The 127,166-nt window shown below is 45.0% G+C and overlaps 2 protein-coding genes across 4 annotated transcripts; both read left to right on the top strand.

Annotated features, from left to right (window-relative positions):
- The first annotated feature begins 73,533 nt into the window (after window positions 1-73,533).
- On the top strand, window positions 73,534-92,843 carry LOC132407277 (zinc finger protein 239-like). 3 transcript variants are annotated; one of them, XM_059993555.1, is made up of 3 exons: window positions 73,534-73,687; window positions 79,518-79,685; window positions 90,213-92,843. In XM_059993555.1, exon 3 carries the CDS (start codon window positions 90,703-90,705, stop codon window positions 91,756-91,758), a length of 1,056 nt encoding a protein of 351 aa, XP_059849538.1. In that variant the 5' UTR covers window positions 73,534-73,687; window positions 79,518-79,685; window positions 90,213-90,702; the 3' UTR covers window positions 91,759-92,843. The 3 variants fall into 3 exon arrangements, with proteins under 3 accessions (XP_059849538.1, XP_059849539.1, XP_059849540.1); XM_059993556.1 differs by having other exon boundaries at window positions 73,551-73,687; window positions 79,522-79,685; XM_059993557.1 differs by lacking the exon at window positions 73,534-73,687 and adding an exon at window positions 76,710-78,792 and having other exon boundaries at window positions 79,522-79,685.
- A 1,779-nt stretch (window positions 92,844-94,622) lies between these two features.
- On the top strand, window positions 94,623-110,426 carry LOC132407278 (gastrula zinc finger protein XlCGF8.2DB-like). Its single transcript, XM_059993558.1, has 4 exons — window positions 94,623-95,354; window positions 97,275-97,929; window positions 99,708-99,878; window positions 109,446-110,426. Exons 2-4 carry the CDS (start codon window positions 97,675-97,677, stop codon window positions 109,479-109,481), a joined length of 462 nt encoding a protein of 153 aa, XP_059849541.1. The 5' UTR covers window positions 94,623-95,354; window positions 97,275-97,674; the 3' UTR covers window positions 109,482-110,426.
- Window positions 110,427-127,166: the final 16,740 nt, after the last annotated feature.

Raw genomic sequence — 127,166 nt, 5'->3', positions numbered from 1 at the left:
ACTGTACACAATATTCCAAATTTGGCCTTACCAATGCCTTGTACAATTTTAACATTACATCCCAACTTCTGTACTCAATGCTTTGATTTATAAAGGCCAGCGTTCCAAAAGACTTCTTCACCACCCTATCTACATGAGACTCCACCTTTAGGGAACAATGCACTGTTATTCCTAGATCTCTCTGTTCCTCTGCATTCCTCAATGCCCTACCATTTACACTGTATGTTCTATTTGCATTATTCCTGCCAAAATGTAGAACCTCACACTTCTCAGCATTAATCTCCATCTGCCAACGTTCAGCCCATTCTTCTAATCGGCATAAATCTCCTTGCAAGCTTTGAAAACCCACCTCATTATCCACAACACCTCCTACCTTAGTATCATCGGCATACTTACTAATGCAATTTACCACCCCATCATCCAGATCATTTATGTATATTACAAACAACATTGGGCCCAAAACAGATCCCTGAGGCACCCCACTAGTCACTGGCCTCCATCCCGATAAACAATTATCCACCACTACTCTCTGGCATCTCCCATCTAGCCACTGTTGAATCCATTTTATTACTCCAGCATTAATACCCAACGACTGAACATTCTTAACTAACCTTCCATGTGGAACTTTGTCAAAGGCTTTGCTGAAGTCCATATAGACTACATCCACTACATTACCCTCGTCAACATTCCTCGTAACTTCTTCAAAAAATTCAATAAGGTTTGTTAAACATGACTTTCCACGCACAAATCCATGCTGGCTACTCCTAATCAGATCCTGTCTATCCAGATAATTATTAGTACTATCTCTAAGAATACTTTCCATTAATTTACCCACCACTGATGTCAAACTGACAGGTCTATCATTGCTAGGCTTACTTCTAGAACCGTTTTTAAACAATGGAACCACATGAACAATACGCCAATCGTCCGGCACAATCCCCGTTTCTAATGACATCTTAAAGATCTCCGTCAGAGCTCCTGCTATTTCTACACAAACTTCCCTCAAGGTCCTGGGGAATATCCTGTCAGGATCCGGAGATTTATCCACTTTTAAATTTCTTAAAAGCGCCAGTACTTCCACCTCTTTAATTGTCATAGGTTCCATAACTTCCTTACTTGTTTCCCACACCTTACACAATTCAATATCCTTCTCCTTAGTGAATACCGAAGAGAAGAAATCGTTCAAAATCTCTCCCATCTCCCTCGGCTCCACACGTAGCTGACCACTCTGATTCTCTAAGGGGCCAATTTTATCCCTCACTATCCTCTTGCTTTTAATATAACTGTAGAAACCTTTCGGATTTACTTTCACCTTATTTGCCAAACCAACCTCGTATCTTTTTTTTGATTGGCAACTAAATATTCCTGGATTTAGTTGCTTCAGGTGTGATAGAGTAGGAGGGGCCAGAGGAGGAGGTGTTGCATTGCTTTTCCGAGAAAATCTTATGGCGGTGCTTTGGAAGGATAGATTAGAGAGCTCCTCTAGGGAGGCTATTTGGGTGGAATTGAGGAATGGGAAAGGTGTAGTGACACTGATAGGAGTGTTTTATAGGCCACCTAATGGGGAGCGTGAGTTGGAAGAGCAGATGTGTAAGGAGATAGCAGATATTTGTAGTAAACACAAGGTGGTGATTGTGGGAGATTTTAATTTTCCACACGTAGATTGGGAAGCTCATTCTGTAAAAGGGCTGGTTGGTTTAGAGTTTGTAAAATGTGTGCAGGATAGGTTTTTGCAACAATACATAGAATTACCGACTAGAGATGGGGCAGTGTTGGTTCTCCTGTTAGGGAATGCGATAGGTCAGCTGACAAATGTGTGTATTGGGGACACTTTGGGTCCAGTGATCACAATAGCATTAGCTTCAATATAATTATGGAGAAGGACAGGACTGGACCTAGAGTTGAGATTTTTGATTGGAGAAAGGCTAACTTTGAGGAGATACGAAGGGATTTAGAGAGAGTGGATTGGGTCAAGGTGTTTTATGGGAAGGATGTAATAGAGAATTAAGGGTGAAATTACGAGGGTACAGAATCTTTATGTTCCTGTTAGGTTGAAAGGAAAGGTTAAAGGTTTGAAAGCACCATGGTTTTCAAGGGATATTAGAAATTTGGTTCGGAAAAAGAGGGATATCTACAATAGATATAGGCAGCATGGAGTAAAGGAATTGCTCGAGGAATATAAAGAATGTAAAAGGAATCCTAAGAAAGAGATGAGAAAAGCTAAAAGAAGATACGAGATTTGTTTGGCAAATAAGGTGAAAGTAAATCCGAAAGGTTTCTACAGTTATATTAAAAGCAAGAGGATAGTGAGGGATAAAATTGGTCCCTTATAGAATCAGGGTGGTCAGCTACACGTGGAGCCGAGGGAGATGGGAGAGATTTTGAATGATCTCTTTGGTATTCACTAAAGAGAAGGATATTCAATTGTGTAAGGTGTGGGAAACAAGTAAGGAAGTTATGGAACCTATGACAATTAAAGAGGTGGAAGTACTGGTGCTTTTAAGAAATTTAAAAGTGGATAAATCTCCGGGTCCTGACAGGATATTCCCCAGGACCTTGAGGGAAGTTTGTGTAGAGATAGCAGGAGCTCTGACGGAGAACTTTCAGATGTCATTAGAAACGGGGATTGTGCCGGAGGATTGGCGTATTGCTCATGTGGTTCCATTGTTTCAAAAGGGTTCCAGAAGTAAGCCTAGCAATTATAGACCTGTCAGTTTGACATCAGTGGTGGGTAAATTAATGGAAAGTATTCTTAGAGATAGCATTTATAATTATCTGGATAGACAGGATCTGATTAGGAGTAGCCAGCATGGATTTGTGCGTGGAAGGTCATGTTTGACAAACCTTATTGAATTTTTTGAAGACGTTATGAGGAATGTTGACGAGGATAAGGCAGTGGATGTAGTCTATATGGACTTCAGCAAGGCCTTTGACAAAGTTCCACATGGAAGGTTAGTTAAGAAGGTTCAGTCGTTAGGTATTAATGCTGGAGTAATAAAAAGGATTCAACAGTGGCTAGATGCGAGATGCCAGAAAGTAGTGGTGGATAATTGTTTATCGGGATGGAGGCCAGTGACTAGCGGGGTGCCTCAGGGATCTGTTTTGGGCCCAATGTTGTTTGTAATGATGTACGTAAATGATCTGGATGATGGGGTGGTAAATTGGATTAGTAAGAATGCCGATGATACTAAGGTAGGAGGTGTTGTGGATAATGAGGTGGGTTTTCAAAGCTTGCAGGGAGATTTATGCCGGTTAGAAGAATGGGCTGAATGTTGGCAGATGGAGATTAATGCTGAGAAGTGTGAGGTTCTACATTTTGGCAGGAATAATCCAAATAGAACATACAGGGTAAATGGTAGGGCATTGAGGAATGCAGAGGAACAGAGAGATCTAGGAATAACAGTGCATAGTTCCCTGAAGGTGGAGTCTCATGTAGATAGGGTGGTGAAGAAGGCTTTTGGAACACTGGCCTTTATAAATCAAAGCATTGAGTACAGAAGTTGGGATGTAATGTTAAAATTGTACAAGGCATTGGTAAGGCCAAATTTGGAATATTGTGTACAGTTCTGGTCACCGAATTATAGGAAAGATATCAATCAATTAGAGAGAGTGCAGAGACGATTTACTAGGATGTTACCTGGGTTTCAGCACTTAAGTTACAGAGAAAGGTTGAACAAGTTAGGTCTCTATTCATTGGAGCGTAGAAGGTTGAGGGGGTTTTTGATCGAGGTATTTAAAATTTTGAGAGGGATAGATAGAGTTGACGTGAATAGGCTGTTTCCATTGAGAGTAGGGGAGATTCAAATGAGAGGACATGATTTGAGAGTTAGGGGGCAGAAGTTTAAGGGAAACACGAGGGGGTATTTCTTTACTCAGAGAGTGATAGCTGTGTGGAATGAGCTTCCTGTCGAAGTAGTAGGGGCCATTTCAGTTGTGTCATTTAAGGTAAAATTGGATAGGTATATGGACAGGAAAGGAGTGGAGGGTTCTGGGCTGAGTGCGGGTAGGTGGGACTCAGTGAGATTAAGAGTTCGGCACGGACTAGGAGGGCCGAGATGGCCTGTTTCCATGCTGTGATTGTTATATGGTTATACATATGTACAGTTCACTCCAGAATTTCCAAAGCAACAACCCAGTCAAATAGTTCCACACAATTAAAATAGTTTATAACATTTGTATTATTTTTAAATGTTGTACTACTTATTTAATTTAACTATAGAATATGTATATATTTTTAATTCATAGCTGTTAAACTCTATTGTTATGGGTTAGGTTCTACTGCTGCCGCAGAGACAACAAATTTCATGACATATGCCGGTGCTATTAAACCTGATTCTGATATTGATATGGGAGACCCACCCCCAGTCACCTGATCCCAGTTACTGTAATGTGAGATTGAAGCCTTTTCCATTTATTGGTATTCCTCTGAAAAGGCAACAGTTAAGTTTCCTTATGAGTTTCCAAAGCAGAAGCTCAGTCTGTCTAATATTTCCACACAATTAAAATGGGGATATTGTTTATTATCATCACGTACTGAGCTACAGTGAAAATCTTGCCTGAAGTACCATCCACACAGATCAATACATTACGACAGTACATTGAGTTGATATACAACAAAACAATAACTAACAAAGCATTATGGCTGCAGAGAAAGTGCAGTGCAGATAGACATATGGTGCAGGGTCACGTCGAGTTACATTGTGAGGTCAAGTCCATTTTATCATTCATTTGGCTTATAACCGCAGACAGGAAGCCGACCTTGAGCCGGGTGGTAAGCGCTTTAAGGCTTTTGTATCGCTTACTTGAAGAGAGAGCGGGTTTGCAGCAAGAATGTCCAGGTTGTGAGGATCTTTGAGTACATGGCCTGCTTTTCCAAGGCAGGGGAAGTGTAGGAAGAGTCAATGGAGGGGAGGCTTGTTTCTCTGATGTTCTCCGCTCTCCAAAGTTCTCTGCAGTTCCTTGCAGTCATGGGCAGAGCAGTAGCCATACGAATGCGTGAAGTATCGACAAGAAGCTCAGAGACCTCGGCCTTCACCCTGTCTTGTGCAGCTGGATCCTGGACTTCCTGTCAGATTGCTAGCAGGTGATAAGAGTGAACTCCCTCACCTCTGTCTCTCTGACCCTCAGCACACATACCCCTCAGGGTTGTCTGCTTGGCCCCCTCCTTTACTCTCAGTGCACCCACGACTTGTGTCGCCACTCACAGCTCCAATCTGTGAATTAAATTTGTTGACGACACTACATTGATTGGCCTAATCTCAAATAATAACTTTCAATCAATCTCCTGACAAGACTCAGTCCAAAAAAACTTGCCACCCTTCTTCAGGAGATTAGTCAGCGGAAGAGCGATACCAGCAAAGTTCTTACGGAACTTACAAAAATATCCAACCATTCCCAGAAAGCCTTGTTAACAGTCGGAATAGAAACTTCAGAAAATTGCCTGGACTTTTGCCTGAACAGGAGCCAACTTGACTTGACCTACAACATAGCCAACATAGGTCACAGTGGCATGGCCAAATTCACTCTTAGGTAAGTTAACTGTAAGGCTGGCCTGGGAAAGCCTGTCAAGCAACTTTTCTGCTGCAGAGATACGGTCATTCCAAGTGTCACTCCCTGTGACTAAGTCATCAGTATAGGTATCTGTGTGTTCCAACCCTCGAATTACAGTATTAATCATTCTCTGGAATGTTCCTGGGGCATTTTTCATTCCAAACAGCAAAATTTTGTATTCATACAACTCAGATGGTGTCACAAACACAGAAATTTCTCTACCACTGTCCGTCAATGGAACACACCGATACCCTTTCAACGGATCAATCTTTGTTAGAAATATAGCTTTTCCAACCTTACGATGCAATCATTCAACCAAGGGATAGGATAGGCATCTGTTTTTGTTACTGCATTTACCTTTCCATAATCAGTGCAAAATCTAGCAGTGTTATGCATATACAGTTTTAAATGTACATTTCCCAAACTTAGGTGGTAAATGATACAGTCTTACACTGGTGTGGTAAGGATATTCAGTTCAGTTCACAGGATTGAAGTGAGTGAGAGATTTGGCATCCAAGTAAACAGGTGTTGATGTTCTCCGAATCTTCCAATTTAGTCAAACGTGACCAACTATAGAGCTTCGTCTTCAAATGACAATCTACCAACCCAGGTAAGGGTTTCCAGCAGATTTCACAGGGTCGCTCTTACATCCACTAATAGTCACAGACAGATTCCACTTAACCGATCCTCAACCCCACACGCGTGGACACTTAAAACTTCAGTGACAGCTCTTCCCACTAGCCTTCGTGTGTCTGCCTGTCCTATGAAACAAACAGCAACACTCCTTTAAATACCATTACGCTGAACACCAGCTGTCCATCATGTAGTTCCTCCGCTCTCTCTCTGTCTGTAACAAGCTGCTTGTGCTCGTCTCTCTCTCTCTTTTGCAGACATGGTTCTTAAAGGCGCAGTCCATAATCACAGGCCTAATAATACCATTGTTCAGCATATATCCAATTTCTTTCTCAGCCAATTTACACTTTTCTACATTCATGCAATATGTGTGTTGTTTAATTGATTTGCCTTGACCAATATCTACGTCATATACTGTGACCATGGTTTGCTTGGGAACGGCGGGAAATAAATCTTTAAACTTCAGAATTAATTCCTTCAGCTGTTGCTGCTTTGGTTGCAGATGAGCCAACTTGTTATCAATGTTTTCTTGAACAACCGAGTTCTTTAGCCTGACTTTAGCCTAACACGGTCCGTGTTTGGCTTGTGAAAAGTCTCAGACGAGTCAATTGTTTCATTCTCAGGGTTGCCAGATTCATATGTTTTGACAACAACACTCACAGATGGTGCCTGCTTGTCAACATAAGGCTTTATCTTATTTATGTGTACCACCTGTGTTAGTTTACGTTGGTCCGGTCATTTAATAACATAATTCACATAGTTAACTTGAGAGACAATTTCATACAGTCCATTGAGTTTCGCCTTAAGTGGATTCATCCACATTGGAAATAAGGCAAGCACCTTACCCCCCACCTGGTATTTTCTTTCGCAAACCCGCTTATCAAACCAAAACTTCATTGTGTTTTGAGAAATCTTTAAATTAGACTACAGGACTGGTGTAGTTTGTTTTTGAACTTCAAAACATAGTCTAACATGTTAACAAGTACATCCCTATCAATCCACTGTTTCTTTAACAAGGTCAAAGGTCCCTCACTCTCTGACCAAATACAAGTTCAAATGGACTAAAGCTCAGTGATTCCTGTACCGACTCTCTTACTGCGAACAAAAGCAAATGTATTCCTTCATCGTAGTCTTTTCCATTTTCAACACAGTAGTCTTAATCATTGTTTTGAGGGTAGAATGAAATCTTTCCAAACTCCTTGTGATTCTGGATGGTACACAGATGATATAATTTGTTTATCTCCCAGTTCATAAACTACCTGCTGCAATAATCCAGATGTAAAATTACTTCCTTGATCAGACTGGGTTGCTTTAGGCAAACCAAATAGAGTAAAAAACTTGTTAAGAGCCTTTGCCACATTTTAGCTTTAATATTTCTGAGAGGTATTGCCTCTGGAAATCTGGATGCAGTACACATAATAGTTAGCAAATACTGATGGCCAGCTTTAGCCTTTGGCAATGGGCCAACACAATCCACTATAACTTTGGAAAAGGGTTCACAGAATGCAGGTACAGGCCACAGTGGGGCCACTGGTATGACCTGATTAGGTTTACCCACAACTTGACAAGTGTGACAGGTTCTGCAAAAGATCACAACATCTTTCCCCAAATTAGGCCAGTAAAATTCCTTCATAATCCTTTTTACAGTTTAATTCACTCCAAAATGGCCACCTAAGGACATACTGTGGGCCAAAGTTAAATTTTCAGTCCAGTAAATTTTAGGAACTACAACTTGGTGAAAAATTGCTCATTCCTCACTCAAAGGTATAGCAGGTGGCATCCACTTCCTCATTAGCAATCCATCCTTGAGATAATACCCTACTGGCATTTTCTTAATCTCATCATCTGAGAGAGCTGTTTCTTTTAAAGCTTCAATCTCGGGGTCTCGGTTCTGTTCTGCTATAAACTCCTTCCTAGACAGGGATAAGTCTTTCTCATCAGACTGTCTACATGAATCCTGTTGAAACAATGAAGGCAGAAAAGTCCCTGACAAGTCAGCATAATCTGAATCCCGATTTTGACTATCACGGGTATCAGGATCATGCTGCACAGAACCGTCTGCGTTGGCAGACTTTTTACCCATACTGTGAGTTACTGTGTAGGAAGGATAAATGTTAAAGTCCATCTGTGGGTCGTCAGTGGTTGGCTTAGTTGTCAACTGCACTGCAGGAACAACTTTACCATCTGCCAGGTCATTCCCTAACAGCAAAGTAACATCTTCCACCAGTAAACTTCAGCATAATTTGATCTTAACAGGTCCCGAAACCAACCCTGACTGTAAAGGTATCTTGTGCAATGGCACAGAAACCACGCCGCCCCCAATGCCTTTAATAAGATTTACCTCACCAGTGTCAGTCTCATCACCAAACTTTAGAACGCTGTCTCATATAAGTGACTGAGAAGCCCCAGCATCTTGAAGAATTTTCACTGGTACCTTCATAGACCCTCCTTTTACTAATACAAACCCATCTGACATAAAATGATCAAATCCCTTCTTAACTCGGTCAGACCTCTCAGTCCTTAACTGAGCCTGAATAGAACGTTCAGAACCCTGTGGGTTTATAGGTGCTTCAATATAGTGAACACAGGCATTCGGGACTGGTTCCTTTTTCTTTTTCTTCTTCAGATGTCTTGCTGGACTACAGGACTGGTGTAGTTTGTTTTTGAACTTCAAAACATAGTCTAACAAGTTAACATGTACATCCCCATCAATCCACTGTTCCTTTAACAAGGTCAAAGGTCCCTCACTCTCTGACCAAATCAAATTAAACAATTGGCCATCATATGAGCAGCTTTCTTACAATAGTAACAAGTAAGACCAGAATATTTCTCCTTCAACTGCTTCCCTTCATCCTTACTCTTGTCACTAGTCTCAGCTTTAATTTTTGGTTTACCCTGGTGATCCCTGCTACTATTTTGGAAGCTCTTATTCAAGGTAAACTTAACTTTATGAGTTAAAGCAAACTCATCTGCTAATCTAGCAGACTCCTGCAAAGTGGCAGCTTCCTTTTCATCTAAATATGTCTTTATGTCATTAGGGACTCACCTTTCGAATTGTTCAATTAAAACCAACTCTTTCAAGCTGTTAAAATCATCATTTATATTTTTATATGTGCACCAGTGGTCAAAACACACAAACTTCTCATAAGCAAATTCCATATAAGTCTGACTCACAGATTTCCTCAAATTTCTAAACTTTTGCCTGTATGCTTCAGGGATCAACTCGTAAGCTTAGAGCACAGCCAGTTTCACTATATCATAATCAGCTGATTCATCAACTATCAAAGCAGAACAGGCTTGCTGAGCCTGCCCCTTAATTACACTTTGTAAGATAATATGCTGATCCTCTTTTGGCCACTTTAAACTCTGAGCAACCTTCTCAAACAGCTGAAAGTATTCATCAAACTCTGCCTTGTAAAAAGGAGGTACCAATTTAACTAACACACACAAAATGCTGATGGAACACAGCAGACCAGGCAGCATCTATAAGGAGAAGCACTGTTGAACCACTTTCCTCATGTTTGTTCTACCAATTTAACTTCCTGACTGGCCTCAAACTTATCACCAGAGTCTAACGCTTAGACCCCTTTGCTGCAATCTCTCTATCTTTTCCAGCTCGAACACCCTCTGTCTTTCAGCTTCCTCCCTCTGTTTTTCTGCCTCTCTAGCCTCAAACTGTCTCTGCCTTTCTGCAGCCTCCATCTTTAATTTTTCTACTTTGTACTGGACCTCAGGCTCACTAGGTTTATTTTCAGGAAACACCTCCAACTCCTCCACTTTAAACACACCCTCAGATACATAATGTTCTGCTATTATCCTCTTCATCTGTGCGCTCTTCACTGTCAATTTCAACTTAGCAAGTTTTAACCTTTTAGCAATACTCAACAACTAAATCCTACTAGCGTCCTCTAATGCCTCAGAGGTTGGCGCTTCCGGAAATCTATCAACATCTATTGCTGCTGATATTCCACACACAAATAAATCAAAAGGGATTTCCCCAATGAAATCAATAATTAATCAATCAATATGCCCCCAAATCTGTTGATATCCCAGACACAGCCCCAATTTTGTTATGAATCGTAATGCTTTAGAAACAAACCAGCAGCAATAGACTACACCTGAAGTCTGTTTCTGATGTTAAAAAGATCCTTATTAGAACCTAGTTATAATACAGTAACTTAAGCAAGATAATCATGTTATGTGTATATTTGTGTGTAAATATAACTTCCAAACTATTGAGCTCGGGGGAAACAAGACTTCAAGTCTTGATGTGTTAGAGTATGAAAGTTCAGTTCAACCACAGAATAGGTGATGAGAGAGATATTTGTAATCCAGGGTAAATGGCGAGAGAAGGCAATTATGTTGAATCCCACAGGCTCCACCGTGGTAAAACGAGACAACAGTCGCTGCAGATTTTATGCTTCATCGTTCCAAATCCACATATGAATTATCACCAAAAGTGACTTGTCACAAGGGGTATCATCTTCAAGTGAATTACCACACCACACCCAGCCAAGCGTTAACACATAAGTGGTCTTCACAGGATATGCCAAATCCGATCCACACCTATGGATCAAACAAGGTGATAACCACACTTTCGATGTATGGTGAATTGATAATTAACCCACCCTTGTGGTCATAGGAAAGTTCCAAACAGTGATCCTCGGCCACTAGTTCCCCGATTCCAATCCTTCCACTTTTCCTCCTTCGTGTCCGTCTGAGTGTCTGTGTCCTCGGTTAAAACTAAACAAGCTTCGAGCGAATTAAACAACCTGCAAGTCAGACTGACTCACCATCCTAATTTCAGTCTCTCTCTCTCTTAAAATGACAGTCCACAGCAAACAAAACCGAGGGATTCATAATAACGGCCACTCCCCATTGTGAACTGACTGGTGTGCCAGTAGTTGGGATGACTGAGTGAATCCTTTCCCAAATTATGAACAGATGATATAGTCTATATGGACTTCAGCAAGGCCTTTGACAAAGTTCCACATGGAAGGTTAGTTAAGAAGGTTCAGTAGTTAGGTATTAATGCTGGAGTAATAAAAGGAATTCAACAGTGGCTAGATGCGAGATGCCAGAGAGTAGTGGTGGATAATTGTTTATCGGGTTGGAGGCCAGTGACTAGCGGGGTGCCTCAGGGATCTGTTTTGGGCCCAATGTTGTTTGTAATATACATAAATGATCTGGATGATGGGGTGGTAAATTGGATTAGTAAGTATGCCGATGATACTAAGGTAGGAGGTGTTGTGGATAATGAGGTGGGTTTTCAAAGCTTGCAGGGAGATTTATGCCAGTTAGAAGAATGGGCTGAATGTTGGCAGATGGAGATTAATGCTGAGAAGTGTGAGGTTCTACATTTTGGCAGGAATAATCCAAATAGAACATACAGGGTAAATGGTAGGGCATTGAGGAATGCAGAGGAACAGAGAGATCTAGGAATAACAGTGCATAGTTCCCTGAAGGTGGAGTCTCATGTAGATAGGTTGGTGAAGAAGGCTTTTGGAACGCTGGCCTTTATAAATCAGATCATTGAGTACAGAAGTTGGGATGTAATGTTAAAATTGTACAAGGCATTGGTAAGGCCAAATTTGGAATATTGTGTACAGTTCTGGTCACCGAATTATAGGAAAGGTATCAATAAATTAGAGAGAATGCAGAGACGATTTACTAGGATGTTAACTGGGTTTCAGCACTTAAGTTACAGAGAAAGGTTGAACAAGTTAGGTCTCTATTCATTGGAGCGTAGAAGGTTGAGGGGGAATTTGATCGAGGTATTCAAAATTTTGAGAGGGATAGATAGAGTTGACGTGAATAGGCTGTTTCCATTGAGAGTAGGGGAGATTCAAATGAGAGGACATGATTTGAGAGTTAGGGGGCAGAAGTTTAAGGAAAACACGAGGGGGTATTTCTTTACTCAGAGAGTGATAGCTGTATGGAATAAGCTTCCTGTCGAAGTAGTAGAGGCCAGTTCAGTTGTGTCATTTAAGGTAAAATTGGATAGGTATATGGACAGGAAAGGAGTGGAGAGTTATGGGCTGAGTGCGGGTAGGTGGGACTAGGTGAGATTAAGAGTTCGGCATGGACTAGGAGGGCCGAGATGGCCTGTTTCCGTGCTGTGATTGTTATATGGTTATATATGGTGTAAAATCCCACTCCCCACACTAACACGGGTTATATAGACTAAAGAACAAACTGCCAGAGGAACTGAGTGGGTCGGGCAGCATCTGTGGTGGGAAATAGGCCGTCAACATTTCTGGCCGAGACCCTCCCTCTTGACTGCGAGTGGACGGGAAATAGTCAGAATAAAAGGTGAGGGGTGGGGATGGGGCAAGAGCTGGGGAGTGAGAAGTGGATCCAGGTGAGGGGGAGGTGAGAAGGTGGAAATAGTGACAGGGGTGGGAGTTGAGTGATTGGGGCAACACGGGGATGCAGAAGATGGAAATTAATTCCGTAGAGGATGAACAAAGAGGTTAGAGAGTATTTGTTATAGAGAGTGTAATGAAGATTCACCAGACTGATCCCTGGAGTGGTGGGGTCATCATATGGAGAAAGATCAAATGTGATAACCCTTTCATTTAGAGAATTGAGGACTGGGAGGTGAACACATCGAAATGCACAACATCATTACTGGTTGAACCAGGGATCCCAGTCTCTGAAAAAGGGGGTGGATTGTCCAGGACTGAGATGAGGGGAAATGTCTCCACTCCGAGGGTGGTGAATGTTTGTAAATCCCCAGCTCAGAGGGTGGTGAAGACTCAGTGATCGTCTTCACATAAAACAGAGGCTGGCGTTATGTGGAGACTGAAGGGATCGAGGAAATGAGGATCAGGCAGAAACGTGGCAGAGGTGGGAGAGCAACTGCCATCTTGTTGATGGTTAGAGGGGCTGAATGGCCCAACTGTTTCTCACTTGATGTTTCAGTGTTCCTGTCCATTGAGGCCGGAGGAGTGTGAATAGAAATTAGTGTTTGTAAACATAGACTGATTTAAATGAAACCTGCACATTTCCTGTCTGGGTCTGAATTGTAAGTCTGCCCGGAATAGGAATCGAAACTCTAGCTCTGAGAACTCTGTGACCTGGGGGTGGAGGGAAAGGGATCGGGGAAGATATGGAGGGGGAAAAAAAACTAAATACGTATCAGGTGTACATGTGAAAATAATACAGGGAAATAATGAAATGATGTGGGAAATGCGGCGGTGCATCGGGCAGCGTGTGAGGGGCGAGGAGCGGAGTTTCCGGGTCACGTGGGAGACCCTCCACCGTCATGTGAACCCGTTTTTACCGCGGATCGGCGGCACCAGAGGGTTTGTTTCCGAAGTCCCGCCCACTGCCTGGATGACGCTTTTACTGATCGCGCATGCTCAGTCCGGGATGGGCCCTGTGTTTTTCCGTCCTTTGTGGAGGTGGGTTGGCGGAGGGATCGGGATCGGAAGGGGTCCTTCCCCTGGGGCGGGGAGCCGGGACGGATTATTCCCTGTGGGGCAACACCAACAATTTCCCTTCGGTGAGTATTGAAGCCGGTCCCGAGCGGAGAGGTCTGACGGTGGGTGGTGAGTTAACTTTCCCGAACTCCAGCAGGAGAAAATCTGCAGATGCTGGAATTGAGAGCAACGCGCACAAAATGCTGGAGGAACTCAGCCGGCCAGGTAGCATCTCGGAAAAGAGTACAGTTGTCGTTACCGGCCGAAACCCTTCGGCAGGACCTGAGAATAAAAGGTGGGGGTGGGGAAGCGAAAGAGAAACACAAAGTGATCGGTGAAACCTGAAGGGGGAGGGATGAACTTTCACCAACTGGCGGCCTCGCCTCGCTTCCTTCGCAGAATCTGCCGGGGTCGCTCCGGGTTTTGAGACCTTCACACCGAACCGTCTGAGATGAGCCGCCGCTCAGCCCCTGTTCTTCTGGTCCGATTAGCAAGATGTCGTAAAACATATTTCTATATTGTTACTGAGGGAGAATTTTATAATCTGTGTTCCGTGTGTTATCTGAATGTACTTGCCTGTGATGCTGCCACAAGTCAGTGTTTCTCTCTGCCTGTACCTTCCCGTACTTGTGCACTTGGCAATAAATTCAACAGGACCTGAGAAAACTCAGTGAGATTTGATTAGTGATGATCATCTCGGCAGCTCGGTAGGTCGAATGTAAAGAGACAGTATACTGTTAAATGCAAAACCCTGAAGAGTGTTGATGATCAGAGGGATCTTAGACTCCAAGTTCATCGCTCCCTGAAAGAGACTGCACAGATTGATCGGGCGGTTAAGAAGGCAAATGGTCTTTATCAGTTAATACATTGAGTTCAATGGATTTAGAAGTTGTGTTGCAGCTTTATAAAACTAGTTAGACCACATCTGGAGTGTTTCATTCCATTCTGTTCGCCCCCATTCTCGGAAGGATGTCGGGGCTTTGGACAGGGCCCAGAAGAGGTTTACCAGGATATTGCCTGGAATAGAGGGAATGAGCTGTAACAAGAGGTTGGACAAAATTGTTTTGTTTTCTCCAGAGCGGTGCAGGCTGGGGTGAGATTGGATAGATGTTTATAAGATTATCAGAGCATTAGAAGCAGCGTCTCAGAAAGGCAGCGTCCATTATTAAGGACCTACAGCACCAGGGCAAGCCTGTTTCACAATGTTACCATCAGATAGGGAGGCACAGAAGCCTGAAGGCACACACTCAGTAATTCAGGAACAGTTTCTTCCCCTCTGTCATCCAATGGATAAATGGACAATGAACCCTTGAACATGACTCAGTTTTTAAATATATAATATTTCTGTTGTTTGCATGATTTTTAATTTATTCATAGAAACATAGAAAACCTACAGCACAATACAGGCCCTTCGGCCCACAAAGTTGTGCCGACTTGTCCCGACCTTAGAAATGACTGAGGTTACCCATAGCCTCTAGTTTTCTAAGCTAGTTTATCTCTAGTGTCTCCAGGTACCTATACAAAAGTCTCTTAAAGACTCTTATCATACCCACCTCCACCACCGTTACCAGCAGCCCATTCCATGCAGTCACCACTCTCTGAGGGAAAAACTTACCCCTGACATCTCCTCTGTACTTACTCCCCAGCACCTTAAACCTGTGTCCTCTTGTGGCAACCATTTCGGACCTGGGAAGAAGCCTCTGACTATCCAGACGATCAATGCCTCTCATCATCTTGTACACCTCTTGTACACATCTTGACATCACCTCTCATCCTCCATCGCTCCAAGGAGAAAAAGCCAAGTTCACTCAACCTATTCTCATAAGGCATGCTCCCCAATCCAGGAAACAGCATTATTAATCTCCCATTTCTAAGGTTTCCACATTCTTCCTGTAGTGAGGTGACCAGAATTGAGCACAGTGGGGTGTGACCAGGGTCCTATATAGCTGCAACATTACTTCTCAGCTCCTAAACTCAATCCCATGATTAACGAAGGTCAATGCACCGTACATCTTCTTAACCACTGAGTCAACCTGCATAGTAGCTTTGAATGTCCTGTGGACTCAGACCCCAAGATCCCCCTGATCCTCCACACTGCCAAGTGTCTTACCATTAATGCTATATTCTGCCATTATGTTTGACCTAACAAAATGAATCACTTCATACTTATCTGGGTTGAGCTCCATCTGCCATTTCTCAGCCCAGTTTTGCATCCTATCAGTGTCCCGCTGTAATTTCTGACAGCCCTCCACACTATCTACAACACCCTCAACCTTTGTGTCATCAGCAAATTTACTAACCCATCCCTCCACTTCCTCATCCAGGTCATTTATAAAAGTCATGATGAGCAAGGGTCCCAGATATATGTATACAGTAATTGATTTAGTTATTTATTTTATTTTGTTTCTTTTTGTTCTATATTATGTATTGTATTGAACTGTTACTGCAAAGTTCAAAAATTTCATTACACAGGCCGGTGATAATAAACCTAATTCTGATTCTGAGTCAACAGACGATATATTTTTCCTGGGGGTTGAAATGTTTAATACATTTAAGGTGTGAGGAGATGTAAGTGGCAAGTTTGTCTCTTTCCACAGAGTGGTGGGTAGCTGGGGTGGGAGACCCCTTCAGTCTTGTCATCTCATTTGCTCCTCCCATTTGACCGTAGATGGGCAGCATCTGCACATCTGTTTCAGAGGCCCCGCCCTTTGGATGATGCAGCAATCTCTTTGTACATGCTCACAGTCTCCAGATGGGTGGTATTTTCCATTCTGCTCAGTGCTGAAGTGGATCATCTGCGGGATGGGAAAGTGTTCTCGCCTCCTGGGTCAGGGAGCCCGGGTCAGGAGCACTGTTTGTGGGCCAAAGGTTTCACTTTCCCATCGGTGAGCATTGAGACTGATCCCGAGCGGGGAGATCTGATGTTGGCTGTGAGTCCCGAACTGAGGGCCAATTACTCATTTATTTTCCAGTTATCTGGGCTCATCACAAATGTGTTGACTTTACTTAATCTGCATTGAATGATCCAAAGTCCAGGCTGTCTAGTTCCGCAGAATTGAAATTGGAGTCCTGCCAACAGGTCATGTGAGTCTGTTTAATACAGATCTGCCCCGCCCTCCGTTTTGTGGTGTGGGTGCGCAGTCTCTGGATGGGTGGTGATGCTTCCTCCGTGTTGTGTTGGGGAATCTGATGTTGGACACTGTGTCCCTTTAACTTCCCCCAAATCGCCTCGCTTCTTGAGGCTCCTTGCATTTGTCCTTGCGCTTTATGGCTGTTGTCTCCTCCCAGATTGGGGTGGGTGAGAAAGGAGAACAACACAGGTTGTGGAGATCTTTGATTTCACTGCCTTCTTGACCGAGGGACTGGGAAGTCTAGGGGGGGGAGAATGGTTTCTGTGATGTGCTGACCTCTATCCAAAGGTCTCTGCAGTTCCTCACAGTCACAGGCAGAGCAGTTACCATGCAAAGCGTAAAGTGTCCGGATGGGAAACTTTCTATGGTGTGCTGATAAAAATTTGGTGAGGGTCAAAGTGAAAATGCCAAAGTTCTTGTTACTTGTTGAAACTTTGTCATTTTAGGATGCTTTATACAGTAGCATGTACTATTAATTCAGTAACTGTGCATTGCTGGAGAACTATCATTGATTGTCCTTGATCTCCTCTCTACCTGCTTCCATCTGCTCATTCCCTGCCCATCTTGTTCAACCTCTTGTCCGGTCTCTCTCTCTCCCCCCCACCCCCAGCTTCAGTGATGTGCATCAACCATCTGGATCAACTTGGTCCACCCAGTATCACAGCTCTGCAAAGCTATATATCAGCAATCCTTCTTCTAACTTCTTTTCAGAGCGAGCAGCGTCGTCCGTGGAAGCAGAGTCCTGGGCTTTGGCAAAGTGGGCTTCGACGTAAGGGGACTTCGGTAAGCTTGTGTGATTGCTCGCTGAGGGGAAGAAGGTAAGGTCGCTAGGTGCTTTTTAGACTTATTCTATCAATCCAGTTCAGGTATGGGGGAGACAGTCGGAGCAGTGGTGTGCTCCGTATGCAGTATGTGGGAAGTCAGGGTCAACACAGTTGTCCCTGATGACCACACCTGCAAAAGGTGCGTCCAGCTGCAGCTCCTATCAGACCGAGTTAGGGAGTTGGAGCAGGAGCTGGATGAACTACGGATCATTCGGGAGGTGGAGGCAGAGATAGATAGGAGTTATCAGGAGGTAGTCACACCAAAAAACCAAGAAGTAGGCAGATGGGTGACGGTCCAGAGAGGCAGGGGGAGCAGGCAGAGAGAGCAGAGCACCCCTGTGGCCATTCCCATTAACAATAAGTATACCGTACTGGATACTGTTGATGGGGATGACCTACCAGGAATGAGTTGTAGTGGTCCTGCCTCTGGCACAGAGGTTGAACCCTCAACTAAAAAGGGGAGGAGGGAAGAGAAGAGAGCGATAGTTTTAGGGGATTCTATAGTTAGGGGGGCAGATAGGAGATTTTGTGGGTCAGATCGGGAGTCTCGGATGGTATGTTGCCTCCCTGGTGCCAGGGTCCGGGACATCTCAGATCGGGTGCAGGCTATTCTTGAGAACGAGGGCATGAACCCAGATGTAGTGGTCCATGTAGGGACCAACGATGTAGGTAAGGTGAGTGAGGGGGTCCTGCTTAGAGAGTTCAAGGAGTTAGGAGTGAAGCTGAAAGGCAGGACCTCCAGGGTGACAATCTCGGGATTGCTACCTGTGCCACGTGCGAGTGAGGCGAAGAATTGAATGATTATGCACATTAATACGAGGCTGAGAGCATGGTGCAGGAAGGAAGGGTTCAGGTTTTTGGATAATTGGTCTTTATTCCAGGGACATTGGGATCTGTTTCGAAGGGATGGTCTACATCTGAACCGGAGGGGTACTAACATTCTTGCAGGAGTATTTGCCAGTGCTGCTCGGGGGGGTTTAAACAAGATGTGCAGGGGGCAGGGATCCAGATCCAGAGGGTTGGTCAGATGGTGCATGGGGTTAAATGAGTACAAGGTTTGGGTGATCTTGAGAAGGTCATCAAAATTCAGGGTGCAATTTGCCCGATGGAAGTTCAAGGAGCTGGGTTAGGTACAGTAGACAGTGTTTTAAGCAAAGAGAGGAGGAATGGGTTAAGAATTCTATACTCGAATGCACGTAGTGTCAGAAATAAGACAGATGAGCTTGAAGCTCAGATGAAAATGGGGAACTACGATATTGTTGGGATAACGGAGACATGGCTGCAAGGGGATCAGGCCTGGGAATTGAGTGTACCAGGGTATACGTGCTATCGTAGAGACAGAAATATGGGAAGAGGGGCCCTGTTGGTGAAATAGGGGAAGAGGTGGCCCTGTTGGTGAGGAATGAGATTCAGTCCTTAGCAAGAGGTGACTTGGGAACAGGGGAAGTAGAGTCTGTGTGGATTGAGCTGAGGAACAGTAAGGGTAAAAAGACCCTAATGGGTGTTGTGTACAGGCCCCCAAACAGTAGCGTGGATATTGGGTACAAGTTGATTAGGGAGTTAACATTGGCATGTGCTAAAGGTAATGCAGTCGTTATGGGAGATTTCAACATGCAGGTGAACTGGGAGAATCAGGTAGGTGCTGGACCCCAGGATAGGGAGTTTGTGGAGTGTCTAAGGCAGGGGTCAGCAACCTTTACCACTGAAAGAGCCACTTGGACCCGTTTCCCACAGAAAAGAAAACACTGGGAGCCGCAAAACCCGTTTGACATTTAAAATGAAATAACACTGCATACAACGTTTTGTTTTGCCTTTATGCTATGTATAAACAAACTATAATGTGTTGCATTTATGAAATTGATGAACTCCTGCAGAGAAAACGAAATTACATTTCTGCATGCAACAAAAACATTTTGAACTCCGAAAAAAAGACGTTGGTTTGAAGGTTACTTTTAAGTAAAATACTCAACGTCTATTTGAGTCCTCCTTGTATTCATGAAAAACGCCAAACTTAAATTTGCCGCCAGCAGCAAACCAAAAATAACGTCAGCCAGCTGTCAACCTGAAAAATAAAAGGACTATTTCACTGAACAATGAAAACATATGAATATACGTAAAATAATAGGCAATTAAAATATTTATCATACTTGGTCAGGTTGACTCACTCCTGACAATGCAGTCGTATTCAGTAGGGATGGATCGATGCTTAGGGGAGTGACCGGGAAGGATAATGTGTTTTTTTCCTCTCTGAACTCACAGAAGCGTTTCCCAAACGATGTTTGCATTGCGATGATTGCAGAATGTAAATACTCCGAATTTATCATGTCGTGACCTTGTTTGAACTCTCTCAAATTGGGGAAGTGAGACAATGTGCCTTTCTGTAAATCTCTGGCAAGCACTGTCAACTTGCGCTCGAATGCCAAAACATCCTCCAACATGTGCAGGGCTGTACGTCCTTACCCCTGAAGAGCTGTGTTCAGCGTGTTCAGGTGCGCTGTCATGTCTACCATGAAGTGTAGCTTTTCCAGCCACTCTGGCTGTTCCAGCTCAGGAAAGGTGAGCCCTTTGCTGCCCAGGAAAGTTTTCACTTCTTCCAGACACGCGACAAAGCGTTTCAGCACCTCCCCTCTGGACAGCCAGCGATAAAAACACGTTGTAGCGGTGTGCTACACGCAGTCAGTAAACTGCAGTCAAAGATAGCTTTATTCAAACTAAACAGCCTTGCTTTTAAGCCTCCCTCAACCCGCCCCCCCCATGGGCGCGGATGCTGCAAAAGACACGTACTCACAAACCCCCGTAGGCTATCTCCCTTAGCCTGAACGCTGGCTAATTGTGAGCCGGTTCAGATGTGTCAGGAAATGGGTCGCCACAACGTCTTATTTAGATTGTACAAGATCACCATAATCTTCAAATTTAGAATTACATTTCAAAAACTAACAAACTAACATAAAATACATTTTAATTAAATACTGACCAATTATTTCCCAAAGCAACAGGGAGCCGCAGCACAGACGTAAAAGAGCCACATGTGGCTCCGGAGCCGCGGGTTGCCGACCCCCGGTCTAAGGGATGTATTTTTGTAACAGCTTGTGCTTGAGCCAACCAGGAACGAGGCTATTTTGGACTTGGTGATGTGTAATGAACAGGAATTGATAACTGATCTTGAAGTAAAGGAGCTGTAACGTTCTCCTTCGGGTGTAACGAACGCCGAATTTAACGTCCGGATAAACCACAGCCAATGCAAACCAGATCGCAGTAAGATTAACCATTTACTGTTCACTCTTCACATTAACATATGGTGAAAACTGTTGATAAAACAATACAAGATTGATACAGTATTTGTTCCTTCCTTAATATCACATTTTAAGTGTAAGTACTTGCAAAGGTGACTATAACTACATTACACTAAGGTGCAGTATACAGGGAGAGTTTACCTGCTCCATTGACTACTTTAAATACACTTCCATGCAAACTATCCGCGACTCTTTAACTAACGAAAGCATAAACATTATCTACCGTCGTTACTTCTAACAGGATCGGCATTAACATCTTAGTTCAATATATCTATTAACTTACAGCATTGCTCTCACTGTGATTTCTCATGCCTGCAAACAACTTCTGCTCCGGTGAGCCTCGTGGAAAGCCCCCACCCTCGCGCTAATTTCAAACCGGTATTTTCCCACAAGACGCGGCGAAACCGGATGTGACGTCATCGCATGCCGATATATTTTACATGCAATGAATATACTTTAAACACTCCTAATTCTAACTAGAAAATACTATTGAATGAATTACTAAGCGAAAATATTATAAACTAAATAACTGTCGTGAGCCATTAGGAAGTAGTGATCATAACATGATAAGTTTTTATCTACAATTTGAGAGGGATAGGGGCAGATCAGAGGTGTCAGTGTTGCAATTAAATAAAGGAGACTACGGAGCCATGAGGGAAGAGCTGGCCAAAGTTAAATGGGCGGATGCCCTGGCAGGAAAGACAGTGGATCAGCAGTGGCAGATATTCTTGGGCATAATACAAAAGATGCAAATGCAGTTCATTCCAATGAGAAGGAAGGATTCAAAGAGGGGGAAGGGGCCACAGTGGTTGACAAAGGAAGTCAGAGATTGTATAGCATTAAAGAAAAAGAAGTATGACAGGGCTAAGATGAGTGGGAATATAGATGATTGGGAAAGTTTTAAGGAACAGCAGATCTTAACTAAAAAAGCAATACGGAGAGAAAAAATCAGGTATGAGCTCAGTCTAGCCAGGAATATAAAAGGGGATAGCAAAAGCTTTTTTAGCTATGTGAAGAGAAAGAAGATAGTTAAGAACAATGTTGGCCCCTTGAAGAATGAATTGGGAGAAATTGTTATGGGAAACAGGGAAATGGCAACAGAATTTAATGCATACTTTAGATCTGTCTTCACCAGGGAGGACACAAGCAATCTCCCAGATGTATGGATGGGCCAGGGTCATAAGATATCAGAGGAATTGAGACAGATTGACATTAGGAAAGAAACTGTGATGAGTAGACTGGTAGGACTGAAGGCTAATAAATCCCCGTGTCCAGATGGTCTGCATCCGAGGGTTCTAAAAGAGGTGGCTCAGGAAATTGCGGATGCATTGGTAATCATTTTCCAATGTTCCTTAGATTCAGGATCAGTTCCTGAAGATTGGAGAGTGGCTAATGTTGCCCCACTTTTCAAGAAGGGAGGGAAGGAGAAAACAGAGAACTATCGCCCTGTTAGCCTAACGTCAGTCGTGGGGAAGATGCTCGAGTCCATTATTAAGGACGAAATAGTGGCACATCTAGATGGCAGAAATAGGATTAGGCCGAGCCAGCATGGATTTACCAAGGGCAAATCATGCTTGACTAATCTGTTGGAGTTTTTTGAGGTTGTAACAAGGATGTTAGACGAGGGTAAGCCAGTAGATGTTGTGTACCTAGATTTTCAGAAGGCATTCGATAAGGTGCCACATAGGAGATTGGTGAGTAAAATCAGAGCTCATGGCATTGGGGGCAGGGTTTCAACATGGATAGAAAACTGGTTGGCAGATAGAAAGCAAAGGGTAGCAGTGAATGGGTGTTTCTCAGACTGGCTGGAGGTGACTAGTGGGGTACCACAGGGCACTGTATTGGGACCACAGCTCTTTACGATTTATGTCACTGATTTAGATGAGGGCATTGAAAACTGTATCAGCAAGTTTGCTGACGATACTAAACTGGGTGGCAGTGTGACATGCGAAGAGGACGTTAGGAGAATACAGGGAGACTTGGATAGGCTGAGTGAGTGGGCAGATACTTGGCAGATGTCATTCAATGTGAATAAATGTGAAGTTATCCACTTTGGAAGCTGGAACAAGAGGGCAGAGTATTGTCTGAACGGTGTCAAGTTAGGTAAGGGAGAAATGCAAAGAGACCTAGGAGTCCTAGTTCACCAGTCAATGAAGGTGAATGAGCAAGTGCAACAGGCAGTGAAGAGGGCAAATGGAATGTTGGCCTTTGTTACAAAGGGAATTGAATACAAGAGCAAGGATGTTCTTTTGCATTTGTACAGGGCCCTGGTGAGACCACACCTGGAATATTGTGTACAGTTTTGGTCTCCAGGTTTAAGGAAGGACATTCTGGCAATTGAGGAAGTGCAGCGTAGATTCACTAGGTTGATTCCTGGGATGGCAGGGCTGTCTTACGCAGAGAGATTGGAGAGATTGGGCTTGTACACGCTGGAATTGAGGAGATTGAGAGGGGATCTGATTGAAACGTTTAAGATAATTAAAGGATTTGATAGGATTGAGGCAGGAAATATGTTCCAGATGTTGGGAGAGTCCAGTACCAGAGGGCATGGATTGAGAATAAGAGGTCAGTTATTTAAAACAGAGTTGAGGAAGAGCTTCTTCTCCCAGAGAGTTGTGGAGGTGTGGAATGCACTGTCCCGGAAGACGGTGGAGGCCAATTCTCTGGATGCTTTCAAGAAGGAGCTGGATAGATATCTGATGGATAGGGGAATCAAGGGATATGGGGACAAGGCAGGGACTGGATATTGATAGTGAATGATCAGCCATGATCTCAGAATGGCGGTGCAGACTCGAGGGGCCGAATGGTCTACTTCTGCACCTATTGTCTATTGTCTATAACTTTTGTCTTCATTGTGAAGTATTCTTTTACACCTGTGGCCTCGCTGAGTTATTTCCAAAATGAGTTTTTGTTAGCTGGAATGCTGGAGGGTCATCAGGTACCAGTTCAGCTGTGCATTGGTGTGGAGGTGCTAGTTTCTGAACTGTGACTGGCTGACATACTTTATCATATTACGGTCAGCAAAGAGTACTAGGAGAGTTGGTGTTTGGGCTATAATCCTGTGATCTACATACCAGGCAAATGGAACTGTCAGTGTTTTGGTTTTGACTTTGGTTAGTGCTTCTACAGATGCGGATGGATGGTCGTCTTTCTGCAATGAAGCAGAAATTTTGAGTAGCTGGATATTGGTTATGGGGAAATCCTAGATTGCACTACCCAGTGTGAGATTTGTAGATGATTGTGAGACTATCAGGGTCGGTGAGTGGCAAATTAAGCTGTGTGACTCTGTGTGTTTTGGTCCTGGAATATCACAGTTTTTGATCCAGGTAAAATGGACCCGGGGATCAAGCTGCTTGAGCTGATGAGGTGTTGAGCGAGTATTTCTGGTCTGGGATCAGATGTTTGTTTCTGGAGTTCCTTTGGAAGCAATGACTGCTAATCTGAGGAGAGGATGAGTTCCCATTCCATGCTCACAGGGAGAGGCTATGAGTAAATGGGCTGTTCCATGTTTGCAATAGTAGAAATAGACCCGTGAGTTTGGTGTTCAAACTGTGTTTGTAAATTCCACACCCGCCCCCCCCCCCCCCCCCCCACTGTCACCTGTCTGTCACTCGGTGGAGATCAGACAGAATCTCAAGTTGCTGGAGATCTGCACTAAAAACTGAAAATGTTTGAAGTCATTCTGACGAAACAAAATTAGCCTGAATTGTAAAATTTGTTCCTCTCCCCGCAGCTGTTCCTTACCTGCTGAGCATTTCTGGTAATTCCAGTTTCTATTTATTACATTCACCCTGGAATGGCTTGTATTTCCTGAAATTAACCTGGGAATGGAAATGGCTCATTCTGTGATAGTAGAACAGTAGAGAAACCGCAGCTTTCCCTATAAATTATCCTGGTACCAATTTATCTCTTATTCCTGGAAATGTATTCAGTACAGTTGTTGCTAACGAGGCTTACAGGAATAATCTCAGTAATGTTAGGCTTTATGTATGAGGAGCATTTGATGGTTCTGGACCTGTGTTCAATAGAGTTCAGAAGGACGGTGGTGGACGTGTGGTTAAGTAAACCTACCGAATGCTGAAAAGCCTGGATACAGTATGTAACCCCCTGGGTCGCCTCAGGCTCGCTCAGCTCGTTTCGTCTAGGGGGAGCAGCCTTCGGCCCCGCCAAACTGGGTAATCAGCTGGTGTGGATGCTGTGTGATGTCCCCGCCTCGCCCAAAAACAGACAGTACACCATAAGCGATTAAATGAGTACAATTTATAAAGGTTACTATAACTAAGTGATTAATAACGATACAGTATATATGAAGAGAAAAAAAATAAAGAAAAGGCGCCAAACTTATCAAAGTCCAAACCACTTCGTGCACAACCGTTGGAGCTCAATTTCTGAAGTCTTCTGGCCACCATTCGATCCCCTCCGAACTCCTCGACTCGCAGCTCAGGACCCTCCGAGTGGTCAACCAAGCACATCTAGCTTCATCCCCCCTCCTCGGAGTACCTCCCGGCTTTGGACCCCCCTTTGGGGTCCGATCCTCACCCAGCTTACAGCATTGCGTCCTCTCTCTTGACCCCCTCGCGCCGATCTGCCCAAAAGCCCGTCAACAAAAGCTTACAGACTTAGAAGAAAGAACATTAATCCCCATTTGGTTTACAAAGGAATACCATTCTCGTTATCAGTAAATTAGCATTCCTGCTAGTTAACAAAAAGAAGAAACCCTCTTTACAAGTGGACATGGAGAGGATGTTTCCATTAGACGGAGAGTCTGTGATCTGACAGCACAGTCTCAGAATAAAGATGCTTCCGTTTAAAACTGAGATGAGAAAACACATTTTTGGCCAAAAGATGTCTGATCTGTGGAATTTGTTGCCGCAGAGGTTGGTTGAGGCTGCCATTTGGGTATATTTATGACAGAGATTAATATATTGATGATTGCTAAGTAGCTTCAGGGTTACAGGAGGAAGGCAGGAATATGGTGTTGGAATGAAAATCAGCCATGGTGGGGCAGACTAGGTGGATCGAATCATGTAATTCTGTTCCTAACTGAATGATGGCTCTTTCTTACCCCATATCGTTTAGTACGTGTGAGGGACAATAAAAAAAATTGTTTACTGAGATCATTATATCTGTCTTCAACATTTAAATTTCAGTGAGTTTTGTTCTCAGTAACATTAAGCAGAAATGTTTGCTTCTCCTTTTTATTGTTAATCTGCTTTATTATCTCTCTGGTCAAAGTTAGACCTCTGGTGAGTGGTTTATTGGAAGAAAAACCCCAAATGGAAGCAAACCACAACTGAAGACGAGGGAACAGCAACAAGTGAACCAGCCCGAGGACTGAGAGCATCAACTGGAGAGAACCCTTCTGACTCGAAGTCACATTTGATTCCGTCAGGAGAAAGTTTGGTGAGTCTCATTTACTCAGTCACTGGTACTTTAGACATTACATACCTGTTTCCCGGGTAGGAAATAGTTGGAGTGAGACTGAATGTGCCCAGACGAACCAGTTATGCCTCTGTCAGACCCATTTACAATCTCTCCAGGTCTGGTAACGTGCTTCCAGCAGCCCAGCCCTTTAAAACCACTCCCATTGTGTAGAAGTCGAATCTGAATAAAGTCACTCAGAAACCGTGTAAGTACAAACTTTTTACTCCAAGCACTCAGGGCTTATTCAGTCAGTCGCTCTAACAGGAACAGTGTATGACTATTCCACCGAACCTACTAATTGACTACAATTCCCCCTACACCACAGATATATCCGTCCAGATACCCTCCCACACAAGACAGGCTGGAGACAAAGTTATTTACTACATGACAGCCCCTAAAGACGAATTACAAAATAGTCATAATGGCTTACACACACAGAACAGGCTAAAGCTGTCCTATCTCTATGCATGAGTGCACAAGGAGATAAGCATCTGGAAACCCTAGCTAGCTGCCCTCAAGAAGAAATATGGCTCAGCATGTATTAGAACATCGATTGATCATCAGCAGTTTCATTCAGAAAACCAGGCTGCTATTGTTTAACCAAGTGTTAACCCTTTTACATACTTTATCATTCCCTCCTTTTGATCATTACATGATCATTAAGCAGTAACTTTTTACAGAGAAAGCAACTGAGTGCAACCGAAAGCAACTTTGACATCAGTGGCTTAAAAGAGCGAACATCTGTAATTATAACAATGATATGTACAACTATTAGGCCATAATGCAATATAATGCCCCACATATTACCGAACAGGGCTTCCAAGACCACCATTTCAACCCTTCGGTGGACCTGTGTAAATCTGCCACGACTTTCTTGATGTTGCCAGTCTCCTTGGCAATGTGCTCGGAGAGGGATGTAATGTTAGTAGACTCACCAGGGATATAGGTGCAGCATTCTGTGTCAATAATAGCACAGGTTCCCCCTTTCTCAGCTAGGATAAAATCTAAAGCCATATGATTCTGTAGGACTGTTTGTCGGATTGCAATATTTTCAGGAGATATTTCAGTTACTTGGGCCTGTGTTTCTGTCAGGGCCTCTGCAGTATTGTGGCCAGCTCCTCAAGTGCTGTAGCTAAATTGATTATCTCTTATGAATTCCTGTGGGTATGGTCAGGATTCATGTTTCCCAGTCTAGGAAGCTCCATTTGGTGGGGGCCTGAGATACCATCCCTCAGAACACTGACAGCAACAGTCATCTCTGACTGGATCACAGTTCCTCACCTCACTTCCCAGGGTGTTATTTGAGAAAGCCGAGACTGAGAGTCCCTCACTCTGGTTGAGCGGGATTACTGACATTGGAATCATAGTTTCACCATGCTGCAGAACTTCGTCATAAACCCAGCCAGCCCCTAGATCTACCGTAAATTCCGGACTATAAGCCGCTACTTTTTTCCCACGCTTTGAACACTGCAGCAACACTGCGGCCTATACTACGGTGCGGCTAATGCATGTTTTTTTTTCATGCCGCCAAAAACATTTTGCCTCGTAACAGTAGACTGTTATGAATCCCGTAACTGGAGAACTTACCAGCAAAGATAGAGAGGTCGGTTGAAGTCTGATGTCACTATTTTCAAACGTTTTATTTATAAAGGGACACAAAAGTAGGGTTAATACATACATTCAGATAGTGCACATCGTCAACACTCAATCTAAAGCGCGGGTATAGTAATAATCATCATTAAGAAGTGAGCTCTGCTGTTGTCTAGGGGTTAATAGATTGTCTGTTGGAAATATAAAAGTCACTCAGAAAGTCTGCAGGCCTCAGCCCTTTGAAAATCGCTGGGTTTCACGTGGGGCGACCGAGAGAGAGAGAGATTGGGGGGAAAGAGAAAGAACTTGCCGAGTCTTGATGAATCTTCCGTGAAATCGGGGGAGCGTTGGTTTCCTCGCCCCGATGTTAGTTAAAAGCGTTTTTCTGTGATTCCAGCCACAAATTCCAATCCCGGAATCTAACACACGTGGCTTCCTTCAGAATGGCTTCCCGCTGCTGCGGGATCACTCTCTCGTGTCTTCTTGGTGCATCTGAGGGGGCTGTCCCCCTGAGACTCTCCTTTATACTTCCTCACGGGGTCGCAGGAGTCAATCAGGTTGGGATGATGCAATCTCTCTCTCAACCAGCCCACCTCGCCCGAGGGCTTTTCACGTGGTCTCCATGAGACAATAGTCGCTGTCGTCTTATTCTGTATCCCGGGTGGGACATTGTATCTCTGTATCTGTATCTCTCTCCTACTGGGTCTACTGACCCCCACCCCCCAAACGGGTGCTCTTGCGATTCTCACAAAGGAGGGGGCTGGGATCATAGCAAGACCAATAAAATTGATGAGTAGTTCACAGAGGTCCAATGAAATTGTATGATAAATCAGGCGCACTTTCACAATTAAATTATTGTAAATCAATCATTTGTACTCACCCTCATCAACATGGAAAACACTCGAAGAAAAGCATATGATGCAGCTTTTAAGTTAAAGGCGATCAATCTGGCGGTTGAAGAAGGAAATCGAGCTGCTGCACATAATCTTGGCATAAATGAATCGATGGTGAGACGGTGGAGACACCAGCGTGAACCGGGCATTTAAAGTGGCGCTGCGCATTGAGTGGGAGGCTTGGATGACGAGTGGCGAGAAATCCTTCACCAAAACAGGACGCATGCGAAGAGCATCTTTAACTCAAGTCTGCCAGTGGATCCTAAATGCGTGGAGCCGTGTCACAACATCCACCATCACCAACGGGTTTCGAAAGGCTGGACTGCTGCGTGATGAAGAGGACCGCGTGCGCTCAAGTGAGAGCGACAACGAAGAGACTGAAGTGAGTGACGAGATCCTGAGATTGTTCAATTCGGACACTGAAGAAGAGGACTTTGATGGTTTTAGTGCGCAGGAGGAAGATGAAGAAGGCAATCAATAACTTTTCCTGGTAGGCTGCAGTATATATATTTTTTTACCAGTCGTTAGGAGATATTGGAATGTTGTTAGTGCACTGTTCAGTAAAAAAGTATACACAACGTAATTTGTGTGTTACCGATACGTATGTACTATATTTAAAAGTAGCTGTGTTACAGGCACTGTTCAAAAAAAAGCATTTGCAATATGTATTTGTTTATGTTACCATACGGATTTAATTAAAAGTTAAAAAATCCTCACGTGTAATATCTTTCTGTGTAAATATCTCATATTACAACATGGGACACCTGCGGCTTATAATCCGGTGCGGCCTGTACAAGTACAAAATTGATTTTCTTTCTAAAATTAGAGCGTGCGGCTTTTAATCAGGTGCGCTCTGTAGTCCGGAATCTACGGTACTTGTTTGGCATAGGTGTGACAGAGAGACAGAAAGGTGTTAACATGGGGACCCCGGATGCTGGTGTGAGCCCTCTCAAGGACGTAAACACAAACGCCACTGTTATGTACCCGTAACATTTTAAATGAACTAGCAGCAATAGACCACACCTGGATTCTGGTTTTGATGTTAAAATCACTAACTTTATTAGTATCTACTTATAATATAACAACTTAAGCAAAATAATCAAAAATTAACTGTTATGAGTATACATATGTGTAAATAAAACTCCCAAACCATTGGGCTCAGGGGATACTAAGTTTAAAGTCTTGCGATGGTAAAGTATGAAAGTTCAGTTCATCCACGGAATTAATGATGAGAGAGAGATATTTGTAATCCAAGGTGACTGTCGAGAGAGGCAATTACATCAAATTCCATAAATTCCACGATGGTGAAACAGGATAACAGTCGCCGTAGGTCTTATCCGTCGTCATTCCATATCCACATACGAATTATCATCAAAAGTAGCTTATCACAGGGGTACCGTCTTCAAAGGGAACTAACACCCAGGCAAGGGTGAACATACAGGTAGATTCCACAAGGTCTCCCAATCCAGATCCAACACACAAAGTATTACCGACAGTGATTTCCACAGAATATCCCCTCTCACAAGTGGTTACCACATAACACTCCCGAATCCAGCTAAGGGTTAACAAGAGCGGTTGCCATGGGATACTCCATCAAAATCTGCATATGGATTATACGAATTATCACCAACAGTGATTTGTCACAGGGGTACCCTCTTCAAGTGAATTACCACCCCCAGGCAAGGGTTAGCACAAGTGGTCTTCACAGGATACCCCCAAACCAACAGATCCACTCCAGTGGATCAAATAAAGTGACAATCACACATTCGGTATATGCCGGATCAATAATCAACCCACCCTTGTGGGCACAGGAGTGTTCAAACAGTGACCTTTGGCAACTAGGTTCTTTGTTTCGAACCTTCCATCTTCTTTCTTTCTCTCCGTCTGACTGTGTGTCTGTGACCGTGTTTGCTTAAATAAAACAAAATGAGCTGTGTAGAGCAAGTGTAAACACGCTGCATTGTCAAATAGTTCAGCCCCTCCCTCTCTCTGTAAGAACCAAACAGGAGCCGAGAAAGCTGGCGGCTGCGTCACTCAGGCACTCGCTCTTAAAGTGACAGTCCACGGCAAGTAAACTAGGGGTTCATCTCTCTCCACTAGCAACCAATACATTTTACTTTAGTCTGAGAGAGTCCAACTACTCAGTTCCTTCAGAAACACGTTTGCAGTCTGTTTGCTGTATCAACAAGATTGCTCTTCAATTTCACAGCTGTGGGAGCGGGCAGTAACACCTGAGATGGTCCTCTTCACCGAGGTCCGAGTTTCCCTCAATCCCAGTTCTTAATCAGGACAAAAATCACAGGTTCTGTCATGGGATAGTCACTCCTCTCTGCGGGGTAGTTCTCTTCCTTGTACACCTGTTGTACTTGTGAAGGTAATGCTTGGAAAATTTTGATTAATTGGCATATACATTTCCCCATCTCTTCCTCTAGCGTTTGCATATCCAATTTTACTTGTAGACTTTCTAGGAGCAATGGTACACAAGGTCTTGGTCCCCAGGTTGGCCTCAGGGGCTGTCCATAAATTATTTCAGCTATTGCCATCCCTGTTTTCCCCAATGGGGTAATCCTCATGTAGAATAGGGCTAACGGTAGGATCTTCAACCAAGCGCGTCCAGTCTTCACAAGTCCTGATGAAGGGTCTCGGCCCGTAACATCGACAGTCCTTCTCCTTATAGATGCTGCCTGGACTGCTGTGTTCCACCAGCATTTTGTGTGCGTTGCTCCAGTCTCCAGCATTTGTTTGGCCTGTTGAGTCTTCAGAGTGCCATTGGCTCTTTCCACTATGCCAGCGGCCCGTGGGTGGTGTACACAGTAGAATTGTTGCTTGATAGCTGGTTTGTTACATACCCCTTTGTTCACTTTCAACACAAAGTGTGGGCCATTGTCAGAGCTCAGCATCTTAGTACCGGGGAATTATCTCTTGTAATAATACTTTCACAACAGTCATAGTATTATTGGGAGTTGGAATAGCTTCAATCCATCTACTAAACACATCTATAATAACTAAGCAGTATCTATGGCAATGTAGTCTAGGCAATACAACAAAATCAAGTTGTAGACCTGCAGAAGGTCCACCTGTCAAGGGAGTCATACCCAGAGTGCAGGGTACAGGTTACCACTCATTCCCTCCTTTCCCAGGTGCGTACAGTTATGTATATAATCAACCAATATTGGTAAGAACTGTGTTGGAACACAAACCTGTACCGCTGGAGTGATCCAAAAACTTAGGTTAGGGTCTTTCTGGCACCCCACCTGGGACCACAGTTTGCGCTCCTCCTCGGAGGCGTCCCCCTGAAAAGTACGTACCTCCCACATGTCTGGCAAACTCGTTCTGCTTAAGTCACAGAGGTTTTCTTGACTGGAACCCGAGGGGACTACAACTACCGAGAACGATGTGTCAGCTTACAGAGAGGAGGTGCAGCAGCTAACGGACTGGTGCAGAGCCAACAACCTGTCTCCTAATGTGAACTAAACAAAAGAGATGGTTGTTGACTGCAGGAGAGCACAGAGTGACCACTCCCCGCTGAACATCGACGGCTCCTCGGTAGAGATTGTGAAGAGCACAACATTTCTTGATGTTCACCTGACGGAGAATCTCACCTGGTCTCTCAAAACCAGCTCCATAGCAAAGAAAGCACAGCAACGTCTCTACTTTCTGCGAAGGCTGAGGAAAGTACATCTCCCACCCCTCATCCTCATCACATTCTCCAGGGTTGTATTGAGAGCATCCCGAACTGCATCACTGCCTGGTTCAGAAGTTGCACCATCTCAGATAGCAAAACCCTGCAGCGGATAGTTAGGTCAGCTGAGAAGATCATTGGGGTCTCTCTTCCCGCCACAGACATTTACATGACACGCTGCATCTGCAAAGCAAACAGCATTATGAAGGACCCCACGCACCCCTCATACAAACTCTTTTCCCTCCTGCCATCTGGGAAAAGGCAGTGAAGCATTTGGACTCTCACGACCAGATTATGTAACAGTTTCTTCCCCTAAGCTATCAGACTCCTCAATACCCAGAGCCTGGACTGACACCTTACTGCCCTATTGTCCTGTTTAATATTTATTGTAATGCCTGCTCTGTTTTGTGCACTTTATGCAGTCCTGGGTAAGTCTGTAATCCAGTGTAGTTGATTTTTTTTCTCTCTGTGTTGTTTTTTACTTAGTTCAGTCTAGTTTTTGTACTGTGTCATGTAACACCATGGTCCTGAAAAATGTCTCATTTTTACTATGTACTGTACCAGCAATTATGGGCAAAATGACAATAAAGTGACTTGACTTGACTTCACTTGATTGTGCTGCAATTTTCGCTGTCTTATCTGCTAAAGCATTGCCTTTGTTGACCCGGTCAGACATGCAGATACGGGCTGCACATTTAATAATAGTCAGAACTTGAGGTAGCCCTAGAGTGGTGAGAAAGTTGTTTCAAAGGTGGCATTACTAATGGGGTGGCCAGAGGAAGTCAGGAATACCCACGTTCCCAGAGAGCCCCATAGTCATGTACAACTTCAAATGCATAACGGGAGTCCGTGTAAATGTTCGCACTTTTGTCGCCAGGATACAGGTACGAGTCAAAGCAAACAGCTCAGCCTTCTGGGCGAAGACAGCTGCTTCAAAAGAGGCTTGCTCAACGATTTCACTGTTCGTCACTATTGCATAGCCAGAATATCATTTTCGAGCTTCCACCCTCATAAAATGTCGCCTCGGGCTTGAGGGTATATTGCGGAATGGATGGGAGAGTCTGTCCTTCTTTCACAATGATCTGGACAGTGGGGCAGTTGGTGCGGCCAACCTCATGGCCTGAAATTTCCCAGAGATGGGATACAACGTCCTAGATTCGGTCAATATTAAAATAATGTCTTGCCAGATGTCCCGTCTTTACCTCAGTATCGGAGTTGGCCCGTGGCCAAGTATTGCCAGTCTCCCTTGGTACTGGAGGCTTGATTCATCAGGGTGTAGGCAAGGAACTGTAGGCTCTTTGGCTTGAACCCAGGGCAAACCCTAACAGTAGTATGGGGAACCACAGGTCCTGTCTGTCGCCAAAGGAAATCCGGAACTTCAGCCAGTAATGCACTGCCCTCTCTTCCTTTCTTCCTTTAACTTCTCCAATCACCATGACTGGGAATTTCTGTCCCTCGAGGGGTGCATAATACTGGCTTTCCTCAGTGGAGCACCCCGTAGTGTCATAGCACAGAGTCACATCAGAGTTGGCTGCTGGCAGAAGTGGTTCAAATACAGTGGAATTTAGATTAAGTGCCCACCACTGGGGGGGGGGGGGGGGGGTCGGAAACAGGGGAAGCTATCGGTTGTTCACTAGTCCCAGGGTGATACCCTCGTCTGTGCATAGAATCTCGACTTCCAACGGACAGTGTAAGACTCTCCCTGTTAGATTACACCCCCGACTGGTGGTGACTGTAAATGAAACCTCAGACTGGTTCCCATGGAATTCCACCTGCAGTGGCTGGGTACATGAAATCCTGCAAACGCAAACCGAGTGATTGCAGTGTTTGAGAGATGGAATCCCTTTTCCGATACTATTTCCTGATTGAGAGTGGTTGTGGTTGCCCCCATATCAATCATAAATGGAACAGGAATTCCAGTAACTTGCAATATTACATTGGGCTCCTCCTGAGGGGTGGTAGTCAAGGTAGGAAGCATCTTTGCTTGTCAATTTCTAAACGGGTTGTTGTCCCCACCTGTTCCTTGATAGGTTTTTGTTCCCATTTCTGATCCCCAGAAATAGCCCTCTTGCGTTCTTCTTTAATATTAGTTCCCTTTAATATTAGTTCCCTTCGGGGTTGATCAGGTTTCGAAAGCCAAGTCTCAATAATATGTCAAAGCTCGTCGCATTCCATTTCGGTCCTTGTCAGGCCAATCCATTATTTGTATTAATTATGTTGGCTAACTTAGTTGGTAAGTATTGGAGCAGTAAGGCATTAAACTGGGGGGACAGATTCCCATCTTTAAAGACTCGGTCTCCTAGCAAGCCACAAATCTCTCCTAATAGTCTGGTCCTGATTCCCCAGGCTCAGGTTTGCGTTCAAGTACTTGAGTGATGTTTACAGGTTGCTGCAGAGCCATCTCCAAGGCTTGATTAATAGGTTTGGTATCTCAATTCTGCCTTCCATTTCTGCCCCTCATCAGCTGAGGGAATCAAGCACCAGAGACCGAATAAATCTTGTGGGGTTGTATTAAACATTTGTATAGTACTGTGAACACACTGAGCAAACTGTGCTGGTTTTTCTTTTCTTTATGGGGCCTGGTTCGTGATCATTATCGTTTCTTGAGGATTCCAGGGTGCATACACAGGAATCACTGCCGGCTATCCCTTCTCCTGCTCGTGGATTGGGCAGCATTTGGATGGGCAATTGTCTTTGTGGAGCCATTAATCTGGGGTTTTATTGGATTCTTCCCTCCCTGTCTCAGAATAATCTTCAGTGTTCCCTTTCTGGATCTCAGGGTATCGAGATCTCTCCTTCCCTGCCACCAGTGTTTTACCCGAGCACCCACAGTATCGGAGTATTGGGAGGATTGGGGCTCAGGAGCACTGGGTGCACTTGGCCTCTGGTAAGGTGGGGGGTGGGGTACGGTAGGTGCCCACTCCTCATCATTGTCATTGTCCTCAAACAGTGCCGGTATGCCAGACATGCGTTCGGGATCCCTTGTTTCCCTATCACTTTGAACTTTACGCTGACATTCCTGCCCTTCCCTCCTATCTAGGCCTGCCTTGGATTGCTTACGTTGTTTTTCCTGCTCTCGTTTTTGGCACCCATTCATCCATTCGCGTTCCGCCTTTACCGCCTCCCAGCCCTTTGGTGTTTCATCTGCAGTACGTACTTATATCCCTTTTTCACATGCATTATTCCTCCAACTTGCTAATAATATACTGTTCCACTTTACATCTGTCTTTTCCTTCCATTCCCTTTTCAACAATTTCCACTTCTTTCCACAGTTCTTTTTTCTTATCAAATTTACTGCTTGTTCTCAGGAGATAATATCCCAGGTTCCTCCACACACCCAGTGGCCACATTTCGTTCCCCAATTTCTTACTCAGCATTGCACTCAACACTCACAAATCTTTTTCCTTGTCTGCAAAACTCTTACTCATATTGTGTAGGGCTGCTCCCAGCCCACTTGTATCAATCGACTGCAATTGACCCAAGTTCTCTAAATAATTCACCCAGCTGGCACCTCCTGCCCAGTTAATAAATTTACTCGGCCGGCACCACCTGCTCAATTGATAAATTTGCCCGATACCGCCTCCTGCCGACTTAATAAAACTTATACCTCCTTTTATTTACCCCTCGATCATGACGCTACTAAAGAGCACCAGTCCACTGTCTCCCACACAATCGCCAACATTATCAGCTCTGGGGATCTCCCATTCACTGCTACCAACCTCATAGTTCCCACACCCCGCACTTCCCGTTCCTACCTCATACCCAAGATCCACAAACCGACCTATCCAGGGAGACCCATTGTCTCAGCTTGCTCCTGCCCCACTGAACACATTTCTGCATACCTTGACACTGTTTTATCCCTCTTTTCCAATCCCTTCCCAGCTATATTTGTGACACTTCTCAACACTTTGAATTTTTTCAATGATTTTATGTTCCCTCTCCCCCACCACCTTATTTTCACCCTGGACATCCAGCCCCTATATATAACCATATAACAATCACAGCACGGAAACAGGCCATCTCGGCCCTCCTAGTCTGTGCCGATCTCTTAATCTCAGCGAGTCCCACCTACCCGCACTCAGCCCATAACCCTCCACTCCTTTCCTGTCCATATATCTATCCAATTTTACCTTAAATGACACAACTGAACTGGCCTCTACTACTTCTACAGGAAGCTCATTCCACACAGCTATCACTCTCTGAGTAAAGAAATACCCCCTTGTGTTTCCCTTAAACTTCTGCCCCCTAACTCTCAAATCATGTCCTCTCGTTTGAATCTCCCCTACTCTCAATGGAAACAGCCTATTCACGTCAACTCTATCTATCCCTCTCAAAATTTTAAATACCTCGATCAAATCCCCCCTCAACCTTCTACGCTCCAATGAATAGAGACCTAACTTGTTCTACCTTTCTCTGTAACTTAAGTGCTGAAACCCAGGTAACATCCTAGTAAATCGTCTCTGCATTCTCTATAATTTATTGATATCTTTCCTATAATTCGGTGACCAGAACTGCACACAATATTCTAAATTTGGCCTTACCAGTGCCTTGCACAATTTTAACATTACATTCCAACTTCTGTACTACTCAATGCTCTGATTTATAAAGGCCAGCGTTCCAAAAGCCTTCTTCACCACCCTATCTACATGAGACTCCACCTTCAGGGAACTATGCACTGTTATTCCTAGATCTCCCTGTTCCTCTGCATTCCTCAATGCCCTACCATTTACCTCCATCCCCCACCAGGAAGGTCTCAAAGCTCTCCGCTTCTTTTCGGATTCCAGACCTAGCTAATTCCCCTCTACCACCACTCTCCTCTGTCTAGAGGAATTAGCTCTTACTCTTAATAATTTCTCCTTTGGCTCCTCCCACTTCCTCCAAACCAAGGGTGTAGCCATGGACACCCGTATGGGTCCCAGTTATGCTTGCCTTTTTGTTGGCTTTGTGGAGCAGTCCATATTTCCAAGTCTATATGGGTATCCATCCCTCTCTTTTCCTTCGCTACATGGACGACTGCATTGGCGCTGCCTCCTGCTCGCATGCTGAGCTCGTTGACTTCATTAACTTTGCCTCCAACTTTCACTCTGCCCTCAAATTTACCTGGTCCATTTCCGACACCTCCCTACCATTTCTTGATCTTTCTGTCTCCATCCCTGGAGATGGCTTATCTACTGATATCTACTGTAAGCCCACTGACTCTCACAGTTACCTGGACTATTCCTCTTCCCACCCTGTCTCTTTCAAAAATGCCATCCCCTTCTTGCAATTCCTCCATCTCCACCACATCTGCTTTCAGGATGAGGCTTTTCATTCCACGTCAAAGGAGATGTCTTCTTTTTTTTAAACATTGGGGCTTCCCTTCTTCCACCTTCAACTCTGCTCTCAAAACACATCTCTCCCGTTTCCCATACATCTGCCCTCACCCCATCCTCCCGCCACCCCACTCCAGATAGGGTTCCCTTTGTCCTCACCGACCACCCCACCAGCCTCCAGGTCCAACGTATAATTCATTTCATTTTTCAATCTTTTTATTGATTTTCAAATAAAGAATATACAAATCAGAGGAGTAGTTTCGCAAACAGATAATATAAATGACATATAAACAGCAATAAAAATACAGAATGTCAAAATCAGATAGGTAAAATGTTATGCTGTTAGATATACAATATAGTCAAAAAACTTTTGTTCTGCCATCATACGTGGAGAAGTCTGCGGAGGCAGCTCAAGTGGAAGTGGTTGAACTGTGTGCTGTAGACAGTCTAGGTCTCACTGGCATAGAGGAGGGTGGTGAGAACCACTTCTCCACGTACAATGGCAGGACAAAGTCCCAGACACAGAGGTCCTGGAGCGGGCTAGCACCCACAGTGTCTACACCCTCCTACAGAAAGCCCAAGCCAGATGGGCTGGCCATGTCGTCAGGATGTCTGACAGTCGTCTACCAAAACAGCTGCTGTATGGCGAGCTAAGCCAGGGCAAGCGCTCTGTTGGAAGGCAGAAGAAACGTTTCAAAGACAAAAGTGTCCCTCAAAGACTTCAAAATCAATCTCAGTAGCTGGGAATCACTTGCTGTGGACCGCCCAACCTGGTGGAGTGTATGCAGCAGAAATCCGACACACCGCAGAGGGTCAGAGGAAACGCACCATGCGCAAGGCTCGAGCTACCTCCACTTCCACTGCAGCACCTACCCTCATGTGTCCCACATGTGGGCGAGCTTTCAGGGCCTGGATTGGCCTCACCAGTCACCTCTGGAGTCACAAACCCTCCACCTGTCAGAAGTCGTGGTCCTCTTCGACTCCGAAGGAGGAACAACAACAACAACATAGTCAAAAAAAAACTACAACTCCTTATAGCAATCATAAAAAAAAATTGGAAATTTTATTTAATAAAAGGAAAAAAAAACACTAACTAAACAAACAAAAAAATGAGAAAGAAAAAAGAAAGAAAAGTCCAATTGAGGATAAAAATTTAAAAAAAGAAAAAAAAACATCCTCCGATCCTTTGAGGATAAGGATTTTCCCAAAAGAGAATAAAGAGAAACAAACAAACAAATAAATAAATAAGTCATGTGGAAGTATTGAATAAAGGGTCGCCAGACTTGTTCAAAATTAAAGGATATATCAAATGTCTGGCTTCTAATTTCCTCCGAGCTTAGACACAACATAATGGAGGAGAGCCAATAAAAAACAGTAGGTGGGTTAGATTCTTTCCAGTGTAGCAAGATAGCTCTCCTAGCCAGTCAAGTTGAAAAGGCTATCACACTTTGCTTGCTTCCTCTGGAATAATCCCAAAAATTACTGTAAATGGATTAGGTTGAACATCCACATCTATAACTTTAGATAATATTCCAAACACATCCCTCCAAAAATTGTTTAAGCTTACACATGACCAAATCCACAAATACACATGACCAAAGGTACATCTAACAAATCAATTTAATCCAGGAAATAAACCTCTTCAAAACCTGAAATAGAGAAGGCCACTCCACCCTATCAAAGGCTTTCTCTGCATCCAAAGATACAATACATTCAGATTCTTTGGCTGAGGGAGAATAAATGATATTGAACAATCTTCGAATATTAAAATGTGAGTACCTATTTTTTATAAATCCTGTTTGATCATTTGAGATAACATTAGGCAGGATATTCTCAAGCCTATTTGCTAGAATCTTAGAGAAAATTTTAAAATCTACATTCAGTAGAGAAATAGGTCTATAGGATGCACAATCCACTGGGTCTTTTCCTTTTTTTGGAATCAATGAAATTAGTGCCTCATAAAAAGCTTTAGGAAGGTTCCCAGAGGATGTAGAATCAGTAAATGTTTGATGAAGATGTGGTATAAGTATTTCATGAAAAGTCTTGTAAAATTCTACCGTATAACCATCAGGTCCCAGAGCTTTATCTAATTGCATAAAGGATATAGCCTTGGCTATCTCCTCTTGTTAAAAAGGTACATCTAACATATCAACATCTTGAATCAAAATTTGGGGTATGTTTAACCTTTGCAAAAATCTATTCATAATAATAGTGCTATCGGAGAATTCAGATTTATAAAGATTAGAATAGGTCCATAAATATCTTGTTAATTTCATAAGGATCTAAAGTTTCTGTTCTATCCGGACGATGAATTTTTAAAATCTGTCTTCTGTCCATCTCAGCCTTTAACTGACCTGCGAAAAGCTTAGTAGATTTTCCCCATGTATATAAAATAAACTTTTAGATTTAAAAATTTGCTGTTCAATGGGAAAAGTCAGAAGCAAATCATACTGTGATTGAAGTTCGACCCTTTCTTTATATAGGTCTTCAGTAGGTTTAATTGAACACACTTTATCTGTCTGTTTAATTTTATTAACAAACACTGACAATTCCGCTTTGGTTTTCTTTCTCAAGGCTGCTGAATATGAGATTATCTGTCCTCTAAGAAAAGATCTCAGCATGTCCCATATAACCAGATTTGACATTCCTTCAGTTGTATTAAATTCAGAAAATATCAAAATTTGCTCCTTAATAAAATTAACAAAAGCTGGATCCTGTAACAATACGGGATTCAATCTCCACTGTGAGATTTTCAAGAATCTATCCGAAAGCTTAAGGGTTAACATTAAAGGCGCGTGATCTGAGAGCACAATGATGTCATACTCACATTCAACAACGGAATTTAACAGACTTGTAGCTGAGAAAAAGTAATGAATTCGAGAATATGTGATGAATGTGTGAGAAAAAAGAGAAATCTTTATCATTGGGGTGTTTATATCTCCAAATACTGACGACGCCATATTCTAATAAAAAAGAGTTAATACAAGCTGCTGCTTTATTAGGAAGCAACGGATTGGTTGATGACCTGTCAGTCGCCGGATTTAAACAACAATTAAAGTCACCACCCATGATCTACTTATATTCATTGAGATTCGGTAACTCAGAAAAAAGTTTCTTAAAAAAATCAGAATTATCTACACTTTGTACATTAGGTGCATATACACGCACCAGAGCTACCTTTTGCTCGCATAATAAACCAGTAACAAGTATCTTCCAATCGAATCAGTAGTAGTATTGAGGTGTACAAAAGGGATTTTGGGGCTAAGAAATATAGAAACACCTCTTATTTTACAATTAGATAGCGAGTGGAACAAAGGCCCTTTCCAAAAGCGGAAAAAGCTGTCCTTATCCTGTTTTTGTATATGCTTTTCTTGCACAAAAATAATACCTGCATTAAGTGTTTTTAATTTCTTATCTTTTTACGCTTAATAGGGTGATTGACACCATTGCAATTCCAAGATATTATATTGATTTTATTAACATCCATGTTTAAAATTGAATTTAATATATAAAAGAAATGTTACGCAAGTACAGATTAAACCAGAATCCGTGGGTATAACCAGAAGAAATGATGCATTTTCAAAAGAGAAATCCATCAAAAGAACTGTCCAATTAAGGGAAAAAATCCTACTCTAATAGACCCCGCCCAGTCCCGCCTTCCAAAAGGTTGGTCCCATGCTAACTAATAACCCTTGACCCTGTTCTCCATCTTGCAGCTCCGTATATTAAAATAAAGCAAGGATCCCACGGGAAATAGTCATAATAAAAGGCACAAGCAGAATTCAACTCCTATAATGTTATGTCTAATAGTAATAAAAACATAATCAACAACGGCCATCTTAGAATCAGCTAAAGTAGCTTAAACACATATTCAAAAAAAGAGAATAAGTTCGATCAAATAATATTACAAACATTATTCTTTCTTTCAAAAAAGTAAAGTAAATGAGTATATATATATAACAGACCTAAAGCTATAAGTATTGACACAAATAAAATAAATAAATAAAATAATACACACCAGGTCCTACAGAGACCATCAGTGTACAATACTATAAAGGTACCCTACAAAACAGTTACATATGTACTAATTACTAATAAGGTAAAAAAAATTAGATCAGCCATGTCCCATACCAAAGACTGAAAAGGTATAGAATGTACTTAACTCAGAAGATCCATAAACAACATACAGCAAATACTTCAAAATTGCGTATTGACTAATTGGAATGACTTTAATATTTTATTCAGTAGGCTTAACTTTAAGATTTTTAATGTACTCCCATCCCTCCTGAGGAGAGTAGATTCTCAGTGACTGAGATTCTTCAGGAAAAATTAGCAGCTTTGCTGGAAAGCGAAGGGATCGGTATAAATCTAATTTATACATTTCACTCATAACTTCTCGATATTTCCTTCTTTTGGCAAAGATTTCAGGAGGATAGTCTTTGACTATATGAATCTGTGTTGAATTAAAGATTAATTTCTGCTTCTTTCTGGCTTATATAACATATAACCATATAACAATCACAGCATGGAAACAGGCCATCTCGGCCCTCCTAGTCTGTGCCGAACTCTTAATCTCACCGAGTCCCACCTACCCGCACTCAGCCCATAACCCTCCACTCCTTTCCTGTCCATATACCTATCCAATTTTACCTTAAATGATACAACTGAACTGGCCTCTACTACTTCTACAGGAAGCTCATTCCACACAGCTATCACTCTGTGAGTAAAGAATTCTTCTTGAAGAATAGCTTCTTTAGTCGTATAATAATGCAAAGAAAGTACAACTGGTCGAGGACGTAATTCGGATGAATGCCGAGAAAATGGAATTCTGTGGGCTCTGTCAATAGACAATAGACAGTAGGTGCAGGAGTAGGCCATTCGGCCCTTCTAGCCAGCACCCTCATTCACTGTGATCATGGCTGATCATGCACAATCAGTACCCCGTTCCTGCCCTCTCCCCATATCCCTTGACCCCTCTATCTAACTCTCTAGTGAATGCATCCAGAGACTTGGCCTCCACTGCCTTCTGGGGCAGAGCATTCCACATATCCACCATTAAGAGGCTGTCGATTAAGGGACTAGCTTTGAGGATCTCATTAAAAAGTGAGTACAACACATCTGAGAAAAATTTTAACAGATCACCGGCTTCAGTATTTTCAGGCAGTCCCAGAATTCGCAAATTACCTTGAAGCCCTCTACTATCTAAATCAACCATTCTTTTATTTGTTTTGGATAGCTCCGAGGTAACTTCATTGATTTTCTTTTCCATCGAAGATATCTCCACTCCTTGTTCTTTAATAGTTTGCTTAAGTAAATCATGCTCATTCTCAATTCGGGTTGTAGTCCGCTGAAGTGTTAGAAGTTGAGAGTCCAAATTTTTCAGAGAGTCTTGAATCATAGAAATAGCTTTTTCAAGCTTTCCATTTGAACTGGCCAGATTATCAATTTTAACATTAAGCAATCTGAATTCCGATTTCATGTCTTGTATTGAACAAAATACTCCTGCTAATGTAACAGATTCCTTCGTTTTCCTAGCTTGTTCTGTTTGCTCCATTTCAGAAGAAGTTTTGCTGCTACTCAGTTCAATACCAGAACGACTTTTTTTTGGGCATTGTAATTCAGTCGTTTATCCTTCAGTAGAAGTAATAAATTTTCAAAGCTAAAAGGGATCTGTTGGTGGGATATAAAATATATTAAAACAGAGAGCTGCTAGGAATGCAACTTACTCCATATGCTACAAAATGGAAATTCCCAATGTATAATTCCCCGTAACTTCCGCTACCTCCAACGGAATCCCACTATCAAGCACATCATTCCCTCCCCCTCTTTCTGCTTTCCACAGGGATAACTCCCAATGAGACTCCCTTGTCCATTTGTTTCCCCCCTTCCCCCCATCCCTTCCCACCGATCTCCCTCCTGGAACTTATCCTTGTAAGTGGTACAAGTGCTACACCTGCCCTTACACTTCCTCCTTCATTACCATTCAGGGCCACAAGCAGTCCTTCCAGCTGAGGCAACACTTCACCTGTGAGTCAGCTGGAGTGGTGTACTGCGTCTGGTGCTCTAGGTGCGGCCTTTTATATATTGGTGAGACCCGACGCAGACTGGGAGACCATTTCACTGAACACCTGCTCTCTGTCCGCCAGAGAAAGCAGGATCTCCCAATGGCCACACATTTTAATTCCATGTCCCGTTCCCATTCTGATATGTCTGATAGTCCCTTTTCCATGGCCTCTACTGTAAAAATGAAGCCACAATCAGGTTGGAGGAACAACACCTTATATACCGTCTGGGTAGCCTCCAACCTGATAGCATAAACATTGACTTCTCTAACTTCTGTTAATGCCCCTCCACCCTCTCCCTGATTTATTTATTTCCCCCTCCCTTTTTTTCCTCTCTCTTCCCATCACTCTGCCTGTTCTCCATGTCCCTTCCTGCTTTTGTTCTCCCTAGGCCTCCTGTCCCATGATCCTTTCCCTTCTCCAGCTCTGTATCCCTTTCGCCAATCACGTTTCCAGCTCTTAGCTTAACCTCACCCCCTCCGGTCTTCTCTCATCATTTTGCATTTCCCTCCTCCCCCCACTACTTTCAAATCTCTTGCTATCTTTTCTTTCAGTTAGTCCTGACGAAGGGTCTCGGCCGGAAACATCAACATTGCTTCTTCCTATAGATGCTGCTTGGCCTGTTGCGTTCCACCAGCATTTTAGCTGTGTTGCTTGAATTTCCAGCATCTGCAGATTTCTTCATGTTTGCTTGGATAAGAGAGTTCGCTAAATCAAGGTTTTAATTACAGATGGATGTACTTTCCAGTCCTTATCAGTTATTACCTTTGCAAGGCCCTGAGATAATTACTGACAGATGTTCATTCCTGTCCTCCTCCCTTTACTCAAATGAGGGTACAATGTATAATGTTATCAGCTGTCAGTGTGTATCTCTGAAAGCCGCAGAGAACTGGGAATGAGCCTGCCTTAGCTAGCCAGAGAAGTCGGGAGTTTATTTCAGTTCAAAAATTCCTATTCAGTCCCAATTATTCTTTTAGCCAGAGGTTACATAGGTTCAAAATGATTTTTTTTATATATATCCTCAATTCCTTAGGAGGTTTCAGGAGAAATACTTGTGTCCAATACAGAAACTTGTGCTACTTGTGTGTATTGTGGCGATGCAAAGGTTGCTGGAAACGTTGCAAATGGGAAGAAGTGGAGTGATGTTTGGAAATTTGACTTTTTAAAGCGTAGTTTAGCAAGAAAACCACATATGGACAGTGTGCCGAAGCTCTGGTGAGAAGATCCTTCATTACCTGTTACAGGCTTGCTACATAGGTTTCGTGAGAGTACAGATGAACTTGATCATACCAAGCGGAGATCCAAGTTCTTGTCGACATTTATTTGCTAGTTGTTAAAATGAATACGTCTCTATATAAAATTCACTGTGCACATGTTATCACTGGGTTGAAAATGCACAGTACAAGATTTGTGTGCACACTGGTCATTAAAAATTAGTGGGGCCATTGGTGGGAAGGTGGGAGACCTCTAGTGTCCCTGATGCTCTCACCTACAAGATGTGCATCCAGCTGCAGCTTGTAACCCTGTACTTTAAGGAGTAGGAACTTGAAATGGATGAATTCCGGATCATCCAGGAGATGGAGGGGATGACAGATATGACGGGAAGAGAGGTGAGTTGCACCCAAGTTGTAGGACACAAGAATCTGGGTGAGAGTTAGGAAGAGGAATGATGTTAAATTGCCATCACAGAATCCTCTTGTTGCTGTCCCAGACAACAGGAGGTGGACCACATTAGAAACAGTTGCAGGGGGATAACTTGGCAGAGGAAATTCAAAGGGTTGATATGGGATTTGTTAGTTAGGGGAACAGAACAAGAGGGGACTAATATCCCAGTGGTAAGCTTGCTAGTGCTAGTGTAGGGGAGGGGGTGATGTGGTTAAAATAAGTTGTAGGGGGAATGGGAGCCAGAATGACAGAACAGATAGTGGAGAGGGTGAATTGAATTGAATTGACTTTCTTACATACATCCTTCATATACATGAGGAGTAGAAATCTTTACGTTACGCTACTTCTCCTTCTAAATGTGGAGTGTATAATTTATAGTAATTTATAATAAATAGTTTGTACATCGGATAGTCAACATAACACAGAAATGCAATCGCATCAGCATGAAATAATCAGTCTGATCGCCTGGTTGAAGGTGATGTCCCGGAGCCTGTTGATCCTTTTGCTGTGGTACCATTCCCTGAAAGGTGGCAGCAGGAACAGTCTGTGGTTGTGGTGGATTGGGTCCCCAGTATCCTTTGGGCCCCTTTTACACACCTGTTTCTGTAAATGTCCTGAATAGTGGCAAGCTCACATCTACAGATGCACTGGGCTGTTTGCACCACTCTCTGCAGGGTCCTGAGATTAAAAGAAGTACAGTTCCCATACCAGGCAGTGATTCAGCCAGTCAGGATGCTCTCAATTGTGTTCCTGTAGATAGTTCTTAGGATTTGAGGCCCCATCTCAAAGTTCTTCAACCATCTGAAGTGAAATAGGTCTGTTGTGCTCTTTTCACAACACAGCTGGTATGTACAGACAATGTGAGATCCTTTATGCCGAGGAACTTAAAGCTGTTCACCCTCTCAACCCCAGATCGATTGATGTCAATAGGAGTTAGCCTGTCTACATTCCTCCTGTCATCCACAATCAGCTGCTTTGTTTTTGTGATAATGATGGAGAGTTTGTTTTCTTGACACCAGTCAGATGTTGTTCAGACCTCTGACAGAGTCAGCAATCAAGTGGCTGAGCATGGTGCGATGAATGTGCTGAGCTGTGTACATCACAATGCAAGGAGCATCGTAGGAAAGCCAGATGAGCTCAGGACAGGGAAGTATATTGTAGCCATTAATGTGACTTGGTTGCACCCAACAGTCTGAGGGATTTAGGCAAACAAATTTCTAGAGAGATTGCAGACCATGCCAAAAAACAAAGGTTGATTCAGTAAGTGATTTTAACTTTCCATATATTGACTGGGACTCCCACACTGTAAAAGGACTTGATGGGGTAGAGTTTGTCAAATGTGCCCTTAACCAGTACGTAGATTTCCTGACATAGAAATGTGCAATAAGCTGTTAGGAAATGATCCAGGGCTGGTGACAGCAATTAGTGATCATATTGCCATGAGATTCAAAGTAACTATGGAAAAAGAGAGGTCTGGAGCACGGGTTAAGATTCTAAATTGGAGAAAGGTCAATTTTGATGGTATCAGAAAGGATCTGACAAGTGTGGTTTGGAACAGGCTGTTTCCTGGCAAAGGAGTACTTGTAAGTGGGAGGCCTTCAGAAGTGAAATTTTGAGGGTGTGGAGTTTGTATGTGCCTGCCAAAATAAAAGTTGAAAGGTAACTGGTGCAGGGAACCTTGGTTCTCAAGAGATATTGAGGCCCCAGCTATTTTGTTCCTCTAAATGCCTCAGACTGCTGGGTGCTACCAAGACTCGTTAATGACTACAGTATCATAATTCCAAGCCCTCAGTTCATCTGACTTTCTTTTTAGTAGACTTCTGTTGGTTTCTAAAAGCTTCCCAATAGTTTTTGCTCTTTTGTTTGCCCTCTCTTTGGATTTATGTTGCTTTGACTTCTCATTTCAGCCATGGTTGTGTCCTCCGGCCTCTCCAATGCTTCCACTTCTTTGGGATGTATCGATCCCTCATCTCCTGAATTGCTACCAGAACTCCAGCCACTGCTGCTGCATTGTCACTCCTACCAATTTTCCAAACGTTTGTCCAGATTCTCTGTCATATAAAAACATGGATCAATTCAGTACAGAAACAGGCTATTTAGCCCATCTTGCAATGCGGAATAAATATTTAATCTGTCTAATGCAACTGCCTGCACCAGGACCATTGCCCTCCGTATCCCTACCATCCAGGCTCCCATCCAAACTTCTTTTAAATGGTGAAATTGAGCTCATATTCACCACTTGTGCTGGCATCTCATTCCACACTCTCACAACCATTTCAGTGAAGAGGTTTTCCACATGTTGCCGTTAAATTTTCACCTTCGCCACTTACCCACGACCTCTGGTTGATGTCCCACACAACCTCAGTGGAAAGCGCTGCTGGCATTTACCCTATCTATACCCTCATAATTTTGCAGACTTCAAACAAATCCTCAAAGCAATGTATAATTTCCTTATTTATGTTTAGAGCCTTTTTTTAGATGTATATGATGAGGGGCATTGATTATGTGGATAGCCAGAGGTTTCTTCCTCTGCTTGGAAATAGATACTGAAGGGATGTCAAGGGTAAGTTTTTTACTGAGAGAGTGGTGGGTGCGTGAAATGCACTACCGGCTATTTGTGTGAGAGTGTTTCAGTTACTGTGGGGCCAGGCACCCAGGCAGCTCAGTGGGAACAAGAAATAATACAAATAGAGAGAGTCAAACTCAGCCAGGTCACAGATTGGAGATGGCAGAAATGCCCCATTCTTATAGAGACAGGAAGAGCATCAGAGAATTTGTTGGTCATTCCAGATACCAGCACTGTGCTGAGCTAAAACTGATTTCTCTCTCCAATTTGGATTGAACTTCACTGTTAACAGTGTGATGCCAGATCACACCTTGACAACTCTAGTGATCTCATCTGAAATGTTGTCCTACACCCACTGATGGATTTTGTAAATATGATTACAGGTTAAAAATGACAAGGAGTTTGTCTATGGGAAGCTTGAACCTAGCACGCCAGTTTTGCGGTCTCTGTCCAGATACTTAAGAAGAGGAGCAAGGGATTCACTCGATCATCTTTCCTGCTCAGACTGTGGGGAGGGATTCACTCGGTCATTTCAACTGAACGTACATCAGAAAGTTCACGCTGGGCAAGGCCATTCATCTCTTCTGTGGCTGAGAAGGCATTCAGTTGGTCATTCCACCTGTGGACACACTAGTCCGTTCACACTGGGCAGAGGCTGGTCATCTGCTGAACTTGTGGGGAAGTATTCACTCGGTTACTTGACCTAATGGCTCACCAGCGAGTCCACACCGGGGAGCGGCCGTTCACCTGCTCAGAATGTGGGAAGGGATTCACCTGTTCATCTAACCTGAAGGTCCATCAGCGAGTTCACACTGGAGAGAGGCCGTTCACCTGCTCAGACTGTGGGAAGGGATTCACTAAATCATCTCACCTACTGAGACACCAGTCAGTTCACACTGGAGAGAGGCCGTTTACCTGCTCAAAATGTGGGATGCGATTTACTCAGTCATCTGAACTGAAGGTACACCAGCGAGTTCACACTGGGGAGAGGCCATTCACCTGCACAGACTGTGGGAAGGGATTCACTCAGTCATCCACACTGAAGATACACCAGCGAGTTCACACTGGAGAGAAGCCGTTCACCTGCTCAATGTGTGGGAAGGGATTCACTTGCTCATCTAAACTGAAGGTGCACCAGCGAGTTCACACTGGAGAGAGGCCGTTCACCTGCTCAGACTGTGGGAAGGGATTCACTTGCTCATCTAAACTGAAAGTGCACCAGCGAGTTCACACTGGAGAGAGGCCATTCATCTGCTCAGACTGTGGGAAGGGATTCATCAAATCATTTCACCTACTGAGACACCAGTTAGTTCACACTGGTGAGCGGCCATTCACCTGCTCAGACTGTGGGAAGGGATTCACTTGCTCATCTAAACTGAAAGTGCACCAGCGAGTTCACACTGGAGAGAGGCCGTTCGTCTGCTCAGACTGTGGGAAGGGATTCACCAAATCATCTTACCTACTGAGACACCAGTCAGTTCACACAGGGGAGAGGCCATTCACCTGCTCAGACTGTGGGAAGGGATTCACTTGCTCTTCCAGACTGAAGGTACACCAGCGAGTTCACACTGGAGAGAGGCCGTTCACCTGCTCAGACTGCGGGAAGGGATTCACTTGCTCATCCGAACTGAAGGTTCATCAGCGAGTTCACACTGGAGAAAGGCCATTCACCTGCTCAAACTGCGGGATGGGATTCACTCAGTCATCAGAACTGAAGGTACATCAGCGAGTTCACACTGGAGAGAGGCCGTTCACCTGCTCAGACTGTGGGAAGGGATTCACTTGCTCATCCAAATTGAAGATACATAGGCGAGTTCACACTGGGGAGCGGCCGTTCACCTGCTCAAACTGCGGGAAAGGGTTCACTCAGTCATCTGAACTGAAGGTACATCAGCGAGTTCACACTGGAGAGAGGCCATTCACCTGCTCGGACTGTGGGAAGGGATTCACTAAATCATCTCACCTACTGAGACACCAGTCAGTTCACACTGGGGAGAGGTCATTCACCTGCTCAGACTGTGGGAAGGGATTCACTTGCTCATCCGAACTGAAGCTACATCAGCGAGTTCACACTGGAGAAAGGCCGTTCACATGCTCAAACTGTGGGAAGCGATACACTCAGTCATCTGAACTGAAGGTACACCAGCGAATTCACACTGGGGAGAGGCCATTCACCTGCTCAGACTGTGGGAAGGGATTCACTCAGTCATCCAAACTGAAGGTACATAGACGAGTTCACACTGGGGAGCGGCCGTTCACCTGCTCAAACTGCGGGAAGGGATTCACTCAGTCATCCCAACTGAAGGTACATCAGAAATTTCACACTGGAGTGAGGCCGTTCACTGCTCAGACTGCGGGAAGTGATTTACTCAGTCATCCACCCTAATGGCACACCAGCAAGTTCACACTGGGGAGAGGCCGTTCACTTGCTGTGAATGTGGGAAGGGATTCACTCAGTCATCGAACCCTGTGTAACTCTTGCTTCAGCTAGCAACTTAATATAGGGGGTGATAGCCTCCCAGCCCGCCCAAACTTAAGAAATCTCGTTTGGGTAGATGCTGCTTGATGTATCCCCTGTTACAAATCAGTACCCAAAATAACAAACAGTACACAATATGTGATTAACTGATTAAGTTTTATAATTCTTACTTTGACGATATGGTTAGTGAAGTAAACTAAAAGAAAAAGGGCCCACTCTCTCCGTTCGTGTCTTCTCATCTCTCCCTGGCAAAAGACCACGAAAACTTATCTTCCAGACTGACAAGAAAGAACAACATTTCTTTCATTGGATAGCCCCGAACACCAAAACCCTGTTATCTCTAGTCATAACCTAAACATTGCTGCTACAGAGAAATCATTACCTCAGCAGTGAAACATAGCAGAGAAGCCATTACATGAGCAGTGAAACCTCGCAGCATGTTACAACTGTGACACACTTCCATGGAGAAAGTTTTAATAAGCTGTATGCTGGATATTTATCCATCACCGTTGCTGAACACTATTTTGAGGGTGACTGTCGATGCTGAACTCTGTAATTATTGCTGCTGCTCACCACACCCAGTTATCACCCTGGTCACTGTGCATGGGAAGAATTTCTGCTGCATATTCACCTTTAATGGGACTTGAGTTTAATATGGACTGGAGTGGAGAGCGCCCAGTGAAGGAGTGGAGCTATGAGGCTTTGGCTCGAGAGGTTTTGGCGAGCAGAGGGGGAGGACAAGTTTGCTCCCAGTAAGGTAAGGCCGGGTAAGATTCTTTAATTAATTTAATTATCTTTGGAGTTGGTAATGGAGGCAGTAGATAAGGCAGTCCAGTGCTCCGATTGTAGAATGTGGGAAGTCAGGGACAGTACAATTGTGTCTGATGACTACACCTGAGAGAAGTGCATCCAGCTGTGGCTCTTGTCAAACCGAGTTAGGAAACTGGAGCTGGAGCTGGATGAACTTCGGATCATTTGGGAGACAGAGGCAGTAGCAGATCAGAGTTTCACGGATGCAGTCATCCCTAAAAGTCAGGAGGCAGGTAACTGGTTAACTGTCAGGAGAGGGATGGTGGATAGACAGAAAGAGCAGAGCACCCCTGTGGCTGTTTCCATCAATAATAATTATACCATTTTGGATACAGTTGGGAGTGACCTACCAGGGACAAGTTGTAGTGGTCGCGTCTCTGGCACTGCAACTGGACCCTCAGCTCAAAAAGGAAGGAGTGAAAAGAGGAGAGCAGTAGTGATAGGGGATTCGATAGCTTGCGGGACAGATAAGAGGTCCTGTGGGAAAGATGGAGAATCCCGGATGGTCTGTTGCCTCCTTGGTGCTGGGGTCTGCGATATCTTGGTTCGAGTTCTCAGCATTCTCAGGGGAGAGGGTGAGCAGCCAGATGTCGTGGTCCATGTGGGGACCAATGACATATAAAGGAGTTGGGATGAGGTCCTGAAGAATGAATATAGGAGTTAGGAAAAAAGTTAAAAAGCAGGACCTCAAGGGTGGTAATCTCAGGATTGCTGCTTGTGCCACGAGACAGAGCGGGTAGGAACAGGAAGTCACGGCAGATGAATGCGTGACAGAAGAGTAGATGCTTTAGGCAGGAGTTCAGATTTCTGGAACTTTGGGATCTCTTCTGGGGAAGGTCTGAACTGTACAAAAAGGACGGGCTGCACCTGAACTGGAAAGGGACCAATATCCTGGCGGGCAGGTTTGTTAGAGCTGTTGGGGAGGGTTTAAACTAGTTTGTTGGGGGTGGGGGGGCGGTGGGAATCAGAATGTGAGAGTAGAGTTTAGAAGGACAAGGGCATGATGCTATGTGTTCTGAGTTGGTGAGGAAGGACAGACAGGGGATAAAACATAAATGTAGCCAGTTAGAGGGGTTGAAATTTGTCTATTTCAACGCTAGGAATATTAGGAATAAACGGGATGAACTTAGGGCATGGATCAGTACGTGGATCTACGGCGTTGTGGCTGTTGCTGAAACTTGGCTGATGCAGGTACCGGAGTTTAGGTGTTTTAAAAGGAATAGGATAGGAGGTAGCAAAGGGGGAGGTGAGTAGCATTGCTGCTATCATGGCTACTATCAGGGGTCAGGGATAGTATCATGGCTATTGATGTGGAGGACTCTGCAGAGGGAGTATCCACTGTGTCGGTCTGGGTGGAAGTCAGAAATAGGAAGGGATCAATCACTGTGCTGGGAGTAGTCTATAGGCTCCCAAATTGCCCTTGGGACAGCAAGGAGCAGATAAGGAGGCAGATTTTAGAATGGTGCAGGAAAGACAGGGTGGTAGTTATGGGTGATTTCAACTTACCTCATATTGACTGGCACCTCCTGAATGCAAGGGGGATAGATGGGGCTGAATTTTTCAGGTGCGATCAAGAAGGATTCCTGACACAGTATGTGGACTGGCCGACGAGAGGAGAGGCTATACTGGATCTAGTTCTGGGTAATGAACCTGGTCAGGTGACAGACCTTTTGGTGGGGAAGCATTTTGGTGAGAGTGACTGCAACTCCCTTAGCTTTAGCATAGCCATGGAAAAGAGTGAAAACAGACAAAATGGGAAAGTGCTTAACTGGGGAATGGCTAACTGAAGGGATGAGGCAGGAACTAGCGAGAGTAAATTGGAAACAGATGTTCAAAGGTGAAAGCACAGAACAAATGTGAAGGAAGTTTAGGGAACACTTGTGCTGGGTCAGGATAGGTATGTCCCACTAAGGCAAGGAAAAATGGTAGGAAAAGGGAACCATGGCTGATGAAACACGTGAGGCAACACGTCAAGAGCAAGCATATGTTAGATATATGGAACAGGAAGCAGGAGGGGCTCATGAGAAATTTAGGGTAGCCAGGAAGGAGAGTAAGAAAGGACTTAGGAGAGCTCAAAGGGGGCATGAGAAGGCCTTGGCATGTAGGATTAAGGAGAACCCCAATGTGTTCTGTCCATATATCAAGAACAGAAGGATGCCAAGAATGAAGGTGGGGTCAATAAAGGATAAAGATGTCAACATGTGCCTGGAGGCGGAGGAGGTTGGGGAGGTACTAAATGAATACTTTGCTTCAGTATTCACAAGTGAAAATGATGTTGATCTGGCTGAGGTTGAAATAGAACAAGCCTGTGTGCTGGACAATGTGAAGATTAAGGAAGAAGAAACGTTGGATCTTCTTAAGAACATTAAGATTGATAAATCCCCAGGGCTGCGGACATGATATACCCCAGGTTGCTGTGGGAAGTGACAGAAGAGATTGCTGGAGCAGTAGCTACTCTCTTTGAATTCTCTTTGGCTGCAGGGGAGGTGCCGGAGGATTGGAGAATGGCAAATGTAATTCCCTTGTTTGAAAAAGGTGATAGAGAGAATCCTGGAACTATAGACCAGTGAATCTTATGTTGGTGGTCTGCAAAGTATTGGAAAGGATTCTTAAGGGTAGGATCTACGAGTATTTGGAGAAGTACAGTCCACTCAAGGATAGTCAACATAGCTTTGTGAAGGGAAGATCTTGCCTCTTGAGCCTAATTGAGTTTTTTGAAGAGGAAACAAAAGAAATTGATGAGGGTAGTGTGGAAGATGTGGTCTACACGGATTTTAGTAAGGCATTTGACAGGAGCCCTCACAAGAGACTCATCCAGAAAGTCAAGAGGCATGGGATCAATGGAAACTTAGTTGTTTGGATAAAAATTGGCTTAAAGGAAGAAAGTAGAGGGTAGTAGTAAAAGGAAAGTATTCTGCCTGGAGGTTGGTGACTAGTGTAGTACTGCAGTTATCTGTCCTGGAACCCTTGCTTTTGTGATTTTTATAAATGACATGGATGAAGAGGTGGAAGGATGGGTGAGCAAGTTTGCAGATAACATGAAGATTATAGACAATAGACAATAGACAATAGGTGCAGAAGTAGACCATTCGGCCCCTCGAGTCTGCACCGCCATTCTGAGATCATGGCTGATCATTCACTATCAATACCCAGTCCCTGCCTTGTCCCCATATCCCTTGATTCCCCTATCCATCAGATATCTATCTAGCTCCTTCTTGAAAGCATCCGGAGAATTGGCCTCCACCGTCTTCCGAGGCAGTGCATTCCACACCTCCACAACTCTCTGGGAGAAGAAGCTCTTCCTCAACTCTGTTTTAAATAACTGACCTCTTATTCTCAATCCATGCCCTCTGGTACTGGACTCTCCCAACATCTGGAACATATTTCCTGCCTCAATCCTATCAAATCCTTTAATTATCTTAAACGTTTCAATCAGATCCCCTCTCAATCTCCTCAATTCCAGCGTGTACAAGCCCAATCTCTCCAATCTCTCTGCGTAAGACAGCCCTGCCATCCCAGGAATCAACCTAGTGAATCTACGCTGCACTTCCTCAATTGCCAGAATGTCCTTCCTTAAACCTGGAGACCAAAACTGTACACAATATTCCAGGTGTGGTCTCACCATGGCCCTGTACAAATGCAAAAGGACATCCTTGCTCTTGTATTCAATTCCCCTTGTAACAAAGGCCAACATTCCATTTGCCCTCTTCACTGCCTGTTGCACTTGCTCATTCACCTTCATTGAATGGTGAACTAGGACTCCTAGGTCTCTTTGCATTTCTCCCTTACCTAACTCTACACCGTTCAGACAATACTCTGCCCTCTTGTTCCTGCTTCCAAAGTGGATAACTTCACATTTATTCACATTGAATGACATCTGCTAAGTATCTGCCCACTCACCCAGCCTATCCAAGTCTCCCTGTATTCTCCTAACGTCCTCTTCGCATGTCACACTGCCACCCAGTTTAGTATCGTCAGCAAACTTGCTGATATAGTTTTCAATGCCCTCATCTAAATCATTGACATAAATCGTAAAGAGCTGTGGTCCCAATACAGAGCCCTGTGGTACCCCACTAGTCACCTCCAGCCAGTCCGAGAAACACCCATTCACTGCTACCCTTTGCTTTCTATCTGCCAACCAGTTTTCTATCCATGTTGAAACCCTGCCCCCAATGCCATGAGCTCTGATTTTACTCACCAATCTCCTATGTGGCACCTTATCGAATGCCTTCTGAAAATCTAGGTATACAACATCCACTGGCTTACCCTCGTCTAACATCCTTGTTACACCCTCAAAAAACTCCCAACAGATTAGTCAAGCATGATTTGCCCTTGGTAAATCCATGCTGGCTCGGCCTAATCCTATTTCTGCCATCTAGATGTGCCACTATTTCGTCCTTAATAATGGACTCAAGCATCTTCCCCACGACTGACGTTAGGCTAAAAGGGCGATAGTTCTCCGTTTTCTCCTTCCCTCCCTTCTTGAAAAGTGGGATAACATTAGCCACTCTCCAATCTTCAGGAACTGATCCTGAATCTAAGGAACATTGGAAAATGATCACCAATGCATCCGCAATTTCCTGAGCCACCTCTTTTAGAACCCTCGGATGCAGACCATCTGGACCCGGGGATTTATTAGCCTTCAGTCCTACCAGTCTACTCATCACAGTTTCTTTCCCAATGTCAATCTGTCTCAATTCCTCTGATATCTTATGACCCTGGCCCATCCATACATCTGGGAGATTGCTTCTGTCCTCCCTGGTGAAGACAGATCTAAAGTATGCATTAAATTCTGTTGCCATTTCCCTGTTTCCCATAACAATTTCTCCCAATTCATTCTTCAAGGGGCCAACATTGTTCTTAACTATCTTCTTTCTCTTCACATAGCTAAAAAAGCTTTTGCTATCCCCTTTTATATTCCTGGCTAGACTGAGCTCATACTTGATTTTTTCTCTCCGTATTGCTTTTTTAGTTAAGATCCGCTGTTCCTTAAAACTTTCCCAATCATCTGTATTCCCACTCATCTTAGCCCTGTCATACTTCTTTTTCTTTAATGCTATACAATCTCTGACTTCCTTTGTCAACCACTGTGGCTCCTTCCTTCTCATTGGAATGAACTGCTTTTGCATCTTTTGTATTATGCCCAAGAATATCTGCCACTGCTGATCCACTGTCTTTCCTGCCAGGGCATCCGCCCATTTAACTTTGGCCAGCTCTTCCCTCATGGCTCCGTAGTTTCCTTTATTTAATTGCAACACTGACACCTCTGATCTGCCCTTATCCCTCTCAAATTGTAGATAAAAACTTATCATGTTATGATCACTACTTCCTAATGGCTCCTTTACTTCAAGATCACTTATCAATTCCTGTTCATTGCACATCACCAAGTCCAAAATAGCCTCGTTCCTGGTTGGCTCAAGCACAAGCTGTTCCAAAAATACATCCCTTAGACACTCCACAAACTCCCTATCCTGGGGTCCAGCACCTACCTGATTCTCCCAGTTCACCTGCATGTTGAAATCTCCCATAACGACTACATTACCTTTAGCACATGCCAATGTTAACTCCCTAATCAACGTACTCAATATCCACGCTACTGTTTGGGGGCCTGTACACAACACCCATTAGGGTCTTTTTACCCTTACTGTTCCTCAGCTCAATCCACACAGACTCTACTTCCCCTGTTCCCAAGTCACCTCTTGCTAAGGACTGAATCTCATTCCTCACCAACAGGGCCACCTCTTCCCCTATTTCACCAACAGGGCCCCTCTTCCCATATTTCTGTCTCTACGATAGCAGGTATACCCTGGTACACTCAATTCCCAGGCCTGATCCCCTTGCAGCCATGTCTCCGTTATCCCAACAACATCGTAGTTCCCCATTTTCATCTGAGCTTCAAGCTCATCTGTCTTATTTCTGACACTACGCGCATTCAAGTAAAGAATTCTTAGCCCATTCCTCCTCTCTTTGCTTAAAACACTGTCTACTGTACCTAACCCAGCTCCTTGAACTTCCATCGGGCTAATTGCACCCTGAATTTTGATGACCTTCTCAAGATCACCCAAACCTTCTACACATTTAACCCCATGCTCCTTCTGACTAACCCTCTGGATCTGGATCCCTGCCCCCTGCACATCTAGTTTAAACCCCCCCGAGCAGCACTGGCAAACACTCCTGCAAGAATGTTAGTACCCCTCCGGTTCAGATGTAGACCGTCCCTTCGAAACAGATCCCAATGTCCCTGGAATAAAGACCAATTATCCAAAAACCTAAACCCTTCCTTCCTGCACCATGCTCTCAGCCTCGTATTAATGTGCATAATCATTCTATTCTTCGCCTCCCTCGCACGTGGCACAGGTAGCAATCCCGAGATTGTCACCCTGGAGGTCCTGCCTTTCAGCTTCACTCCTAACTCCCTGAACTCTCTAAGCAGGACCCGCTAACTCACCTTACCTACATCGTTGGTCCCTACATGGATCACTACATCTGGGTTCATGCCCTCGTTCTCAAGAATAGCCTGCACCCGATCTGAGATGTCCCGGACCCTGGCACCAGGGAGGCAACATACCATCCGAGACTCCCGATCTGCCCCACAAAATCTCCTATCTGCCCCCCTAACTATAGAATCCCCTAAAACTATCGCTCTCTTCTCTTCCCTCCTCCCCTTTCTAGTTGAGGGTTCAACCTCTGTGCCAGAGGCAGGACCACTACAACTCATTCCTGGTAGGTCATCCCCATCAACAGTATCCAGTACGGTATACTTATTGTTAATGGGAATGGCCGCAGGGGTGCTCTCCTCTCTCTGCCTGCTCCCCCTGCCTCTCTGGACCGTCACCCATCTGCCTACTTCTTGGTTTTTTGGTGTGACTACCTCCTGATAACTCCTATCTATCTCTGCTTCTGCCTCCCGAATGATCCGTAGTTCATCCAGCTCCCGCTCCAACTCCCTAACTCGGGCTGATAGGAGCTGCAGCTGGACGCACCTCTTGCCAGTGTGGTCATCAGGGACAACTGTGTTGACCCTGACCTCCCACATACTGCATACGGAGCACACCACTGCTCTGACTGTCTCCCCCATACCTGAACTGAATTAATAGAGTAAGTCTAAAAAGCACCTAGTGACCTTACCTTCTTCCCCTCAGCGAGCAATCACACAGCCTTACCGAAGTCCCCTTACGCCGAAGCCCACTTAGCCAAAGCCCAGGACTCTGCTTCCACGGTCTACGCTGCCCGCTCTGAAAAGAAGTCCTGCCTTTTAAAGTGCGCGCTCGACGCTGACGTCACTTGTGCCTGCGCAGTTCCCCCTCCTCCACAGGTATTGACCAGGTAGGCTTAAATCCCACCTACACGGTCGAATTCTCTGAGCTCCCAGCTGAATCACAAGCTGTAACTTGCTCCCGATTCAAATGACCACTCTGACAAGAAGTCCTGCCTTTTAAAGTGCGCGCTCGACGCTGACGTCGAGATTGGAGGAATTGTGTATGGAGCTGTAGGTTGTTGAAGGTTACAGGAGGATATAGGCAGGATATAGAGGTGGGCAGAAAAGTGGCAGATGGAGTTCAATCCGGATCAGTGTGAGGTGATGCATTTTGGCAGGATGAACAAGAAGGCTGAATACAAGGTTAGTGGTCGGTTACTTCAGAGTGTGGATGGAAAAAGGGGCCTTTGGTTTTAAATCCATACACCCTCAAGTTCGCTGCACAGGTTGATATGGATGTTACGAAGGCCTATGGGATGCTAGGCTTCATTAATAACGGGATTGAGTTCAAAAATAGAGTGCTCATGTTGCAACTCTACAAATCTCTGGTGAGACCACACTTAGAGCGTTGTGTTCAATTCTGGTCACCTTATTATAGGAAGAATGTGGAACCTATGCAGAGGGTGCAGAGGAGATTTACCAGGATGTTGCCTGGATTGGAAAAAGTTTTATGAGGTGAGATTATCAGAGCTGGGACTTTTCTCTTTAAAGCGTAGAAGAATGAGAGGGGACTTGATAGAGGTCTACAAGATTATAAGAGGCATAGATAGGGTGGATAGCCATGATCTGAATAGCAAACACCAGAGGGCATATGTACAAAGTTAAGGGAGGGAAGCTTAGGGGAGACATCAGGGGTAAGTTTTTTTACACAGAGGGTTGTGGGTGCCAGGAATGACTTGCCAGGGATGCTGGTGGAGGATAAAATATTAGAGGTATTTCAGAGCCTCTTAGACAGCCACATGGATGAAAGAAAAATAGAGGGTTATTGGGTAGTGTGGGTTTAGTACTTTTTTTAGGGGATTATATGGGTGGGCACAGCATCGTAGGGCTGAAGAGCCTGTTCTGTATCTGTGACAAATAAATCAGTTCTATTTTAAACTCTGTCTTTGATACGTAGTGAATTTATAACACAACTAGTGCACTCAGGTCTGCTGGACCCGGCCAGTGATTCTGTTCCATGACAGTCCTTTTAAATCCTCCCCTATTGTTCACCTCTTGCTCTTCCTGTGGTGATGGGTTCCAGACAGTCACCACTCTGTGGGTGAAGAGGTTTCCCTTGAATTTTCTGCAGACTGAAGAAGTCGAGATGTTCTTCGCTCCTCAAATCTCTGGGCTGAGGAAAAATGACATTGGGAGTTAACCTCCTTAATCAGGGTTTCCTTTTCAACATTATGGGTCATTTTCCCTGCTTCTAAAGGGTTGTTAGAAAACACCACTGTCCTCTAGAGACTGAAAGCAGAATGGGAAACCATTAGTTGGATGTTCAATGGGTCCACTCAGGGCCGAGTTTGGGGCCCTGGATGATGGTCGGGGTAAGAACGTATGATGAGCAGAAGGGATTCAGCAGTGGGGCGTGGCTACAAATGACAGAGTAGCAACATTTGGAAGCTGATTGACAGGGAAAATAATTTGGTTGTCAGACTAACAACGCAAACAATGTCTGTGGTGAGATGCCCCATTGGTCGAGGCAGATGTATGTATTCAGAATGGTTATATCCATTGAGGGAGTTGTTCCTGCTTGTTTATCCTTTAATATTATAGCTGGGTGGTTATTGTAGATTATCCTATCTGTAATAATTTATTGATGATCATATAAATTGTGAGATTCTGTCCCTAACTGGATCAGGCTTGAATTTATGGTGCCTTAATGAAGTTACAGAGGTCATTCATGAGTTTGTATTTTAAAGCAAGATTTTAGTGAATGATATTTGCCACTTGATTGTACCTGCATAAGTAATCCGATTGAGTTAAACTGCTGCAGGATCCTGGAATGTGTTAGATTGTGTCTGGTTTCTCATGGCATTTTCTGTACTTGCTGCCTTGTTTGCTTGTATTGTATGTATTTCTGATTTTTTTATTCTTTTTGTTAACTACTTTGTCCTGTATTTCTGCAAGGAACCCCTCTGTTTCTGGGAAGAGGTCTCCAACTCTCAGTCAGGTGCTCAATGCTTCCTTGTCAACATCTCGTCTGCTCAGATTATTGGGATTTCTCCCATGGAGGGTCATACTCATTCCACTGGTTAATGTTTTCTTCCTTAGTGATAATTAGACTCTCATTTAAGTTTTCTGGTCTGTATTTCTTATTGTAATTGCATATACACAGAAGGAGCGTTGAATCCTGTTCATTTCTGATGAAAGTATATACTTAAAAGTGTAAAGGGTTTCTTTTTTATGTTAACTGCTATGGCTAATAAAATGGCTTCTTTGTAATATTAAGTGTTGATGTAAGGGGCTCTCTATAGCAGCATATTTGGCTTTTAACCATAGATTACTTGAATTTGGAATGCTGTTGCTAAGCAACTGAATAGATGTTATTCTTTCTTGCGTGTGAAAGCTATTGATTTTCGCAGGCTTTGGTTAGAAGGCACAATGGGGACAGAGGGAGGAGACACGACCTGAGAAATTCTGTAAGCTGGCTGACTGAACCCACCCCAAGTGGGAGTCCGAGGCCCAGGGTCTTTAGTGAGGAGAGGGGACAAGGACAGACTTGTGTGGAGCATTTTGGTCGACAACCGAGGGTGGTCCCATTCCAGGGTCAGTGGAGTTTTGAGGACATCATTTGGAGGAAAAGATACCTGATTCATGAGCTCCAACTGATAGAGTTACTGTCTTGGTGCCTTTATTGCATTTATTTCTACTAACCCATCACCAAGAAGTACTTATAAAGTGTAATTATTTAATTGCATATAGTGTACTGTCTGTTATTTTGCAGTGTGGGGTACATCACGCAGCATCCACACAAACTCGATTACACAAATTGGCAGGGGCAAAGACTGCTCCCCCGAGAAGAAAGCGAGCTGAGCAAGCCTGAGGCTTACCAGAAGGCTACAGAAGTTTTATCTGACTGTTGTGTGATTTTTTTTTCCATATGTTTTTCCTCTTCCTCCTTTTGTCCAAGGTAGTTTTAATCTTATGTGGGTCTGAGTGTAAATAGAGTTCTCTAATGTTGTTATTTCTGATTTATCTTTGTAAATTTTACTGATGAAATGGGACTGATATTTTCATTAAAAGTGTCAATGTTGGTATTGATGGAAGTGTTTATTGCCTTTGTTGTATTTGTTAATTATTGAGCTCTGTTTGACAGGTTTCAGCCTTGAACTAAATTTTGGCAAAGGTTTTCCCGATTTTGCACTACCTTCTATTGTCTTTGCTTGTTGATTCTCCAGATATGTGGGTATCAACGGTCCCAAAGAAGTGTCTTGGTAAAAGAAGTGGTATTCTCAAAGTAAGGTGAGAAAACCATGGCTCATAAGAGATGTCAACGACAACATAAAAACCAACCAGGGGGCTTAGAGCAAAAATTACTTGGCAGTTAGAGGATTGGGAAGCTTTTAAAAACAAACAGAATGCAACTAAAATAATTAAAGAAGGAAAAGATGGAATACATAGGTGAGCTAGCCAGTAATATTAAAGAGGTTTCCACATTTTTCTTCAGGTACATATAGTGTAAAAGAGAGGCGGAAGTGGATATCAGACCTCTGAAAAATAATGCTGGAGAGGTAGTAATGGGATGGGGGTACAAAGTGATGGCAGGTGAACCGAATAAGTATTATAAATCACTCTTATTGAAGACACTGGCAGGAATATGGAAGTCACAGTTGTCAGTGGTCAGAATTGTAAAGTTACGTTACTCGGGAGAAGGTTCTTGGGAAACAGCGATTGTCTGAAGGTAAATAGGTCACTGGACCGGATGATGTACACCCCAGAGAACTGAAAGTTGTGGCTGAAGAGATGTGGAGGCATTAGCAATGAACTTTCGAGAATCATTAAGGAAATTATATCCAAAGAAGTTTTTTTTTTCCTTCACTACTCCTCCTCTCCCAGTTTCACCTATCGCCTACCACTTCTTCCACCACTTTCTCCCCCACTCTGCTTCCTCTGACGTCTCATCTCCCCCCACCCCCCCCCCCCCCCCCCCACCGACCTGATGAAGGGTCTCGGTGCAAAACATCGACTGTTTACCATTTCCCATATATGCTGCTTGGCCTCCGAGGTTCTGGCAGCATTTTGTGTATGTTTTGCTTGGATTTCCAGCATCCACAGAATTTGAAAGAAATAAAAGAAAAAGTGGGGTCATATAATATTGCAAGAAAATAGTGGGAAGTTCAACGATTTTAAAGCTTTTACATAGCCAACAGAAGACAACTTAAAAAAACACACACGGGAGAGACAAGATGAAAAATTAAGGTAAGTGAACCATAATATCAAGTATCAAAAGATGTTCAGATAAATAAAGAGTAAAAGAGAGGCAAGAGTTGATGTTGTACCGCTGGAAGGTGATGCTGGTGATTTAGTAATAAAGCAAAGAAATAGCGGCCAAACGTAACAGGTATTTTATCAAAGTCTTCACTGTAAGACACTAGCAGTACAAGACCATAAGACATAGGAGCAGAATTAGGCCATTCAGCCCCATCATGTCTGCTCCACTATTCCATCATGGCTGATCCCGGTTCTCACTCAACTCCATGCACCTGCTTCCTCGGCATGTCCTGTAATGCCCTGACTGATCAGCAAACTATTAGCTTCTGCCTTAAATGTACCCACAGTTAGGCTCCCGCCGCTGTCTATTTCAGAGAATTCCACAGATTCACTACTCTGACTAAATAAAATCCTCCTAAATACTCGAAAAGGTTGCTCCTGAGTTTTGAGGCTGTGCCTTCTGTTATGGCTACCCCCACCATACGAGAAGTCCTCTCCTCAACCACACTATCTACACCTTTCCAAATTCGGTGAATTTCTGTGAGATTTAACACCCCTCTCCGCACCACCAGCACTTATTAAATGTAGGTCAGTGCAGGAATACAGGTCCAAGGCTGGCAAACGCTCCTCATATCTTAACCCCTTCATTCCTGGAATCATCTTCTTGAGCATCCTCTGGACTCTCTCCAATAACAACACGCATTTTCTGAGATATGGGTCCCAAATACTCTCAGTGCAGCCTAAGTAGTGTCTTATAAAGTACCAGCGTTATCTTCTTGCTTATAGATTCTATTTCACTTTAAATAAATGCCAGCATTGCATTTGCCTTCTTTACCACAGGCTCAACCTGTAAATTAACCTTCTGTGAGTCTTACTTGAGGACTCATATATACTTCTGTTGTTTGAACCTTCTTCCTGATCAGATAATAGTTCACTATTGTTCCTTTAGCCAAAATACATTATCGTACATTTCCCAAAATTGTATTCCATCTTCCACTTTTTTGCCCATTCTTCAAATTTGTCTGTGTCCTGCTGCAATCGAATTGCTTCCCCAGCACTACTAACACCTCCACCTATCTTTGAATCATCCACAAACTTGCCACAAAGCCATCAGTTCCATTATCCAAATCAAAAAGTAGCGGATCGATTACTGACCCCTGAAGACCACTAGTCACTGTTAGCCATCCAGAAAAGGCAACTTTTCTTCCGACTTGCCACCTCTTGGCTGTCAACCATTCCTCTATCCACGCCAGCATTTCTTCTGATTTTTATCCTTTAAGCTGTCTCATATGTGGCACGTTATCAGATGCCTTCTGAAAGTCCAAGTAAATTACATCCACTGCCTCTTGTTTGTCCATCCTGATTATGACTTCCTCCAAAAACGCTAACAGATTTTTCAGGCAAGATTTCCCTGTACAGAAGTTATGCTGGCTTTGACTTATTTTATCATTAGTCTCCCAGTACCCCAAAACATCATCTGTTGTAATAGACTCAAACGCTTTCCCAGTCACTGAAGTTAGGCTAACTGGACTATAACTAGCTTTCTTTTGCCTTCATCCCTTCTCAAAGAGAGGATTGACATTTGCAATCTTCCTTTCCTCCGGGACCACACCAGAATCAAATGATTATTGACAGGTCATGACCAATGAATCTGTTAGCTCTTCAGCAACCTCTCTCAGGACTCTGGGATGTAGTCCATCTGGTCCAGGTGACTTATCCACTTTAAGAACCTGAGTTTGCCTCGCACGTTTTCCTTTTTAATAGCAATGGCACTCCCTCCTGCTCCCTGACACTCAGGGATCTCTGGCACACTGCTGGTGTCTTCCACAGAGAAGTCGGATGTAAAGTACTGTCAAGTTCGTCTACCAACTCTTTCCCATTTGTATCCCATGAGCATCATTTTCCAGTGGTCCAATATCAACTCTCGCCTCACTTTTGCATTTTTATAATAGTTTATATTATTGTCTAGTTTCTGTCATAACTTCACCTTTCCCCTTCATATAGTTTTTCCTTTAGTTGCTTGTTGGATTTTAAAAATTATCCAATTATCGAACTTCCTATTCACTTTTGCTACCTTATATGCACTTTCCTTGGGTTTTGTACAGTCCATAACTTATATTGTCAGCCACCGTAGCCTAGCCCCACTGTTTGAGAACTACTTCTGCGGGACATATCTATCCGGTACATTATGAACTATTCCCAGTAATGTCAGCCATTTCTGCTCTGGTGTCATCCCCACCAGTATCCTTCTCCAATCCACTTGGGGAATCACCTCTCTCATGCCTCTGTAATTTCCTTTATTCCATTGCGATACAACGCATGTGACCTATGCTTCTCCCTCACAAATTGCAGTAGGAATTCAACCATATTACGATCACTGCTTCTAATGTTTCCTTTACATTAACCTCCCTAATAATATCTGGGTTATTACACAAAACCCTATGTAAGATAGCAATTCCTCGAATAGGCGCAACCATCAGCTGCTCTAAAAAAGCCATTTTTTAAGCATTCAATACATTCCCTCTCTTGAGATCTGACTTTCCCTATTCTGCAGATTGAAATCACCTACTACAATTGTGTCATTGAATTTATTACATAAATGCCAAACATTTAGGAGTATCTGGGGCAGAACTGAGGATACATGCTTTTACCAAGGAGAGAAGGTGTTTTGAAGCTGAAAGGCCTGGAGGTAGATAAGACTCCTGGACCAGAAGGTGAACACCTCAGGGTTCAGAGAGATGCAGCTGAAGAGATTGTGAAGGCATTAGAGTCATAGAACACTACAACACAGGAAAATGCCACTCGGCCAATCTAGTCAGTGCCAAAGCATTAATCTGCCGAGTACCAACAACTTCCAACTGGACTCCCCTAAGTTTTCTCTTAAAGTAATGAGTAATGATCTATGAAAAATCGCTAGATTTTGGAACGGTTCTGGCGGACTAGAAAGTTGCAAATGTCACTCCACTCTTTAAGAAGAGAGGGGGGCAAAGAATGAAAATTATAGGACAGTTAGTCTGACCTCAGTGGTCAGGAAGATGTTGGAGTGTATTAAGGGTGAGTTTTTTGGAAACTGTAATTGCAGATGCATGTTGAAGTAGGGCAAAGTCAGCACGATGCTTTTACAGGAAATAGTGTCGGACAAATCTCTTGGAATACTTTGAGGAAATAACAGGCGGGATAGATAAAGCAGAGACAGAGGCTGTTGATTGCTCCGAATTTTAAGATCATCTTTAACAAGATACCCCATGCAAGGCTTATTGAGAATGTAAGGAGGCATGGGATCCAAGGGGTCATTGCTTTGTGCATCCAGAACTGGCTTGGCCACAGAAGGCAAAGAGTGGTTGTAGACGGGTCATATTCTGCATGGAGATCGGTGACCTGTGGTGTGCTTCAGGGATCTGCTGTCAGACCCCTACGCTTTGTGGTTTTTATAAATGACCCGGATGAGGAAGTGGAGGGATGGGACAGTAATTTTGCTGATGATGCAAAGTTCGGGGTGTTTTGGATAGTGTGGGGGTGGGGAGCTGTCAGAGGTTACAGCGGGATTTTGCGAGTATGCAAAACTGTGCTGAGAAGTGGCAAATAGCGTTCAACCCAGTTAAGTGTGAAGTTGTTCATTTTATTAGGTCAAATATGATGGCAGAATATAGCATTAATGGTGAGACTCATGGCAGTGTGGAGGATCAGAGGGATCTTGGGGTCCGAGTCTATTGGACACTCAAAGCTGCTACACAGGTTGACCCTGTGGTTAAGAAGGCATACGGTGCATTGGCCTTCCCTGGGATTGAGTTTAAGAGCCGAGAGGTAATGTTGCAGATATATAGGGTCCTGGTGAGACCCCACTTGGAGTTATTTGCTAAATTCCGGTTGCTTCATTACAAGAAGGATATGGAAACTATAGAAAGGGTGCAGAGGGGATATACGAGTTGTGTTGCCTGGATTAGGGAGCATGCCTTATGAGAATAGTTTGAGTAGAATCAACCTTTTCTACTTGGAGTGACGGAGGATGAGAAGTGACCTGATAGAGTTGTATAAGATGATGAGAGGTATTGATCATGTGGACAGACAGAGGGTTTGTCCCAGGGCTGAATTGGTTAACACGAGAGGGCACAGTTTTAAGGTGTTTGGAAGTAGGTACAGAGGAGATATCGGGGTACATTTTTTTCTGCAGAGAGTAGTGAGTGAGTGGAATGGGCTGCCAGCGACGGTGGTTGAGGTAGAAACGATAGGGTCTTTTAAGACTCTCCTGGATATGTACATGAAGCTAAAAAAAAAAGAGGACTATAGGTAAGCCTAGCTAGTTCTAGGGTAAGGACATGTTCAGCACAGCTTTGTGGGCCGAAGGGCCTGCATTTTGTTGCAGGTTTCCTATGTTTCTAAGGTGCTTCACGTGAGGCTGCTTAACAAGATCACAGCTCATGGAATTACGGGAAAGATACTTGTATGTATCGAAGAACGGCTGACTGACAAGGGAGAAAGAATCAGAATAATTCTGATTCAATGTGAATAAATTCAATGTGAATAAATGTGAAGTTATCCACTTTGGAAGCTGGAACAAGAGGGCAGAGTATTGTCTGACCGGTGTCGAGTTAGGTAAGGGAGAAATGCAAAGAGACCTAGGAGTCCTAGTTCACCAGTCAATGAAGGTGAATGAGCAAGTGCAACAGGCAGTGAAGAGGGCAAATGGAATGTTGGCCTTTGTTACAAGGGGAATTGAATACAAGAGCAAGGATGTCCTTTTGCATTTGTACAGGGCCCTGGTGAGACCACACCTGGAATATTGTGTACAGTTTTGGTCTCCAGGTTTAAGGAAGGACATTCTGGCAATTGAGGAAGTGCAGCGTAGATTCACTAGGTTGATTCCTGAGGATGGCAGGGCTATCTTACGCAGAGAGATTGGAGAGATTGGGCTTGTACACGCTGGAATTGAGGAGATTGAGAGGGGATCTGATTGAAACGTTTAAGATAATTAAAGGATTTGATAGGATTGAGGCAGGAAATATGTTCCAGATGTTGGGAGAGTCCAGTACCAGAGGGCATGGATTGAGAATAAGAGGTCAGTTATTTAAAACAGAGTTGAGGAAGAGCTTTTTCTCCCAGAGAGTTGTGCAGGTGTGGAATGCACTGCCTCGGAAGACGGTGGAGGCCAATTCTCTGGATGCTTTCAAGAAGGAGCTAGATAGATATCTGATGGATAGGGGAATCAAGGGATATGGGGACAAGGCAGGGACTGGGTATTGATAGTGAATGATCAGCCGTGATCTCAGAATGGCGGTGCAGACTCGAGGGGCCGAATGGTCTACTTCTGCACCTATTGTCTATTGTCTATTGTCTAATGTGGAGAATTCTGTTTTGCTGTTGGTAACTAATGATGTTCCGTAGGGATCAGTATTGAGACCCCATCTTTTCATGTTAATTATGAATGATATTGGTGACGGAATTGATACCTTGGTGACGATCTTGGCAGTTGATGCAAAGTTAGGTACGGAACAGGTAGTTTAGAGCAAAGCAGGAGTCTGCAGCAGGTCTTAGATAGGTTTGGAGAACAGGCAACCAAGTAGCAGATGACATACAGTGTATGCAAGTGTACGGTCATGTACATCTGGTAGAAGGAATAAGGGCGTAGGAAAAAAAATGGAGAAAATTCAAAAATCAGACGTGCATAGAGACTTGGGAGTCCTTGAGCAGGAGTTCCTACAGGCTTGCTTGAAGATTGAGTCGATTAAGGATGACAAATGTAATATCAGCATGTAAGCGCAAGGATGTGATATTGTAGCTTGATAACGTATTGGTCAGATCGCTCTTGGTGTATTGTGAGCAGTTTCTGACCTCCTATCTGAGAAAAAGATGTGCTCGTATTGGAGTGGGTCCAGAGGAGGTTCACGAGAATGATTCCAGGAATGAAAGGGTTAACGTAAGAGGAGCGTTAGACAGCTTTGACCCTGTACTCGCTGGTCTAGAAGAAAGAGAAGGGATCTCATTGAAACCTATTTAATATTCAAAGGCCTCGACAGAGTGGCTATGAAGAAGATGTTTCCTATACTGTGTGAGTCTGGGCCCAGAGGCCACGGCCTCAATATACAGGGCATCCACTGAGAGCAGAGATGAGGAGGAATTTCTGTAGTTAGGGAGTGCTAAATCTTTGGAATTCATTGGCACGGACGGAGTAGAGTGTATTTTAAATGGATGTGCAAAGATTATGGGGAGAAGACGGGAGATTGGTATTGAGATAGATGATCAATTGGACACAAAGGAATGGCTGAACAGCCTCTGTCTCATATCTCATGGTCTGAAGAAGAGGCTAGTAAGGTTGCATTAGGGTTAGGTTATTGTTGGTCGTGCTGTTTTCGGAGAGAGGACGTCAAGCAGTGAGTACAGTGTCCATTTACGAGAATGGTGCCGATACGCGAGGGGCTGTTCTGGAGAGATGTTGGGCAGGTTGGGATTCCACACCTGTGGTGAACTACATATACCTGTCTAGACACGCCCCCACTGCTGACTGCTCCTGTGGCCCCTCCCACAGACCGTGGCTCCTCCCACGGACCCCGGTAGAAAGGCGATTGGAGACACAGCCCCGGCCTCAGTCTCCAGGATGTCGTGTGGTGGTCATTTGCTGCTTGTTCTTTCTTCCAGCCAATAAAAAGCCTATATCTCGTCTCACGTCTCCGAGAGTTATTGATGGTGCATCAACACCTTCAAGTGCAGGAGATTGAGGCTGACATTATTCAGGTGTTCCAAACTATGAGTGTACAGAAATGGGGAACGTGCGCAGTCCTTTTCCCCGCTTTTCTGGAATCAACAACCAGAGGGCACCGATTTAAGGTGAGAGGATGTTGATTTAATAGGGATCCCAGGGGAAAATTAATAATCCACTCTCTCTTCCAGTTCATCGTTTAAATAACCCGATGTGTGCACCCTCAGGTTGGAGGAGCAACACCTCATATCATCCGGGTAGTTTACAACCCGATAGCATGAACATCGACATCTTTAACTTCTACCTCCACCTTTTCTTTTCATCAGCCCACACGCCCGTCTCCTCCATTCCGTCTCCCCACTTCTCTCTTCTCCACTGCGAATCGTCTCCCTCTGGTTCCTCTTTTACTTCAGTTTTTTACCATGGTCCGCTCTCCTATCGTATCAGATTCCTTCTTTTCAGCCCTTTGATTTTCCACCTACCACCTCACAACGTCTCACTTCATCTCCCATCTCCCCCACCCACTCAGTTTCACTCTTATCTGGCTTCACCTATCATCTACCAGCTTGGACTCTTTCCACTCCCCACACCATCTTCTTCCGGCTTCTCCCCGCTTCCAGTCCCGATGAAGGGTCTCGGCGGGAAATCTCTGTTTTGCTTTATTCCCCTCTATAGAAGCTATCTGACCTCCTGACTTCCTCCAGCATTTTCTGGATGTTACTCTGCATCTCCAAAATCTGCCGAATCTCATCGGGACAGAGTGCAGAATGCAGAGACTACATCGGCTCTCAGTAATGTCGAGGAGGCCACACCTGGAAAACTGGAAACAGGCACGATGTTGAAAAGTTGCCTCATATGGAAGGACCGTTCGGGACGGTGACTAATGATGAGGGGAGTTGTTTGGGGCAGATCTACCACTTCACCCGCTTGCAGAGTTGGCTTCCAGCCCCTACACCCCTCCTTATCGCTGTAAACCTCTCCCTTTTGAGGACAACACTTCCACCTGGTGGTGATTTGCCGCTGTAACAGGACCCCCGATTTATGGACTCCATTGTCTCCAGTTGACGCTCTGCCACAAAAACGCTGAGGGACAGAAATGTGACGCTGCAGCCTGCTGAAATGTTTATTCAAGATTCAAGTTTGTTTAATTCCATTTCCAGCAGACAAGTCTAAATGAGATGGAAATAATTCTTACTCCGTCTCCAATGCAGTACAAAAACACGATATTGAAAACATATATCCACAGCTTATATATGTGCATGGATTGATTGTATGGCCATAAAGTGACGCTCGGCATAGGATGCCTGCAAATAAGATGAAAGACAGAAAATTATAAAGTAGAGGTGTTTGGTGATGTGGAAGGATGGGTTAGTGGTTAGGGATATTTAACAGCCTTAACTGCTTGGGAAAAGTAGCTGTCCCAGGGTCTGGTTGTTCTGGTGAGGATGCTGCCTAGTCTACCCACACCTCCCCCCACCCCCGATGGGAGTGGGACAAACAGTTCACGAGCGGGATGGGTGGAGGTTAATTATGAAAATCAGATTGATCTCAAGAGAGGGAGTTTGGAAATGCCTGTGAGATGCTTTTAGAATAGCTTGTAATTGTGCACATTAGAGTAAAAATAATTCTGAATTGGGTTTTGTGCAAAGAAGCAAATTTGATTAGGGAGTCTCTGGGAAAGGAAACATGTGGACGCAATGATCACAACAGGTTAGAATTCACCCTGCACTTCGGAAGGGAAAGGTACAAAATGCATCAGTATTAGTACAGTGAGGGGAACTATGGAGGCACGGGAGAAGAGCTCACCAATGTTGATTGGAAGGGGACACTAGCAGGGATGATGGCAGAATAGCGATGGCTGGAGTTGATGAACTTGACAGACTCAGAGTTGAAAAGAAATATTCCAGCTGCGTAGCTCCAACCTGAAGGCATGAATAGCGATTTATACTTCCAGTAAAAAAATCACTGCTCACGTGCATTAAGATGTCCCGCAGGTGACGTCACACAGCCCACCCCCCCCCCCCACGCGCCTTACGTCATCCACGCGCTGCTATGCTCGAGCCTGGTCGTTTCAACGGCTGGTCTGCTAATCGTGCGACCGCTCCCCACCGCAGACAACAAACGCTTCAGGCGCTGCGCTTTTGCCATTGGTGCGCAGGACTGTCAATCACTGGTTACACCCAATAGAGGAGGCGGACCAGCGCAATGGGCGTTACCCCCGTTGACATCGTCTCCCACTCCGGTTCGATCTTCCCGTTTACTGATTTATTTCCATTTCCCTCCGAGGGAATTTGGGGCGTTTGTGAAGCGTCTCTTGCGGCCGGAGTCTGATGTATCGCTGAGAGGGCGCAGAAGACCGCTCGGCCCGTCGGTTTGATGCCATTTCCCCAGGGAGGAAGAGGGATATTTTATTGCAAGGATGAAGATGGTGTGAGAGGGGGCGGACAGGATGTTTGTTCTGGTGGGGACAGGACGGGCTCATCTGTGGAAATGTCTGAGCCCACGGTGGTGGCAAGCAGAGGGTGCTGGGGGCAAACACCGGAAGACTGTTGCACTGCAAGCGGGGCCAATGGTCCGGGCAAAGTGACAATTATTTGGGATTTGTTGAGATTGTACCTGGAATACGATGTAAAATCCCGCTCCCCATAATCACACGGGTTATACAGACCAAAGAACAAACTGCCGGAGTAACTCAGTGGGTCGGGCAGCATCTGTGGAGGGAAATGGACCGTCAACATTTCAGACCGGGACCCTCCGTCTGGACTGAGAGTGGACGGGAAATATTCAGAGAAAAGAGGTGAGGGGTGGGGATGGGGCAAGAGCTGGGGAGTGAGAGGTGGATCCAGGTGAGGGGGCGGTGAGAAGGTGGAAATAGTGACAGGGGCGGGAGGTGAGTGTTTGGGGCCTCACGGGGCTGCAGAAGATGGAAATTAATTCCATATAGGATTAACAAAGAGGTTAGAGAGTATTTGTTATAGAGAGTGCAATGAAGATTCACCAGACTGATCCCTGGAGTGGTGGGTCATCATATGAAGAAAGATCAAATGTGATAACCCTTTCATTTAGAGAATCAAGGACTGAGAGGTGAACACATTGAAATGCACAACATCATTACTGGTTGAACCAAGGACCCCAGTCTCTGAAAAAGGGAGTGGACTGTCCGGGACTGAGATGAGGGGAAATGTCTCCACTCTGAGGTTTGATGAATGTCTTTAAATCCCCAACTCAGAGGGCAGTGAAAACCCAGTGATCGTCCTCACATAAAACAGAGGCCGTCAGATGTGTGGAGACCGAAGGGATCGAGGAAATGAGGATCGGGCAGAAACATGTAACTGTGATGGGTGAACAGCCGTCATCTTGTTCATGGTTATTGGGGTTGAATGGCCCACCTGTTTCTCACTTGATGTTTCAGTGTTCCTATCCAGTGAGGCCAGAGGAATGTGAATAGAAATTAGTGTTTATAAACATAGACTGATTTAAATGAAACCAGCAAATTTCCTGTGTGGTGTGAATTGTGTGTCTGACCGAGATGGGAATCGAAACTCTAACTATAAGAACTCTGTGACCTGGGGGTGGAGGGAAAAGGGATTGGAGAAGATATGGAGGGAAAAACTAAATACGTATCTGGTGTAAATATGGAAATTATATAGGGAAATATTGAAATAATGCAGGAAAGGCGGCGGTGGGTCCGGCAGCGTGTGAGGGGCGAGGAGTGAAGTCTCCGGATCACGTGGGAGACGCTCCACCGTCACGTGATCCCGCTTACCTGCAGGTTTGGTTGCGATGTCCAGCCCACTGCCTCATGACGCCTGTTTCACATCGCGCATGCTCAGTCCGAGATGGGCCCTGTTGTTTTTCGTCCTTTGTGGAAGCGGGCCGGCGGTGGAGTCGGGATCGGGATCGGGAGGGGTCCTTCCCCTAGGGCGGGGAGCCGGGACGGATTATTCTCTGCGGGGCAACACCAACAATTTCCCTTTGGTGAGTATTGAAGCCGGTCCTGAGCGGAGGTCTGACGGTGGGTGGTGAGTTAACTTTCCCGAACTCAAACAAGAGAAAATCTGCAGATTCTGGAAATGCGAGCAACGCGCACAAAATGCTGGAGGAACTCAGCAAGCCGAGCAGCATCTAGGAAAAGAGTACAGTCGACGTTACCGGCCGAAACCCTTCGGCAGGACTAGAGAATAAAAGGTGGAGGTGAGGAAGAGACAGAAAAACGCAAGGTGATCGGTGAACACTGAAGAAGGAGGGGATGAATTTTCCCGTACTGGCGGCCTGGCCTCGCTTCCTTCACAGAATCTGCCGGGGTCGGTCCGGGTTTTGAGACCTTCACACCGAAACGTCTGAGATGAGCCGCCGCTCAGCCCCTGTTCTGGTCCTATTAGCAGGATGACGTAAAACATATTTCTATATTGTTACTGAGGGAGAATTTTATAATTTATGTCGCATGTGTGATGCACCATCAATAACTCACTCTGAGACCTAAGGCGAGATATCGGCTTTTATTGACTGGAAGAAGGAACCAGGAGTGAGTGTCTATCATACGATGTCCTGGAGACTGAGGCCGAGCGTCAGGCCTCAGATCTCCTTTATACAGGGGCCTGTGGGAGGAGCCACAGGAGCAGTCAGCAGGGGGCGTGTCCCGACAGGCACACAGTTCACCACAATGTGTTAACTGAATGTGCTTGCCTGTGATGCTGCTACAAGTCAGTGTTTCTCTGTCCCTGTATCTTCCCGTACTTGTGCACCACAACAAATTCAGCAGGATCTGGGAGAACTGTGATATTCGATTAGTGATGATCATCTTGGCAGCTCGGTAGGTCGAATGTATGAGACAGTAAACTGTTAAATGCAAAACGCTGAACAGTGTTGATAATCAGAGGGATCTCAGACTCCATCGCTCCCTGAAAGAGACTGCACAGATTGATCGGGTGGTTAAGAAGCCAAATGGTGTGGTTGTCTTTAGTAGTTGAAGCAGTGAGTTCAAATATTGGGAAGTAGTGTCGCAGCTTTATAAAACTAGTTAGACCACATCTGGAGTGCTTCTGACAGTTCTAGTAGCCCTCATTCTCTGAAGGATGTTGGGGCTTTGGAGAGGGCACAGAAGAGGTTTACCAGGATACTGCCTGGATTAGAGGGCCTGAACTATAACGAGAGGTTCGACAAGATTGTGTTGTTTTCTCTGGAGCCGTGCTGGCTGGGGTGAGACTGGCTGAACGTTTATAAGATTACCAGAAGATTATAAGCCTTGTCTCAGAAAGGCAGCGTCCATTATCAAGGATCTCCAGTACCCAAGGAATGCCCTTTTCTCAATGTTACCATCAGATAGGGAGGTAGGGAAGCCTGAACACGCACACTCAGTAATTCAAGAACTATTTCTTCTTCTCTGCCATCCAGTTGCTAAATGGACATTGAACCCCTAAACACTAACTCACTTTTAAAATATATAGTATTTCTGTTTCTTGCATGATTTTTACTCTATTCATAGAAACATAGAAAACCTACAGCACAATATAAGCCCTTTGGCCCACGAAGTTGTGCCAACATGTCCCGACCTTAGAAATTACTCAGCTTACCCATAGCCCTCTATTTTTCCAAGCTAGTTTGTTTTCTATTTTTCTCTGATGACTCCATGTACCTATCCAAATATCTCTTAAAAAACCCTAACGTATCTGCCTCCACCACCGTTGCTGGCAGCCCATTCCACGTACTCACCACTCTCTGAGTAAAAAAATACTTGCCCCTGACATCTCCTCTGTACCTACTCCCCTGCACCTTAAACCTGTGTCCTCTTGTCGCAACCATTTCAGCCCTGGGAAAAAGCCTCTGAGTATCCACATGATCAATACCACTCACTATCTATGCACCTCTGTCAGGTCACGTCTCATCTTCTGTCACTCCAAGGAGAAAAGGCTGAGTTCACTAAACCTATTTCCATATGGCATGCTCCCCAATCCAGGCAACATCCTTGTAAGTCTCCTCTGCACACTTTCTAAGGTTTCCACGTCATTCCTGTAGTGAGGCGACCAGAACTGAGCACAGTGGGGTGTGAGCAGGGTCCGATATAGCTGCAACTTTACCTCTCAGCTCCTGAATTCAGTCCCATGATTGATGAAGGTCAATGCACTGGACGCCACCTTAACTACAGTGTCAACCTGCGTAGCAGCTTTGAGTGTCCTATGGACTCAGACCCCAAGATCTCTCTGATCCTCCGCACTGCCAAGTCTTACCATTAATGCTATATTCTGCCATCATATTTGACTTATCAAAATGAATCATTTCACACTTATCTGGGTTGAACACCATTTGCCACCTCTTGGCCCAGTTTTGCATCTTAACTATATCCCACTGTAACCTCTGACAGCCCTCAACAATATCCACAGCACCTCCAACCTTTGTGTCATCAGCAAATTTACTAACCCATCCCTCCACTTCCTCATCCAGGTCATTTATAAAAATCACGATGAGCAAGTGTCAATTACACTGTAATTGATTTAGTTATTTATTTTTATTATTTTATTTTGTGTTTTTTTTCTTCTGTATTATGCATTGCATTGAAATGCTGCTGCAAAGTTAACAAATTTCATGACATATGCCGGTGATAATAAACCTGATTCTGATTCTGAGATGCACATTCAGACAGTTCAGAGGTAATCTACTGTAAACTGAGTACAATATGTCTGTAAATGATTGAAAATGATTTATTCCGTGAACTTCTCTCACTGAATCACCTTCTGCAAGTTCTAATCTGTGACTAAGATAGTGCCAAATTGTCACATCACAGTAATGTTCCTTGAGAATTGTAGCAACACCAGATTTGACACCAAGCATTACACTCACTCCGTCACTCGCAAATGCTACAAGGTTCTGTTTCAAGTAAGAGTCATCAAACCCATGGTTATTGAGACAGTTCAATAGATGCTTAGCAATAGTTGCATCTTTCTGATCAGGCAGTTCAATTAGATCTAAAATCATAAAATGGGGATCACCTGCCTTATCACTTTCACATTTCAAATAATCTATTAATGCTTGTTGATTCATCCATGAGAACAGAAAATCTGCCATTTATCTGCTTGATATACTGGCAAATTTTCTTTTTTTCATATTAGTGGCTACAGTTGAAGTCAGAAGTTCACAGACACCATAGCCAAATGCATTTAAACTCAGTTTTTCACAATACCTGACATTTAATACTAGAAAACATTCCCTGTCTTCGATCAGTTGGGATCATTGCTTTATTTTAAGAATGCGAAATGTCAGAATAATAGAAGAGGGTGTAAAAGTGGTTTACCAGGATATTGTCTACATTAGAGGGTGTGAGGTATAATGAGAGGTTGGACAAACTTGTTTTTTTTCTCTCCAGAGCGACGCAGGACATTTATAAGATTACGAGAGGAATAGATAGAGTAGACAGACGTTATGATTTTCCTGGGGGTTGAAATGTCTGATACAGTTAACGTGAGAGGAGATGTGAGGGACAAGTTTGTTTCTTTCCACAGAGTGGTGGGTAGCTGGAGTGCTCTGTCAGGAGTGATGGTAGACTCTACCGGTCCCGTAACCCCATTTTCCCCTCCCATTCAACCGCAGATGTAACAATCTCTTCACGCATGCTGTGTCTCCGGATGATTGGTGTTTTTTTTCCTTTTTGCTCAGTGTTGAAGTGGATTGTCTTCAGGATTGGGGAAGTGTCCACGCCTCCGGGGCCGGGGAGCCAGGGGTCGGGGTCGCTGTCAGCGGGCCGATGATATCACTTTCCCCTTGGAGTATTGAGACCGATCTGGAGCGGGGAGATCTGGTGTCAGCCATGAGCCCTTACCTGGCCTCATTAAAAATGTGTAGACTTCTCTTCATCTGCATTGAATGATCCAAACATGGAGTCAAGATTGTCTATTTCTGCAGATTTGAAATTGAAGACCCACCAAAATGTCACGTGAAGCTGTTTACCGCAGATCTGGCCTGCCCTCTGCTTTGTGACATAAGATCGCATGGTGTGTGCGCATAGTCCCTGGATGGGTGGTGATGCTTCCTCCATGTTGTGTTGGGATATCTGATGTTGGCCACGGAGTCCCTTTAACTTCCCTCAAACTGCCTCACATCCTGAGGCTCCTCGCATTTGTCCTTGAGATTTATGGCTGTTGTGTCTTCTCCCGAACTGGGGTGGGTGAGAAACATCCATGTTGTGTGATCTTTGATTTCACTGCCTGCTTTACCGAGCGACTGGGAAGCCTAGATGGGAGAATGGTTTCTCTGATGTGCTGATCTGTATCCAAAGGTCTCTGCAGTTCCTCGCAGTCACGGGCAGAGCAGTTACCATGCAAAGCATGAAGTGTCTGGATGGGAAACTTTCTATGGTGTGTTGATAAAAATTTGGTGAGGGTCAAAGTGTAAATGCCAAAGTTCTTGTTGTTTGTTCTAACTTTGTCATTTTAGGATCTTTTTATACAGTAGTATGTACTATTCATTCACTATCTGTGTATTGCTGGAGGATCATCAGTGATTGTCCGTGATCCCTTCTCCCACCTGGTTCCATCTGGTCATTCCCTGCCCATCTTGTTCAACCTCTGTTCAGTCTCCTCACCCCGACTTCAGTGAGAAACATCAACCATCTGGGTTAACCTCGGTCCACCCTGTATCCCACCTCCGCAATGTTATATATCAGCAATCTTTCTTCTAAACTTTTTTTCACTGTGAAGTGTTCTTTTGCACTTTTGGCCGTGCTGAGTTATTTCCAGAATCGATTTTTGTTAGCTGGAATGCCGGAGGGTCATCAGGTACCAGTTCTGTTGTGCATTGGTGTGGAGGTGCTAGTTTTTGAAGTGACTGGCTGACACCCTACAGCATTTTACTGGCAGCAAAGAGTACTGGGAGAGTTGGTGCTTGGGCTCTAATCCTGTGATCTACATTCCAGGCATATGGAACTGTCGGTGTTTTGGCTTTGACTTTGGTTAGTGCTTCTACAGATGGGGCTGGATGGTCGTCCTTCTGCAATGAAGCAGAAATTTCAAGCTGCTGGACATTGGTTGTGGGGAAATCCCGGATTGCACTACCCAGTCTGAGATGTGGGGACAATGAATGAGACTCTCAGGGTGGGTAAGTGGCAGGTTCAGCTGTGTGAGTTTGTAAGGTTGGATATCTCAGTTTTAGATCCAAGTAAAATGCCCTTGGGGATCAAGCTGTCAGGCAGTGGGAATCAAACAGAAACTGAAGTTGCTGGACATCTGCACTAAAAACTGAAAATGTTTGAAGCCATTCTGACAAAACATTATTAACCTGAATTGTAAAGTTTGTTCTTATGCCCATAGCTGTTCCTTACCTGCTGAGTGTTTCTGGTAATTCCAGTTTCTTTTTATTATATTCACCCTGGAATGGTTTATATTTCCTGAAATGGACCTGTTTTAATCTGGAAAAGGAAATGGCTCATTCTGTGATGGTAGAACAGTGAAGAAACCACAACGTTTCTTGTAAATTATCCTGGTACCGATTTGTCTCTTATTCCTGGAAGTGTATTCAGTACAGTTGTTGCTAACAAGGTTTACGTGAATAATCTCAGGAATAATCAGCTTTATGTAAGAGAAGCATTTGATGGTTCTAGACCTGTACTCAATGGAGTTCAGAGGGACAGTGGGGGTGGTGGAGGGATGTATGGTTAAGTAAACCTACCAAATGCTGAAAACCCTGGATACAGTGCACATGCAGAGGATGTTTCCATCTTAGTTTTGTTTTTAGCAAAAATTAAGCAGAAATTAAACATTAAGCAGACATGTTTGGTTCTTTTTACCGTTAATGTTCTTCATTATCATTCATGTTAAAGTTAGACCTGCGGTGAGAGATTTATTGGAAGAGAAACACCAACTGGAAGCAAACCACGACTGAAGATGAGGGAAGAGCAACAAGTGAACCAACCCAAGGATTGAGAGCATCAATTACAGAGGACCCAACGGACTTGGAGATTCCAGTGATTCAGTCAGGAGAAAGTTTGGTGAGTCTCATTTACTCAAACACTGGTCCTTTAGACATTACATACCTGTACAAAGGAAGGTAGGAAATAGTTGGAGTGAGACTGAATGTACCTAGAAGAACCAGTTATGCCTCTGTCAGACCGAGTTGCAATCATTCCAGGTCTGGTAATGTGCTTCCAGCAACCCACCCCTTTAAAACCACTCCCATTGTGTAGAAGTTGAACCGGATAAAGTCACTCAGAGACCATATAAGTAGAAACACATTATTCCAAGCACCCGGGGCTTACTCAGTTATTTGCTCAAACAGGGACAGTTTTTCACTGCTCCTACCTATCCACTAACTGACTAACAATTCCCCTTACACCACAGATATATCTGTCCAGATACACCCCACACAAGATAGGCTGGAGCCAAAGTTATTTACTACATGACAGCCCCTAAAGACAATTTACAAAACAGTCATAATGGCTTACACACACAGAGCAGACTGAAGCTGTCCTATCTCTACACATGAATGCACAAGTAGATAAACATCTAGAAACACTAGACAGCTACCCTCAAGAAGAAATATGGCTCAGCTCGGCTTAGCACATCTGTTGATCACTAGCAGTCTCTTTCAGAAAAACAGGTTGCTATTTTTTTAACAAACCGTTAACACTTTTACATACTTTATCATTCCCTCCTTTTGATCATTACATGATCAACAAAGCAGTTATTTTTTACAGAGAAAGCAACTGAGTACAGCATTGACTTATCAGCGTACAACAGTAATTATAACAATGATATGCACAACTATTGGGCCATAATGCAATATCATGCCCCACATATTACCGAACAGTCCTTCAAAGACCACCATTTCGACCCTTCAGTGAACCGGTTTAAATCCTGCCCTACTTTCTTGATGCTGTCAATCTCCTTGGCAGAGTGCTTGGAGAGGGATGTAATGTTAGACTCATCAGGGATATAGGTGCTGCATTCTGTGTCAATAATAGCACAGGTTCCCCTTTCTCAGTGACGATAAAATCTAAAGCCATACGATTCTGTAGGACTTTTTGCCGGATTGCAGTCATTTCAGTGGATATTTCTGTTACTTGGCCCTGTGTTTCTGTCAGGGCCCCTGCAGTATTGTGGCCAGCTCCTCAAGTGCTGTAGCCAAATTGATTATTTCTCATGAATCCCTGGCTACTCCATAGGACAGAAAAGTTATCATCCAAAATCGCTCAGTCTCAGTTATTCCTCTTTGCTGCTGGGCACCTGCAAGAATGGCCAGGATGCATGTTCCCCAGTAAAGGAACTTCCATTTGGTGTGGGCCTGAGATACCATCCCTCAAAACACTGACAGTCACAGTCATCTCTGACTGGACCACAGTAGTCTCTCTTCCCCGGTGTTGTTTGAGAAAGCCCAGGCTGAGAGTTCCTCACTCTGGTTGAGCGGAATTACTGACATTGGAATCATAGTTTTACCATGCTACAGAATTTCGGCACAAACCCAGCAAGACCCTAGTTCTACCGGTTTGGGATTGGTGTGACAGAGAGACAGAAAGGTGTTAACATGGGGGCCCCTGGATGCTGAGGTGTTCCCTCTCAAAGACGTAAACACGAACACCACTGTTACGTACCTGTAATGGTTTAAATAAACCAGCAGCCATAGACCACACATGGAGTCTGGTTTTGATGTTAAAACTACTATCTTTATTAGTATCTACTTATAATATAACAACTTAAGCAAAATAATCAAAAATTAATGGTGTTATGAGCATACATATGTGTAAATATAACTTCCAAACCGTTGAGCTCAGGCAATACCAAGCTTAAAGTCTTGAGATGGTAAAGTATGAAAGTTCAGTTTATTCACGGAATCAATGATGAGAGAGAAAAATTTGTAATCCAGGGTGAATGTCGAGAGAAGGCAATTACATCGAATTCTACAAATTCCACGGATGTAAAACAAGATAACATTCGCCATAAGTCATATCCATTGTCATTCCAAATCCACATTCGAATTATCAGCAAAAGTAGCTTACGACAGGGGTACCATCTTCAAAGGGAACTACCACCCAGGCAAGGGTTAACACCCAGGCAGATTCCACAAGGTACTCCCAATCCAGATCCAACACACAAAGTATTACCAACAGTGATTTCCACAGAATATCCCCTCTCACAAGTGGGTACCACATAACACTCCCAAATCTAGTTAAGGGTTAACAAAAGTGGTGGCCACGGGATACTCCCAACAAAATCCACATATGGATTGTAGGAATTATCACCAACAGTGATTTGTCACAGGGGTACCCTCTTCAAGTGAATTACCACCCCCAGGCAAGGGTTAGCACAAGTGGTCTTCACAGGATTCTCCCAAACCAACAGATCCACTCCAGTGGATCAAACAAAGTGACAATCACACATTCGGTATATGCTGGATCAATAATCAACCCGCTCTTGTGGGCACAGGAGTGTTCAAACAGTGACCTTTGGCCACTAGGTTCTTTGTTTTGAACCTTCCATCTCCTTTCTTTCTCTTCATCTGACTGTCCTTGCTTAAATAAAACAAACTGCGAGCTATGTAAACACAAGCTGTGAGCAAGTGTAAACACGCTGCAGAGTCAAATAGTTCCACCCCTCCCTCTCTCTCAGTAAGAATCAAACAGGAGCTGAGAAAGCCGGCGGCTGATGTCACTCAGGCACTCTCTTAAAATGACAGCCCATGGCAAGAAACGTAGAGGTTCGTCACACCACAATCAACCAATACAATTTCATTTAGTCTGAGATAGTCCTTCTACTTAGTTCCTTCAGTAACACATTTGTAGTATGTTCGATGTATCCACTGAGATTGCCCCTTCAGTCTCACAGCCGTGGAAGGGGTCAGTAACACCTGATATGGTCCTCTTCACCGAGGTCTTGAGTTTTCCTCGATCCCAGTTCTTGGTCAGGACAAAATTCCCAGGTTCTATGGTGGAATAGTCACTCCTCTCTGCGGGGTAGTTCTCTTCCTTGTAAGCCTGTCATACCTGTGAATGTAATGCTTGGAAAATCTTTTTTAGTTGGCATATATATTTCCCCATCTTTTCTCCGAGGGTATGCATATCCAATTTTGCTGGTAGACTTTCTGGGAGCAATGGTACACATGGTCTAGGTCCCCAGGATGTCCTCATGGGCCGTCCATAAATGATTTCAGCTGGTGTTAACCTTGCTTAACCCTGTGGGGTAACCCTCATGTGGAATAGGGCTAACAGTAGGACCTTCAACCAAATGAGCCCAGTCTCCACTGTTAGTTTGGCCAATTTCCTCTTCAGAGTACCATTGACTCTTTCCGCTATGCCAGTGGCCCGTGGGTGGTGTACACAGTGGAACTATTGCTTGATAGCTAGTTCATTACATACCCCTTCGTTTACTTTCACCACAAAGTGTGGGCCATTGTCAGAGCTCAGCATCTCTGGCAGGCCATACCTGAGAATTGTATCCTGTATTAATACCTTCACAGCAGTCATAGCGCTATTATTGGTAGTTGGAATAGCTTCAATCCATCTACTAAACACATTTGTAATAACTTAGCAATATATATAGCAATGTACTCGAGGCAACTCAATAAAATCAACTTGTCCACCTGTCAAGGGAGTCATACCCGGAGTGCAGGGTACAGGTTACCAACCATTCCCTCCTTTCCCAGGTGTGTACAATTATATATATAATTGACCAATATTGGTAAAAACTGTGTAGGAACACAAACCCGTCCAGCTGGGGTAATCTTAAAACCAAGGTCAGGGTCTTTCTGGCACCCCATCTGGGACCACAGTTTGTGCTCCTCCTCAGAGACGTCCCCCTGAAAAGTACATACCTCCCGCGTGTCTGGCAAACCCATTCTGCTTAAGTCACAGAGGATTGCTTGATGGGAACCCAAGAGGACTACAACTACCGAGGATTGTGCCGCACTTTTCGCTGTCTTATCTGCTAAAGCATTGCGTTACATGTGGGTGTACATGTACATGTGGGTCAGACATGTGGGTGTGGGCTGCACATTTAATAATAGCCAAAACTTGAGGTAGCTGTAGAGCGGTGAGTAAGTTGTTTACAAAGGTGACATTACTAATGGGGTGGCCAGAAGAATTCCGAAATCCCCCTGTTCCCAGAGAGCCCTGTAGTCATGTACAACTTCAAATGCATAACAAGAGTCTGTGTAAACGTTCGCACTTAAGTCTGTTGCTAGGATACAGGCACGAGTCAGAGCAAACAGCTCAGCCTTCTGGACGGAGACAGCTGCTTCAAAAGGGGCCTGCTCAATTACTTCACTGTCCGTCAGTATCGCATCACCAGAATATCGTTTTCCTGATGGATCCACAAAAGAGCGTACATTCTCATAAAACGTTGCCTCAGGCTTGAGGGGATATTGTGGAATGGCTGGGAGAGTCTGTCCTTCTTTCATGGTGATCCAGACGGGGGGGCAGTTGGTGAGGCCAACTTCATGGCCTGAAGTTGCCCAGAGATGGGGTACAACATCTAGGGTTCGGTCAATATTAAAAGAGTGTCTTACCAGATGTCCCGCCTTTGGATCAGAGTCCTTCCAGTATTTGAGTTGTCCCGCGACCAAGCTTTGCCAGTTTCCCTCGTTGCTGGAGATTTCTTGCATCAAAATGTAGGCAAGGAACCCAGGCTCTTTGGCTTGAACTCAGGGCAAACCCTAATGGTGATATAGAAAACCACCAGTCCTACCTGTCGCCAAAGGAAATCCAGAACCGCAGCCAGTAATGCACTGTCCTCTCTTCCTTTAATCTCCAATCATCGTGACTGGGAACTTCTGTCCCTCGAGGAATGCATAGCACAGAGTCACATGAGGGTCGCCCGGTGGCAGAAGGGGTTCAAACACAGTGGAGTCCAGATTAAGTTCCCACCACTGGGTGTTCAGAAACTGGGGATGTTGTCAGTTGTTCACTAGTCCCAGGGTGATACTCTTGTCCACACAGAGAATCTCAACTTCCAATGGACAAAGGAAGTCTCTCTCTGCTGAATTACACCCCCGACTTGTGGTGACTGTAAATGAAACCTCACACTGGGTCCCCTGGAATTCCACCTGCAGTGGCTGGGTACGTGAATACGTATGCTCCGTCCCTTCGAACCCAGGCACAGTGATTGTAACGTCTGATAGCTGGAATCCCTTTTCCGATGCCATTTCCTGGTCGAGAGAGGTTGTGGATTCCCCCATATCAATCAGAAACAGTGGGGGAATTTCAGCAACTTGCAATATTGCATTGGGCTCTTCCTGAGTGGTGGTACTCACGGTCGGAAGCATCCTTGATTGTCAATTTCTAAACAGATTGCTGTCCCCACCTGTCCCTTGGTAGGTTTTTGTTCCCATTTCTTATCCCCAGATATAGCACAATCATGTCTTTTTTCCAACTGAACATATTCACCTTTAATATTAGTTCCCTTTGGGTTTGATCGGGATACGAATGTAGGATCCCAATAATATGTCAAAGCTCATCGCATTCGATTTCAGTCATTGTCAGTCCAATCCATTTTATTTGTTTTAATCATGTTGGCTAACTTAGTTGGTGCACATTGGAGCAGTAAGACAATAAACTGGGGGGAACAGATTCCCATCAGTAAAGACTTGGTTTTCTGTGAAAGTGCCGTAGCAGGCCAGAAATCACTCCCGATAATGTGGTCCTGTTTCTCCATGCTTAGGTTTGCATTGAAGTACTTCAGTGATGTTTACAGATTGCTGAAGAGCCCTTTCCAAGGCTTGAATGATCTGGTCTATCTGTTCATTCTCATTATGGATTCCCGCCTGTAACTCCTGATAGGTTTGGTATCTCAGTTCTGCCTTCCATTTCCGCCCCTCATCAGCTGAGAGAATCATGCAGCAGAGACCGAATAAATCTTGCGTGGTCGCATTAAGCATTTGGATAGTACAGCAGACACACTGAGCAAACTGTGCTGATTTTTCTTTTCTTTATGGGGCCTTATACGAGTCTCCCAACAGATCCTTTCCCGATCCTATCAAGGTACATAATCAGCCTTGGGCGAGGGTCCGTACCTTGAAAGGTCCTAACAAAAAGTAAAATACATATTGGACGCCTGGTCAGTCTCCACCATCCCCAGAGTGGTCCAGCCGCTTACTCAGCCTGTCTGCTTGGCACTCTCTGTATTGGGATCCTGTTTGTGATGCCAAATGTTACAGTTGAATCTGAATAAAACCCGGGAGACCAGCTCCTTATCGTCACCACAGGTTATTACGCATTCTCCTGCGGGAGTTTGAGACCCAGTGGTCAGAGGGAAGGCACATAAGCACTGCCATCATCTGACAAGTGGACTGACTTAGTCAGGTTACAGCCGTGTATTTATACATAGTAAGCCCCATACATTACTATTGCAAGATGTTAATGAACTGGTATGCCCACCAAGTCTGTAGGTGCAAAACTTAATTACTTAGATAAGAGAGTTCACTAAATCAAGGTCTTAATTACAGATGGATGTACTGTCCAGTCCTTATCAGTTATTCCCTTTGCAAGGCCCTGACTTAATTACAGATGTGTTCATTCCTGTCCTAATCAGCGAGTCCTCCTCCTTTTACTCAAACGAGGGTACAGTGTATAATGTTATCAGCTAATGAGGGTAGAATGTATAATGTTATCAACTAACGAGGGTAGAATACATAATGTTATCAACTAACGAGGGTAGATGTATAATGTTATCAAGTAATGAGGATAGAATGCATAATGTTATCGCTAACGAGGGTACAATGTATAATATTATCATCTCAGTGTGTCTCTCTGCAAGCCACAGAGAACTGGTAATAAGCCTGTTTTTGCTAACCACTGAAGACAGTGTTTACTTCAGTTCAAAAATTCCTATTCAGTCCCAAATATTCCTTTAGCCAGAGATTGCATAGGTTCAAAATGTTTTTTTTTTATATATCCTTAATTCCTCAGGAGAGTTCACAGTAAATATTTATGTCCATTATAGAAACTTATGTTACCTGTGTGTATTGTGGTGATGCAAAAGTTGTTGTAGAATTTACAAGTGGGAAGAAGTGGAGTGATATTTGGAACTCTGACTTTTTAAAGGGTAATTTAGCAAACAAACCACTTATGGACAACATGCAAAAGCTTTGGTGAGAAAATCCTTCATTACCTGTTACAGTCCTGCTACGTAGTTTGTGTGAGAGTGCAGATGAACTCCCACACAAACAGGAGATCAAAGTCCTTATCGACAGTGATTTGCTTGCTGTTAAAATGAGTACCTCACTATATAAAAATCACTGTGCACATGTTGTCACGTATGCACAGTACATGATTTATGTGCACACTGGTCATTACAAATTAGAGGGGACATTGGTGGGAAGGTGGGGAGACCTCCAGTGTCCCGGATGCTCTCACTACAAGATGTGCATCCAAATGCAGCTTGTAACCCTGCACTAAGGAGTTGGAACTTGAAATGAATGAATTCTGGACCAGCTGGGAGTCAGAGGGGGCGATAGATGTGAGTGACATGAAGAGATGTGAGTTACTCCCAAGGTGCAGGACACAGGAAACTGGGTGACAGTTACAAAGGGGAATGAGGTTAAAGAGCTGTCGCAGAGTACTCTTGTGGCCATCCCACACAACACCAGGTAGACCACTTTGGAAACTGTTGGGGGTGATCACCTGGCAGTGGAAAATCAAAGGGGTGATAGGGGATTCATTTGTTATGGGAATGGAACAAGAAGGAGACTAATATTCTAGTGTTAAAGCTTGCCAGATCTAGTGTGGGGGGGAGGGTGATGTGGTTAAAATAAGTTGTAGAGGGTATTGGAGCCAGAGTGACAGAACAGATAGTGGAGAGGGTGAATTGAATTGAATTGACTTTATTACATACATCCTTCATAAACATGAGGAGTAGAAATATTTACATTACATCTCCATCTAAATGTGCAATGTGTAAGTTATAGTAATTTCTAATAAATCATTTGTACATAGGACAGTCAATATAACATCGAAATGCAATTATATCAGCATGAATTAATCAGTCTGATGGCCTGGTAGAAGATGATGTCCCAGAGCCTGTTGGTCCTTTTGCTGTGGTACCGTTTCCTGGATGGTAGCATCAGGATCAGTTTGTGGTTGTGGTGAATTGCGTCCTCAATATACTTTGGGCTCCTTTTAAACACCTATATCTGTAAATGTCCTGAATCATGGGAAGTTCACATCTACAGATGCGCTGGGCTGTCCACACCACTCTGTGCAGGTTCCTGTGATTAAGGGAAGTACAGTTCACATACCAGGCTGTGATGCAGCTAGTCAGGATGCTCTCAATTGTCTCCCTGTAGAAAGCTCTTAGGATTTGACGCCCATACGAAACTTCTTCAACCATCTGAGGTGAAAAATGGGTTGCTATGCTCTTTTCACAACACAGCCGATATGTACAGACAATATGAGATCCTTGGTGATGTTTGTGCTGAGGATCTAAAAGCTGTTCACCCTCTCAACCCCAGATCCATTGATGTAAATAGGGGCTAGCCTTTCTCCATTTCTCCTGTAATCCACAATCAGCTCCTTTTTTTTGTGCCAATGAAGGAGAATTTGTTTACTTGACACCATTCAGATGCTGTTCAGACTTCAGCCAGAGTCAGCAATGAAATGGCTGACCATGGTGCGATGAATGTGCTGAGCTGTGTATATCACAATGCAAGAAGCATCGTAGGAAAGCCAGATGAGCTCAGGACAAACAATTATAATATTGTAGCCATTAATGTGACTTGGTTGCACCCAACAGTCTGAGGGATTTAGAGAAACAAATTGCCAGAGAGGTCGCAGAACATGCCAAGAAACAAAAGTTGATTCAGTAAGTGATTTTAACTTTCCAGATATTGTCTGGGACTCCCATGCTGTAAAAGGACTAGATGAGGTAGAGTTTGTCAAACGTGCCCTTAATCAGTGTGTAGAGTTCCCGATGTAGAAGTGTGCAATAAGCTGTTAGGAAATGATCCAGGGCTGGTGACAGCAATTAGTGATCATAATGCCATGAGATTCAAAGTAAATATGGAAAAAGAAAGATCTGGATCACGAGTTGAGATTCTAAATTGGAGAAAGGTCAATTTTGATGTTATCACAAAGGATCTGGCATGTGTGGGACAGGCTGTTTTCTGGCAAAGGAGTATTTGGTAAGTGGGAGGCCTTCAGAAGTGAAATTTTGAGGGTGTAGAGTTTGTATGTGCTTGCCAAAATAAAAGTTGAAAGGTAACTGGTGCAGAGAACCTGGGTTTTCAAGAGATATTGAGGCCCCGGATATTTTGTTCCTCTAAATGCCTCAGACTGTTGGGTGCTAGAAAAGACTCATTAATGTCTACAATATCATGATTCCACACACTGAGCTCATCTGACTTCTTTCTAGTCATCTGCTATTGGTTTCTAAAAGCTTCCCAATAGTTTTTGTTCTTTTGTTTGCCCTCTCTTTGGCTTTTATGTTGGCTTTGGCTTCCCATTTCAGCCACGGTTGTGTCCTCCTGCCTTTTCAATGCTTCCACTTCTTTGGGATGTATCGATCACTCAGCTCCCGAATTGCTCCCAGAAACTCCAGCCATTGCTGCTCCGTTGTCACTCCTACCTTTTCCCTTCCAAACATGTTTGGCCAGCTTCTCTGTCATAGAATCATGCAGAAGTTCAGTACAGAAACAGGCTATTTGGCCCATCTAGTCAATGCTGAAAAACCATTTAAGCTGTCTAATGCAACTACCTGCACCGGGACCATCACCCTCCATACCCCTACCATCCAGGCTCCCATCCAGACTTCTTTTAAATGCTGAAACAGCTCATATTCACAACTTGTGCTGGCATCTCTCTCCACACTCTCACAACCATTTTAGCAAAGAGCTATTCCACATGCTCCCATTAAATTTTCACCTTCCCCACTTACCCATGATCTCTGGTTATCATCGCATCCAACCTCAGTGGAAAATGCTGCTTGCATTTACCCTATCTGTACCCTAATAATTTTACATACTTCTAATAAAACCTCAAAGCAATGTATGCTTCCCTTGTTTATGTTTAGAGCATATTTTAGGTGGATAAGATGATGAGGGGCATTGATCCTGTGGATAGCCAGAGGATTTTTCCCAGGTCTAAAATGGCTAACACGAGGGGCATAGTTTTAAAGTGCTTGGAAATTTATACCGAGGGGATGTCAGGGGTAAGTTTTTTACACAGAGAGTGGTGAGTGTGTGGAATGCACTGCTGGCTATTTGTGTGAGAGTGTTTCAGTTAATGTGGGGTCAGGAACCCATGCAGCTCAGTGGGAACAGGGAATAATAACAAGGGAGAGAGTCAAACTGAGCCAGGTCGCAGATTGGAGTTGGCAGAAATGCCCCATTCTCATAGAGACAGGAAGAGCATCAGAGAATTTGAGGGTCATTCCAGATACCAGCACTGTGCCCAGTTAGAAGATGACTTCTCTCTCCAACTTGTGTTGAACTTCACTGTAACGGTGTGAAGACATATCACACCTTGACAAGTCAAGTGATCTCAACTGAAACGTTGTCCTACACCCATTGATGGATTTTGTAAATCTTTTTACAGGTTGAAAATGATGAGGAATTCGTCTACTGGAATCTCAAACAGATCACGCCAGTTTTGCTGTCTCTGACCAGATATTTAAGAAGTGGAGCAAGGGATTCACTTCATCTTCCTTCCTACTCAGACTGTGGGGAGGGATTCACTCGATCATCTGACCGACTGGCACGCCCGTTATTTTATATGGGGGAACCCATTCACCTGCTCAGACAGTGGGAATGGATTCAGTTCGTCATCTCAACTGAAGGTACATCAGCAAGTTCACACTGGGACAAGGCCATTCACTCGTTCTGTGTGTGAGAAGGGATTCAGTCGGTCTTCCCACTTGTGGACACACGAGTCAGGTCACACTGGGCACATGGTGGTCATCTGCTGAATTTGTGGGGAAAAATTCACTTGGTCATCTGACATAATGGCTCACCAGTGAGTTCACACCGGGGAGCGGCCGTTCACCTGCTCAGACTGTGGGACGGTATTCACTTGCTTATCTGACCTAATGGCTCATCTGCGAGTTCACACTGGGGAGAGGCCATTCACCTGCTTGGACTGTGGGAAGGGATTCACTCGGCCATCTAAACTACTGGTACACAAGTCAGTTCACACTGGAGAGAGGCCATTCACCTGCTTGGACTGTGGGAAGGGATTCACTTGCTTATCCCAACTGAAGGTGCATCAGCGAGTTCACACTGGGGAGAGGCCGTTCACCTGCTCAGACTGTGGGAAGGGATTCACTCGGTCATCTGACCTAATGGTACACCAGCGAGTTCACACTGGAGAGAGGCCATTCACCTGCTCAGACTGTGGGAAGGGATTCACTCGGTCATCTCAACTGAAGGTACATCAGCGTGTTCACACCGGGGAGAAGCCATTCACCTGCTCAGACTGTGGGACAGGATTCACTCAGTCATCCTCGCTAATGAAACACCAGCGTGTCCACACCGGGGAGCGGCCGTTCACCTGCTCGGACTGTGGGAAGGGATTCATTTGCTCATCTAACCTGAAGACACATCAGCAAGTTCACACTGGCGAGAGGCCATTCACCTGCTCAGACTGTGGGAAGGGATTCATTCGGTCCTCTTACCTAATAGCTCACCATCGAGTTCACACAAGGGAGCGGCCGTTCACCTGCTCGGACTGTGGGAAGGGATTCATTTGCTCATCTAACCTTAAGGTACATCAGCAAGTTCACACTGGCAAGAGGCCGTTCACCTGCTCAGACTGTGGGAAGGGATTCCCTTGCTCATCTCAGCTGATGGTACATCAGCGAGTTCACACTGGGGAGAGGCCGTTCACCTGCTCAGACTGTGGGAAGGGATTCACTTACTCATCTGACCTGAAGGTTCATCAGCGAGTTCACACTGGGGAGAGGCCGTTCACCTGCTCAGACTGTGGGAAGGGATTCACTTGCTCATCCCAACTGAAGGTACATCAGCGAGTTCACACTGGAGAGAGGCCGTTCACCTGCTCAGACTGTGGGAAGGGATTCACTCGGTCATCTATACTGAAGGCACATCAGCGATTTCACACTGGAGAGAGGCCGATCACCTGCTAGGACTGTGGGAAGGGATTAATTTGCTCATCTATCCTGAAGGATCAGCGAATTCACACTGGCGAGAGGCCATTCACCTGCTCAGACTGTGGGAAGGGATTCACTCGGTCATCCACCCCAATGGCACACAAGCGAGTTCACACCAGGGAGCAGCCGTTCACCTGTTCTGATTGTGGGAAGGGATTCACTTGGTCATCTCAACTGCAGAGACACCAGTGAGTTCACACTGGGTAGAGGCCTATCACTTGCTCAGACTTTGGGAAGAGATTCTCACAGCCAAATCAACCAAATGTGCATCATTGACTTCACACTGGAGAGTAGCCATTCACCTGCTGTGAATGTGGGAAGTGATTCACTCAGTCATCTCGGCTTATGTAACTCTCGCTTCGGCTAGCAGCTTAATATAGGGGGTAATAGCCCCCCCAGCCCGGCCAAACTTGTGAAATCTCGTTCAGGTGGATGGTGTGTGATGTGTCCCCGTTTACAAATCAGTTCCCCGAAATAACAAGCAGTACACAATATGCAATTAAACGATTGAGCTTTATAATTCTTACTTTGACTATAGGGTTAGTAAAGTAAACAAAGAAGAATGGCCCACTCTCTCCATTCACGTCTTCTCATCTCTCCCTTGCGAAAGACCACATATTCCCTCTTCCAGACTCACAAGAAAGATCATTTCTATCATCGGATAGCCCCGCACTCCATAACCCGTATCTCTAGTCATAATATGAACATTGCTGCCACAGAGAAACCATTACCTCAGCAGTGAAACATTACAGAGAGGCCATTACATTAGCAGTGAAACCTTACAGCACGTTACACTTGTGACACACTACTGGGATCACACTGGGGAGAAAGTTTCAATGAGTTGCATGCTGGATATTTGTCCATCACCGCTGATGAATGCAATTTCGAGAGTGACTGTCGGTGCTGAACTCTGCAATTATTGCTGCTGCTCACCACACCCAGTTCTGCACACTGGTCACTGGCATGGGAGGAGTTTCTTCTGCTGCAAATTCACCTTTAATGTGACTGGAGTTTAATTTTCTCGATCTGAGACAAATAAATCAGTTTATTTTAAACTCTGACTCTGGTACTTAAGTGAATTTATAACACACCTAGTATACAGTAGAGAGTTAACTCAGGCCAGCTGGACCCTGCCAGTGATTCTGTTCCATGACTGTCCTTTTAAATCCTCCCCGTACGGCTAAAGTCGGCATGGTTTTCCTCAGGAGAAATCTTCCCAGACAGACCTGTTGGAGTTTTTTGGTGAAATAAGAAAGGCGGTGGGTGGTGTTTGTTTGGATTTTCAGATGGTTCTGAACGAGGTGCTGCACCTGAAGCTGCTGAACAAGACTCCAGCTCATGGTATTTGATGTCCCTGTGCTGTTCCCGCTGGAGTTTAGGATTATGGGCGGGGTGTGGAGGTGGAGTGAGGCATGTTTCCTGAATACTGTAAAGCCGAGATAGAGAGGATATGGAGAGGATGTTTCTCATAATGCAGAGCCCAGGTCCAGGGGTACGCCCTCAGACTACAGGGAAATCAATTAAGATGAGGAGGGTGTCTTACAATATCATGTTTATTCAGCATGGCTGTGATTGATCTATGCTTCTGTGCCCGTTCCCCTCTTATCTCCAGTTCAAATGTACCCAGCCACCCGCCTACACAGATAGATAAATAGTCACTTCATTGATCCTAAAGGAATTTACATGGAAAATTTGGAATGTTAGACATTTCCATATGTCTCCATTTAAAATGAGCGGCCCATTTCGATCCCTGTCAGTTTCTCTCACTCATCAACAGAGATATCCAAGGGCCCGTCCCTTTCCCTCTTATATCTCCCCCGGCTCAATCCCTGGTTTCTATCCCAGTTTAACTCCCCATCTCTCATCCCTCCAATCTCTCCTCAGTCATTCTCTCCCATGCCTCCTTCTGCCCCCTGACTCGCTCCATGTTTATTTCTCACCCACGTCCATCGCCCTGCCATTCTCTCCCCTCACTGGTCGTCGCCACCGTCTTTCTCCCCTCTGTATCTTGTCTCCGCCACTCCCCTCAGTCTGTCTCGCCAACCACTCCTACAGTCTCGATTCTCTCTCCCTCTCTCTCAATACCACCACGTCCTGTTCTCTCTTCTCTCTCTCCCCCACTCTCTCTATCTCTCCCTCCCCCCTTTCCCACTTCCCCTTCTCTCCTTCCCCCTCTTCCTCTATCTCTATCTCTCTGTCTCTTTCTCTCCCTCCTCTGCTTCATCCAACAAATGCCAGTATGTTCCGATGTCACCAAGGCTATTTATCCTGTCGATGTCACCGTCACACATTGAAAGGGACGGGGTGCTATCCTGGAGTGAACAAGGGCCGAGGTTCAGGGTTGGTCTGTAAAGGCGGGGTGGGGTGTGGTTTGTAGACAAAAGTGGAGTCGGGAAGTGAGAGTGAGATGAAGTTGAGGTGAACAGAGTAAAAGAGGGAGGTGAGGAAGTGGGAGAGGGTTTATTAAGATAAGATCGGAGAGGAGGAGAAAGGAGAGTGAGAGACAGAGGAGAGAAGCTGAGAGGAGGGTAGGGGATAGGGAGAAAGGGAGTGACAGATCTGGTGAGCGCACTATGGAGAGAGGAAGGAGCAAGGTGTTGAGGGAGCTGCACACACAGTGAGCTTCATTTCCTCTGTCCCACTCAGTAACTCTTCTAAGGATGTATTTCCACCAACAAAAGCAGGATTCAACACGCCGTGAGCATGTGCTGTTCTGAACTGAAATGAAAGCTCAACCCAGAAAGATGAAGGAATTACCACAATGGAACAGTGATTCCCGCTGGGGACAGTTACGAGTCCTAAGATGGCCTTAGGAGCAAATAACACTCGCTGGGGGGGGGGGGGGTGGCATTCGAGATTCGTGGTGGGGCAATAAGCTGCCTCTAACTTGTGGCATCAGACCTGATCGACCGTTAGTAGAGCAGGTACTTCCAAAAAGGATGTGGCACTGGGACACAGGAAGAAGCATCGCACTGCAGGCCTTGAGCATTCATCGCCACAACGCGTCTGACACTTGGCGATCTCGTCGGACCTTACCAATCTAACAGACGTCGTTGGGGATTAGCAACGAGGGTGCTCGGCATTTCGCCTTGACTCGCGGCACTAGGGCTAAAATAGGCTGGGAAACACTGCTATATAAGAAAGAGTTAGCCAATAGATGAGCATAATCGTCCATGATTCCCACGATGTGAGCAAAGGAGGAAAGCGTCCAACGTCAGGCTCAAAGCTGGAGACCTCTTCCCAGGAACTGCGTAGTTCCTTGTGTCAATACAGGACTAGACTGTGTACTCCCCTGCTTAGTTGCTGCCTTAGAGCTCCTTCAGCATTGTGTGTGTTTGCGTTCCCTTTTTTCCAGCAACTGCAGAAGCATGCCACTCTGGGTGATAAGAATGGTAATCTATACAGGAAACAATGTAGATGTTGGAGGTTTTAAATAGTAGTTTTGCATCTGTATTTACTCAGGAGATTGGACACAGAGTCTGTAGAAGTGAGGCAAAGCAGCATCAACTTCATGAAGCCTGTACAGATTACAGAGGTGGAGGTGTTTGCTGTCCTAAGGCAAATTACCATGGGTAAGTCCCCAGGGCCTGACAAGTTGTTCCCTGGGACTCTGTGCCAATGTTGTTCTGCTGATCAAGAAAGGCTCTAAAATCAAACTAAGAAATTGTACCTTGGTGAGCTTGTCATCAGTGGTGGGAAAGTTAATGGAACATAAGTGCAGGAATTCGATATACAAGTTTTTGGATAGATGTGGACTGATTAAGGAGAGATAGCATAGCTTTGTGCATGGTAGGTCATGGCTAACCAATCTTATAGAGTCTCAAGAGGAAGTTATCAGGAAAGTGGATGAAGGCAAGGCTGCTGATGTTGTCTATATGGACTTTAGCAAGCCACTTGGCAAAGTCTCACATTGGAGGTTGGTCAAGAAGTTTCAGACATTCAGCATTCAAGATGAGATAGTAAATTGGATGAGACACTGTCTTTGGGAGAAGCCAGAGTGTGTTAGCAGATGGTTGCCTATCTGAATGGAGGCCTGTGACTAGTGGTGTGCCTTAGGGATCAGTGCTGGAACTGTTGTTGTTTGTCATCTATATCAGTAATCTGGATGATAGGATTGTTAGCTGGATCAGCAAATATGTGGATCACACCAAGTCTGGGAGTTTAGCGGACTGTGAGCAGACTATCATGGCTTGCAGTGCGAACTGGACCAGCTGGAAAGATGGTTTGTGAAATGGAAAATGGAATTTAATGCAGACAAGTGTGAGGTGTTGCACTTTGGTAGGACCTTCCAGGGTAGGTCTTACACAGTGACTGGTCGGGAACTGAGAAGTGTTGTATAGGAAAGGAATCTGGGAATACAGGTCTATATTTCACTGAAAGTGGTGTCACAATTCAAAAGGTACAGAGAGAAAGATTTTGGCACATTGGCCTTCATGAACTAAAGTACTATCAACAATAGATGGATGTTATGTTGATATTGCTGAGGCCTAATTTGGACTATTGTGTGCAGTTTTGGTCACCAACCTACAGGAAAGATGTAAAAGAGGTTGAAAGAATTCAGAGAAAATCCACAAGGATGTTGTCAGGTCTGGAGGACTTGGGTTATAAGGAAACATTGAACTGGACGCGACATTATTCCTTGGAAAGTAGAAGAGTGAGGGGAGATTTCATGGAGGTATACCACAGTTTTGAGGGTCATAGATGGGGTAAATGCAAGCTGGGTTTTTCCACTGAGATGGGGTGGGACTACAACCAGGCGCCATGGATTAAGGGTGAAAGGTGAAACGTTAAGTGAATCAAGTGGGAATGCTTGTTCACAGAGATGGTCATCCAGGTGTGGAATGAGCAGCCAGCACAAGTGGTGCATGCGAGTACGATTGCAACGTGTTAGATGTTGGTATAGGTACCTGGATGGTAGGGGTATGGGAGTGGAAAGTGTAAATAGCTTGGCACCAACTAGATGGGCCAATGTGTCTAAATCTTTCTATGACTGTGACAAGAATCTTAAATAATACTAATATTCACTCTAATTTCTTTTAACAGCTGTGCAGACCAACCATACATCTGAGTAGGAAATATTTACATGGCGTCAAAACTGTGGCACTTTAAGTTAACAGTACATAAAAGAAAATCCCAGCTGCACGTCAACAAAGGGTATTTGTGTGAGAGTGTTTCAGTTCCTGTGGGGCCAGTCTCCCATGCAGCTCAGTGGGAACAGGGAATAACACCAATGGAGAGAGTCAAACTGAGCAAATTCACAGACTGGAGATGGCAGAAATGCCCCATTCTTATAGAGACTGGAAGAGTATCAGAGAATTTGATGGTCATTCCAGACACCAACCATGTGCCCAGTTTCAAGATGATTTATCTCTGCAACTTGGGTTGAACCTCACTGTAACAGTGTGATGTCAGATCACACTATGGTAACTAATGTGATCTCATCTGAAATGTTGTCCTTCACCCACTGATGGATTTTGTAAATCTTTTTACAGGTTAAAAATGACAAGGAAATTGTCTATGGGAATTCAAACAAAACTCGCCAGTTTTGCTGTCTCTGTCCAGATATTTAAGAAGTGGAGCAAGGGATTCCCTCGATCATCCTTCCGGCTCAGACTGTGGGAAGGGATTCACTCTATCATCTGACCGATTGGCACGCCCGTTATTTTACACAGGTAACATTCACCTGTTCAGACTGGGAACGGAATCACTCGTTCATCTCAACTAAAGGTACGTCAGCAAGATCACACTGGGACAAGGCTATTCACTTGTTCTGTGTGTGAGAAGGGATTCAGACGATCTTCCCACCTGTGGACACACCAGTCAGTTCACATTGGGCAGTGGCTGGTCATCTGCTGAAATTGTGGGGAAGGATTCACTCGGTCATCTGACCTAATGGCATACCAGCGAGTTCACACTGGGGAGCGGCCGTTCACCTGCTCAAACTGCGGGAAGGAATTAATTTCCTCTTCTCAACTGAAGGGACATCAACGAGTTCACACTGGGGAGAGGCCGTTCACCTGCTCAGACAGTGGGAAGGGATTCACTTCGTCATATCACCTACAGAGACACCAATCAGTTCACTCTGGCGAGAGGCCGTTCACCTGTTCAGATTGTGGGAAGAGATTTACTCGGTCATCTGAACTGAAGGTACGTCCCGTACCAGGCAGTGATGCAGGCAGTCAGGGTGCTCTCAACTTCTTCAACCGTCTGAGGTGAAAGAGGTGCTTTTGTGCTTTTTTCTCAACACAGTTGGTGTGTGCAGACCACGTGAGATCCTTGATGATGTTTATGCCAAGGAACTTAAAGCTGTTCACCCTCTCGACCCCAGATCCATTGATGTCAAAAGGGTACCCTGTCTTCATTCTTTCTGTTGTCCACAATCAGCTCCTTTGTTTTGTGACAATGAGGGAGAGGTTGTTTTCTTGACACCAGTCAGATGTTATTCAGACCCCAGAAAGAGTCAGCAATCAAATGGTTGAGCATGGTGCGATAAATGTGCTGAGCTGTGGATATCTCAATGCAAGGAGCATCGTAGGAAAGCCAGATGAGCTCAGGACAGGGCCTTATGATATTGTAGCCATTACTGGGACTTGGTTGCACCCAACATTCTGAGAAATTTGGAGGAATAAATTTGTAGAGAGATCGCAGACCATGCGAAGATACAAAGGTTGATTCAGTAAGTAATTTTAACTTTCCATATATTTACTGGGACTCCCATAGTGTAAAAGGATTAGATGGGGTAGAGTTTGTCAAATGTGCCCTTAATCAGTACATAGAATTCCCTATGTAGAAGTGTACAATAATCTGTTAGGAGCTGATTCAGGGCTGGTGACAGATTAGTGATCATAATGCCATGAAATTGAAAATAAAGATGGAAAAAGAGAGGTCTGGACCATGGGCTGAGATTCTAAGTTGGAGAAAGGTCAGTTTTGATGGTATCACAAAGGATCTGACAAGTGTGGTTTGGGATAGGCTGTTTTCTGGCAAAGGAGTACTTGGTAAATGGGAGGCCTTCAGAAGTGAAATTTTGAGTGTGTGGAGTTTGCATGTGGCTGCCAAAATAAATATTGTAAGGTACCTGGTGCAGGGAACCTTGCTGTTCAAGAGCGATTGAGGCCCCGGATATTTTGTTCCTCTAAATACCTCAGACTGTTGGGTGCTACCAAGACTAATTAATGACTACAATATCACGATTCCATGCACTGAGCTCATCTGACTTTTTTTTTAACTCATCTTCTGTTAGTTTGCAAAAGCTTCCCAATAGTTTTTGCTCTTTTGTTTGCTCTCTCTTGGTTTTTATGTTGGCTTTGGCATCTCATTTCAGCCACGGTTGTGTCCTCCTGCCTTTCCAATACTTCCACTTCTTTGGGATGTATCGATCACTCATTTCCCGAATTGCTCCCAGAAACTCCAGCTATTGCTGCTCCGTTGTCACTCCTACCTTTCTCCTTACAAGTTTGGCCAGCTTCTCTGTCATAGAAACATGGAGAAGTTCAGTACAGAAACAGGCTATTTAGCCCATCTAGCCAATGCCAAAGAAAAACATCTAAGTTGTCGAAACCAACTACCTACACCGGGACCATTGCCCTCCATAACCCTACCATCCAGGCTCCCATCCAAACTTCTTTTAAATGGTGAAACCGAGCTCATATTCACTATTTGTGTTGGCATCTCATTCCACACTCATAATTCAGTGAAGAGCTTTTCCACACGCTCCTGTTAAATTTTCACCTTCGCCACTTACCCATGACTTGGGTTGAACTTCACTGTAACAATGTGATGCCAAATCACACCTTGAGAACTCGTGTTCTCATCTGAAATGTTATCCTTCACCCATTGATGGATTTTGTAAATCATTTTACAGGTTAAAAATGACAAGGAATTTGTCTACGGGAATCTTGAACAGTTTTGCTGTCTCTATCCAGATATTTAAGAAGAGGAGCAAGGGATTCATTCAACCATCCTTCTGCACAGACTGTGGGGAGGGATTCACTCGTTCACCTAACCAACTGGCACGCCTGTCATTTTACAGAAGGGAAAGGCTGTTCACCTGCTCAGTTTGTGGGAATGGAATCACTCGGTCATCTCAACTGAAGGTACATCAGCAGGTTCACACTGGGACAAGGCCATTCACCTGTTCTGTGAGTGAGAAGGGATTCAGTTGGTCTTTCCACCTATGGACACAACTGTCAGTTCACACTGGCAAGAGGCTGGGCATCTGCTGAAATTGTGGGGAAGGATTCACTCGGTCATCTGACCTAATGGCTCACCAGCGAGTTCACACTGGGGAGCGGCCGTTCACCTGCTCAGACTGCAGGAAGGGATTCACATGCTCATCTAAACTGAAGGAACATCAGCGAGTTCACACTGAAGAGAGTCCATTCACCTGCTCAGACTATGGGAAGGGATTCACTCAGTTATCCTCCGTATTGGCACACCAGTCAGTTCACACTGGAGTATGGCCATTCATTTGCTCAGACTGTGGGAAGGGATTCACTCAGTAATCTGATCTACTGATACATCCCCAAGTTCACACTGGGTAGAGGCCGTTCACCTGCTGTGAGTTTGGGAAGTGATTCATTCAGTCAGCTTATCTACTGAGACATCAGCAAGTTCACACCGGGTAGAGGCCAATCAGGCTTTGGGAAACAATTCTATCAGCAATCTCCACCAAATGTGCATCATTGAGTTCACACTGTGGAGAGGCCGTTCACCTGCCGTGAATGTGGGAAGGGATTCACTCAGTTATCTAACCTTGAGGCACACTACTGGGATCACACTGGGGAGAAAGTTTCAATAAGCTGCATGCTGGATATTTGTCCATCACCATTGCTGAATGAAATTTCAAGAGTGACAGTTGGTGCTGAACTCCGCAATTATTGCTGCTGCTCACCACACCCAGTTCTGCACCCTGGTCACTGGTCTCCGGTACTTAGTGAATTTATAACGCACCTTGTGTACAGTAGAGAGTCAACTCAGGCCTGCTGGGTCCTGCCAGTGATTCTGCTCGAGGACAGTCCTTTTAAATCCTCCCCTGTTGTTCATCTCTCACTCTCCCTGTGGTGATGGGTTCTGTCGTGGTTTCTCGTGCCCCACAAATGATTAGGAGACGCAGAAGATACTTCAAGAAGGGTTAAACTTTAATTTGCAAATCAAAGCTGAGAGAGTCATTGAGCTAGTCGCTGATTGACACCGATCCTTGGACATAGCATGTTTTATAGCAATCTCCTGGTTTAGTTGCATTAGCATATGCAATCGGTCTATAGTTGCGTATCACATGTACATCCGCCATTATTGTTTCTACCCATTGACTTTATCATGTCCTAATCTACATCTCTTAGCTACCTTTCATTACCACACCATTGTCTTCTACGTTCTTAATATTTCATGACTTAATCAAGTTCTAATCTACATCTCTTAGCTACCTTTCATTAACAAACCATTGTCTTCTACATCCTTAATATTTCGTTCTCCTACAAAATTGGGTATATGCATAGCAAATAGCAAACTCAGATTACATAATTTACATCTCTTAGCTTCCTCTTATTAACACAACATTGTCTTCTACATTCTTAGGATTTCATTCTCTAAAAAATAGCAAGTTGCAACTTTTATACTCCAATATATCCCCCCTTTGAGACCCAGAGGGTTTCATACAGAGAAAAGACTTTAAGAGTCTGCGCACAAAAGCCCCAATAATTTCGGGTGAAACTATAATTTTCTGCGCCAAGACCTCAAAGTATTCTCTGTTACCCTGGGCCACTGAGCCAAAAACCTGTCCCTCTGTACCTGAGACAGGGAAGAAGACTCAGAAGCCCTTACAATCTACTCCCACACTGTCGTTTTGCTCTTGTTCATCCTGCAGGTGTTGTAGGCTGTAACGATACATTTTCGGTGTTTCTTTCTCCACTAAGCTTGTTTCAGTAATTGCCACGAGCATTGTAAATCATTTGGTTGCAGCACGCACTACACGAGATTTGAGACAAGGAAGAAAACAGCACAGCACAAGCGCACAGCTCAACAATACAATACTGACAGTTATTGTTATTTTAGTCAGCCATGCTCCCCATCCCCCGAGTCTACTTTCCAATCAATCAAAGAACTGATGTTCAAATCCTGCATTCTGTTTGACCTCCGTCCGCAGATTCTTTAATTTATTCATTGCTCTGGTGAACGACCCTTCTGGGCTAGTATTGTTCGGTATGAAAGTGCAGCATTGTTCTCCAAACATTACACATACACACCCATTTTCTGCTAACAACCAATCCAGTATCTGTCTGTTTTGCCACGCCATCCTGCTAGTTGCATCGAGCTGTTGCCCTAAGGCCTCCAGTGCAACATCGGTGTAGTTGATGAATCTCTGCTGATTGTAGTATATATAGTTTATCCATTCAACATTTTTGCTTACCCCTATCACAGGTATGATAGCTTCCCAGTGAGCATCTCATGCGGTGTCAGGCATGTCATTCTATTAGTTTGCATGCGGTAACTCATCAACGCTAACGGCAAAGCATCGACCCAATTAAGTTTAGTGTCTGCACAAATTTTGTTTAGTTTGGCTTTCAGGGTTCCATTAATTCTCTCTACCATGCCCTGCGACTGAGGGTGGTATACACATCCAAATCTTTGCTTTATCCTCAGCGCCTGTAGTACCAGTTTGACCACTTTCTGGATAAAAGCTGAACCATTGTCTGAGCTAACTTCTGTATGTATTCCAAACCTTGGGATCACTTCATTTGTCAGAAATTTTACCACTGTCTTTGCCCCTTGATCTCTTGAAGGTACCGCCTCCACCCATCTGCTAAATCGATCAATTACTACCAGCATGTATCTTATCCCTCTCACTGTCTTTATCGTGTCTATGTAATCGATCACTAGATGTTTAAATGGTCCTTCAGGTACAGGAATGTGACCTATTGGTGTTATAATTCCCTTCCGAACATTATTCTGTGCGCATACCTCGCACTGTGACAAGACAAAGTCCACTGAAGCCTGTAAATAAGGTGACCAAAAACCATCCTTCTTTATTTTCTTCATCACTCAGTAGAAGGGTGGGCGCTACCAACAAACCGTCTTCCGTGCTCCACAAGCCTTCCGGGTTCTGCTCGGCCCCCCTTTTTCTCCACATTGTCTGTTCTGCCAAAGTTGCCTTATCTTGTATTTCAATTAGGTCCTTTACGTCAGGTTCTGGAGTTAGGCTTACCTGAAGGGGGCAATGACAGCTGATGTACACCCAGACGCTTTTCTGGCTGCCTCGTCCGCAGCTTGATTTCCCTTTGTTATTACACCATTTCACTTTTTATGTGCCTGGCATTTTATTATAGCCAATGCTTTAGGTTTCATCATGGCTTTTATTAAGTCTAGAATTTGCTGACAATGTTGTATGGGATCTCCATTACTTTTTTTTTAAACCTCTCTGCTTCCACACTGCCCCGAACAAATGGCACACTCCATGTGCATATGCCGAATCAGTATAGATGTCTACTTTCTCACCTTCCATCATTTCACATGCAGCTGTCAGGGCTTTGATTTCCTCTAGTTGGGCGGAACACTGTTGGGGACAGGACTCCATCCTAATAATCTTATAGCTCGACTGATCCTGCTGCACTACTGAGAACCCTGCATGATTTCCTTCATAGTCCCGATAACAAGAGCCATCTACGAACAGAACCTTTTTATCTGCATCCTCTAGTGGTTCTGACCGTAAATCTGCTCTCAATTTGGCAAACGCCATCGTCTTCCCTACACAATCATGGGGTTTTCCTTCATAGTCCAAAGGGACAAAATTGGCTATATTACTGATAGTGCATCTCTGTATAGTTATGTCTGGAAATGTCAATAGCATCTAACACGCTGCTATCCCGGCTGGCGTCAGCACAAATTTCCCTCCTTCCAGCAATTCCTCTGCTTTGTGGTGTGTGTACAGAGTCACAGGATAGCCCAGGGTTACAGATGATGCCGTTCCATATGCATAGTACAGCGCCGCCAATCCCTGATAACAGGGTGGATACCCCTGAGCCACCTCATCTAGTCTCGTACTGTAGTATGCTATCGGCTGCTTTGCTTTTCCTGTGCCTGTCTCTTGTGTTAGAACCGCTGTGACATAACCCTCCTGTCGGTTGGATACATACAAATGAAAAACCTTCTCGTAGTCAGGCAAAGCTAATGCTGGTACTGACTGCAATTCCTGCTTAATAGTATTGAAAACTATCTCCGCCTCTCCATTCCACTGTAAGCCGTTCTTCAAAATTGTATGTCCTGCTTCTTTCATTATCTTTCTCAAAGGTGCCACAATCTCAGCATATTCTCCTATCCAATCTGAGCTGTACCCTGCCATTCCCAAAAACGTCATCATCTGCCCTACAGTCTGGGGTTTGGGAGCCTTAGTTATTCCCTCAATCTGATCTGGTGCTATCACCTTCACTCCCTTGGATATTACCCTGCCTAAGTATTCCACTTGCTGCGTTTCAAAAAATTGCAGTTTCTTTTTGGGTACTTTATGTCCTCCGTGCGCCAGCTTCTCTTACAAAGTTATAGTGTCCTGCTCACACTGTTCCTTACTAGGAGAGCAAATCAACAGGTCATCCACATACTGTAGCAATGTACTTTCCAATGGTATGCCCTCTAGGTCTGCATTCAACACCTGATTAAAAACGTGTGGTGAATGTTTAAATCCTTGCGGCATTCTGGTATAGATATACTGAGCACCTCTGTAAGTAAATGCAAACAGATACTGACACTGGTCGGCGAGAGGAATGCTGAAGAAAGCCGAACACAAATCAATCACTGAAAAGTAACTTGCTTCTGGTGGAACATTAGTCAAAGTGTGCGTGGGTTGGGGACTACCGCTGGCCAGTCCTCTACCACATCATTTATCGCTCGCAAATCATGCACCAATCTCCACTTAGATTTATCTGCTTTTAAGACCGGCAGCAACGGGGTATTGCATGGACTGTTTGTTCTTTTAAGCACCCCTATTTCAAGCAACCCCTGCACTGTCGATGCTATTCCCTCTTCTGCTTCTGGTTTTAGAGGGTATTGTGGTCTCCTGGGTGGAATTGATCCCCTTTTCAGCCTTATTTCCACCGGACTAGCTGTTTTTATTTTCCCTACGTCCGTGTCATGCTGTGACCACAGAATAGACGGCAACACATCTAACCTTCTATCTTTCTGCTGGCCTCTTTCCTTTCCCAGCAATGGCATGTGTGGTTGGGGAGTTATTTCGACCTCTCTCACTGTCCCTACCATATCTACACTTACCATTATTTAAATGCAATTGTTGTCTTCTGATATCCACATCTCTGGCATGATTTTCCTCCACACTGTTACGGTTTCAGCACTCTTAACTAAGGATCCTAAGTCTTTAGACTGATATCCCTTGTCTACCAACAACGTTACGTGGGGCGCAGCCTCCGGTATCCTGTACCATTTTTCTAAAAAGGTGTTCCACTTAACTTGTAAAGCTGCCCCTTGCTTTCCAATTATCACAGCATCCCCTTCCAGGTGATGTTGGGTACATGCCTCCAGGTGCCATCTCTCCTCTAACTCCCTGTTCCGAATCTCGTCAAAAATCACTGTACAATGTAGCTCAGATTTGGGCATTACAGCCCTGGGTAATATAGCCTGCACGCCCTTTTTCCATTTTTCCCAGGTTTCCTGAATCTGATCTGCGATGTCTCCTATCCAAAGGACATTAGCCTTCTTGTCTTCTTGCACTATCAATTGAGCCCCTGCTCTTTCCACACTCATCCCATTTCTGGTGCATTCTAATTTTAATTCCAGTTTCAATAAGGCATCTCTGCCTAACAAATTAATCGGAGTTCCTTTAAATACTAGCACCGGCAAAACAATTCCTTTATTTCCCATTCTCAGCTGCACTGGAGCCGTGCACTGTGTCAACTGTGTTTTCGCCGAGAGCCCTACCGTCTTAATAAACTTTCCTGACATGGGAAGGTGAAGGGCATACTGTGGCTGTACACAAGTGTACGTGGCTCCAGTATCCATCATCATTGGTGTCAGTTGCCCTTCTAACATAACCTGAACAGTGGGTTCCTCATCTGCCTCCCTTGTTACCATTGGGTAATGTCCCTTCCCACTCGAGTTCTCGGGGTACCCCTAATACCTCGCAAAGCGGTTCACAGCTCCGCTTGGGCCTGTGGGGGCTGGTCCTTGGCTAAACTTTAGTTCCCTTCTTATCGGTTCCTGCTGGTGTGTGACAGGCCATGGTGTAAACGGACAATCTCTTCTCATGTGACCTGGCTGATTACATCCCCAGCACAATCTCTCTACCTCTCTTTCCCCCTGTTTCCTCACTGGTCCCCTCAGCCCATAGCTCCTCTGTCCCCCTCCTTGGGACTTCCAGTCCTGTCTGGGCTGTTTGAATTTAGTCTGTTCCTGATAGGGCATTTGTGGGAATGCTCCTCCAAAGACATTGATTATTGGCATGGGGTTTTCCAGCCCTTGTCTTACAGTATGATCGGTTCCCCAATATAACAGTGCTTTGTCCAGTTCAATGGCTGTACTCGGACCTGTGGTTGCTGGCAGCATCCTTTTGCTTTTCCGTTTTTCTTTCTTTTTGAGTTCTTCGAGCTGCATTTGTATTAACTTCCTTTGCACCTCTTCCTGCTGCTCAGCCAACCTTCGTTTGTCTTTCCGTTATTTCTCAACCACATGGACTACGTGGTCTCTAAATTCTTGTGGGGTCATTGACGTCAGCCCAACCATTTCCTCCAGTTTGGATTTTACTTGCGGAGGCATTGCATCCAAAATGCTATGTCGGAACAGTGTGGTGATAAGTAAGCTATTTTCCACCTCTTGCTCAGTCTCCAGTCTCCACCTTTTCAACTGGTTTTCTGCGTAGGCTGCTGGTTTTCAGTGTCTCCCAGTGGATCCCCCTTTAAGGCTTTGGGGTCCACTTTGGGTGGATAAAGCTTCCTGAGGGCCTGCCATACCCTCTGCCTCACTCTGTCAAAACCGTCTCCATCAGTTCTCGGGTCGTTCGAGTTTGCTATGCCAGCCATTTCCATTATTTCATTAAATTTGGAGGTTCCCATCAACCTTATCAATAGTGCCATAGCCAATAATCGTCCCTTCTTCAAAGGCTCTAATCCATTTCCCTGCTCCTTCATGTAGATTGGGCAGAGTGTTTTTCAGCCCTTCTAGGTCCTGGAATCCCCAAGGGATATACTGCACTTATCCTGATCCTTTAACTAACAACTGCATCATTCTTCCTCCATTCTTCTCTCCTGCCCTGGCTCTCCTCCTCGCCTGACTCCCCATCTGTCTCAGGATATGTCTTTACTGTCTCCGGGGTCCTTTTCTTTCCTCGGTCTCCTTGTGGAGTCCTTCCTTTCTGTCTTGATTCAATACTTGGTTGGCCCCTGGAGTATTTTTCACATCTCTTCTGGCAATCCCCTCTCAGTAACTTATCTGGCTCTCTCTCTACTTCCGCAAATCGCTCCCCTACTGCCTCCTTCTGCTCTTCTAGGCTTCTGCCTCCTACCTCTTCCCCACAAATTCTCACATCCTCTCTCTCTCCACTTAACCCTTGCTCCTCCAATGAGTCAACTTCTTTTCTAGTCTGTTTATTTCTATAGTATAACCGATACTCCTCATATTCATTTTCCTCTCTCAAGTATTTCATCCGTTCAATCCCTTCTTCCATTTCTCTCTGTGCCTGTTCCACCTTTATCCTTTCTGCCTGTATCTCCTTCCGTATCGCTGCTTTTTCCTTCTCGTATTGTTTTTTTTTCCTCCTCATTATCCCAAACTTGTACTTCTCCCTGCATGTTTACTGTTCCCGTCAGCAGGGGGCACTGCTTAGGGGTTCCATCCTCATTATAGGGAGGGGGCTTTTCTGTTTCTTTCGCATCCGGGTACGGAGCTGAAGCCAGTATCTCACTATACTTTCCTCTCTCTCTAACAGGCTGTTTCTCCAGCACCTTAGTGTCTTCCGCGCTTGTAATCAATATTCTATTTGTCCTCCTCAGCCTTTCTCCCTCCGTTCTGAAGAGTTTTAGCATTTTCATTTCTCGTTCTCTTTTTGCCCTCTTTTCTCAGATTTATCTTTTGGTTTGTAATTTTTAATTAGTCCCTCCATTTCTTCGCACAAACTTACATCAAACGTTCCTTCTCCTGGCCACTTTGTGACCAGGATTTTGGTTCTTTTTTCCCATTTTTCTGAAGTTTTTGTGATCTCATATTTAATTATCGGGAATTTTTTGCTCAGAATCTGTACTGCCGTTCCTTTACCTGTCATGTTATTTCTCTCTTTTTAACGTATTTCAGAGATTCACAGTTCGTTTACTGGATATTATTTACTCTAATTCTATGCCTAGTCTATTTCTATCTACCAGCGCTTTAAACTATATATTGGACTGTCCTCTTGTTTCCTATTCTGTTCTGCCCGTACAGACCTCTATTCAGAGCGGTATCCACTGAACTTGCTCTTTGCACCTCGTCTATTCAGACCCTTATCTCTTAAGGCGGTATCCACGAGGATTTTCTCTATTTTCCCTTTCCCTGCCCGTTCAATCAGACCTTCGTTTTATACGAAGCGGTACCCACAGGGACTTACCAACACCACATGGAATTTTTCTTAACTTCTTATTAACTTATTTGTACTTACCCTCACTGCAGTGTTCTTGATCAATCCTCCTGTTGACCCCCAATTCTACCAGATTCCTTGGGCCGGAGAGACCCTTCGGCAGTGGTTCCACACTTCTGAGACTCCAAGACTTCCCCAAAACCAACAGAATTCTTAGTCCAAATTGTCGCAAAAAGCGCTTACCTTTTGTTTGGGGGCACTCTTTATTCTGTTAACCTTGTGGGGGTCCCTAGAGGACTGGGAAGCGTCCCCAATCTGCCGTTTCCTTTCGGCGGGTCTCTTTCCAATCTTGCCGCGGTCGTCAATTTTGTCGTGGTTTCTCGTGCTCCACAAATGATTAGCAGACGCAGAAGATTCTTCAAGAAGGGTTAAACTTTAATTTGCAAATCAAAGCTGAGACAGTCATTGAGCTAGTCGCTGATTGCCCACCGATCCTTGGACATAGCATGTTTTATAGCAATCTCCTGGTTTAGTTGCATTAGCATATGCAATCGGTCTATAGTTGCGTATCACACGTACATCCGCCATTATTGTTTCTACCCATTGACTTAATCATGTCCTAATCTACATCTCTTTGCTACCTTTATTAACACACCATTGTCTTCTACATTCTTAATATTTCGTGACTTAATCAAGTTCTAATCTACATCTCTTAGCTACCTTTCATTAACACACCATTGTCTTCTACATTCTTAATATTTCGTTCTCCTACTAAATTGGGTACATGCATAGCAAATAGCAAACTCAGATTACGTAATTTACATCTCTTAGCTTCCTCTTATTAACACAACATTGTCTTCTACATTCTTAGGATTTCATTCTCTAGCAAATAGCAAGTTGCAACTTTTATACTCCAATATATCAAACAGTCACCACTCTGTGGGTGAAGAGGTTTCCTTTGCATTTTCTGCAGACTGAAGAAGTTGAGGTGACTGCAGTTCAGGCTGATATGTTCTTCACCCCTCAAATCTCTGCGCTGATAGAGAATGACATTGGTAGTTATTCTCCTTATTCAGGGCTCATTCCACATTATGGATCATTTTCCCTGCTTCTACAGGATTGTTATAAAACACCACTGTCCTCTAAAGACTGAAATCAGAATGGAAACCATTAATTGGACGTTCAACTCAGCAGGATCAGAAACCAGAGGCGGGTCCGCACAGGGCAGAGTTTGGTGCTCTGGAGGATGGTCGGAGTAAGAACGTATGATGAGGAGAAGGGAATTAACAGCGGGACGTGGCTACAAATGACACAGAGGAAACATTTGGAAGCGGATTGACAGAGAAAATCTTTTGTTTGTCTGACTGATGGCACAAGCAATACCTGTGGTGAGATGTTCTACTGGTCGAACGTGTGTGTTGGGAATGGTTTTATCTATTGAAGAAGTTGTTTCTGCTTGTTTATCTTGTAATGTTATATCCGGGTGTTTATTATGGATTATCCTATCTGAAATAATGTATTGATTATCATATAATTTGTAAGATTTTGACTCTAAAACTGCATCAGGCTGGAATTTATGGTGCCTTTATGAAGTGATGGAGGGCATTCGTGAGTTGGTATTTTAAAGCAAGATTTTGGTGAATGATATTTGCCACTTGTTTGTAGCTTTATAAATAATCAGATTGAGTTAAACTTTTGCAGGATCCTGGAATGTGTTGGATTGTGTCTGGTTTCTCTTGGCATTTTCTGTACTTACTGCCTTGTTTTTTGTATTTAATGCATTTTGGATTTTTTTTCTTTCTTTTGTTAACTACTTTGTCCTGTATTTCTGAAAGGGACCCCTCTGTTTCTGGGAAGAGGTCTCCAACTCTCTGTCAGGTGCTCGATGCTCCCTTATCACCATCTCGTCTGCTCAGATCATTGAGATGTCTCCCATGGAGGGTCATATTCATTCCAGTTGTTAATGTTTCCTTCCAGAGTGATGATTCATTTTTCTGAGTGGGCCTCGCATTGAATGTTTCTGGTCTGTATTGCTTATCACGATTGCACATGGAGTAGCGAATCCTGTTCATTTTTGATGAAAACATATACTTACTTTTATCTGACTCTTGCGTGATTTTTTTTCATGTGTGTTATTTCTTTTCCTCCTTCTGTCCCAGGTCATGTTAATCTAAGTGGGTTTGAGTGCAAATAGTCTTTTCTAAAGTTTAGTAAAGTTCTTATTCATCTTTGTAAATTTTACTGATTGAAATGGGACTAACATTTTTATTTTAAAAAGTCATTGTTGGTATTAATGAAAGTTCGTATTGCCTCTGTTGTATTTGTTTACCATTGAGCTCTGTTTTGCATTTTTTAAGCCTTGAACTAAATTTTGTCAAAGGGTTTTTCTATTTTCACTACTTCCTATTTGCTTTGCTTGTTGATTTTCCACATACGTGGGAATCAAGAGTCCCGATGAAGGGTCTTGGCCCAAAATGTTGATTCCCATCCATAGATGTTGCCTGACATGCTGAGCTCTTCCAGCACTTTGTGTGATGTTTTCTAGATTTCTAGCATCTGCAGGTCCTCTTTTTGACTGCTTCTTTCAACGGATGCTGCTCGACCTGCTGAGTTCATCCAGCTTTTTTGTACATCTTGGTTTGACCACAGCAGCCGCCGTGCACTTTGTGTTTGCAGGTCCTCTTGTTTCCCAGATACCTACCTGTTTATTGTAAGAACAAGCCAGGAACAACCTGGTAGTCAGTTTGTGTGGCTTTGTTGGTAAAATATTAAATAAAATCATTAGAAACAGGTGGCTTAGGGTTGGAAAGTGCAGAATCTGTGGGTAGAATTAAAGAACTGCAAATGTAAAAAAAATCCCTGATGAGAATTGTATAGAGACCTCCAAACAGTAGTAAGTATGTGGTCCACAAGTTACACTGGGAGATGGAAAATGCGAGCCAAAAGGGCAAAGTTACAGTAGTCATGGGGGATTGTCATGCAGGTGATTAGGAAAATTAGGATGGTGTTGGTCTCAGAGGAGGAATTCCTTTAATCCCTACAAGATGTTTTTTTAGAGCAGCTAATGGTTGAGCCCAAATGGGGATCAGCTATTCTGGATTGGGTGTTGTGATGAACAGGAATTAATTAGGTCACTGAATTTGAAAGAACTCTTAAAGACAAGTGATCTTAATATGATCAAATTCATCTTGACATTAGAGAAGGAGAAGCTAAAGTCAGATGTGGAATTAAGAGAATTAGGGAGGCATAAAAGAAAAATTGGTCAAAAGTGATTTGTAAAGAACTTGGGTATGGATGAAAACCGAGCAGCAGTGGCTGAAATTTCTGGAAGAAATTCGGAAGATACGGGATTTACACATCACAAAGAGGAAGTAGAATTGTAAAGGTAAGGTGGCAAAACTGTGGCTGATAAGAGAAACCAGAGACAGCATAAAAACCAACGAGAAGGCACAGAGCAAAAATTACTAGGAAGTTAGTGGATTGGGAAACTTTTAAAAACCAACACAATGCAACTAAAATAATTAAGAAGGACAAGATGGAATACATAGGTGAGCTGGCCAGTAATAAAGAGGATACCAAATTTTTTCTTCAGGTACATATAGCGTAAAAGAGAGGTGGAAGTGGATATGAAACCACTGAAAAATGATGCTGGAGAGGTAGTAATGGGGTCGGGGTGCAAGGTCATGGCAGGTGAACTGAATAAGTCTTGTACATCACTCTTATCTGTCGAAGATGCTGACAGCAATATGGAAGTCCCAGATGTCATTGGTCAGAATGTGTAAAATTACGTTACTCTGGAGAAGGTTCTTGGGAAACAGATGGTCTGAAGGTAAATATGACACCTGGACCAGATAATGTACACCCCAGAGATCTGAAAGACGCAGCTGGAGATGTGGAGGTATTAGCAATGATCTTTCGAGAATCGTGAAGGAAATTCTATCCTAAGAAGATTTATCCTTCACTACTCCCCCCTCCCAGTTTCACCTATCACTTACCACTTCTTCTACCCCTTTTACCCCCACACTTCTTCCTCTGACGTCTCATCTTTATTTTTCCCCAGTCCTGATGAAGGGACTTGGCCCGAAATGTCAACTATTTACTATTTCCTTGAAATGCTGCCTGGCCTCCTAGTTTTCTCCAGTATTTTGTGTATGTGTTGCTTGGATTTCCAACATCCACAAATTTTCTCCTGTTTTAATATAGCAAGAAAATAGTGGGAAGTCAGAGGATTGGAAAGCTTTTACATAAACAACAGGAGACAACTAAAAAAAACACACAGGAGAGACAAGATGAAAAATTAACGCAAGTTAGACAAAAATATCAAGTATCAAAAGTTGTTCAGATATAGAAAGAGTGAAAGCGAGGCAAGAGTGTTACTCGGGCGTGGTGGTGGATGAACCCAAGTGCAGAACACGGATGCGGAGGCAGAGTCGGGAGTCGTTATTAATGGAGTCGGTATCCAGGAGCAATGCTACACCTAGAACTGTTAGTCCTAAGAACAATGAAACGAGGTTACTCACACCGGAGTTGGCCAACGTACTGGCAGCTCCTTGTTGTGCTCACAGGGTTTTTAGACTGCATTTGCTGATGGAAAGCAGGTGTTCGTAGTTAGTGGAACCTGGGAATGATTGGGAACTAAACGAGGTGATTGAGGCCCAATTCCTGAGGAAAATAGCCAGGTGGGCGATTGCCAGAAGGGACCATGACAGTACCCCTCCCTCAACGGGAGCTGCCAGGCCTGTCTGGATGGACCCGATGAAAATCTTGGATGAGGGATGGGTCTGGGATGAAAGAGCGGGGGAACGCTCTTCTGGACCATACCCTTCCCAGTCTACCAGGTATTGGAGACCCCTGCCCCTAAGGCGCACATCCATTTGTCTTCGGACAGTGTATGCCAGATGGTCATCGATGATACGGGCAGGTGGGGCGTCTCAGCGGGGGACATAAGGGGCTGACGGCAATTCCGTTAACTGGGAAACATTATAAGTTGGGTGGATGCGCATGGATCTTGGTAATTTTGGGCGAACCGCTGCGGGATTGATAAAACTTTCGACCTTGAATGGTCCCAGGAAAAAAGGGGCAAGTTTCCTATGCTCGTTCTTCAGCAGGATGTCTCTGGATGAAAGCCACACCATCTGCCCTCGTTGGTACTCGGGCACCGAAGTCCAGTTTCGGTCGGCTGTCTTCTTATTACGTCTTCCTCATCTGAGTAGGGCCGTGCGTGTCTCCTCCCACATCTTAAAGCACCAATCGATATGGTCCTGAACCGCTGGTACTGCAATATCCTCTATCTGCGCGGGGAGCAGCGGGGGTTGGTACCCCAGGGAACACTCGAATGGGGACCTTCCAATGAATGAGCTTACTACAGGGCTGTGAGCGTACTCAACCCACGGGAGATGGTCGCTTCAAGTCGACGGGTTGTTTGCCATTACACAACGTAGTGTCTCCTCCAGGTCTTGGTTGACACGTTCCATCTGCCTGTTCGTCTGGGAGTGGAAGCTGGATGACAGGCTGACCATTGTACCCAAGGCTTGACAGAAGGCCTTCCATACCAGTGAGATGAACTGAGGACCTCAATCGGAGACGATGTCTGCGGGGATTCCGTGGAGGCGGCAGACGTGGCGGATGAGAAGATCTGCGGTTTCTTAAGAGGAAGGGAGTTTAGGGAGGGCTAGCAAGTGCCATGGAGAATCGGTCTACCATGGTGAGTATGGTGGTGATCTCATGTGAAGATGGTAGACCGGTGACCAAGTCTAGGGCAATGTGTGACCAGGGCTGACCATGGACAGGTAGAGGACGAAATAAACCCGCAGGTGGCCGATGAGAGGCTTTTCTCCGGGCAGAGATGGAACATGCCGAGACATAGGAAGGGGCATCCGCCTCCATGGACGGCCAGCGAAAGTGTTTTTTCCTGGAGTGCTGGGGTCTGGGGTGGCAGGCGAACTGAGACGTGTGCCCCCATTGGAGAACCTGAGGCCTGACGGACACAAACTGACGACCGCCGGGTCTATTGCCGGGGTCGGTGTCATCCGATTGGGCTTCTTTTACTTTCGACTTGATCTCCCAAGTGAGGGTGGTGGGAGGACATTCCCTGGGCTGGAAGTGTCCTCCTTGGAGTTGTAGTGGCGGGAGAGCGCGTCCGGCTTCCCGTTCTCGGACCCTGGATGGTATGTGAGGAAAAACTTGAACCGTCGGAAAAATAATGCCCAACAGGCCTGGCGGGAGTTCAAACGTTTGGCGGTCTGAATATACCCCAGGTTTTTATGATCAGTCCATACCACAAACGTTTGTTCTGCCCCCTCTAGCCAGTGCCTCCATTCTTCCAGTACTAGTTTGACTGCCAGGAGTTCCCGATTCCCCACATCGTAAATTCCGCTCAGTGGGGGACAGTTGGCGAGAATCGAAGGCGCAGGGAGAAGCTTTTCATCCGAACTTGATCGCTGGGACAGGACTGCGCCCATCCCGGAGTCAGAACCATCCACCTCGACAATGAATTGACGGGCTGTGTCCGGACGGACCAGGATGGGAGCGGTGGTGAAACGCCTCTTCAGGTTGGTTAACGCTGAGTCAGCTTCAGAATCCCAACAGAAAGGGGTAGTAGGCGAGGTAAGCCGGGTAAGGAGGTGCCACCACTCGACTGTAGTCTCTGATAAATCGGCGGTTGAAATTTGCAAAGCCCAGGAATTGTTGACGTTGTTTGCGGGTCGTGGGCCTCGACCACTCTTCCACTGTCCGGATCTTCTCGGGGTTTGCTCTCACCTGCCCGCGCCGATGATATAACCCAGGAAGCTGACAAAAGGAAGGCGGAACTCACTTCGCCTTCACAAATAATTGGTTTTCCCACAGTCTCTGGAGGACTTGACGGACACGGTGAACGTGGTCTTGGGGGGGGGGGGGGGGGGGGTGCCAGAAAATATCAGGATATCACTGACGTAAAAGAATACAAACTGATTAATAAAGTCTCTCAGTACGTCATTAATGAGGGCTTGAAAAACGGCGGGAGCATTGGTGAGGCCAAACGGCATGACCAAGTGTTCGAAGTGGCCCGGAGGGGTGTTAAAGGCAGTCTTCCACTCGTACCCCTCCCTCACCCTGACCAGATGGTATGCGTTCCGAAGGTCCAGCTTTGAGAAAATGGTGGCTCCACGCAAAAGCCGAAAGCCGAAATAATGAGGGGTAAAGGGTACTTATTCTTAACTGTTATAGTGTTTAGCCCTCTGTAATCAATACAAGGAAGAAGCGACCCGCCCTTTTCTACAAAGAAGAAACCGGTGCCTACCGGGGAAAATGAAGATCTACTAATGTCCGCCGCGAGGGTCTCGCTGATATAATTCTCCATGGCCTCTCTCTCCGGTCGGTATGGGTTAAAAAGGTGACTGGTGAGTAGCGAGGCCCCGGGGATTAGGTCGATGGCACAATCATATGGGCAGGGAAAGAGCCCGTTGTTTACTGAATACTGGTCCCAGGTGATGGTACTCTGTGGGGACCTGGGACAAATCGAGGGGTTCCGGAACAGTTGGGGTCGCGGTAGCTCCCCTGAGAGATGGGGCTAACCACAGACAGTTGGCGTGAGAAGTCTGGCTCCATTTGGCTATCCTCGCGGTAGATCAGTCGATGTGAGATTTGTGTCAGCCATGGATACTCTAGAACTACCGGAGCTTGAGGTGAACGAATGAGACTGAACTCCTCCCGATGGTTACCTGATAGGATCAAAGTCAGGGGAAGTGTACGGTGGGTCACCCGAGCCGGCAGTCTTCCATCCAAGGCCCTGATCTTCCGGGTGTAGTTAGCAGCTCGTGAGGTATTCCAGTCTGGAAGGCTATGTCCTCATCCAGCAGGTTGCCCTCGGCACCGGAATCCACCAGAGCGGATAGGGAGAGAGACTGTCGTTGGTAGTTCACAGTAGCTGGGATCTGCATCCGAGTCTAAGGGGGCTGAAGGGAGTGTAGTCAAACTCACCAGATCATCATCCTTTATCTGGTCCGAGAGGCCCTGTCGGGACACCTCGCGTAGGGCCTTGTCATTCCACCTGGTCCGGAAATCAATGGAATACCTGGCCACACTTCGCGAAGCCTGATGAAGAGTTTCACGGCGTCCTTCCTGCGATTAGATAGTTCGAAGACTTTCCTCATTTCAGCGACAAAGGAGGAGTAGGAGAAACAAGCCTCTAGTCGGTTGTCCCATATCGCGGTTGCCCAGGCCATAGCAGCCCCATGATGTACGCAATCTTTGATTTATCGGAAGTGTAGGTACGTAGCTACAGTTCAAGCAGTAGGGAGCATTGTAACAGGAAGGCCCGGCACCTACCTAGGTCCCCTGTGTAGGATTCAGGCTCGGGTACATACGGCTCTCGAGGGGATGGTGCTGCTGATTCCGGGGGCGAAACCATCCCGAGTGGTGCGGTTTGGGTAACCGGGGTTCTTGGAGGGAATGGAGAAAAAGAAGCGGAGACCCGGTCCGCTTGTTCACTGATCTCCTGTACATTCGTGGTCAGTGTCCAAAGGTTTTCCCCGATCTCCCGAAGTAGTTGGTCGTAGTTTTCCAATAGGTAGCCCTGGCTGGCCAGGGCCTGTTGTACGGGATCCGTGTCCGCTGGGTTCATCGTTGCCAGTTCGTTCTGTTGTAAGGACGTGGCGCTGGAACAAACCCAAATGCTGAACACGGGCGCGGAGGCCATGTCGGGAGGCGTTATGGTCGTAGTGAGCGCGGAATTGGTGCCAGGGGAGTCTTTACCCGGAGTCTTGGTTTTAGTAGAGAATTCAGGAATGATGCTGGACTTAGAACTGATCGTCCTAAGAACCATGGAACGAGGTTACTCGTACACGAGTCGACCAATAAACTGGCAGCTCCTTGTGGTCACAGGATTTTTACACTGCAGTTGCTGATAGAAAACAGGTGTTTGTAGTCAGTGGAACCTGGGAATGATTGGGAACAAAATGAGGTGATTAAGGCCCAATTCCTTCGGAAGATAGCCGGGTGCCAGAAGGGACCATGACACTCCCTGGGCAAGCATTTTGTATCCGCCTTTGAAGTTTGGAAGCCAAATTCATACCACCGTTTTTGAGTCTGTATACAACTTCCATCACTGTTGTTTTACCCTTGCAGATGCTCCCCTCTATTCGCAAAGAATCAGCGTCTTCCAACCGTACGTCTCCTCTTTCGAATAATTTGATTTATCTTTCACCAACAGAGCAACGCCGCTCACTCTCTAACTTCCTGCTTTGTTTTGATATAATATGGATCCTTGGATATTAAGCACCAGGATATTTTTTTCAACCACTATTCAGTTCAGCCCTGTATCCACCCTTTTAGATTGTTCAGAGACGCCACTAACATCATTCCGATTGGCAACTGTTCTGCAAGTTTATCTGCCTTAGTCTGTATACCTCCCCATTCAAATATAACATCTTCATTTCTGTATGCACGCTTTTCGATATCGTCCACTATTTATGTTGCATCTTGTTGACTGCAATTTTGCCCTATCGACAGTCTCTCCTCACTACACGTTGCCTCTGTCTGCCCAACCAGCTCCCTCATCTCCAGCTCGTTACACAACTTTCCTCCGTTACTTCCTGTATTGAAATACATGCAGCTCGGGTCAGTAGTCGCACCATGCTCAACCTTTGATTCCTTGCTCTGTCTGCAGTCTTCCCAACATCTGCCTCCACAACTCAACATTAACTGTCCTGGCATTCTGATTCCCATCCCCCTGCAATTTAATACAGTGTATTGTGGCTAAGGATACCTTAGACAAGCCGCTCATCCGGGTCTTCCAACAGATACAGTTCTGTTCCGCCTCCGGGACTGCGCCTGGCACTATGACAGAAAGAATTGAGTTAAATACTATCACAATGAAATAATAATTATCTGACACGTGCATCCTCACGAGCGCAACTGCCGTAGCTGCTGTGCTGCCGAATCCGTGGTAGTGACAGGGCCCCTGCCTAATTATTATTTCAGTGTGATAGTATTAAAATCAATTATTTCTGTCATAGTGCTTGTCGAAACTTGAAGCAAGCACAACAACACATCGCTGCCTGCTTACTTTCGGCCTTGCCTGAGAAATTGGAGTGTTTGAGGAAACTGACTCCCGATATTCATTTTATATTAGTAAACACAAGGAAATCTGCAGATGCTGGAAATACAAACAACACACACAAAATGCTGGTGGAACACAGCAGGCCAGGCAGCATCTATAAGGAGAAGCACTGTCGACGTTTTGGGCTGAGACCCTTCCACCAGCATTTTGTGTGTGTTGTTGTTCATTTTATATTAAGGTATTCCTTTCAACCGCACTGTAGTCTTCATTTTCCTTTTGAGAATTTTAGTTAATGGCCCTGTTTGGCGTAGCGTTTATTCTTTTCTCTAACTCTGTTCGCATTAAAGTGTGTGAACTATCGACCTGCTTCAGTGTCTGTTGCTCCGCACTCGGGCCATATCCGAACCTATATATATATTTCACAACCAGGCGGATATTATGCTGATCCTGTTTGTTGCAGGATGTTTATTCCCAAATGCGAGCTGACATTCCATGCCCAGCCTGGTTGTTTTGGTGACGGTGGGAAAAGCTGGCGTACATGATCTATCTTCCAGATGGACCTCCACTCAGCCTGTTCGACATTTTACGGGGGCAGTTAAATTCCGGACGCCTGCAGGAGAGACGGGTTTGCATGAGAGATTGCTCATCACTGCCTTCCAGTGTGGACTGAATGCAGGGGTCCTACGTGAGATCGCAGTCCGGGACGATCAGGGTAGTCTGGATGAAATGATTAATCTGTCTGTTCCACTTGACGACTGGGTAACCGACTGGCTCCTCCATCGCCACACAGCATCTAGTCCATGGAGGAGCTTATGCAAGTAGAGCGCGTGCGCCTGTCTCAAGAGGAATCAGAGTGATGCAGGAGAAAAGTTTCCTGACTCTATTGTGGTGATCCAGGACAATTCCGGGGCGCATGTCCCAAGCGTTCTGTAAAAGAGAATACCCATCAGCAGGGAGGGGAATCCTGACGGATTGGTTCTCTCAACAGTCAGCTTCCTCTAGTTGTGTAATGCTCTCAGTTTCCTTTTCACCCATCGACTGTGGTGCAGATCGGAATCTCATAGACATCTCTCCAGTTCAATGATGGGAAGTTCCGATTCAGGAATGAAGAGAAAGAAATCAACGTCGAGGCTCTGTACGGTTGATCTCTCTGCACGGGCCATATCCACTCTTCCACCCAACCCCTCCAACTGAGAGGTAATTCACGAACACGGCAAAATCTGCAGATGCTGGAAATCACACAAAATGCTGGCGGATCTCAGGCAGCATCTATCGAAAAGAGTCAATAGTCGACGATTCTAATTGAACCCTCCTTCAGGACTGAGATGGAATGGGGAAAATATCTGAATAAAATCGGGGCGGGCGAGGAAATGGCTGACCGGATGGTGATAGGTGAAGCCAGGTAGGCGAGAAAGCTCAAGAGCTGAAGAAAATAGAATCTAATAGGAGAAGAGAGTGGAGAATCGGAGCAGTGGACCCAGAGAGGTGATAAGCACGTGAGAGGACGTGAAAAGTCGGAGAGGAAGTGATGGAGTGGGAGGGAGGGAGATCTGTTCACCGGAAGGAGAAATCGACACTCATGCCATCAGGTTGGGAGGTGGGGAGGGGGGGGGGCTACCCAGACGGAATATAAGGTGCAGATCCTGGACCCTGAGGGTGGCCTTAACTTGACAGAAGAGGAGGCGATGGGTTGACACGTCGGAACGGGAATGGGAATCGGAATGAAAATGTTTGGACTCCGGGAAGTCCCGCTTGGATCGGATAATCCAAAGGTCAGTTTATTATCACAGCAGGTATCCATAAACAACTCTTGCGTTTTTTTTTCTTCTCCAGAGAACCACAAAACAAAGAAAGAGAATGAAACTCTTTCAGAGAGAAAAATCAAACTCCCACCCCACCCCCGCATCAAAAAGAACGACATCCCGATCATCAACTCCCAAAACCCACCCCTCCCGCACAAAAGGGAACAATAACACCGATCCGCTCCCGTAAAAAACAACCCTATCCCGCACAACTGCGGAGGAGCTGGTGTCACCAGTGAAGAGGCGGCAGCATCGGGAGCAGCGGACACAATAGGCGACCCCGGAAGATTCAGAGGTGAAGTGTCGCCTCACCTGGAAGGATGTTTGGACAACGGAGAGAGTTAGGCCCTCCGGCCCTTTCACTCTGATACCCCGAACTCCACAACAAATCCGTCCAAACGAAACTGGGCGAACTTTAATTACCAATAAATATAATTCCTCTCAGCGATCAGCTGTCTGAATGAATGACTGACTTTAAAGAGGAAGGGGTGTCTATGGTCTACTTTGTCAGGGTGTGAGTTTATCAGGAGACAAAGACTGCAGGGACGAGAGGTTTTCTGTTGACTAATACACTGTGTGGGTGATGCACCATCAATAACTCACTCTGAAACGTAAGGCAAGATATCGGCTTTTATTGACTGAAGAAGGAACCAGCAGTGAGTGACCATCATACTACATCCTGGAGAATGAGGCCGAGGATCAGACCTCAATCGCCTTTATACAGGGGCCTGTGGGAGGAGGCCACAGGAGCAGTCAGAAGGGGGCGTGTCCAGACAGGCACATAGTTCACCACATTCACCCCCCCCCCCCCTTTGTTTAAAAGAGTCTCCATGTGGCGAAGTTTCTTACAGGTCAAGTCTATCAGGTGGTCGAATCTGTCGCTGCGATCTACGTAGCACCGGCTGTGACTGCACAGATGCCGGCGACATTGGTGATTGCACGGAGACAGAGGTTGTGCTGGTTCCAGCTCATGCATGTGCGAGGCACCTGGTATATAAGTGTCATGAGGAGTCTATGTAGGGCCTGGTGAGCGCGGTGTCACCTCGGGTACAGGGTTCATAGTTCAGGATACTGGTCTGCTGCACTTGCGGGCGCCAGGTCGCGGATGGAGACCGTGTCCTCCCGCCCATCAGGTAAGACCACGTAAGTATACTGGGGGTTCGCATGCAGAAGGTGAACCCTCTCCACCAGCGGGGAGTATTTATTACTCCTCACATGTTTCCGGAGCAGCACTGGCCCCGGGGACGTCAGCCAAACTGGTAGAGTGGTCCCAGTGACAGACTTCCTGGGAAAAGAGAATAGGAGTTCGTGAGGTGAGGTGGGGTGGGGCCGCCATCCGACCACCTGGGCCCTCCAAGGGCTTGTGCTTGGCTCAATGATCCCCTCCCTGAGCAGCCGCTGCACCTTTGACTGAATGAAGGCGGTGTGTCCCGCACTGTACCGCCTGCTTTTAGTCGCCACAGATTTACAGTCGGGGTCAGGTTGGCGAACCGCGGCGAGGGAGGGACCTTGAGAGTGGAGAGACTGCAAGTGGTGTCGGTAGCACAGCTGTCGTGCTGGATGGGTTGTGTGTGTCGCTGTGTGTGTGTGGTCAGTAGTGATGAAGTCCCACAGAACTGAGGATTCCGGACAGTGAGTGGTGGGAGGGGCCCGTCATATACCATAGTCACACTTTCGAGATGGCTGTGGAAGTCCAGCCCCAATAGCACAGGTGCGCACAGATTAGGCATGACCAGTAGCGCAAAGTTCCGATATTCTGTGCCCTGCACCACCAAAGTCGCTACACAACCCACCCGGATGTCTGTGGAATGCGACCCAGAAGCCAAATGGATCTTCTGACTTACTGGCCGTGTTGCGAGTCCGCAGCATTGCACTGTGTCCGGGTGAATAAAACTCTTAGTGCTGCCCGTGTCAAACAGGCATCTAGTCCTGTGCCCCTCCACCCGGATGTCCATCATGGACCTTGCAAGCTGGTGTGGGGCGCTTTGGTCGAGGGTCACAGTGGCCAGAGTTGAATCGCCGTCGGGGTACCCGGTAAGCATCGGAGGGTTGGGGGCGGGGCATGCTGACGCCGACAAAGATGGCCGCCCACATCCGGGCATGCAAGATGGCGGCCCCCACGTCTCACCCGCAGCGCTGCACTCAGCTCGCAGTTTAGACTTACAGACCTCGGCGAAATGGCCCCGCTTTCCGCAGCTGGAGCAGGTCGCTTCTCGCGCTGGACAGCGTTTTCGGAGGTGCTTTTGAGGCCGCAGAAATAAAAAGCACAGGCTTCTGACTTGCCACCGCTGTGGTCGGGTTCGGGGAGCTCGTGGAATCGCGACTGGCAGCGGCGATTTCGCTCGCGGGAGCCGGCGGTGGCGGGGTCTGAGGCGTCCACGGAACCGGCGGGGAATCGCACGGCTGGACAGCGTCGGCTAGTGCAGCGCAGCTTCCAGAGCGTTGGCCGTCTCGATCGCCGAGCGTAAGGTAAGGTCGGCATTTTCCAGCAGTCGTTGGCGCACGTACACTGACCGCAGTCCCGTCACAAAGGCGTCTCGTACTAGCAGCTCCGCATGTTGTTCTGCCGTGAGCGTCTTGCAGTCACAAGCTCGGACGAGTGTCTCCAGTGCTCGGAGAAACTCGGCGCTCGATTCTCCAGGCCGCTGTCGCCGGGTAGCTAAACGATGTCTTGCGTAGACGGTGTTCACCGGCCGCAGGAACTGTCTTTTGAGGGCGACCATCGTAGGTCGGCAGGTCCCGGATAATGGAATAAAGTTTTGGGGTGACCCTCGAGAGTAGAATTCTGTGCATAACGGCGGGTTCTGTTGCACGAACCTCCTCCAAGTACGATTGGAAGCATGCAAGCCAGTGTTCAAAAGCAAGAGCTGCTTCGGGGTCTTGAGGGTCCAAATCCAACCTTTCCGGACGTAAAACGGTTTCCATGTTTTAAAACTTTCAGTCAATAAAATTGATGCACCATCAATAACTCACTCTGAGACGTAAGGCGAGATATCGGCTTTTATTGACTGAAGAAGGAACCAGCAGTGAGTGACCATCATACTACATCCTGGAGAATGAGGCCGAGGATCAGACCGCGATCGCCTTTATACAGGGGCCTGTGGGAGGAGCAACAGGAGCAGTCAGAAGGGGGCGTGACTAGACAGGCACATAGTTCACCACAGTGGGGACCCCGCTGGCAATTCTGGTGTTGTGACCCGAATCGAGACAAACACCACGCTGCCCACTCCACCAACAACACGGCACAGCCGGACACATAACAGGGGACTTTACATCTCACAACACAAGATCCAGTGATGAAACCCGTGATTAATGTTGTTGTCCCACTGAAATAATCAGAAACGTCCATTAAGGTGTTTTTAATTACAAGCGCTCCCCCACAGGTGACGTCACACAGGCGAATCCTCGCGCCTTACGTCACACATGGGCTCCCCATACCGGGACCTGCCCTCGCGTACGCGATGTCTTACGTCATCCACGCGTTGGAGAGCTCGAGCTTTATCAGTTTAACGGCTGAGCTACCAATCACGTGACCACCCCTGCCCCACCGCTGAAAACCAAAGCTTCAGGCGCTGCGCTACTCCCATTGGTTCGAAGCGATGTCAATCACTGGTTACAACCAATAGCGGAGGTGGACAAGGCGAGTGAGCGTTACCCGCTGAAACCCTTTCCCGCTCAAGTGTCGATCTCCCATCGGGGCGGAACAAATCCCAAAGTAAATGTCCGCTTTCTGATTTATTTCCATTTCCCTCCGAGGGAAGTTGGGGCGTTTGTGAAGCGTCTCCTGCGGCCCGAGTCTGATATATCACTGAGAGGTAGGAGGAGACCGATCGGCCCATCTGTTTGATGCCGGTTCCCTGTGGTAGGGTTTGGGGGGGGGGGATTTTATTGAAACGATGCAGATGGTGTAAGAGGGGGCGGACAGGATGTTTGTCCCGGTGGGGACAGGAGGGGCTCATCTGTGGAAATGTCTGAGCCCACGGTGGTGGCAGAGGGATTCACCACATTGGGGGGCAAACACCGGCAGTCTGTTGCCCTGCAAGCGGGGCCAGTGCTCCAGGCAAAGTGACTATTATGTGAGATTTGTTGATATTGTACCTGCAATACGGTGTAAAATCCAGCTCCCCATAATAACACGGGTTATACAGACCAAGGAACAAACTGCCGGAGGAACTCAGTGGATCGGGCAGCATCTGTGGAGGGAAATGGACCGTCAACATTTCGGGCCGAGACCCTCCCTCTGGACTGAGAGTGGACGGGAAATAGTCAGAGAAAAGAGGTAAAGGGTGGGGATGGGGCAAGAGCTGGGGAACGAGAGGTGGTTCCAGGTGAGGGGGAGGTGAGAAGGTGGAAATAGTGACGGGCGGGAGGTGAGTGTTTGGGGCTTCACGGGGCTGCAGAAGATGGAAATTAATTCCATATAGGATTAATAAAGAGGTTAGAGAGTATTTGTTATAGAGAGTGCAATGAAGATTCACCAGACTGATCCCTGGAGTGGTGGGTCATCATATGGAGAAAGATCAAATGCGATAACCCTTTCATTTAGAGAATCGAGGACTGAGAGGTGAACACATTGAAATGCACAACATCATTACCGGTGTCACCAGGGATCCCAGTCTCTGGAAAAGTGGGTGGACTGTCCAGGACTGAGATTAGGGGAAATGTCTCCATTCAGAGGGTGGTGAATGTTCTTAAATCCCCACCGCAGAGGGTGGTGAAGACTTGGTGATCGTCCTCACATAAAACAGAGGCCGGCAGATGTGTGGAGACCAAAGGGATCGAGGAAATGACGATCGGGTAGAAACATGTGGCTGAGTTGGGAGAGCAGCCATCATCTTGTTGATGGTTAGATGGGCTGAATGGCCACTTCCTGCTGTTTCTCACCTGGTGTTTCAGTGTTCCTGTCCAGTGAGGGCAGGGGAATGTGAATAGAAAATAGTGTTTATAAACATAGATTGGTTTAAATGAAACCAGCACATTTCCTGTTTGGGTCTGAATTGTGTGTTGTACCGGGGTGTGAATTGAGCCGGTGACTCTGTGACCATGGAGGTGGAGGGAAAGGGACGGGGAAGACATGGAGGGAAAAACTAAATATGTATCTGGTATAAATATGGAATAATATGGGAAAAGCGGCGGATGGGTCGGACAGTATGTGAGGGTGAGGAGTGGAGTCACAGGTTCAGTTGGGAGACCCTCCACCCCTCACCTGATCCCGTTTCCTGTTCACGTTTCTCTGTAGATCTGCAGCATCAGCCGGTCACTGCTCTCCGTGTACGTGTAGCTTTATCTTTCACCCGTTCAGACAAGTCAGTGAGATCTGGATCTGTCACACCCTTCCTTTTGGGTGGACAATGTGTTTTTTTTTCTGCAATACATTCAGCATGTTTCATTCCACTTTTTACTGGCTGAAGTGCAGCCGATGTCTCTGGATGTATGACCCATTTATGTGAGAATTTAGCCTTTTGATTTATCTGACCTTCTCAGAAATGTGTACAGTTTAGTTAAGCTTCACTCCAGAAATTCCAAAGCAACAACCCAGTCAAATAGTTCCACGCAATTAAAGTAGTTTACTGGATTTTTTTTTAAATTTTGTACTGATTATATAATTTAACTATTTAATAAGTATATTCTTATTTTAAATCACAATTGTTAAAATCCATTGTTATGAATTAGGTTCTACTGCTGCCGCAGAGACAACAAATTTCATGACATATGCCGGTGCTATTAAACGTGATTCTGATATTGATATGGGAGACCCACCACCGGTCACCTGATCCCAGTTACCACAGATCGTAATGCGAGATTGAATCCTTTTCCATTTATTTGTATTCCTCAGAAATGACTACAGTTAAATTTCCTTCTGAGCTCCCAAAACAGAAGCTCAGTCTGTCTAATCTAAATAAGCATTATGGCTGCAGAGAAAGTGCAGTGCAGATAGACATATGGTGCAGGGTCACGTCGAGTTACACTGTGAGGTCGAGTACATTTTATCATTCATTTGGCTTATAACCGCAGACAGGAAGCCGTCCTTGAGCCGGGTGGTTCGTGCTTTAAAGCTTTTGTATCTCTTCCCCGATGGGGGAGCGGGTTTGCAGCAAGAATGACCAGGTTGTGAGGATCTTTGAGTACATGGCCTGCTTTTCCGAGGCTGGGGAAGTGTAGGAAGAGTCCATGGAGGAGAGGCTTGTTTCTCTGATGTTCTCTGTTCTCCAAAGTTCTCTGCAGTTCCTTGCAGTCATGGGCAGAGCAGTAGCCATACAAAGGCGTGAAGTATCGACAAGAAGCTCAGAGACCTCGGCCTTCACCCTGCCTTGTGTTGCTGGATCCTGGACTTCCTGTCAGATCGCCGGCAGGTGGTAAGAATGGGCTCCCTCACCTCTGTCTCTCTGACCCTCAGCACACATACCCCACAGGGTTGTCTCCTTGCCTCCTCCTTTACTCTCTGACTTGTGACTCGTGACTTGTGTCACCACCACCAGCTCCAATCTGCTAATTAAATTTGCTGATGACACTACACTGACTGGCCTAATCTCCAATAATACCGAGGTAGCCTACCGGAAAGAAGTCATCTCTCTGATACAGTGGTGTCAAGAAAACAACCTCTCCCTCATTGTGTCAAAACAAAGGAGCTGGTTGTGGATTACAGGAGAAATGGAGACAGGGACCAAATTCAACATTTTCAAGTCTGTTATTGCACATTTTAATATTGATCATGACACATGTATATTATATATTGTTAATGACATAAAACATATTTATAGATTGTTACTGACAGAGAATCGTATAACGTGTGTTCCGTGTGTTATCTGAATGTACTTGCCGGTGATGCTGCCACAAGTCAGTGTTTCTCTGTACCTGTACCTTCCCGTACTTGTGCACTTGGCAATAAATTCAACAGGACCCGAGAAATCTCAGTGAGGTTTGATCAGTGATGATCATCTCGGCAGCTCGGTAGGTCGAATGTATGAGACAGTACACAGTTAAATGCAAACCCCTG

The sequence above is a fragment of the Hypanus sabinus genome, chromosome 18, assembly GCF_030144855.1.
Source record: "Hypanus sabinus isolate sHypSab1 chromosome 18, sHypSab1.hap1, whole genome shotgun sequence".
Classification (NCBI taxonomy): domain Eukaryota; kingdom Metazoa; phylum Chordata; class Chondrichthyes; order Myliobatiformes; family Dasyatidae; genus Hypanus; species Hypanus sabinus.
The sequence above is the reverse complement of the archived record's forward strand: the minus strand, read 5'-3'. Positions and strand labels throughout refer to the sequence as shown.

Coding starts and splice junctions, on each gene's coding strand:
- LOC132407277 (XM_059993555.1), top strand. CDS start 90,703: ATGGCTCATCTGCGAGTTCACACTGGGGAGAGGCCATTCACCTGCTTG.
- LOC132407278 (XM_059993558.1), top strand. CDS start 97,675: ATGGCATACCAGCGAGTTCACACTGGGGAGCGGCCGTTCACCTGCTCA. Junction 97,930..99,707: donor CTCGGTCATCTGAACTGAAG/GTACGTCCCGTA, acceptor GTCTCTATCCAG/ATATTTAAGAAGAGGAGCAA. Junction 99,879..109,445: donor CTCGGTCATCTCAACTGAAG/GTACATCAGCAG, acceptor CTGCTTCTACAG/GATTGTTATAAAACACCACT.